The sequence below is a fragment of the Serinus canaria genome, chromosome 3 (assembly GCF_022539315.1).
Source record: "Serinus canaria isolate serCan28SL12 chromosome 3, serCan2020, whole genome shotgun sequence".
Lineage (NCBI taxonomy): Eukaryota > Metazoa > Chordata > Aves > Passeriformes > Fringillidae > Serinus > Serinus canaria.
In genome coordinates, this window is record NC_066316.1 from 68,839,591 (window position 1) to 68,983,769 (window position 144,179).

At 41.4% G+C, this 144,179-nt stretch overlaps 3 protein-coding genes across 5 annotated transcripts; 1 reads left to right on the plus strand and 2 right to left on the minus strand.

Moving 5' to 3' along the window:
• Positions 1 to 16,587: 16,587 nt before the first annotated feature.
• AFG1L (AFG1 like ATPase) lies at positions 16,588 to 81,073 on the minus strand. 3 transcript variants are annotated; one of them, XM_030236271.2, is made up of 13 exons: positions 80,966 to 81,073; positions 73,978 to 74,201; positions 67,224 to 67,275; positions 66,524 to 66,625; positions 65,121 to 65,251; positions 59,802 to 59,901; positions 57,122 to 57,180; positions 41,566 to 41,648; positions 38,033 to 38,103; positions 37,676 to 37,776; positions 24,485 to 24,625; positions 22,672 to 22,785; positions 16,588 to 22,206 (listed from the first exon to the last, which is right to left on the minus strand). In XM_030236271.2, the coding sequence occupies exons 1-13, from the start codon at positions 81,051 to 81,053 to the stop codon at positions 22,075 to 22,077; spliced, it is 1,398 nt and encodes a 465-aa protein (XP_030092131.2). In that variant the 5' UTR covers positions 81,054 to 81,073; the 3' UTR covers positions 16,588 to 22,074. The 3 variants fall into 3 exon arrangements, with proteins under 3 accessions (XP_030092131.2, XP_030092132.2, XP_030092133.1); XM_030236272.2 differs by lacking the exon at positions 66,524 to 66,625; XM_030236273.2 differs by lacking the exons at positions 37,676 to 37,776; positions 38,033 to 38,103; positions 41,566 to 41,648.
• Positions 81,074 to 87,722: 6,649 nt separating this feature from the next.
• Positions 87,723 to 105,376, plus strand: SNX3 (sorting nexin 3). Its single transcript, XM_030235756.2, is given in 5 exon segments — positions 87,723 to 88,015; positions 100,689 to 100,784; positions 101,114 to 101,238; positions 104,679 to 104,750; positions 104,752 to 105,376. Coding segments are annotated over 5 exon segments (477 nt in total). The 5' UTR covers positions 87,723 to 87,853; the 3' UTR covers positions 104,774 to 105,376.
• Positions 105,377 to 109,597: 4,221 nt separating this feature from the next.
• On the minus strand, positions 109,598 to 121,324 carry NR2E1 (nuclear receptor subfamily 2 group E member 1). The gene is made up of 6 exons (XM_050971889.1): positions 121,300 to 121,324; positions 114,670 to 114,815; positions 113,028 to 113,124; positions 112,498 to 112,647; positions 112,139 to 112,244; positions 109,598 to 109,760 (listed from the first exon to the last, which is right to left on the minus strand). Exons 1-6 carry the CDS (start codon positions 121,322 to 121,324, stop codon positions 109,598 to 109,600), a joined length of 687 nt encoding a protein of 228 aa, XP_050827846.1.
• Positions 121,325 to 144,179: the final 22,855 nt, after the last annotated feature.

Consider the following 144,179-nt stretch of genomic DNA (forward strand, 5'->3'; position numbering starts at 1 on the left):
GAGAGCAGTATAACTGTCTGGCTAGTTATAATTTAACAGAAACCCCATTTTTCATCTCGCTGTGGTCGTATGCTTTCTTTTAAATGTCATCTGTAGAGTCTCCCAGTGAGTGGGAGCTTCAGTTTTGCTTTGCATTTCTTACATATACTGACAAAAACTAGTCCACCAGGTTACTGAATAAGAGCCATATTCCTTCTTAGAGGCCTAAGCACACTAAAAAGAGTTTGCAGTAACTTTATTACTTCAATCAAAATATTTTTCAGTATATATTTGTCATTTATAATCAATAGAATAATTGACTGGTTTGTTTATTAATTTTGAAATCTTATATTTTCAGCTTTCCTGTAGCACTAGAGCTTGTTCATCATGGCTGTGCCTTCCATCATTCTTTGGTAATTGATATTTGTAATTTCAAATAAGTTCAGATCTTTTGTTCAAAATAAACAGGGTATACGTGTGTCTTCTGGATCAGTCCCTTAATGTGACCTCTCCTGTCTGCTCAAATTATAGTATCAAAATAAAAATCTTCAGAAAAAATTGAGCCAGTTGAATGAATACATCATCAGTATTAAAACCAATACCATGAGGACTAATTGCTGTCTTCAGTTAACTTTTGCTCAGATCCTATATATTAGCCATTAGAAAATCTTAAATAAAATCCTCTGTTACATCCTCTCAAGCTTTTTCAAAAACAGTTGTCAGTTTAGACATATATTCCTACTTTAACTTGTATGTATGTTTGTTAAGACTGTTGCTTGTCTGTAGATGGCAATAGCATTACAGGGCTGAAGTAGCCCCCAGCCTGTAAAATAAGGCTGTGATGCTGGTGAGCATTAACTTTGAGAATGAAGAGAAAATATCTTGCCTTTTTCTTTTCTGTTTGTTTGTTTGTTTAATGTTTGCAGCAGTGGCAGTGGGGACTGTTCTACTTGCAGGAATGTTGGGACTAATCATGTGAGAAAAGATCCTGGAGTGATGAGGCAGCATATTTCCCATGTCTGAGGTCAGGATTTGTTCTGTGAAGCTGACCTTTAAAACAGCCTGAAAATGAGGAACGTGGCACCAGAGAGCAGAGCAGGAAGCATGAAATTATGTAAGATATGTTTCTTCTGCATATGAAATACATTTTTTTTAAAGCTCCAGGTTTGTGATTCAGCATTTTCTGCTACTGAGAGATACAAGAAAGGGGAAAATTCTGTAGCAAAAAAAGAAAGTCCCTATTGTTCTAATCAAAACCTAATAAAATATTAGCCATCAGGTATTTTTGTTCCCTTCTGATGAGCTGGGGTTGAGATTATATTTTCCCAAAATCACTCTCCCCTCAGCCTCCTGATCTGAGAAGCCTGGAACTGAAGACAAAGTTTTATTTTGGCACAGCCTGGGCACCTTTTTTATATATAATCTGTTTGAAGTGCCTCCAGCTTTGTTGGCATTGGATTCCTGGGTGACTGCTGTTTCAGCTCTGACAAGCAACAGAGCAGGACAGGCCTATGATGAGGACGCTCCGGGGTGCTGGTGCCCAATGGATGTTTGCTTTTGCTGCAGGACAGGCAGGTCAGGGTCCCCCCAGGGCTAAAGCATCAGTTTGGGTGAGGTTTCCAGCCTGGGTTTCATCCCAGCTGCGTGGTGATGCAAGCCCTAGACACAAGCTCTCCTCTCTGAGCTTGTGCAAAAGTGCCTTCACTGCCTTTTTTCCTTCCTGCCTTTTCGCCCTGTTGCCCTTTCCATTGTTGAGATGCATGAGGTTGCATTGAGAGCTTTGCTGCAACTGCCAGTTGCCCCAGCCTGTTGCTGCCTCCCTGGTCTTAGAAATGCTGCTGACCTGTTTGGAAGGAGAAAATGAGGGAGCCATTTCATCCTTCTCCCTCCTTGGAGACTGGTTCTGTGTTAAGATGGCATTTACCTCTCTTGATAAAGGAGGTGGCAGTGGTGGGGAGCACATTCCCAGATAGTAGAGCTCAGCTGAGTCCATGGAGAGACTGGTCCCTGGCACAGTGTTGGCCTCAGGATGTCAGCATTTTCCCAAAAAATTCCCAGGCATGGGCATAAAAATTCTGCAGTCACTACACTTTGATGGGTAAGAGGGTTTAACAGCCTGTACACAGCTAACCTGTGCCCATTGGCTCATTTATCCCTATGGATGTGGTCTGGGTGTGCCTGGGGCAATCTGTGCTCAGAGCAGAACCCTGCACAGGGGCAGCCTTGCTCTCCAGTGTTGAATTATGTCATGGGAAAGAAGGAAGACAGCCTTGTCATGCTTCCCCTTTACCTGCTGAGATGGCAGCAGCAGCAGCAGAGGTGACTGATGGCTCTTTTTTGGTTGCTCCAAATGCCAGACAGAAAGAAAGCAGGCTTGCATCTGCCTCAGACTCTGAATAGATTTCTTTTTTCTTTTTTTTTTAAGAGTCCTAAGGGAGAAGCAAATGGATATAAGCATGTACTGTATTTGTGAGACCAGCACTGGGATGGCCTGCATGTTATAAATTGATGTTGAAAAATGGGTGGTGGAACATTAAAGCCACACAAAATGATTCAGAGCCTGAAGAAAATGCTTCACAATGGGAGACATGAAGCACTTTGTCTCTTTAGTTTATCAAAAAAGGCTGAGCGGAGAATTGATTATGATGGTGAAGGAACTTCCCTTGGAAGAAAAATATCAGGTACTGAAAGGTTTTTTAATCTAGTAAATTATGGGAATGTGTTCCAGCAAGCTGAAATCAGATACATTCATATGAAAAACTGGGCACAAATTTATTGGAATGAAGGTGGTTAATCACCATAACAAGCGGTCAGGATAGTTGGAACATTTTCCAGATGTGCCCAAGCCAAGACAGGCCTGTTTCTGAAGGGCGTGCACTAGCCATAGTTAAAAGCATGAGGGACACTGCAGTCAAGTCTCAGGCAAGGTAAACAGGTGAGGTTTGAAGGACTGTGATGTGTGACAGGCTTGACTAACAGCTCCCAAAGGAGCTGTGAAGATCTAATGGTTCCCATCTGTCCTTAACCTCCGAGAGACTGAGAAAAACAGCACTTAGCAGAAAGTGGAAGGCAGGAATCAGAATGACAGCCTCATTGCTGGCACACTCCTGTGACCTCTGTTTCTGGAAGGACTGTGTCTTTCACCTGCTCGGGGCTTTACTAATGTTTGCTCTACTGCCAACACAAGAACAATGTTTCCCCAGTCCACAAGCTCTCTGTACAGACTGGCATCTTCACCCTTCATTTTAGGAGAGCATGAGTAAAAATTTGTGATGCTCAGTGGCTCAGTGATAGCTAGGATAAGTAGTTTCCTTTTCAATTTTTTTTTTTTTTTTAATTCCATCTTCATAAGCTTTGGTCTTGCCTGTTCTTCAGACCTCCTAGTTTCCTTAGTATCCATTTCCTTGTATTGCCTTTGCCACCAGTGTATTTTCCTGTATTGATAATCTGTGGTGCAGGATGTCTTGGAGGGTGCTTCCTACCTATAATTTGACAAAATAAATGCTGTCTTTCTTGAACAGATTTCACACAAGATGGGTATGTCAGTGATGTGTTGTGTAGATAAGAGCTTGTCAGGAACTTTTTGATAAACTACCTTTCATCCAAAAGTACAAGTTTGTATCTGCTGTAGCTATTGACAGAAACACACTAAGGTATCTTTGCAAAATACCTGCAGTCTGTATCTCGAGAAGTGCCCTAATCTAATTTTAAAAACAAGGCTCCATTTCCAAAAAACCAATTGGTGGTGGAAATCAGGAATTCCTTATCTCCTGTTGCCTTTTCTTGGGTCCCAGTGCTTTCATGCTTATTTCCCATCTGCCAGGGATGATGCAAGTATTTTATACTCTCAAGCCCTAACACAAGTTTGCTCACTTTCCCTGGTTCCAAAGGGCAAGGTACAAAGTCAGAGCTGAAACAAGGCAAGTGATTTCCACACAGCATCACTATCTTCAAATTGGAGAGATATGGGTCTGAAAGGTGGACTGTTTGGTAGATAAGGCATTGACTGGATGATGCAGCCAGAGAGTTGTGGCCAAAGATTCTATGCCTAGGTAGAGGCAGGTGCCGAGTGGTGTCCCTTGAGGCGCTGTCTCTTTAGCATCTTTATTCATGACAGTAGGACCAAGTGCACCCTCAGCAAGTTTGCAGATGGCATAAAGCTGAGTGGTGCAGTTGACACAACAGAAGGAAGGGATGCCATCTAGAGGAACCTGGACAAACTGGGGAAGTGAGAGCATGAGAACCTCCTGAGGTTCAACAAGTGCAAGGTGCTGCAGCTGGGTCAGGGCAGTTCCAGACAGTACAGAATAGCAGAAGAGCTCATGGAGATGAACCCTCTGGAGAAGGAGGTTCTGTGGGTTCTCATGGATGAAAAGCTGGACAGGAGCCAACAGTGTACTGCAGTGTACCTGCAGCCCAGAAAGCCAAACACATCCTGGGCTGTATCAAGAGGTGGGGCCAGCAGGGGAAGGGAGGTGATTCTGCCCCTCTGCTCTGCTCTCTGAGTCCCCACCTGGAGTGCTGCATCCAGCTCTGGGATTCCCAGCACAAGATGTGAAGCTGTTAGAGGGAGTCCAAAGGAGGCCACAAAGATGATCAGAGGGATGGAGCACCTCTCCTGCTCACAGGCTGAGTGAGCTGGGATTGCTTTCCTCTTCATGGACAAGGCTATAGGAAGACCTCATTGCAGACTTCCAGTACTTAAAGTGCCTTATAAAAAGAGGGAGAGAGGCTTTTTTCTTGTAGTGATAAGACAAGGGGGAATGGTTTTAAGCTTAAAGAGGATAGGTCTATATTAGATGTTAGGGAGAAATTCTTTACTGTGTGGGTGGTGAGACACTGGAACAAGTTGCCCAGAGAAGCTGAGGATGCCCCATCTCTGGCAGTGTTCAAGGTCAGGCTGGATGGAGCTTGAAGCAATCTGATCTAGTGGAAGGTGTCTCTGCCCCTGGCAGGGCTGTAGGAACTAGGTGATCTTTAACGTCCCTTCCAACCCAAACCAGTCTATGATTCTATGAATTAAGGGGTGGAGTTGTCATCCAGTTGTCATGCAGTTGTTGTCAGTTTCCACAAAGCATTAATCTGGTTCATGGACTCTCTAGAACACAGAAGTTAGAAGTAGAGCAGCGTTTTGAACTGACATCTCCAAATAGTGAAAGTCCTGAACTTACTTTTATGTGGGGGAAAAAAACCTTTGAAGAATAAGACATACTGGGGGCCAAGGGAGGTTGTGTTTGTTTAAGATTTGGGGTTTTTTTGGAGGACATGCAAGAACTTTTCCAGCCAATTTTCCTGAAGTCCCCATACCTCTGGAAAGCAGCAGAAGTATCTGCATGAGCAAAGAGCTCCAGCACAGGAAAGTACAGAGGATGTAAGAAGAATAAGGATTTGGCTGGAGAGATGGAAGTGGTGAAGTCCTGCAGCTACTGGTAAGCTTTTCTGCAAATACTGCAGTTGTAAACAGAGCCAGGCAGGAGCTCACCCAGACTTTAGGAAACATTTAATTTTAGAACTTAAGAACCCATGTTTTAGTCTGAACTGAACCCATGAGTCTAAAAGTTGTTTAAACTCTGGATGAATGTTGCTTTTAACCTTGCCCTGTAGCTTGGATCCATTTGTTTTGTCATTGCCCAGATGAAGGTTATTCTTTGTCTCAGAGAAAAGATTTACCTTTGCTTCTGTCTCCGATTAGTTTACTGTTGTCCTCTCAGTTCACCTGCTTTTATATGCATATCCTGCTGCTAAATGTGAATAAAATTAGCAGATAGTCCTTTCACTCCCTTTTCTTTCAGCTTATTGATGCAGGATTCAGTCATATGCATGGTAATGTGTAACTGAAGAATGTTGGCCCTGCCCAGCTGGCTTAGAGCTCACCTCTAGGCCTGTACTCAAAAAACCTACCTATTCTGAGCAGCATGGGAAGCTCTCCAGGGCCCAGAATGTGAAAATTAATCAATTCTTGTAGAAATGTTTCTGTAATGCTGTGGAATCCAGCCAAGAGACACGATGAATGTGAAAACTGTTTTCTAGGACATCCAGTTTCATTTAATTTTGTCAAGCCCATAGAACTTTTCAGCAAATGTCTGTATCCTTCAATCCTGCATCCTTTTGTGATGTGGTTACCCTGGCAATCCAGCTGACTTTCCAGAAAAGCCAGCTCCATCAAAGTTCATTGACTTGCTACATTAAAGGCCTTCAGTAGGCTTCAGCATCTATTGATGCCAGTCCTTTCATGGGCTTGGACTGTTATGAGGAGAAATCTGGAGAGAGGGTTATGCTCGAGCATGCTTGATTTGAGCTGATTTTTTTCTGTGTTTCTTCTTCACTCTACATGGACCAATAATCTTGAAACACTGAGGTAACTTTTCTGCATATCATCAGACTTCTGTTTCAGCAGATTCTCTATAGGGGTAAAGTGTTCCAGTAAAGGTCTTTTCTTATGTACCTCCCTTCAATGTGTGCAATAGTTTGACTTGAAAAAAATCTCAATATAGTTTCTTCCTTTAGGCAAGCTACAGAAGGACCAATTTTTAACAAGTCTGTCTATATTTTCCACTTGAACTTAGCATTTTTTTAACACTTGAGGTTAAGAAATAGAGCCTAAAAGGTACTTAAGTATGCAGGAACACCGAGCATTGAAATTCCTGACTCCCTGAGTGCCACATGGAGTGCTTGCACTTTATGAGGGGAAAGTTTGGTGCCTCAGAAGAACAGAACCTCAGAAGAATAGAACGCACAAGGAGCTGCTTGCACCAATCAACAGAGGTATGAGCCTGGAAGGGGAAATCACATGGGGAAGACCAAGTAGACAAGAGCTGCTCTCATGATAAAAAACAAACAACTAAATAATTTTTAAAAACCGAAACCAAACAACAAGCCACGAAATGTTAAACAGAGGTTGACCCATCCCCTCTAGTACCTTCTAGTTTCCTTGCTCATGTTTTTGGAGAGGATACAATGTGTACATTTTTCTAGGATGTTGTCAGTAGATAGGATTTCTGCAAGCTGAACCCTGTGGGGGGAGGAAGAGGAGGAGAGGTGGAGACACTGGTGATGAAGAGGTGGAAAAATAGGACTAAGGGAGCTTATTGAAGTTCTTAACCATAGTAAGCCCATGCAAGGGCCATCTTTTCTTATAAAAGCAGAGCCATGGGGGTATTTTTGAGGAGCCTGTCATAAGTTAAATCCTACAAGTGCTCCGGATTTCAGAGCATTGGGGTTTCAGGCTTGTTCAAAAGCCAGACTCCTCTAAGTCTGTTCCAGATATTGTGATTTTTTTGAGAACAGGATCCTAGCAGAAGACAACCACAATAGATTTCTTCACTGAGATGCAGAGATACAACTCATTAGCACAGTTTCCCTTTAACGTGGGGAATTCACAGCTGCACCTGAAGTTGTGAGAGACACCGTTTCTCATAAGACCACCTGTATGTGCAACAAGCATTCCAGAATTACTTCAATCCCAGGAACAGGTGGCACTACCAGCTCCATTTGCCAAAAAGTCCCTATATGCAGGGACAGCAATGACCTTCACCAAGAATTTCTGCACTCCAGGGTGGAGACAGCCTTCCATCACCCAGGCAACATGCTGACAAATATATGTTCAAAATCATGAGTTGGAGACAGGGATCCAGGTGGATCCCTGTCACAAGGTAGCCATGCAGAAGCTTCCCAAAGGTTTTTTGGGGGCCTGCCTGTGGCTTTGCTCAGGAGCACACATGCCCTATCCCCTGCACCAAAGGATCCTACTGGTGCTGTGCCTGGAACGATTCAGCTTGAGCCATTGCAAGGCAGCATCACCACGGCGAGAAGGCTGGGACAGGATCAAGCAACATGAAAGGGGTCACGGCACCAAGAGAGTTCAGGAAGTTTGGACAGTACTCTCAGACACATGGGGGGACTCTTGGGGATGGTCCTGTGCAGGGCCAGGAGCTGGACTCAATGATCCGTGTGGGTCCCTTCCAACTTAGATTATTCTGTGATATAAGGCAACCCCAATTTCACGAAAGCCCTTGCTTCCCAAAATCAAGTTATAATTGACAGGTTGTATATTAAAACCACATCTGTTTAAAAACATAAATCATGGTGAAGGTTGGGTCATCCCTGTCCTGTGAAAGACCCTGCTGCCAATCTTCCCCACACCTCCCTGTCCAGCAGCCACCATGCAGCCCCTCACACCCTCTGCCCCCCATTTTTATGTCCAGCCTGCCTGGTGTGGGACACAGGGAGGCATCTCATGCTGGGAGTGTGGGTGTTTGATGTCTCCCTTTTTTTTTTTTTTTTGCAGTACTTTATAGACACTTTTGGGTTGGAGGGGGCCTCTGGAGATCATCCAGTCTGAACCCTCTGCCAAAGCAGGGTCGCCCAGAGCAGGTGACACAGGAACGTGTCCAGGTGGATTCTGAGTCTCTCCAGACAAGAACTTTACACAACCTCCACGGGCAGCCTATTCCAGTAACATAAAGAAGTTCTACCTCATGTTGAGGTGGAACTTACTGTGTTTTAGTTCATGTCCATTGCTCCCCATCCTGTCACTGGGCAGCACCGAAAGTAGTCCGGCACCACCCTCTTGCCTTTGAGACAGATACCTATGCATTAATGGGATCCCCTCTCAGTCTTCTCCACTCCAAACAGAACTTTCTGAAAGGGATCTGAGCCCAGGCTAGTACGGTGTACTTGTCGGACTTTGTTCTCAGCCTGGCGGTGACACTCTGGGCTGTATTTTTACCCTCTCGTTGCCAGGCCGCCCCCGCCGCGCTGCCACCGCCCGGCCGCGGAGCGCGCCCGCCATCTTGTGGGCCCTGCCCGCCTTGCAGGCCGCCCTCAGCCCAGCCCGCGGCGCTCGGGCCTCAACGGGAGATTTCCCGAGCAGATTTAGAGTATGGAAGATAACTGGGACTGCAACAGATTGCTCAGAGAAGTTGCAGATGCCCCATCCCTGGAACTGTTCAAGGCCAGGTTGGGTGGGGGCTCTAAACAACCTAGTCTAGTGGAAGATGTCCCTGCCCATGGCAGGGGCGTGGGAACTTTAGGGTCCCTTCTATCCCGAGCTGTTCTACGATTCTGATTCTGTGATTTTGCAAACAAGGGTAGGAGAAAGCCGAAAGCAGTGTCCTTAGACAGGCTTTCCCTTTTATCACTGGGAAGTGGCTGATTGCAGAGTGAGTGGATGTGTTTCCAGAGCCCCAGCAGGTGCAAGTCTTGTGGGGAACCTGGGCTATCTGGATGACTCCTGTTATCCTAAAGACAGATATCCTCACAAATCCTTGCCAGTCGAGGATTTAATAGCCCCAGCCTGCTAATTTTTTACCATCAGAGAGGCCAACGTGTGCAGATTCTGGAGAAGATCAGCAAAGAACAAGGAATGCGTTTTGACTGGAAGCACCACTGAATCGCAGAGGCAATGAGCATGGCTGATGAGAAATTTGCATTGGCAATTGGCACTACCACAACAGCCTGCTGAAGGGAGAGTGATGCAAGTGCATGCACACTCCTCTAGGAAAGGGTGAGGAACAACATTTTTCCTCCCCTGAGGCAAGAGAAGAGATCCCAACATGCAGTGGTGCCAGATGACGGCATGTGATGCACCCAAATACAAAAGTATTCCTAAAGAACTAGGGGCTAGCTTTCCTTTCTCTGTCAGTCTTTCATGATAATTTACTGTTTATCCTGCCTTAGCCCAAACTCTCTGATTTGCCTGGATAATGGAGCAGTGGTGCCTCACTTAAAACACAGCATTGAACTTGTCTGTTGTCACTGATGGTAGATGCACCAAAGTCAGAGGGGAGGGACCCACAAATCCTGACAGCTTCCCTAACATCTCCCTTCAACAGGAGCGTCTCAGCCCAAGCAACACAGTAAAATCTCCCCAGAAGCAGTAGCACAACAGAGCTTTGTACACTCCCCTCCATGCACGGGGGGGGGAGTTCCCCTTCCATGGGAGAGCTGTGAAGTTAATAGGAAGATGGGAGCTTGTGTCTGTTTTAAGCCAAGAAATGGGAAGCTCTGCTAAAACTCACTTTGCCCTGCTTTTACCCTCTGCTTACCCTGTTAATATGCAAAAAAATTCAATAATCTTTCTGTTTGAAAGACAGGAGGTACTAGAATCCAGCTTCTCTTTTGTAGGGACCCATCTTCCACCCTAGTCAAGTACCTAAATACATTGGAGGATTTTTGCCCAAAGGCTGAGACTTCTGAAGCTCATTTCTTATTTGGGACGTAGGCAGGAGCTTGTGGCATTAACAGCTCAATGGCTTCAGCTCTAAATGAGCTGGCAAAGATGTTCTCGGCCCAGAAAGTTTTTCTATTTCCAGCTGTAGTAGTTGATCAGAGAAGCAGTGTCTACCCCTCCTCTTCCCCTTTCCACAGCACTGTTTTCCAGCCTCTTGTTCCCCAGTCTGTCCATACATTCAGCGTTGTCCCATCCCAGGTGCAGAATCTAACACTTTCCCTCACTGAAATTCATATGGTTGGTGATTGCCCAGTCCTCTGATTTGTCGAGGTCTCTCTGCAGGGCCTCCCTGCCCTCGAGGACTTCAGCAGCTCCTCCCAATTTAGTATCATCAGCAAACTTATCCAGGATCCCTTCAGATTCTGCATCCAAGTCATTTATGAAGATGTTGAGGAGCACATGGCCTAAGATGGAGCCCTGTGGAACCCCAGTGTCAGGCCATCAGTCCGATGTCACCCCATTCCCTATGACCCTTTATGCCTGACTGGTGAGCCAGTTGCTCACCCACTGCAGGATGTGTTTATCCAGCTCTGTGCTGAACATTTTGTCCAGCAGGATACTGTGAGAGAGTACTGAAAGCTTTCTCGATATTTAAAAAGATTGCATCAGCTGGCTTCCCTTGATCAGCTAGGTGAGTTCCCTTGTTGTAAAATGAAGTTTGACAAGAAGGACCTTGCCCTCAGGAAGCCATGCTGGCTGTGACCGATGAATGGTGGTTTCCTGCTCATTCATGCTGTCCTTGCAAACCTCATTCCTCTTCCACAGCAAGGCACTTAGGACACTTAGCTTCTGATTTGTCCTTGCTGCCTCATTTTGGAAACTGAAATAAATGCTGGACCAAACCAGGGAGAACTGCAGGGCTGCCTGGATGCTGTGCTGTGGAGGCAGGTGGTTGAATTGCAGGCTGCTGGCAGTCAAGCCTGTGAGTGTGGCAGAAGGAAGAGCTGAGGTGGAGGAGTGGGATGGAGGGTGCCCAAGCAGCACCATACAGCCCACCAAGGGCAGGCAAAGGGATGGAAGGCAGTCCCTGTTCAGAGAGGGAACACGGGAACACCAGTTAGTCTGAACAGGAAAAGGGAATCTGGCAAGAACAAGGGCACAGTTTTGTAATGGTACAGGGGACCCCTGGAAAGACCATGAAATGAGAACAATCAATTAACAAGCTGCTGTGGCTTCAGAAAAGCCATTATAGACAAAGTGGTGTAATGAGCACATCTGATGCACAGAAGCTATTTAACCTTCAGCCTCTTGCCTTATAAAGCACCTCTGGGGCAGTGGGTAAAGCTGTTAATTATTAAGGTCAACCCTAGCAGACAAAGGTGTCCTCAAGTATGGGCTGCTGTGATACACTCAGATAATTTCTCCATTATGTCAATAACTAATTTCCTGAATTGTTCAAGAATTGACAGATTAACATCCATTAACCAAGTCTTAACTCATGGCTGTGGGAGCAGTTACAGGCCACAAGGACTGCAGAAACATTTGTAACTCCTTGAGCACATGTAATATATACACATAGACAGTACTGCAGCAGCTTGGTGTTAGTAAAACAAATAAGCAAGGTATGTAAAAAGGCTGGGCAGGCAGTGACAGGCACTGGCTTGAGCAGATGTCTTAGTGTTTGTCCTCAGGTGCTCTGAGGGCCGAGGATGAAGTCACTCTGACTTTTAAAGAACCGTGTATTGAGGAATTGTAAAATAGCAGAATCAACTAAACCAAAATACCCATTATATTCACTACCAAAAGGGCTTTTTTCTTTTTTTTTCTGGGGAAAAAAAATCCATACAGCAAACATTTCATGGATTTGATAAGTGTGACTTTTTACATTGTTCACCCTTATGCAGCAAGACAAATCTCATTGCTTTTATTTATGCAGGCCATATAATTTTGTGTACCTAAATGCAAACTTTTTTTTTCAAGCACAGCTTATGAAGAACCTTTGGAAACTGCAATACAGGTGGGTAAGAAATTCTTTGCTTCACAAAGTGGTTTTATCATTTTGCCTCAAAACCAAGAGCAAAAAAGCAGCTGTCCCAAGTGGAGCTGTTGTTAAGGGACACAGGAGGGGCACAGCGCTGAGGTCACCTGAGCCTGGCACACCAGCTGTGCCCAGCTCATGGAGGAGGAGGGAAATGGCCCTGTGACTGCACCACAGCTTTACCTGTGTCTGCACTTACCTGCCTGAGACTCTTCTGGCTACTGCCTGGAGTTAAACCAAAGGAGGCTGAGGAGAGATGGGAAAGAGAAGGAAATGGGACTATGGTGGTGATAAAGCCTACTAATACCAGCATTCCTTTAGGGGATCGGTGGGGAGCGAGGCACTGGAATAACTACTGCCAGCCTGCTGCCAGACGGGTGACAAGCTGCTTTACCAAGGCCAGCAATGAACAAAAAGGATATTAAACCCTCCCCCAGCACAGATGAAAGGGCTGGAGGCTGGGGGTATGGAAAGGAGGTCAGAGCAGCTTCTCAAGAAGAAACATTATGTGACTTGTAGCTGCACCTGGGTGTCCTGCCAAAGCTGGGGACGATGGGCTGTGGGAGGGGATTTCAGGGGCTTGTCTATGCTGCTGAAAAGGTGGAAAAGGGGAAGTTCCAAGCACCAACACTTTCCTCAGACTTAGGCTTGTCTCCTGGTTTGTTTCAGCTGTCCACTGCAGGCTGTTTGGAGGGGTAGGAATTGGCAGGCAATGTTCAAAAACAGCAGTCCAGTTTAAATGCCAACACAGGGACTAGGATGGGCGAGACAGGCAGGGGGTGCCAGCCAGTCACAGGGTGGTGAACATGGCAGGCAGCAGGCCTCATCTCCTGGGCTTGTGCCCTGGGAGAAATGTCAGACTGGAGTGGGGAGGGACACTGCTCCCTTACCTGGAATGATGTCTGGCTTTTTTTCCCCCCCAGACATCCTTTACTAGACCAGTCACTACCACCTTTCCCCACAAACCTCATCTCACTTGTATTCCTTAGGCTGCCATGGCTGCAGCATCCCTGCAGTACCCGTGTGCAAGGGGCAGGTGGCCTGGGGAGAAGCCACAGGGGGAGAGCAAGCCCAGGTGCACCACTGGCTGGAGCTGTCTGCCCACCGAAACTGCCCAGGCGGCTGTGACTGAAATTTAATTTGCCTGGTGCATTCCATGGACATTTTAATCAGCATTTCCTACAATCTACTTGGCAAAGAGGCTCGATTGGCAGCTGCCTGACTGAATGGGCTTTGCACCCAGTCTAACCTTCTCCATTCGCAATTTCCAGTGCTGGAAAACCTCTCTGTCTCACTTTCAGAAGTTTCTATAGCAATCACAGCCATCCTAGTGAAGCACTGGAAATGGCAGCCCATTCAGATTGTAATTTTGCTGGACAGTAATTGCTCCTCTCTCCACTGGCCTCTGAAATGTTACTTTTTGAGAGATATCAACTGCAACTGGAGGAGAATGGTCCTCTACCTGTGTTTCCAACCAGCTTTGCTCCCCCTGCCCCCTGAGGAACTTTGTTAGCTGTTTAAAGTATGTGAACCTCGATTAGCAGGGAAATGTTGCTGGGCACATCATATCTCAGCTACAGGAAAGAGCTGACATGAGTGATGCTCTTAACAGACCTGCAGGAACAAACCTCACCACCCAACACAGCATGCTGTGACCTGAACATTATCCATCACTGCATGTAGAAAAAGTTACACAAGTGTGTTTGCCTTTGCTAGTTGTAAAAGACCAGAGCACTCAAAGGTTTTTTTCTTCGTGTCAGTGAGCTTACTTTTCCTAGTTTCGTTGACTTCAGCTTAAACACTCACTTGATCTTTTGTTCCATGCTTCATTTTTCAGTGGCTGTGATTGCTCTTAATTACTGTGACACTGAAGAACCATGTGCTGAAAATACATTAGGTAACTTCTTGCAATAAGAGAATGTGGTAGAATTATCCCACAGCTTGTGAAGAAATCAGTTAACCATTTCTTAAGCTCTTGTAATAATCTTCCTCTATACTTTTATGGCTATTGTTGCCTGCTGGAAAAATTAGCTTAAAGCTGAGTAAGGGAAATTGTGGATAAGTGTTTGCAATTTGGCTTTGGACTGACATAGTGTGGTTGCACTCAGAGAATTTGAAGTCTTTGCTCTGGCAGCAGTACTCAAATCTGGGAATATAGGATTCACATTGGAAAATAGTGGATTTTTATAACTATTTAAATGAACAATTTCAGCTAGAGAGTAGATTAACAGAGCCAACTAAACCCTTCACCCTGACAAAGAACTGGCGGGAGGACTATAGAAACACATCCAAAATTTTACCAACATGAATGCAGAGTACTAGGTCAGTGAGAAGCATTTCTGTATTTTAATGGCTCTCTTAGAAATCAATTCAATTTAAAACAAAAGTTGTTTTACAAATATGTGGAGAATGCAGAAGCCTGGAGAGGGACAAGTGGCCCGCATCCTCCATCTGCTCCATCCTCCCTCTCCTCTCATGTTAGGAACTGCTACTGCAAGTCTCCCTTCTGGGCAGACACAGAGGCAAAACCAGGCAGTGCCCCAAACCTGAGGGTGAGAAATGTCTCCCATTTTGCAGGTGCATGGGTGCACCCCCAGACCCCACACCCTGTATTTTTACATGTGCCAGAGCTGCTGAGGCCCAAAGCTGAGCAGCAGGAAAGTCTAAGCCCAGGGGTCTTGGGGAAGCTGAGACACAAAAACCTGTGCTTCTCCATCAGAAGTGTGGTTACAAAACAAGAGAATATTAAGTATCCCAGGATGAGGAGAAATCTTCACTAACAAGAGATGGACACGGTGGGGATCACTCATCTCTGAGAGGAAATGGATCAGGGTGACACAAGAGAAGCATCCACTGGACAAACAAAGCTGCTAAGGCAGATTGGCAAAACCTGTTCTTGAAGAATTTCAGAAGAGGCAGCAAAGCCTAGGGACCTTTTTTTGAGCAAAATTTCTGATTAAAACCTGACAGCTTACTGCTGCAGGATGTTTGAAGGGAAAACAGGATCTTAAGTTGATCTGGAGAAGGGTCCAACATTTCCACAAGTGACAAGGCATGCAAACATTGTTGAGGGTACAGCCTATTCCTTCACAAATGTGTGTGAATCTGTAATGGGAGAGTAAGACATCCCATTCTGGATGCTCTTCTCAAACACTGGGTACCACAATGCTGCAAGCAAGATACTGGAGCACGTTGGTTGCTTGACTTCCAATATTACAATATCCTTCTTCAAGAAACAGGAAAATACAATGTTTGCAGTAAAAGGTGTAGAAATAGACCCTAAGTTTAACCTAAAAATTTTACACCCCTGGTTTCTCAAGTCTGAACTATGGAACACTGCTTGCCATCCTCCAGCAAGACCTACTTGTCTGCCACTGGCATCCATTGATGCCAGTGCCATGCTGCAGCAGTGCTCTACTGCTCTCAGAGGTTCTCCTTCAGGGCACTTGCACTGGGGAGCTGCAGTGATCCTCAGACCCGGCCAGCCTCCATGTTAATCACCTGCTTCCCCAGGCAATTGTCTAAGCTGTGCAAAACCTGTAACTAACCACAGAACTAACTGGCTGACAGCAAAAGTACATCTTGAACAGTAAGAATCCCAAATTATGAGGAGGGAAAAACACTTTAATTGTGGTTTGCATACAGCTATTTTGGCTCACTCTCAAGTTGTTGGAGGAAAGAGGCAAAGAGGTGGGAAAAAGGGTTCCAAACCCAAAAATTATGGCTGATGGCAGCAATAACTGAGGCAGTCTAAACTACTTCTGGAGGAGGACCTTTCTGACAAGGCCTGGATATTCCAACCCAAAAGCTGAACCATGTGTAGGGCAATGGCTACAGCTTGTGCAGGCAACCACCTGCCCAAAACTGGCACTGCTGCCAGTCCAGGTTTGCCCCCTGGATAGAGAGATCTAAGAAAAAACAATCACACCAAGTCATAAAGATCAAAGGGCTGGAGCACCTCTCCTATGGAGCCAGGCTGACAGAGGTGAGATTGTTCAGCCTGGAGAAGGCTCCAGGGAGACCTTACAGCACCTTCCAGTACCTAAAGGGCAGTGCAAGAGACATGGAGAGGGACTTTTTACAAGGGTATGTAGTGACAGGACTAGGGGGAATGGCTTTAAACTGAAAGAGGGAGGGCTTGGAGTGGCTATTAGGAATAGATTCTTTACTCTGAGGGTGGTGAGGCACTGGAATAGGTTTCCCAGAGCAGCTGTAGAGGCCCCATCCCTGGCAGTGTTCACAGACAGGTTGGATAAGGCCTTGAGGAACCTGGTCTGGTGGGAGGTGTTCCTGCCCATGGCAGGAGAGGTGGGGTTAGATGATCTTAAAGGTCCACTCCCACTCCTTAATGTTCTATTATTCTAATTAACAGTGGGTCTGACTATCCAGAACACATATCTAAAATTGTGACAAGTTTATAACATCTGGATTTATTAATTTTTTCTTTATTACAAGATATTTTTTTCAAATAGAAGATGGATTTAAAAGTGTTCAGTTTGTAATATACTAGATTCAAAATGACATGTTTAAAAAAATAGTCTCTCTATACAAGGAAAATCCCAACAGAATTTACAAAGCCACTGGATTTCAAATGTATAGGATCTGAGGTTGTTATGAATCTTACAGGAAATTCATTATTACAAGTAAAAGAAAAACTACACAAATGGTTTACAGTTTTAATCACAAATCTCATTTTTTTCTTTAAATAGATTCTTAAAATAGATGCATTAATTAAAACAAAATCACTACGAAGAGGCATGTGGTGTTTAGTGGATGACATTAATTCTGTAACCCAAACAAGAAGACTAATCCACTCTGAGTAGCTAAATTTTTTTTTTGTACTATTTACATACTTTACTGAAGCATTTTCATCCCAGAGCCTCAGCAAGCATCTTAGAATATTAATGAGGGAAGTCTGGCAGCACGCCAGAGTTAGCAAGTAAGAAAGTAACATCATTCCCATTTTATCAATAGGGAAACTGAGGCACCAGGTGTATTCAGACCCAGGAAACTGCAGAAAGAAAAATCCTGAACCTTAATTCTGTTAGCCACGTCATGATGGAGAGACAGTTCTTCCTCCTTGCTATGTGGCTGGTGACCCTGCTGGGCACTGTTTGAAACCTGGTCAGTTGCTTTTTTTCATGTTTAGCTTGCTGCAAAATAGGTGACATCTATCCAGCTGTGTTATCATTTACTAAAAGAAAAGACATAAATGGTTTTCTTTTTCAGGTCAAAAACCAGCAACAGCAAAAAGTGCCTCTTTACTCCCTCCAAAGCCTTTGGAAGGCTGTCTTGCTCTACCCAAAATACTGCAATTGTTCCCTCAATCTGCACAGTAACAAATACTGAAAACCAGTAACTCTGAAAGACAGAATTGCACTATTATTATTTTTTAAAAAGTTAAATGTTTGGGCATTGTGAACATTCTTTGGTCAATCAAGTATTTGAAAGAAGTTAGTTGAGAGATCCTCAGCCAGGATGTGACCTTTAGAAAACATGAAGTGCTTCACATGGTCCATAATCCTCAGGATTTTACTTCCTATGACAGCAAAATATTATACCACATCAATAAAGGTCACTTGAAAAGACCTTTAGAAATAACTTGTCAAAAATGTTTGCTGAACAACTAAAGGAAGTAAAATCTTGTTGCAGTTCTGAGATGACATGAATTCACAAGTTAAGGAAAACCAAAAAAGCCAGGACTTAAACTCTGGATAGAAGCATCCAGCACAAATCCAGCAATTTTAAGGCTATTATGAAGCGCAAATAATTTAGTCACAGGCATCTCATTGTTTACATTTTGGCAAATACAACATCTTCATGTGGGTAATAAAGTGTGGACTGTTGCTGTCTCACAGCAGCAGAAGCAGGCCAGGCAGCAGGGGACAGGACAGCTGGGAGCACAGCTGGCCTAGCATCCTGGGGCACAACAAAACCACTCTTGTCCATGGAGATTCTGGCCAGCACCAGTTGCCTGGAAGGTGTCTGACCCCAGAAGGAGCACCCCCAACTCAGCACTGGAAAAAGGCTTTATAATTTATTTTATTTTATGATGCTACAGCATCATAAAATAAGGAAATAGGACCTCACTTTCTTCAGGGAGGTAGATGGGCATAAATGTGCTGCTTCTGTGGTTACAGGGGCACCCTCTGCCCTGGCCACATCTGGGCTGGCTGAGAAACCAGTCCGATAAATTTCTCCTTGTGGACCTGACCCCAAAGTGGCAAACCTCCCTCTGCAGCACAATTACAAATACAGCACAGCGATTTAGGCAACTTTTCTTGTTTTCAGCCCCAAACACTCTGGAACCTTCCCCATTTCTTTTCCTTGATTATTGCTGGTACCTACCAGGGACTCCCAACAGACAAATTCCTTGCTGACCAAGTAAAGACTGCACTATGGTTCTATTTACCAGTATGTCCTGGAAGCAATGCTGGCTCTGGAAGCTTTTGGGGACTTCCCTCCTGTGTTTTCACAGAGCTCACCTATATCCTTAGGGGCTTTCAGTGGAACATCAGTCCCACTGCATTTAGGAGCTTCCAAAAAACTGGAGTATCTGAGTTTGGGGTGTGCATTCAGACTGCAGAAAAGCCTCAAATACCAATGGGAAAAGCAGCAGCAGTTTGAACACAAACAGGGATCCTGTGGTTGAAGGAGCTTCGTCATCACCCACACAGATGGTGGAGGAATACCTCACTTCCCTGGCCTGAGACAGTCTCTGTGGGAACGGGGAACCTGCCAGGACCTTCTCTCCCTTATGTCCCAGACGTGTCACCTGTGTTCTGCAAGATTGCACATTTCCCCTATACCACCTGAGAGGACATACAGGCTAAACATATAAACAGTTTTTAAGCGAATGTAAGTAAATATCCAGATGCAAAGTGCCTTAGGTTATCTACCACTATCTCCCATTTTCCTACAACACATTCTGATTCAAGGCAGAAGGCATTTGAATGCTACTCAAAAAAAGTCAAGGCTGAAGCTTCAGGAAAGTTATCAGCACAGTCCCAGGCTGATAAGTATGGAGTGCCACATATAAATACAGAAACACACACATTTAAATTATATATATTAGTTTTATCTAGATTTATATGTACAAGTATAAATTCAATATACATATGTGTTTGTATATACAGACACACATGCATGAATGTCAATAGTCCCTCAGCTGAGAAACCTAATCCAAATCTCTGAAAGCATACAATTATTTGGATATTCTTAAGTATAAATACTGTATTCTGATTGAAGTTTTAATAAATATGCATTAAAATTCTCCATGGTAGTCACCCTTGTGGAAATAATAACACAGTCCCATTAGTTGCAAACTATAAATATAGGCTTTAAAAATTATTTGAAGAGCAGGTATAGCCAGAGTAAGTAACTTCCAGGACAAGCAGAAAGGATCAGAACAGAAAACTAGAACTGAGTATGTGGCTTCCCAACAAAAGTAAGTGCACAGGACATCTCCAGTCCTCCCTGCTGCCCAGAAGGCCCTTTTAGATGATTTTTGTAATTGTGATGGGAGACAACGTGGTGACAGAAAAAGGTCATGTTGCAAAATCCAACAAAACCTCTTAAAGCTGGGGAGAGTGTGTTATATATTTCCTACTTAGGATATGAGGGCAGTCTTTTCAGTCCATCTACATGGTTTTTTTTCTACTCAAAGTTTCTATACGTGCTCTTAAGATTACTTTATAAAAATACACAATAAGCCAATACACGCAATACCATGTTTTGTTTCGGTTAGATTAAAATCAAGAATGACAGCACTACATCTTCAACTAAAATAGAGTTTCCAACTACAAACATGAGGATGGGTGATGTGTCTTGAGGCATCAGTTCCTAATCTTTTCCATAAAACACATTCCTATGGTAACATGATGAACTGCCTCAGTAGCACTTAATACTGCTATCCCCAGACTAGGGCAGGTCTGTCAGCAGCAGTGGAAGGTTTGGTGTAGAAGAAGCATAAGAAAATTCAGGGTAGAGATGTCACTGGTGTAGAGGCAGCATATCCAGGCTTGCAAGAACCACAAAATTTAGGAAGAATATGATCTTGCACTTGCTTATTACAGCATACCCTGTCTTATCAAGGTCTCTTTTCTCATCCATTACTTAGATCTTAATCCTGTGCAGCTTCAAGTACCTTAAAGCTCCTCCTCAGGGTTCTCTCTTGGTTAAAACGATTAGCTTTCAATGAACCAGACTGAGCAACAGTATGATTAAAAAAAAAAAACCAAAAAATCCTCCTAGAGCCTGAATGTCAACACATAGCTAGACTCAGAGAATAGAAAAAAAAACCAAAACATACTACGGAGGAGTTCCAGGATTCCAGCATGGACAATATCAGAAGCTTCCTAAAGAAGCATTTGATTTTTCTTTTGTGAAAGCAACATTATACATGACAGAAGCAGTGCATAATCATTGAAACGCCCACTTTATGTGACATCATAAAATGACTCTGCATAGCCCATTAACTTTGTCTGTAGACCAATTCTCCAGAAAAATTCTAATCCCATCAAACTTCCTGAACATCAAAGGTCTATTTTAGAGAATCATTAAGATTGGGAAAAAACTCCAAGATCATTGAATCCAACTTTTGTCCAAACCTCACCCTATCAAATAAACCACAGCACTAAGTGCCATGTCCAGCAATTTCTTAAACACTTCCAGGGATGGTGACTCCACCAGCTCCCTGGGCAACCTGTTCCAATACTAGACAACACTTTCATCAGTGAAGAAATTCTTCATCATGTCCAACCTGAATCTCCCCTGGAGCAGCTTGAGGCTCTGTCCTTTCATCCTGTCACTGGTTGCCTGGGAGAAGAGTCCAAACCTCACCTCATTACACCCTCCTTTCAGGCAGGTAGAAGAGCAGTAAGACATCCCTGAGCCTCCTTTCCTCCAGGCTAAACACCCCCAGTTCCCTCAGCTGCTCCTCACAGGACTTGTGCTCCAGACCCTTCACCAGCTTCATTGCCCTTCTCTGGACATGCTCCAGCCCCTCAATGTCCTTCTTGTAGTGAGAGGCCCAGACTGGACACAGCACTCAAGGTGAGGCCTCACCAGTGCCAAGTACAGGGGGACAATCCCTGCCCTGGTCCTGCTGGCCACACTGTTGTTGATACAGGCTGAGATTCCATTGGCCTTCTTGGCCACCTAGACACAGCTAGCTCATGTTCTGTTTACCAGCATCCCCAGGTCCTTTTCCCTGGGCGACTTTCCAGCCCCTCTGCCCCAGCCTGTGGTGCTGCCCAGGACTGTTGTGACCCAAGGGCAGGACCTGGCACTTTGCCTATGTAGAAGCTCATACAAATGGCCTCAGCCCATTGATCCATCCTGTCCAGATCCCTTTGCAGAGCTTTCCTGCCCTCCTGCAGGTCAACACTCCCACGTAACTTGGCATCATCTGTGAACTTACTGAGAGTGCACTTTGATCCCCTTGTCCATACCATGCATAAAGATATTGAAGAGGGCTGGCACCAATACTGAGAGCCCTGGGGAATGCCTCTGGTGACCAGCCACCAGCTGGAGGTAATTCCATTCACCACCACTGTATGGAGCCAGACATCCAGACAGGTTTGAAGAACAAATTAAGGCAAAATTTCACATATACACACACTGGTGGTACAGACAAATAACTGAGACCTCATGTCTTAAACTCAAAAAACTATTGATGAAAGAAAACATGGTCCAGATGATAAAGTGCAATTATTATTCAAGTTGTGCTAAAAAGCTTTCCAGTGCTTTTCTGAAGCTTTTCCAATTTTTCTTCTTGGTGATTTCATGCTGTAATTTTACTTCTTGGTGATTTCATGCTGTAATTTTACTTCTTGGTGATTTCATGCTGCAATTTTACTTCTTGGTGATTTCATTCAACTTTTAATTATGTTTTTTTGCTTCTGTCCCCATCATTCCAGTACTGTTCAGTTTGCATTTCTGTGAGCCGTGAGAGAGTACGCTGAAAAGCAAAGACTTCCTCTTCTCCTGTAAATACGGAGAGTCCTTTGGCAGAATCCTACATCAATACACAAAAACAGTACCACACACTTGTGAGACTCATGGCTGTACTGAAATGCATCCTGTCTAACTCCTAAGGCTCAGTGTTTTACAGGCTTTAACAAAACAAGACAGCAGCATGGCACCAAAACATTAAAACTGATGTCCAAAAATTAAAGAAGAGCACCTATTTCAGTTACATAATCCCCTGAAGGAATACAGCAAAAATAATAATTTGGTTTTAACACAATAACAGGTTAACTATCTATTTTTCCTTTTTTTGACTAATTGTACACCAACTAAAAATTTTTAAAAGTCATTAGCAATAACTGAGCTACATGTAATTATCAGTGACAGAGACACTGCAAAAAAACCAGCATATCAATAGTTAAATGTTTCCTTATTCCCCCTCTTAAAATGCTGTGCAATTATGAGACTAAACCCAATTTTGTTACAAAAGGGAGATGATGTTAAAATCATGTACCTGGCTCAAGTCCAAATCATCCATCAACACTCTGTTTTCCTGCCGTTCAGCACTGTCCTGTTTCACCTGGAACAAGCTTTGGAGAGGAGCTGCTGCAGAACAGATAATGCGCACCTGAGAGGAGGAGAGCAGGAAACAACAGTGTCATCCCTTGGGCTTTACAGGGATGGGGTAAAACACACCATCTGTGCACTGCAAACTTCAAGTTAAATTGTCAGTGTTTTTTCCCCAATGATTTTCCTTTCTCTTATTAGCACTGCTGTTACAGATTTACCTGACTTAGATGAACTATTAACCTTACAGGAGCTTTTTCTTAATAACAACTGATGTAACTTTTACTCAGAGAACAGAAGTGTGCTTTCAAATACTCAGAATATCTGCTACACAGGCAATGAGTTCACCACAAAGTTTACTTTCTAAATTAACAGCTGTATAGTAACCAGTGCTTACTTTTCACCCATAATGAGACTCCTCTGGGTAGGCACACTGCACTATTTAAAAGAATACTTCAATTCCAAATTTCCCAGAAGACTAAGTGAAGCCTTTCTTGCCTCCATCTGTGCTACTCCAATAAGTTATTTTTTAGTAAAAATAATGATGTTGTTTTCATGTCTGCTGGGAAGAGATACAACATGCAGTGAGAGATAGGGGCTGCAATGAAGACAGACTGAAATAATACTACAGAAAGAGACTCTTGTTGAGAGCATGCAGGCAAGATGTTTTTCTGGACAGGCATCCACAGATATACTCAGGTATTTTTCCCAACTACTTTTCATGGGAATTTAACCTTGTGTTTTTCCTGTGGAGGAAATAATAGAAAGTGACTGCTTGCAATTCTTAACGACAGCCCAAACACAGAGCAGACCATCCCCCTATTTCTAACCCATTAGTTTAATATTAGCATATCACCTTAGCAAATTTCCTCTTCCCAACTACAGAATAAAGAATCTGGCTAATTTGAATGAGAATGATTTGAATCTGGCTGATTTGAATGAGACTACTCATACACTGAATTAGTTCAACACCTTGCTGAGTTGGGGCCTTTCTGATCAACAACCCATGCCAGAACATTCTTGATAAGAACCAACCTCAACTGACACTTCCCAACTGCATAAATGTTTAAGTGTGTGCAAATATAATCACAAAGTGTTTCAAACCTTGCATAACTTTAAAAAAAAATCTCTGTAAACAGGAACTTCCCTTTGTTTTAATTACACTGATTTTGCTTCCATGATTGAAATCTCTGTAAATCCACATGAAGTGCTGCATTTATCATTATTATTCCATAACCAATTCTGCAATCTAATGTAAAACCTACAGTGACTGTTTCCTTTAAACTTTATGATGTAATTGTGCTATTAACTCCTCCTTCCTGATCAAAAAGGCACTGATTCCTGACCAACTGCCCAAACAGATTAAAATCTAAAAAACTCCATTTCACTCCAGCACAGTTGGCAGGACAATCTTTCATTATTAAAATAATGACATAGCTTCTGTTGTTTTCCTGGGTTAGGAAAGAACATCCCCATTCAAAAAAGGCAAATGATCTCAGGCTTATATTTATGCTCATGCTTAATACTCACAGAGACAAAAAAAAAAAAAAACCCAAAAAACTGTTCATTTGCCTTTATTGAAATGGGACCTTTTTTTTTTTTGTGAAGCTGGAATGATGTTTCTTTGCAGTGCCACTTCATTCTGCTTATGTTTTCCAAACCATTATTACAGAAAGCCTTATCTCAAACCAATAGTAACAGTCAGTTTTAGGACTCACAATATTATCCCTATGCATATATAGAAAAGGCTTGGTTCTCACCTTATGCTCATAAAAGGTATCAATAAGAGTAATGAAACGACGAGTTTGTGTCCTTTTTGCTATTGTAAGAAGTGGTATGTCACGAACAAACACTGTGTCAAAGTGCTTTGATATTTCCAAATAGTCGCTGGCTCCAAGAGGCTGAAACAAAACAAACCATAAGTAATGGAAACCCATGATAGAATAACACATAAACTCTGTATCTTCACATACTACAGTAACAGAAGAGAGCTGTAAAGCCCTGATCATAATCTTCTTTTTATTCCTTTGTATCTTGCTTGAGGAATGCTCAATTGCCCTTAGGGACATAGGTACCTGGGGGTGTTTATATTCCTGGCTTTACATGAACAGTGAGAGTGAAAAATGTGGCTGTTCTGCACCCAGACAACATTATGATCTCTCCCTGACAACCTCAAATAAAATCATCACTATAAAACATAATCCATAGAAGACATGTGATTTCAACCTAAAGCATAAATAATTTGAATAGCTATTAGGATGCTTTTTAGATCTTTAAAGATTTTTAAATGCAAATGTATAGGCTAGTTACTAAATCCTAAACAGACCTGCATTTAGTTCACCCAGGACTAACCCAGACTGAATAAGTATCTTATTTTTTAAGTATGGAAAACAAGAGGAAAACGACAAAAATACAATTTTGCAGCAGTTCCTTTGTTCATAGTTTCTCCTGTAATGATGAAATAAAAATCTTCAAGAAGAACTCATTAGTTTCTCTTTCTGTATTCTAAACCATCAACAGAAAATATGCACAAATGGTAGTAGCTCATTCTAATACATTCCTCTAAAATTACCTTTTCATTACATGGAAGGTGTTTTTTTCCTGCAAGATCTGTCCTATCAGTACCACAGCCAGTACTTTATCATGAGCTATTAAAATTTGTACTCCTGACCTTGTTCCATCAGTTTTACTTGTACAAACACTTCAGAATCTTGTCTGCAGCTAATGCAGAGAACAAGTTCAGCAGCATTTTGCATGGTCACAACTCCCTTCCCAGGTAATCACCTGGGCCATGTGCTGTACCAAGTATAATACTGTCATAAAGCACTGCAATACTGCTAGTACCTTAAAACCAGTAAATATAAAATATTTGCTTTAAATGAAATGGTGAGACTAATTTGTAGGCCACACATAACTTCTTAACTAGAACACTTCTGCAAAACTTATTTTAAGCAATTATCAATAACTGCTCATGAACAGGACTTTGGGTTTTGTTTAGATACTAGAATAATAAAACTTGTAGAAAAGGTCTCTACACAAGCAAAGGAGAGAGAAGCCCTAATGGTATTCCAAAAATTCTTCTGAAAATTAATGGGAATAAGCTAACCTTCCAGAGAGGTACTAAAGCCTATCACTCTCCACCAGCTCTCCCACTTACAGTCTCACGAATCACCCTGTTTTCCCATTCCCAAGCACTCAACTTCCCTGTAGCATCTATGGAAAAGAATTATTACAAAACCTTTCAATTCTTTTGAGCAGTGTTTAAGAGTAGTATATGCTGTATTCTCCCCTTAGAATTATATTTAACGCTTATTTTCTCCCTCCATTTCAGTCCCCTAGTTACTACTATGGACTTGGTCATCGGAAACCAAAAACTCATCACCATGAGGGCCACCAGCAAAGCTTCATGCAACACCTCTGAAAAAACCAAAATCCTGTCTGGATAAACCAGAGTAGCTGAACTCAAAATATTCTGATGAAATAAAGCAGGAAAAGGTTCAAGAAAGTGGAAGGAACTGATAGATTGAAACAACACAGAGCAAACTCACTGGGCACCTTGCCACCACATACAAGTGATACATCTGGACAGCCAGAGTATCAAGTGCAAAAGGAAAACAATAGGACCACTATAAAACAACACAAGCAGGATGCTGCTGGTGATTTTAGGATTAGTGAGAAGCAAATAGTTTTGGTACTGGCAATTTTATTCCATACTTAGGAGTTAAGCACTGTTGAACACAGAGGAGATCAAGTATGCCTGTGTGATGAGTACCTGTGAGGGAGAACAGCAGTGATCTCACTGTACACAAGAAAGGTAAGAATTTCTCATGTCTCCCCTTAGGTAAGAATTTAGAGAAATCACTGCTATGCTGATTCATTCTTTTATTGCATGAAGAGCCCAAACCATCTTCTGCCAAAACCCAAAACCCTGAGGAATTATTCTGACCCAATGTGACACACTTTCTCACACAAACCATACCAATACACCCTCCTCATCTCAAAGTAACAGATATTAAAAGGTGATTCCTAAAATAAATAAATATGTAACTAAAAATTAAAGTGTACAAACTTCTGCAAAGTGGGCAAAGTGAAGTGCCCAACTAATGAGCTATAGAGATAAGAACTTAGTGGGTACCTTGTTTGGTGGATATCTGTTATTATATCGCAAAGATTCTATTGTCATTATATTGCAAAGGTTCCATATTGCTAGAGTTTCGTACCTCCTTGATGTTTCTCATAGGCAGCTCCTCTAAGCACTGACTCTTTCTTCGTTTCACAGCAGCCAACTGACTCCCATTCCCCCTCAACCAACCAATCCACTCTCTTATAACACTCTTCTTCTTACTGGCTACATCTGTGGCCTGTTAGAGTCAGGCCTGCTCTTAATCTCTAATAATTGGCTCAGCTGCAATTCCTTAAGGGCTAAGATTACTTTCTACACTATCTTTATTTTCTTATATTGTATCCCCCTATAGATATCCAAACAGGAGATTTAACAACCTGGGTAGTCAGAGGGAAGAAACAGGTGGAAGGCAAAAATAAGGCTAATGCATTTCAAATGGGAAGAATGGAAGATGTAATACTTACACTGCTTTTCATATAGACATAAAAGCATGATTCATAGAAGATTACAATATGCATCTTTATCAAACAGGAATTCAATCTACCTCAGCAGTGCAAAAAGCAAGCAATTCAAGAATTCCTCTAATTAAGGGCATAAAAGGCAGAACATTTCAAGCTTTAACAAGAACTTCTGAAATATTGACACCAAGTGATAATATTCTGTGAATGTTGGCAGAAATGTGCCTTTGGAGACTCCAAAATCTTACACTCATAAAGATCTGAGTCTAGCAGCATGAGTACTTTATTAGAGTAAATTTGGTACCTCCCTGACAAGACTCAAGTCTAGTGAGACACAACTGAATGCCAAGTCAGCCATTCTGCTGTTACGTATGGCTCAGCTGGTAACAGAGGAGTTCTCAAAACTCCTGGTTTTGGAGTTTAGAGACAGTCCTGGAGATGAAAGACAAAGCTTTTAATCTTGTTCCTAACATGACTTACTCTTGTCCTGGGAAGTCCTGTAATTTCCTTCTGTCTTAGTGTAAAAAGAAGGAACCACCAGCAAGTTTGCAAATGCTCTGATGACAGCTTAGAGCTCTTTTTTGTATCCCTCTATCCTTGCTATAGGCCCAGTTTCCATGCTCCCTGTAATTGCTTCAAAGCTGGTCTAACCCACCAGCTAACTCAAAATGCCCCAAAATGCAAAAGACCATGATAGAGGGGCACCCTGGCAGCTTCTCAACTGACATTCTCACTGGCCTGGTGCCCCCCAAACCTGGCATGAGGCTGGCACAAGCACGCACATACCACCTCTGCCACACAGGAACAGAGAGAGGGAAATGGGTTCGAGGCCAGACTGCGCCATTGCCAGAGGTTCTGGTTGTACAGTCCATATAGAGAAGCTCCACCAAGGAGCAAATTCCTGCTGTTCCAGCAGCCCACAGCCCTCCCCTACCTTCACAGCACTGCCTTACTGCCTTCAGGCCCTTTTTCCCTCACCTTTCAGCAAGCACTCTCTGGGTCCTGACTGCCAGCAACACCAGCTCAGACTAGGTTACAAAACTAGAGGCACACAATTTTAGACACATAGCACTGTCCTCTGTATAACTCTCCAGGGCTGAAATTTACTTTGTGAATCTCAACCAATCACAGAAAGTATTTCACTTTAGTTAGCAGCATACATGAAGGTATTCCTCTGAAGTTGCTAATGAAGCTACAAATCCTCCAAATACTGATACATTTATATGTAATCCTCTTACTAAAAGTTTAGCCTGATTAATCTCCTCCTCTGAATAACATTGCAAAAATAACTTCATTTGGTGTGTGTTTTTGGTACTGTCTGATCTCTGTTGTTTCAATTATTGATCAAAACTCAACAGCAGAACAATAAGACATTTATGTAATGACCGTCACTTACCATTTGTTACCAGTTCTTTCACATGCTATAATATTATTTTAAAAAATCAAAACACCAATAGATAAGAATCTTTCTTATGGTATTATTGTTTCTGCACATGTATATATTGTAAAGCTTGTGGGTTTTTGTCATTAGCTCTGATGCCAAGAGTCAATATTTTACAAGCATCATACTAATGCAAAACACATTAGCCCTAACATGGTCTACACTCCTGACAAAGTGTTTACTCCACTTCAATCTGCTTGACTGAGTTCTCACCTTTATTTGTTTTTGTTTCTCTGTCTACTTAATGCATTTTCAGTTATCATCATCTCAGTTCAAGTAGGATGTTTATTATTTGGAGCTCTCTGTGTGCTGTTTTAGAGTTAGTCATCTCCTCTTTCTATTATAGAGTTCATTTAATTGTAGTATAAAGCATCTTTTTTTCTTTGATGACTCACCAGTGGCCCAGTATACCACCTTTAAGAGATTGTCTGAAGAATACAGAATGTTTTACATATGATAGAAGAGGATATGTCATCTCAATTTGTATTTTTTGTTGATGCTGCAAGATATTCCAGGACCAGTTCCAGACAATCCTGAAGACTTGTAATTGTCAGTAACTATAATTTTGTGCAGACACTCTTAACACTCCAAAACTTCCTACAGACAACACTCAGTTTAAGACCAGATAATATTTACAACTTAATCATTAAGTATAAACAAACAAAAAAACCTCTGTTGTTTCCAAATGAACAACATGCCATCACTAGTGAGGCTCATAAAACAGAGCACTGAGATAATGTGTCAAGATCTTAACTTCAAGAAAGGAACAGAAAAACCCAAGGCATGATATATGATACCACAGCATGCTAAAGTTTAAATAAAAATGGGAAGAGGTAGGGCATGGCTAACTTGGTTAAAAAATCTAAAGCTACTAATTGCAGTGCAAATCACAGAACCATAGAACAGTCTGGGTTGCAAGATCCCTTAAACATCACCTAGTTCCAACCAGGACAGCAAGAATCTAAGATCTGTAAACCCTGGAGTAAAAGATAATTTCTGTACCAAACACAGCCCCTTGCTATCTCAGGTTATCTCACTACAGAATCCTGCTAAGAAGCAATTTTCCTTGTTCTTACAACAAAAGTTTTATAGTCACATTTTTCACAGTGGAAAGTTGTTTCCAATCTTTGCTCTTCTTCTTAAGAAGATGCTTGTAATTTCCCAATCTTTTATTTATGTATTTTTTTAAACAATATGCTCAAAGCTGGCTGAATACTGGAAGCATAGAAAAGGCATGTTTCTGCTCTAAAAGCACTCACTGCTAAATTTCCAGCTCCAAAATATAGCATTATCAAATGAAATGCGCTCCAAAAATAGTTAAGGCTTAAAAAAATATAGGTCTATATAAGTATTTACACTTACTGTTAAGATTTCAAAACCATGATCGAAAAAGCTTTTAAAGAGAGAGAGAAGTACATTCAAGAATTTAATAAAAAAAAAATTAAATTAAAAGGCAAACCCTTAAAACTCCAATGAGCTTCAAAAAGCTTGTATTACCTAGTCCCTTAAGGTTTATGCAGCTTTCCTTGAAAGGAGTGGTCTCTAAAAATTAAGCTCTGATACACATAAAATATACAACAGAAAGGTGGTTTAACTAACAATATAACTGTATTGCAGTATTTCCACCTGAAATAAGATTCTTGAGTTTATTAAAAAATGCTCATGAATAAGACAAGGGAAATTTTTTTGGGGTAGAAAACCTGATTAAATCCTTAAAGCAAATGTAGCTAATAAAAGACAGACTCTCAGTCTAGAGCTTAAGCTGCAAAAGCTAATCTCTTAGGAATAAAACTAAGATCACAAATTAAGGAGAACTATGATTCTAAGGTTACTGGAAATAGTGATTATCTACAGTACGTTTATTTACACCTAAACCTGACAATCCTACAATCCTAAAGATGACACCAAATAATACTGTGGATACATTCAGCAGCTTTTAATGAAGACAAAACAGTTCCCTCAATTACTCAGAATCATTAAACCACAAATGCAGCTGAGTTATGTCAGAGACATAACTCAGCTGCATTTGTGGAAGTTATGTCTCTGACATAACTCATGTAGAACAGACATTCAGATGACTCAAAACCAGACACTTGCATTTCTAAATCACTTGATGCATTTGAAAATGGTGAGCTTTTTATTTTCTTTTCTTTTTTAAAAGGTTAGTTACATCTTTTCCTTTGAAGTGCAAGCTATTCAAGTTAAGAACTACATCTTCCTCCTGGTTTCACCACTTATTTGTTGTGTTAATCTACATGAAAATTTTATTTTGCCAGTTTCAGAAACTCTGAATAACAATTAGGGAAAAAATTCACAGTCCAATAACGTTTTACAATATATATACTGATACTAAATTTATTTGCAGAGTTTTAAGGCTATCATATGTTTGCTAATGGTTAGTATCATGTTAAGACACTACACTCATTGGTACTGGGCAGCGGGATCTGTTGGATTACCGAGTGGAAAGCCTGCAGGAGCCATGAACCAAAGCAGCTGAGCCTGCGGGAGGAGCAGGCTGCCATGCCCGAGCGGCCGCAGCCGGCGCTCCCGGCAGAGGGCAGCAGCTGCTGCGCACAAGCCTGGGGAGCACCGAGCGCAGCTCGGCATCTCCCGACTCCCGCAGCTCCGTCTAGATAGCACACAAGGTACGCTGTCGGCTGCGTTATTTATACCAGATCAAACTGGCACTATTAACAACTTTTAAAGGAAAACTTTAAAAGGGAAGTGAAGAAAGGGAAATGGTAAAGAGGGATTTTTTCTAAGGTGTAATGAACAGTGTTCTTCATGTGTGAACACACTAAAAATGGGCAAGACATATTGGCACAATTTTGTATATACATATATATATGTATATATAGGGATTTTAAAATCAAGTTAATATATACATTTTATTTTTAAAGGCATCTGGTGATCTTTCATTCACACATTTAACTCAATTAACTTTTTGTTTTGCAAGAATCTAACACCAGTGGTAGTGCTTTCCTCATTGTATAGATGGAGAAAATGGAAGAAAGGAATTAAAGGCTCCAAAAAATGGGAGAAGTCAACATAAGCATTAAAATTCAGGCACTGTATGTCACTATTCTGCCAGGTGCCTGTCCCAGCCTCCTGTGGCTATGTTTCATTTTGATGAAAACCAAGCAGGGTCCTCCTGTCTAAATACACTGGAGAAGCACATTCACAGGGCTCCATTCTAGTACTGGGTAACTACTTCATGCCCATGATAAAGACCAGCACGTGCCACTCTGCCACATAAACCCTGGTGTGTCAGGTCTGAAAAACTGCTTCTCCTTTGCTTTAAAGCAACCAAAATAGATCAGTATCCTCTCATCCAGTTTTTTGTTGGTTTTCCACATGTTCACATAGCTAGTAAAGAAAAAAAGCAAAGTGTATGAATTTGATATTAACTAAGTTAGCTAAAACTTGGGATTGTCCTCATCTGGGAAACCTGGATTTACAAATTGATGCACACAATAGCTTAGCAAGTCAACTGCATGTCATATCAGCACTGCATACAATATATTCTCTATATTTTATTTCTATGAACATTAATGGACAACCAGTAATTACCAGTATCTGATATATTATTTTAGATAGAAAAAACTCTTTATACTCTTGACATGAAAAAGTTTGATGCTAATATATGAAACAAGAATGAAATATTGTAATACCAGAAAGGTATCAACTCTTAACTCCCAAGGTCTCCAGGTATTAATTAAAAAGAAGCTATTATGAAAATTCTACTTAAGCTAGGAGATGTTACAAATAGTATCAAGTTACCAACTGCTGATTTGCTATTTTATTAGCTAACATCTCATGAAATCATGTGATATCAAAGTGGAAAATGTTTCAGTATTTCCCCTTAAAACAGATTTTTGATTTTATTTTAAATGAAACTTCAATGAAAATAAAGAAGTTTCACAGACTGTTAATACAAAATATTGTATTACCAAAATCACTATGTAAATTTCAAATACATCTCCTTAATCCCACACCAGCAAATGTAGATTTTTAGGTCTGGATATTTATCCCTTGGAATGCACTGTAACAGTTACCCAAGAGCAGACTAGAAGACAGATTGCAGCAATAAAGTAAAAGCAGAGTCACTTGACTGATAAGCTATTTTGCCAATACAACAAAAGCATCTATTGTTTCACATGTTGACTCTTGCAAAACTTACTACTTTTTTCTGGAACCCTTAAGGGTAATGGATAACCAGAGGAATCAATTAACCAAGTTTTGAGTACAGTGTCCACTCATGCTGCAATTATTACTGACACCTACATGAGCAGCAGTATACAACAGTTTCAGAAAACTCAAAAAATACTACTGCAACTCCAAGATAATACTGTAACTTGTAAGTAGTACTTCCATGATGCAGACCAGATATGTCAAATTTGGAAGAAAGGTTGCCTCGTATGAGGGAAATGTCCCATACCCTTCCTGGGAAACCCCCCTCAAACCCAAGGGAGTTACAAGCCTTGGAAAAACTTAGTCTGAATTTACTGCACAAATTGATTGTAGACTAAGAAGTATTGCTTACTCCCAGACGTATGAGGGGGATAAGAGCTGATTATTCCCTCAAGATGGACTGGGCATATTCCCCCCGCTGGCTGCTGAACTTGTTCACTGCATGTGCAGGGGCACTGAGAGCTGCCAACAGGCAGCAGGGACCCTGACTCCCTCACATCCCTACTTTCAAGCACTTATAAAACCAGGAAAGATCATGGGGTACTTCAAGTTCCTGCATTTTAGAGATAGCTAAGCCTAAAAACTAATATGTAGCTCAAACACAAAAGCCTCCTCCTAAAATGGCATCCAGTTTTGACCCAATACACAGAAAAGGAGGCTGTGTCTACTTAGGTGCAAAAAAAAAAACCAACCAAAGGAAACAAACTCTCAAAAAACCCCAAAAAACAAAAACAAACAAAAAAAAAAAAACCCAAAAAAAAAAAACCCAAAACCCCAATCTTTTCCCCAAAATGTAACTTCTGATAAGAAATAAACTGCACACAGCATTCTTGTCTTCACTGTTCCTTCCCATACACACAGTACTCTTGTATTTACAGCAAGTTTGTATTAGCATTTCTGTTATATTCAAAACTCCTGGAAGAAAAAGCCTGTACATCAGGCTTAGTATAAAAATGTGCTCATTAGAATTGCTACAAATAACACATCTTCATCAGTATTACTTTTTATAGGTTAGTTAACTAACTTAGCAATCCATTTAACAAATACTTTCTTGAGATTGCATAATAAGAACAGCATCTTCAACACTCAAAACTCAACCTTTCCTATAAAGTCAGGGACACTGGAGAATTAATTTTATTTCTGTTCTTTAGTCATCCACTGCATGCATCCAGAATCAGCTTCTCCATTACCCTTCCTGGACTAAAATCTCACCAACAGCCTGCAGTTCCACCATCATCATAAGCATGTGTGAATTTTACTTGTTTGTTTTTTAATACTGACACATAGGGCATTCTTCTAGTGACATGGAATTTCTCTTGCACTTCAACACTTATCAAAAATAAAAAGCAAGTCAGAGATCTCAGCCTAGTTTTACAGGACTCCAATGATACAAAATGTATTTGCAAGCTATTTTTAACATATGTTAACTATTTAGAGACTGAAAATTATTTCACTATCCTTCAGTAAAATTAATACTTCACTCTTCTTCACCTAGAATACTTATCTTTTGCCAAACCTTTTCCTTTTTCCACATCCTTATTAAAAGTTCATCCATCTCCAGCTAAGAATAAGCCAGTAACATTCAGATAATATAAAACATCAAAACTCCAATTTTACTTAAGTCTTTTATCTGACTGGACATTTTTGCCCATGATCTTTATTTTATAATTTTCCTGCACTTCACAACTAGTTGCCATTCATTCTGTATTATTTGATTCTGTCTCAAGAGTTACACAGGAAATACTTTTACTTTTATTTGGGTTTGTGTTGCTCTTTTTGTTGTTGTTGTTTACACTTCACTTTCCAGTTAGTCACACTTCCCTTTTGCTTTTGAAAATTACTCTTCCTGAACACTCAAATATGCAACTTCACTGTTTGGAATATCTTTTGGTTTCCATTAAATGTTAGAAAACTAAGATTATTCCTACAAAACACAAATTTCTAGATTAATTCATCACTGTAAGCACTAGCCAAATGACCTTGTACTGGATGTAGTACATTTTATGCTAGAAAATTATCATTTGCTGTTTTCTGGCTAATTACATTTCACCTTTTCCTGTGTTTCATCTACAGTGCAACATACAATGGTATATTTTCTTTATATGCTTCTTATAGCCAAGTGCTGAAGGGCTCAAGGAGCAATCCACCTCATTTTTCATTTGCAACAGATCCCTACAAGTACCTTCCTTCCAGGTTTGTTAATTAGTAGACTGATATGTACTCAAGAACCTTGTATTAATTAACTTAAAGGCAGGTACCAGTACCTTCAATGTTGCACACTGTTCTCCACCTCTTTCAGCCACTCTGTCTTTAAGCAGGCTGTAAGCACCCATTCTGTGTTATTATGTTATGAATTGTCCCACAAGGTTTCAATAATAGCAATTATCTCTCATTTTCCCCCATTAATGAGAATTTCCCATTTATCATGCTTGTCACTACATCTTAAAATTGTTACAAAACCAACTGCAAATCTTGTTTTCAATTCTGGTACAAGTTTAATGAGCTCCTACAATACCAACTTTAGATTTCATTTATCTACCTGGAGGTTTTGCTTAAGCTGTCAATTAAGCTTTCACCCTGGTTGCAACAGGATCCAGCAAGGAAGATTTCCTGCCCCATGTCCCTTTGTATTATCTGCCTTCCCATGGGATTTTGTCCCCATGTCCTGCACAAAGAAATCTGCAGATTTGCTCCAAGCAAATCCAAAAAATTCCCCTCCAGTATTTTCTTTCGTCAATCTTGCTTTTCATTACATCTTTTTCAGCTTTCTACTTTCTTTTTTTTAACAGGAGCACTTATAATGCCTGTCAACCTATCTACCATTTGGCTTCACAAGAAGTAGCAAATACCTTGTTGCTATGTCCCCTGCAGATTTCTGCTTTATCCCTCCACAAATCACTCCTACTATTAGCAATCTTACTGGAATATATATATAAAAGACTTCATACTTCCTGTCATGTTGAATGTCTCCTCATTTGGGGTAATTTTTTGCTATAAACCAACAGTGCACTCTTCTGGGTCCTCCCTGTGTCTTCTGTGACATGAGTGGGAGCGATTTCCCTCTCTTACTGTTTAAAAAAGACACTGCATGTTTAAGTTTTTTCCATCAAAATTTAAAAGAATTAATGAAAAAAAGGAAGAGGGTTCCATGGCTTGACAGCTGCATTTTTCTCTTTTTGAAATTTTCCTTTTAGCCGATTTTAATGGCAGCAGGTCAGGCAAACAGAGCAATGTGGCAGGTAAGGTCCTAAATGCAGCTTATACTGAGTGAAATTTTCTACCATTGCTATAAATCATCGCAAAAGTTTACAGTAACGGAAAAAAAAAATCACAGTGGAGGCAACTCTGACCATTCATCTAAATTTAATAGACAATTCTGAGGTTCATGACTATATTTTTCAGCCTATGAAGGGAGCACACTCATACCCCTTACCAACATAATGATGTAATATTTATGAAGCTACATCAGTGATCTGAAGAGAAAAATCAGTAAGAACTGAGGAAGTTGTCAAAAGAAAACCATTTACTATCTGCCATGTTGTTTTAGTTTTAAGCATGTGATTTTGCTGTAAGAGACTACCATAAACATCTGCAGAAGGCATCTGATTTGAGACAGCAAGATTTCCTAAGTCCTGGGCAATCCATGTAAGAATGACCTGAACCTCAAATAATTCTTGAACAGGATGAGAACCTTCAGACCACTGACATGTGAGCTAATCAGAGCACTTCTACTTAAAAGAAACTTATTATCCCATTTAAGTAAATTTACTGGACTAAAGAATTGTACTAGTATTTACTGACAGCATAGCTTCCCCATACTTTAAGAGGCACAAGGCAGAAAAAGTCTCAAAGCCTTTAGTGAAAAGCAAGCTATTCTACTCATGACACACCTCCACTCTTATAAATGGCTTATTGGTTTTGTCTGAAACTAAACACCAAAGGTCTAAAACCTGCAGTCTGAAACACAACCAGTGAAATTTCTGTCCAAATAGTTATCAACTCCTTAGCTGCAAGGAAGTGAAAGTAAAATGTTATCACCAAAAGACTGGTCACCATCCTGAATCAAAAGTGCTATTGGCCCAGTTTAGGGTTGTGATCATTTAACAGCAGCTTCAGACATCAGTAGAGAGATCACTGAAGTGCAGTGCAACTCCTGGGGAATTGTCTTCCAACCCACTGGAGGTCAAATACAAGGAGAACTTTTCAAGATTCACATATCACATGTTTAAGCAGAGAATGTGCCAGTATTTAGCAAAATCTGGCCTGTTTTGAGAAGGCCTGGGATTAAACATTCCTTGTACACGCAGCTGAAACCAAAGCATGGAACAGAGTGTTACTCTAGTGGTGCCAGGATCACTGCTCCTTTGCTTGAGTATCAAACTGAAACCCCAGATTATAAAAACAGCATTTGACTGCTATATACATATTGAGATGTTACCACCACTCATATATCAGCAGTGATGTTAGGCCAGGCATATATTGCAGTAGGATTTTTGAAGATAATCTGTGATACACCGAAGAGTAAATTTACTATATCATTAAAAAGAAAATTAGTATGGTTCTTTTGAAGAAAGGGGTTTTTCCTGTTAAATTAATATTATTTCTGTTAATCAATTTTTTTAAAAAGCCTTTTTAATTCAGTGCATCTTGGGAAAACAGCAAGTTTGTGTGGTTTGAATTTTTTTTTAACTGTGAAAAGCCTGAGCATTAACTGATCTAGACTGGACTGGGTACTCACTCTGTCGCACAGCTCTTCAAACGTGAAGTCTGCAATGGTTCCACATGCTTTATTCAGCTCCAGCTCTCTGCCTTGCACTTTTAGAATCCTTGGTCTAGTTACTATGGGAACATGAACAAAGACTCAATCTTCTCTGGATAATTACTATAAAATTCATCTCTTACAGATAGGAAATGCATAGCTTCATGAATAATAGCACATGATTCAACACATAAATTAGACAAAATGCTGATACAATGACTGCCACTTGAGTGTGGCATCAACCCATATACAGCAATGGAACTTATTAATTGGTCAGTGGAGATTGGGCATTGTGTTCTAAATGTATTCTCTTTCAAGAGAAATTAACTTACGTACAATCATTTTGTTTCTGAGCCAGCTCATCAAACAACTTATCCATGACAGCCTCCACATCAGCTTCACTTGTGCTACAGTGAAAAGAATAATAGAATATGAAATTAATAACACTTGAAGCCAACATCAAACAGCTGCCTGAGCCTGCTTAGCTTTTTGCCCATAAAAAAAAGAGAACAGGATGTTATGCTCTAAATACAAACATTACATTCAGAACACACTTAAAAGTAGAGAATATTAACTCTCAGGTAGATGATTCTGCCTTATTTGCATACACTGAAAGACTTCTGTGTTTTGAGCTGTTTCCAGTAATGAGGCAATACAGGCAGAGCAGACCCATTAACACTATGTGTACACAATGAGAAAAAAGGCTTCTGGCTCTATCTTGCATGCAAAATAAGAGCAAATAGACAAGGCAAGGCAAGGCAGTCAAGCACCTAAAGAAGTATCCTTTGAAATTTCTGAGAGGGGACTTTGTGAAATTAAATGTTGAAACAGATTTTTCTTTTTTTTTTTTTTCTTTTTTTTTTTTTTTGGGGGGGGGGGTTGCTGTGTCAAGTCAACTGATTATATTGACCAAACAATTTGTAAAATTAAACTGTGAAATTAAAAATACCACTATCATCTCTTTATTAGCAGTTTTAGCAGTTTCCCAGCCTCTCTTCCTAATACTGCTTGGTAAAAGATCAACCCCCGATGGTAAAATGCAAAATATCTGTGCTGAGAGCTGAAGTAACGTTTACATTCATCTTCTGGGCCACAAGAAATAAGAAATCAGTCCAATCACAAAACTTTTTTTTTAATCACTGAAGAGGGTAGAGAGCCAATCTTTCCATGTTTTATTCTTAAAGATGAATTGATAGATAGATAGATTAGATAGATAGATAGACAGACAGACAGATAGATAGATAGACAAGATTTCTAATTGAGAATAGTGAATTACAGTAGACAACAAACTAGAACTAGGATATATAATGTTTCATTGAAGTTTGTGTAAACTCTTTTGGTGTGAAATCTTATAGACCTTGATGCACTGAAGTCACACTGCTTCACACAATTCTAGACATCCTCTTAACTGACAAATGAATATCAGCTTGTTGAACACATACTCTCCTGCTCATTAGGCCTTAAGCACTTTAAAAATGTTAAGAGCAGAACAGAAGTAACTACTTTTTAGCTAAAGCTTAATGATGACAGACCTTGTAGATACAAAGAATTTGGAAAAAAAAATTTAAAACTCAGGAACTTATACAAGTGCCATTTTGAAGATGTGAAAAACCTTTTCTGACTAGGAGGTTACATAAAATTCTAGAAGTTTCTCTCAACATTGATACTGGTGTGATGCATTCCTCTGACAAAATGATAAAGAATAGACAACACCAGGAAAAAAAAGGCCATAAAAGGGGGTAAAGAGTTTGTGCATGTGTGTATAAATATATATATATATATATATATATATATATATATATATATATGTATCTATCTCAGAGAGTATGTGCATGTGCATGCATATCAGTAACAGAAATTTCAACTGAAAGGCTACCAGAAGAAACAGGTGAATATGTTGCTAAGGTAGATATTTGTACCTAATTGCCAAGAAAGTTTGTTTTGAAAATAGACACCTGAGACTCAAGTCGATGAAGTTGCTTTGATCAGGCATCTTATAATGAGCACTGACTGCTCTCAGAAGAGTAGAGTATGAAACAGCTTTAAGTAACCCTCAGTTACATGTTTTAAATGACAACAGGACTACACAACATATGAAGCATCAAGAGTATTCTTTAAAAAAATGTGACAATGATACTATAGCCATCAATGGAAGAACATATACATGGTGAACAAGAACATTTTCTTTGGGGGACAAGACTGCTAATTAAATTTTAGAAATCTGTAGCAAAATACTGTACATAGTACCTAATTTTAAAACAAACCAAACAAAAGTAATCCCCACACACTAAGCTAGTTCTACAGGGTTAAAGCTCCAATGAACCAATTTGAATAGAAGAATGAATAAGATTCCCTCAGAAGAAGAAAGGACAAAGAAATAAGTACCTAATTCCATTGGCAGCTATGGGGTTTTTTTAACAATTTTTCACCCTACTACTTCTTAATGATTCACACATCAAGTTCTGAAGGCAACCAACATCCATCCAGTAAGAGAACTTAAGACAGCATCATTGCCCATCTCTGCCATTCATTTGATCAGAAGTTTTACAGCAGAACACAATGAGATATTTTGGCTGGACACTACTCCTGGAACTTGTTTATACTGGTTCTTCTCTGAGAGCTGATGCCACAAGCATCATGTTTGGCCTATTACCTGCTAGAAACCACAAACATCCTTTTCCTTTCTTCAGAGTATGGACACTGAGAAAACAATGTGGCAAGTGCTCTCCACAGTGTCCACCAGAAAGTCACAGAGTGCAGCAGGCCCAGGGAGCAGCAAAGGCAGTGCTCAGAAGGAGGGCCATGATGAGCACAGGTATCAGTGGTGGCTTCAGAAAGTTCTTCTGAGCAGGCGTGACAAATCACTGAGCAAGTGCAGCCAGGCAAAAATACAGGACAAGAGCTACTTTTCTCAAGTACATATAGCCACAGTTTAAGGATACAGAACTCGCACTGGACCTGTTTACCATATATGAAATTCTGTCCCTTTCAAAAGCAGGAAAAGTTACCAGTTGTAGTTCTACCAAGCAGTATTCCTCCTTCCAAACAAACAGCTACAACATCTAACTTCATTAAAAAGTAGCATGGACATACGTGGTTTCAAACACCCATCATAGTGATGAAAATACCCCACCTTTCTGGATACAACTGTTATAAATCTAATATTAAGTTATTGTAGTCAGCTTTGTTCAGGTTGTCACTGAGTAAATAATATTACAAGAGAAAATGCAAGACAGAAAAATGTTTGCATTGCAAAGGTTTCAAAGTATTAAAGAGGATGTTCCTATTAGGCAGATTCATGCTGCAAGCAGAAACACATCTGTGAATATATTTTAAAATACATTTATTTGCAAATATAAAGTGCTAAAGAAATTTTGTCATGATAAACAGAAACAATCTGTCAAAACAGAAGGGTGTTGGGTTTTTTAAACCACAGCATTGGAAACACCCGAAATTAAATAAATCCTTGTCATTGGATTTCTATAAACACTTAATTACTTAAATACAATAAGGATGTTATTCTATTATAAGAGAATTGTGCAGTCTCTTACAAGAGGATATTCATCACTTTCTAACCATCTGTCACTTCAGTTCTCCAAACACCACACCTCCCCAAAAAAATTAATTAGTTTTTATTCAGTCACACATTATAAATGATGCTAGTGTGGTTACCAAAAATGTAGTTTAATGAAGTTAATATCAAGGCATAATGGAAGGCGGTTTGCTGAACAAAATGGACCAAAAGGCAAAGAAAGGAAAAGGCACACCCTGCTAATTCTACTATACATTTTTCTTTTCCCATTGAATAGGAAATTATTGGCTAATAAGAAGGAAGAAGGAAGCTAATATAATATCATAGATAAACTTACAGGTAGTAAAGTTTTCCAGCAGCTGGAAGCCCTCGTTTCCTGTAGTCTATTCCAGAATCAAGCTGGACTGTGCTGCAGTATTTCTACAGAGACAAAAAAAAAAAAAAAAAAAAAAAAAAAGAAAGAAAGAAAGAAAGAATAGATTTCCTCAAGCCAAGGCTGTATTTACTATTGTCTGTGATACGGAGAAGACACACTGCTGTGATAAACCATCAGCATGAATATCATCCACAAAACTGAAATTCAAGATCTAAAAGCTGAAGATTCATTTGCAATTATCGAAGCAAAGAAATAAGATGAAAATCACTCACATACGCAAAACAAGAAGGCCTATCACAAGTCCATCAACTAAAAAATTAATATAGATTAGAAGCACATGGGATGAAATGAGGGTGGATATTACTCATTCTCTCTAGGCACCGCTTTGTTGCAAAAATTATTTTCACATTAAAATATATACCTTTTGAAATACAAAATTAGAAGCACTAAAAGTTTAATGGAACACAAACAAATTCTAGCAACAAGTGAAACTACTTCTATTTTATAACCTAAAAATAATTTTATCTATTCCTTTTACTACGATAAGTAAAGATTTTTGATTTTGATAAAAAGATCAAATATATGAACCACAACAAGTTTTGCTGCTCAATGGATGAGGGGGGAATAAACAAAGCTCTGTATCTAAAAGATTTTATTTCATTTTTGCAATGTCCGAATTACCTCAGAAAAGGATCTTTTTTGCTCTCCTTCAAACAACCTGTAGGATTCTAAGTGTGATACAGATGTACCTGAGTGGTTACAATAATTGCTTCTGTTAAAAAACTTAACCCCACCTGTACTAAAGGGTGCTTTTCTTGATTCAAGGTCTGAGGCTGAGAGCAAGATTCTCACTACTATCAGTAAGATCAAGATTTTACCCCCCCACCCCAACAAAGGGAATAGCTCTGCTAATCTGTTATGACTACATCCAACACACACAACTTCTGGGTGTTATATACAGCAAGAAGCAAAAGAAGCTATAGCAGAAAGAGAGGAAAGTTTTAGTATTTCAGAAAATATAGCTGTATCAACAATTTAATTAACGCAATAAAATTTTTTAATGTAATTTAACACCAGTAAAATTCTTTCATTTGCTAGAATCCACTAAATTAGTCTGCTTCTTCACTGCACCGTGAACTATTGGTTTGTCTTTAATATTCTTGTTAAGCATTTCATATTCTGCATGTTCAAATTTTTCAAGGCCTCCTTGAGGCCAATCAAATAACAAAATTGGAAATGTCAAACCTCAGTCACAGCAACTACATTGCAGGAAATATATTTAGAAGTACTACCATCAGTGATTTAAGGAACAATGGCCCTTTTGAACAAATGCATTGCATAGGACATAGATCACAAATATCTGCAGGAATTACTGTGATGACTCATTGCACTAATTTTTTGCCCTTGGTTATTAGTGGAGGCTCTATACCTACTTTTAACCTCCAACTTCTCTGCAAAGGGACACAGCTGAAGAAAGAAGGTAAAACAAAAATCATGATGAAAGCACAGAATCTCAGAAAAATCCATGCATCTTTAATTCCAGTAAGTGAAAAAGCCATGCTAATCAAATCATTATCTTGGACTAAAGCTACTGCAAACACAATAGCATTGGTGCTACAATATTATTATAATCTATTCCCTTTCTTTTCATGAGAGCTCACAAAGAAAGAGAATAACAGAGCAGAAGAAAAAAGTTCCAGAGGCATGTAACAAATAATATGCACAGGGGAGGGAGAATGTTTAAGCTTTTCTTCAGCATCTGTCTGGCAGCTAAGGCCAGAAGAAAGATTACTGAAATTTCACAGCAAAGCTAGTTCACTTAGTTTTTCTTTGCCAGCATCTTTCCACCCAGTGGTTTATTTTTCCAAAGTAGTAGATCAACTAAGGTACTATTTTCTTCATGTTAGTAGGGGGAAAACCCCACAGATTACTACTACAGCTTTGAGGACTATGAGATTACTTAGATTAACTTTAGATACTTTCAAATTTAGTAATGCTATTAATCAATATGGCTTGTTTTTTCCTGGAAACGAGAGATCAGAATTTTACATGAATTCATGTAAAATTACATGAAATACAGAAAATTACATGAAAATTACATGAAATTCAACCTCATCTCTTTGGCCTTCAAGTCAGATTTATAACTCAACTGCTCCCTCAGGGAGTTGTGCTGCACATAATGAAAAGTGAACATAGACCCACATATACTTGAGAGTATTCCATGGTTATGGTAGGGCTGAAAGAACAAAAGCACACCTGAACACTGTAGCTGGTGTAAATTTGTTCCCTGATATTTACAGTGGTGTTGGAGGCTCAGCTGCCAGTGACAAGCAGGTGTCCTGTGCACTCAGATACAGACTTGTACTGGGCTATATTATGCAGGTCTGTGCAGCTTGATGAAACAGAAATGGGCACCCATTGCTACATTGCTTTAGTCCACTTGTGTTCCACTTACAAATTTGTCACTCCTTCCATGCACCAACAGCTTTTATGACTCCATGACATAACACTGAAGGAGTTTCGGAGGTAAGAACCATGAAACTGAACATGTAAATATCACCAATACAGCTAAAGAGAAGATACCTTTTTCTTTTTCCTTCCTTCTCTTTTCTCTGTCTTTGAGGTAATTAGTATTAACACTCTTCAGGAAAAAACACTATCATTAGTGACTCTAGTGAAAAAAACTTGTGTGTTCAAAAATTTATTTATGTTTTTGGACCCCTTTTAAGATACAAACATTGCCTAACAGATATTTCCTTCCCTATAAGCTTTGTTTGTATGTCTGTAATGATGGACTATTTTGATTCTAATATGATACAACATGATGTAGTTTATTTCAAAAAAACCTGTAAGATGTAAGACTTTTCAGCCAAAAATGCAACATCAGAATCCAGTTCAGAGACCTATAAAATACAGTTAATATAGTCCTACCGATTTTTTGCTTCCTTAGGAGGCAAAAGTCAACTGAACCAAATGTAAACAAAATGAAAAAACAGAATTCTGATGTTCAGCTGTTTTCTGTAATACACAGTGTAAGCATAAAAGCAGAGGACAGCTAACAGGAACCGAGAAATACTTAGTCCTTTTGGAAATATTTGGCATTTTACTCCTGGGAAGTTCCTAATTAATTGACGTGTTTGGTCTCTCCAGACTGATGGTCAGTTCAGGAAAGTACTCTGGCCATTTAGAGATCATATTCTAAATACAAATAAAAGAGCCATGGGAATTTCCTAACCCTTCTACAAGTTCAGGTGTCTATCCATACTCATTGCTAATTATTTTCACTGAGACACTTCAAAGCTTACCCACACCTATTGTGTTAAGATACTCTATGAATATACATAAAATGAACGGCTCCTGCCATTCAACTCAAACATCATCATCTGAATCACAACACGCTCTCGGAAAACAGCCCTTTAAGACATGATTCCTGCAGTTAGATTATGAGCTGCCTTTGCAGGGTAGAAACAACCTTTCCTTATGTGAATATATGTCAAGTACAGATCCATAGGTGCTAATGGAAAATAACATAACAAAAAAAACCCCAAACCACCAAACAGAAGTGGGAAATGTTATTTACAGAAACTGAGCTCAGCACAGTAGAGGAGAGAAATGGTGGGACAGCAGCAGCAGTGAACCGAAGGGCAGTAGTAGGAGGATTGCTTGCACTGCCAGACAATAACACCACCACCTCTTCTCCGAGTTAAGAATGCACCCTGGGAGATAGTTCTAAAGGGAGATGCAACACATGGTCACTTTTGCTCACTCAGAAAGGTCACAGAGAAGTTATGTGATGAGTAGAGATCCAAAGGTTTTCTTTTTGGGGTTTCCTTTGTCAACAAGGATACCCACCATGGTTCTTCACTTCTGCACACATAAACATTCACTTATCTAGATGTTTCACAGGAAGGCAGATGGAAAAATAATCATACTTATAATTTTTTTTTAGGATACATGTGTTAAATGTTAAAAAGATAGTGTATAATCAGAATATATAACAAAAGAAAACAAAGCACACCAAAATAATGTAAATGTCCAAGCTAAACATTTAAAATACTAGATTTGGAAAAAAGAAAACCAGATGCATGGTTGCATGGTATGGAAAAACAAACCCTGCTCACAAGTGTAAAAATGCAATACTGAACATCAGAGAGTTGCCTGTGTGAGTGTCACCATGCATCTTGTCTACCCTTCACAGGTATCAGCAACATAATTCTCCTGCATCATGATACTAAAAAATCACTACAATAATTTAAAGATCCTGGAAGTTTGGAGAGGGGTGAAAAGATAGGCTTCTCTCCTTTTTACCATTCAGATTCTTACAGCATGGGGAAAACCCCTACTAAGATTACATATAGAAGTTCTGCTTTCTCCATCTTTGGACTTCCTCATCCAGCACTGGACTGATTAAACCTATGGATGTGATTGCATTCTCACACTCATTAATCACTATGGAATCCTAATCAACAGCCAAAGAACTAACTGGAGTGCTCAGGTTGTTAGCACTTAATTGTCAAACCCATAACTATATCAATTAGTTTCCATTTCTTAAGATGGAGTTTTAAATTTTCAAATTTCATTTTGGGTTCAAGTCCTTCTGAAATACATACTTAATATTGAAACTACAGTCAGTCTAGTGGAACCATCCTCAACATTTCCAACACGTTTTCTATTCTATTGAGATATTTAAAGTCTCACTTACCCTATTCAATTCAAATGCATAAAATTAATTAGTTATACAATTTATTTTGAAGTCATTTATGTATTTATGTATACGAAGAGCAAATACAATTACAGAATTGAAAATGCAATTAGTAGTGTAAGCATGGAATCATTCCCACTGAGTGGCTCAAAAACTTTTTATTTCAGAAGGGAAAAAAAAGGTAAAGCCTCATGGCTCAACTCAAGACACTTAAAACAACCATCTTTAGACAAAATAGATAAAATTAGACTGTTAATAGACCTATTCTAGAAAGTTATTAAATACAGACTACCAAATATTTTTTTTTCCAGTAAGCATCTGTGATACTCCTTTATTGCTGCAATCAAGAATGGTAGCTATTAAAACATTTAACTGCTCAAGAAATTAAAGCACATGACAGGATTGATTATTATGAAGAAAAAAAACTTCTGAAGATTTCAAAAAGTAATCCAGGTTAGCTGGATAACCTGCAAGTTCTCAAGACGTGTCATCACACGAGTCTCCCCTGTGTCACACAAAGCCCTGAAATGCTTTAGATGGCCTTGCGGTCCACTACGAACACAGCACTAAGTACCACGTGCCCTCTGAGCTCACTTATTGTGAATAGCTTGTAACACTTGATAATGCAGGTGAGTAGATACTTCTTAACCTTGAAGATCACCCTAAGTTAACCCAATTATCATTCTCTGCTCTGAATTTTAATGGTATTAAAACAAAAAACCAACATATAAATCATCCTCTTAGACTACAAGATTAGACAAACTAATCACCCCACAGTTCTAATCAGCAGCCAAAGAACTAACTGGAGTGCTCAGATTAGCACTTAGCTGTCAGACCCACCCATCTGAGGACCTCCAGAGAAGGTGCAGGAGAACAGAGATACAAGAGTGCTTCACTTTAGGAGGATCGTCACCTTAATTCCCACACGTGCTGAGTTTCCACAGCCTTTTATGCCTGGGTCAAACCAGACACTTGGAAAATGCAGTGGCAGCACTGCAGTATCAAATGCTCATTTTCCATATGAGCAAGGAAGAGTATAGTTCTATCCCCAAGCAGGCAAAGCTGCACAATTCCTACTCTTGGCCTCTGAACAAGCGCATCAGAACATCTACTATTAGTAACCATGCCTATCTAAGAAGTGCAACTTCCAGCCACTCTTTCTGAGGAAAAGGAATCACAATTTTCACATAGATCTCACCCTCCTTTTCAAATGCATTCTCTGATTTGGTCTCCACTTACAATACAGCATCACTAATACTCCTTTCCTCCAGCAAACCAGAAAATAATTCAATTGTTCATTTGCAAACATTCTTTTCATACATTTACATTCAACCTAAGGTGTTCTTCTACATCTCTTCTGTTAGCTGGTGAAGCTAACAGAGAGAGTTCCTCAGGTGAACAAAGCTCACTAGACTTCACCTTTTTTATTTTTCATTATTTGACTCCATATAGTGTTAAATTATCTACTAGAGTATTCTTCTTTCTTAATATTCTTCCTTAAGTAATTTAAAGAAAAGGCTTCTCCAGCCAAAGGATACCATTACAACTGGCATGTTCTATAACTGTGGTAGAACAAGAACCATCTTAAGCAAAAATTTAATATATAAAAAAAAAAAAAAAATTGCTGATATACAAAGCATACCCACAGGTTTTTAACTCAGTGTACTTTCAAAGTCACCAGCATGTGAAATTTCAGAATGTGAATTTTCAGAATGTGAATCTGGTCCAGCTCATTAGCTGGACAGGTCTGTCCACAGCCTGCTGAGAGAAGTGTAAAAGGGTAAGTGCAGTTTCCTTGCTGGTGCAGCTCTACAAGGAGATCAACCAGACTGTTAGACAGAAGCGTGCGTATTACAGGTGAGACACCTTCAAAGGGCTGCTTCTTTTCTCCTTTTGCCTTATTTGAAAACAAAAAAGGAACAAACAAACAAAAAAGGAAATTAATCAAGTTTGTAGCACTCCTAACTTTCTGCTCCACTAATCCTTGGGACTGATATGTACTCAGGGAGAGGAGGAGGAGAAAGGGAAACACCAGGTATTTGGTGGCGAAGAAAACTTGGTCCAAGCATTGTTGGATGTACATATAGTTTTTGTCTCCTTGCTCAGATGTTGTTGAAACAGTAGACTTTAAAGAAAATGTCAATGAATCCTCATAAGCACTATACATGACCTCTGGGGTAATTAGCAATCATTCAAAAGCAACAAGACTAAAGTGTTCTATTCTTTATTACTGTCAGCTCTTTTCTTGATCAGCATTCTAATAAAGATGGTTCATTGCTAAGACAGTTTCATGAATCAGTCATAATTACATTCTGACATGCAGTGAATAGTAAAGCAAAACTAAGTATCACTTCATCAACCTTTCTAACCTTTGTGCAAGTATTAACTGTAAATAATTTTTACACAATCTTACAACAGAAAATCTGCATATTTCTTAGCTTTGTACATACTCTAGCCTAACGGAATTTCTTGTGACCTATATCTGAAAAAAAGCCCCAACATTACAATCAGGAATAATTACTTATCTGGCATGGTATTCAGGTACTGCCTTTCACAGACCAAATTAACTTCAAGCAGAAAAGGCTATTTGCTCTACAAAATTATGCAATGCTTTACAGGGTTAACTAAAGGTTTTTTTACAGTCTTTTCCCCTATATTCTTCTGCAATAATGAAATATGGGAAATGGTTGCAATAGCCTCAGATACTTCATGTTTGTCCCAACTGCAAACAATGTAACAAAACTAAATAAAAAAACCCCAAAGAACAACATGAACGAATTTTGAGGAAAACTTTCTAAATGTCATCCAAGAATCCTGTACAATATCAGGGAAACAAATCACTCTCAAGTTGACTTGGAAACAAACATTTTGCTTCCAAATTATTTTTCATTGGACTTGGAGCAAAAATATCTGGGAAAATAAATATTGCCAAATAGAACTTTTGCAATCAATCTTTTTCTTACACTTGTGACAGGAACATTTAAACTTTAAACTGAAGAGTTTAGAAGAGATAAACTGAGAGGCAAAATTCATTCAGTGAAAGTTGCACAAGTTTACATTACAGCCTTCAAAACTTTAACAACTAAGAAACCCCACCATTCTTGCTACCACAAGGAACATACGATCTATTGTACAACTTTTCAATAACTTATTTTAATGTCTAGCTACAAATCAGCTACCCCCTAAGAAGAGGAAAAATAGACAATTAACTTGTAAAATAATGGTGCATGAATAAAAAGAGAGACTCTTAAAATGTACTGTTCTGTGAATAGTATTTCAGATATTCAGACAAAAGTGAAAGAATTCAGGAGGTACAGATGTGGCTGTGCCAGCTCGGAGACAAGTAGTCTCTCCTTTTTCCAGTCAGGGAACAGAAGAATGGCAGAGTAAACTTCCATGCACTAAATTACACTGAACAGAGCTCCCCATTTCCCATCACTTCGGAAAAAAATCTTCCTAGCAGAATAAGAACAAATACAAAAGGAAAAAAAAAACACCTGCAAACCACAAATCACTGCATAACACCCAGTTTTGCTAAAGGACCAATAATGACTGTAACTTTCAATCTCCTAATAAGCAAGCTGTGGCGTTCTGTGAGAAACAAACGCCAAGAGTTCACGCTGAATTTAGAACATGATGTTTCGTAAGCTAAGGGTCAAATTCATCCCAATACATGTACTTCACTGGAACTATACCCTGGATGAAGTTGTTTGTCTAGATTTCTTTTATGCTGTTGTTTTTCTTTTTAACATTTGATTTGTATTTCTTTTCCCCAGTATTAGCCTTTGCTCCTGCCAGAACTGTTGGCAGGCAGGAAAAAAAAAAGGAAAAAAAAAATAGTCATGATTTACGAAACTGAATTTCCCAGAATTTTAATAAAAAAAAAAGCGATTAAGATCTAAACAAAGGCTAAAGATGGCTTACGCTTAGCTCTGATGAGGTCCACTACCTCATTACCCACAGCTGAAAACTTCTGATGCATTTTGTTTCAAGGGAATCCAAAAGTCCTTGCTGTAAAGCAGGCTGGGGGGTGCAGGGTCCATTCACTCTTTCTGTATCACAACCATTATGTAAGAAGTATAAAACACTGCCTTTATGCTGCCAAACCACAATGACTCTTCTTACATCAAAGGGTTTTTGCCACTAGGGTTTTTTTTCCTCTGAAATTTATTCAAGGCAAGGGCAGGGAGACAACAATTCACACACGCTAATTACACCTAATTATCTATTCCTTTTTTTTCCCCCTTTCCACCAGCTTCAGCCAGTGTTATTTGCTATCTGGGTTTCTCACAACCTCCCCTTGCCCTGTCCATCCAACTCAACAGCAAAGTCTTTGAAGAAAACAGTTGTGGCTTCTTAGAATTTTAACAATATAAGGTTCAACTCAAATTATTCTATTATTAGTTTTGACACATTTATGTGTTAAATATGAAGGCCTCTTGGTTAATTTGGCAAATGCCTCACATCTCTTCACAACTAGAATTGCTGGTAACACCCTCTCTTGTAGGAGCTTCTCCTCATGCTTTCTTTTCATGATCTAAATGAAATGTTTATTGGATTAAAGTTCTTCTCTGCAGACCTCCACGGTGGCCTGTGACAAAGAGCTTAAAAGCTTTATTAATTGGCTCGGGCTTTTCAGGGGGAGGCAGGACCTCATTTCACATTACATCACAAGCAAACAGAACTGCCACGTGTAATTAGACTAATTTACCCTGATACAGCAGGAATCAACTATTCCATATCTATGATATGCTTTCATTTACTCATTTTAATCAAGGACCAAACAAACCAAGCAAGAGCTCAGGAAATCCTAACAATTTAAGAAAGGGAGAAGGCAGGAAGCCTGGCATAGAGTTACAGTAGCAACTATTTAATCCTAAAATAAAGTTTTGATTTGCATCTAAATAATCTGTCTAGGAGGAAGTGCCTAAGACAGATATAAAAGGTAAACAAATTGAACAGTTCATCCCCTGAGAACACAGTAAAGAAATAGATACATTATAAAATATTGTAACAGTTACATGCTCTGAACTACAGAATTCAAATAACCTGGGTGTTTAAATTTCACACACACACAGAGGCTTAGAAGGCTGAATGCAGACAGGATTGGTAGTTTCTAATCTGACACCTTGCTTTCTATATACAACATTTTATTACTTGATAGTCTCATAAATTTATCAAACTAAGATTTCCCAGAAATTATACTGAGGTTCAAAAAGACTTGCAGTACAAAATATTTGCAATCATGCTGTATTTCCTATTTTTAGTTTTTCTATGTTTAATTAGGTACACTTCACAAAAGATGAGCACTTCTATTACTTGCACAGAGAGAGAACAAGAACAAATGCTCCTTCTACTTAGGAGTTTGCTTGGTTACATACTAAGAAGGGAAACAAAAGGCCCAACATCTTCAGTAATGAAAAAGTCAATTGATAGGCGAAGCCATCACAATATCAAAGGCCTAATCCCTGCAATTCTGACTCAGGTGACAGTTCACAGGGGTCAGAGTGGCTGACACTGACCTCAAAAGCAGGTTTTAACTATTCAACATACTGAAAGCTGCTGGGCTATCACACCATTAGACTGGAACAAACTGACAAATCAATTTCATCAAGGAGATGACTTTTTTGGGAGAGGGGGGAGGAGAGAGGCAGATCCGCCACTCAACAAATCCCTGCATTTCTCACACAGGTGGTTGGACAAAAGCTGACTGCACCATCAAAGACATTTTATATCTACCAAATGCCTTTGTACAAAACTAACTCCCACAATTTCCTTAGAGGCAGCTCTAAATGTTTTTAAAACAAGTATTTTTCATGTTCTCATACTAAGCTATTGAAAACTGAAAATGCTTTTCAATTCTTCAGTTTCTTGCTTTGTAGGAAAGGGTGCACTTTAATTAAAACCACAGCCAGCAGCATTCTAAATAAATAATCATTAACTGACTTCAAGAAAGACAGGGAAATACAGCATATAAATAATGCATTGCTTTCTCTTTGAGAGGAGTGTACAACGCTTACTTACGGTTAAGTCATTTTAACCAGTTTTAAAATAAAGAATTATTGGGTCCCTAAAAGCAGAAGAAAAAAAAGAAGGGAGGAAAAAAAAGACACAAAGTAATTTCATGTCCTACTGACAACAGATTTCTAGCTGATTCTTCCACTTTACTCAAAGCAAAATACAGGTAGCCAAAGCCAAAGATTTTTTTTCTAAAATTGGGCCTTTTAAAGTTATACTCAGACTATGAAAGGCCCTAAAACTTTATGACTTTTAGTTAAAATTGAGTGTAGTGCAAGTCTATTGCATGAAGAAAACCTGACAAAACACAGAGGTTACATACTTGGTACTTCAACACGGCTTGACATTTTGAAGCTTCATGCTACACTTCCAGGAAACCTTTGGAATCGCAGGAACTGCTCACTCAAGTTACAGACTCTACAAAACAAATTATTTTAGGAGCTTTCCTTCCTGATTTTCAGAGAATGAAACATTGAACTAGCCACTGAATTAGAGTTAGGATTTCACAACACTAAAGGGTTGATGTAAATGTCTTTATTAATGTCTGCCAAAATTAAAATGTTGCCAAAATTACTGCCAAAACAGTAAATTAAAACATGCTTTTCCCCCCCTTTTTTTATCCAAGAGCCTCACATAGTATCTTACATCAAGTTGTTAAAGATTAGCACAATATTGATCTACTTGGGGGCAGGAAGGCTCTGCAGAGGGATCTGGACAGGCTGAATCCATGGGCCAAGGCCAGTGGTGTGAGCTTCAACAAGGCCAAGTGCTGGGTCCTGCACTTGGCTCCCAACAACCCCAGGCAGTGCTGCAGGCTAGGGACAGAATGGCTGGAAAGTTCCACAGCAAAAAAGAACCTGGGATTAAAATTTCTTCACCAAAAGGGTTTGTCAAGCATCAGAACAGACTGCCCAAGGAAGTGAGACACCATCCCTAGAAGAAAGACATGCAGATGTGGCACCTGGGGACATGGTTTAGTGATGGACTTGGCAGTGATGGGTAAACAGCTGGACTCAATAGTCTTCAAGGTCTTTTCCAATCTTAACAATTCTGTGATTTCAAAATACACAGCTTTATTTGTAAATCAGCTTTAAAACATTTAGAAACTTTATATATTTCTTTTAGTTTGAGAGTAACAATTTTAGAGTATTTCTGCTCTCTGCATTTGAACGAAGTAACTGTGAGCAATCAATGGTTTTCTCAAGAACTGTCTTTAAAAAAAAAAGAATCACAAAGGAATTCCACACACTTTAAAATGCTCAGCAAGAGATCCTGTGAGATTAAAAGCTCAATTGGAAGAGACTGAATCGAATTACAATTATAGAATTAAAAGATTTTTCTTCCTAATACTTTTTTTCTCTGTAAAGCTCTATCTTTGTAAAATTTCATGGATTGAAGAAGCACTCCTATCTGTTGCAGAAACTAAACTCTTTCATAAGGAATACAGTGTGCCAAAGAATCATGGCCACAACAATGAAATGATGAATTCAGAGTTTCCCCCTGTTTATAAGGCTTTGAGTTAGAGGATTAAAGAATCACTGAAAAAAATACATCTCAAAATATTTATTATTTCAAAATAAGAGAACACTGGGATAAGATCAGAATTGAATTGGAAGCACACACAGGGCAAAAATAGCTGCCAGTGGTGTTACTGACTTGCCCAATGACACAGATCTGGGGCTTTTATGTGGCTACCAGCTGTAGGACCTGAAGTTTTCGTGTGGCTCTAAAAACTGGAACTTTTCAGTTGCAACTTCACACAGCAATCACTTGTCCCAGTAATCTACCACCTGGAAAGACAATATGGACAAACTCTGGAAGATAACTGTATCTTCTCTAGAGTGCTATTTCACCCTTTTGCTTATTCCACAGAAACAGGTTTACAGTTATCTTTGTAAGAAATAGAACTCAAACACAGATACTGGAATTACAAAGACTGTAGAAAATAAAAATAAAATTGAGGATGAATATGGGTGACTCTAAATCTGGGGAAGAAACCATTACTTGTGATGATCTGAGGACAAGAAAAGATATTTGTGTAACAGTTACCCAGGTATCTAGAAAGTATGTGTTCTACTGACAAGAATGAAAAGAGCCTGAAATCTATCTCAAGTGAAGCATCTCTTCACAGAAATATACTGCCAATAGTTTCCATTCACTCCAACTTCCCAAGAGCATTTAAAGGAGTTTGAAACTCCTGTGCTGAACTTGAACTACTTTTAGCGCTCAATTCTTATTTTAAGGTTTATGATCATAAAAGTTAATTACTGAAAAAAACAAACAAAACCAACCCACCTATTCACTTCCACTAAACCCTAAAAACAGCCCTCTGGGCAGCTCTGAGCCCAGAGAAAACTAAGACAGGATTTAGTCCCAGCTGACAAAGCCAGTACCAGGGGACAGGTCAGATGAGACCGACAGACACACATGGCTTGGAGTGAGGGAAAGGTTAAAAAGACAGTAAATCAAACATTTGCAAGCAACCAATGCAGTGTTTTCCTTCCTATTTTCACAAAAATCCTAGAAGAAATCATATTTACATTTCCTAGTCATGGAATTATGCACAGCTGAGGCAGAAGCTACTTTATCCATTCACACCAATGCCATCACATGGATTCTACACACATTGGGGCAGCCTAAATCTGCATTTCTCAAACCACCAAAGCCAGAGTATCAACATTCTATCCACACCTTTGTAACATAATGGTCAATGGATAAAATCTTACTCTAGAATACATTCCAGTGTGATTTTTAAATGCTGACTTCTGCTATATTGAATTAAAAATGTAGATTTCAATATTTTTTTCTTAATAATTTTAATGTCATGCCCTTATCCTTCCACCTTCCAGCTAGGGTCAGAGAAGAATTTTGTGAATAAGCTTTCTCTGATCCAACTTTTGGTCATTATGTCTTTGGGAAAGAATAATGTTACACTGGTAATATTTATTAATGTGACATTGAAGGCACATATATTTAGAGCACAAATGTTAAAACACAAAGGTGCTGGGAAAAAGAATAGGAAATCCAGTATTTTAGAAAGGCCCTTGTGAATTATGTTAACATTTGCTTTTCCCTTTATTCATTATGATGATAATATTCATCTGCATCTAGTCTAGGTTGTGCTACTAGTTTCTTTTTGCAGTACTCCATTCGTTAGACTAAGCCACCTTTACTGCTTCTCTCAGCATTCCATCTGTTCCCTACTAAAAAATTTTTATTACCTTCCCAGTCCTGATGAGGTGCTCTGATACATAAACTACATTTCACATCTTTTTAATTCAGCTAGCTAAAAAGACAAAAAATGAAACTATAAATAAGCATACATGATAGGTATTCTTAAAGCCTGATGATCACTGTAATGAAAGAGCCTTATGTTTATCAGGGAGAAAACTAGGAGTCAACAAAGAAAGACATATAGAAAAGAATGATTTTCCACGGTTGCTGCATTTCAAAAAGCAAATGCATATCACGCTACTTCTATGCTTGAAAATACTCTGTGATTGGGAGCTCTCATCTGATGCAGCCAGCTACAAAATAAACCCTTTTCAAGAATTTGAAACAGAAGTGGTTGTTAATTTATTTTTATGTTCCTTACTTTTCTAAAGCCATCCAGGTAAGAACCGCTCTCACTGGTAACCTCCCTGACTTCATACATAGACATTCTGAGATGCACCATAGTGCCATAATCATGTCAATGGCATATTGACTTTTAAACCTGGTAATTGTACAAATGTCAACATTAGATGGGATTTATCAAAGGTTCTTAGGCAATTAAGCAATTTTATAATTCTGAGGGGGCCCACTGAAATTGCTAGGCACTGTCAGCTGCTTTACTGCTGACCATCTGAGCAGAAACATCCAGTCAATGCATCAATTCAGCAATTCCAAATCTATCAAAAAGCCAAACCTACCTAAACTCTACCTCACAGTTCTTTTATCCTAGATACCAATATAGTTAACATTATTAATTTGTTTATTCTAGCAATACTTCTGTGAAGTAGGGAAACGCTGATATTTCTATTTTACATGTCATGTCAATCCAGAGCAGGATATGAGACCTGTATATTAGCCCCCAATAACATAACAATACAACTGAGCTTGTGAATAAAAAATATCTGCATCTTGTCCAGAACTTCTAAGTGCCATTTCAGCTTATATTCTTTTTAACAGCAAAATAAGCACCAATTGTGTTATTCACAGAGGAAGGAACCTCCATTTTTTAATTTAAATGAAGCTATTATAGTTTTTGACCTCCCACAACACAAGATGCAGACTGAAGGAAGCTTGCTTCAGGGCCGCTGCTTGTTGAACATTATGAGAAGCCTCACAAACAGCCATTGAAAAAAACTACTTACACATGAGAAAGACCCAGAAACGAGGTAATTGAGGGGTACAGAACAAACCCTACTTTCCTTACATCAAAATAACAGCAAGCTGTTCTAGCATTATAAATGTAAGAGATCCACAAGTACAACACAGTATAAATATTAGAGGGACACTATGTTACACAGCATACCTGCACCAGCAGGAAAATCTTACCCAAACAAACACTTTCTGCTGCCTTAATCAAAAAGAAAATTTTTTGTCATGTTAAAAAAAATCCAGCTTTAAAAACATGTTAATTCCAGAAGGTAAAAGTCCCTTCTTGCCTTACCTTCAATTAGTTTTGCTCAAAATAGTTAAAGCAGATATATATAATGTGGAAACTTGCATCAAAGCAATCCTCTACAAATCTTCTACAAATTAATTAATAAAGCAGGCAAAACTGAAAGCCATTAAACAAGTGGCTCTCCTTACCTTCAGCACAGCAATGAATGGTACAAAATTAGCCCTCTGAAGACCATTTTTATAGAGATCTGAAAGAAAGGAAATCAGGGCCATTTTGCTACTTAGTCTTAATAACGTCAGCTTGTCTTCTAGTCTAACAAATGAAACTCAGTGTTGCTGGAGACAGGAGGAGGAACAAAAGGCAGAAAAGGAGAGCTAAAATCCATTTCTCTTATTTTACTATACAAAAATTCAATACAACCTTAAGGTAGAACGGAACATCCCTAGAAGTGTGAAAACAGCAGGGAGCAAAAAATGACTTAGACTTCTAATGACATAAAACTAATTCTAGCAGAAGAAATTAAAACAGCATCTGTTTTAAAGTAAGGGTTTAAAAAATATTTGTAATGCTGGGTATACATTGGTAGAGATTGTAAGGCCAAACTACGCAACTGCTAAACCCAAGTATTTGGCAGAGGGGAAAAACTCCACACAAACTAAAAATACACAATTTGCCTTTATTTAGTTGGCATCATTCTTATTTGATGTACTGTGATACATTTTATCTTGTAGCAATTCTGCCAGGTACACTTCCTCCTCAAAAGCAAGAAAAAGGATCACCCCTAAGGCCAAAAAACTGAAAATTAATATGTAAACTTAAGCAAAGTTGCTAAAAATACAACTGAGTAAAGAAAAAATAGTAAATTATGTAACAAAATGCAGATCTGCATCATCAAACAAAATACAAATCAACAAAAACCACAAAGCAGTATTTTTCAACTTACTTATCTCTATATATTTATACAACATAAACTTTTCTTCTCTGGAAATTAACCAACTGCCCAACAAGTTCATAACAGAATGACTTTTTTGAAAACACAATCATTTAAAACTGTAGGATGATCTGCTCTGTTTCATTAATATTCAGAAGCCTTATAAAAAGGCAGCTTATCACCTATAACTGACAGAAGGAATGAATAAAAGAATACAGACAGCTGGCAGAGATATCACTAAATTCCACTCAAAGCACATGCCAGGTTATGATTATCCTTTATATTCCCCATAAGGCCTGAAAACTACAACTATACTAAAGCTTCTATGCTTTACCAACACCTCACAGTGGACAGAAGATGCTGCATCTATGAGACAGCAACAAGGCACCCACAGAATGGTTTTCAATTGGATATGTATGTGGAAACATTTAGGAAAATTAGCAGTTAAGGTAATTCCACTACCCTAATTACTAACAAAGTTCTAGGAAGCCATGTATCATACTCATTCCCAACTCAGCAAATCAGGATGGTCATACATTTGTTAAAATATATAGCAATCAATTGCATATTTACTTGCAAAAATTAGTGAACGTGTAACAGTAGTGTAAGACAGCTACTCCCATTAGTTATCCTAGCTAATAGGACTGTGAGCTGTGTATTATGACTCTGTTTCATGAGATCAGAAAAATAAACAGCAATTTTGGAAATGTTGTTCTTGTCATTCTCTGGGGTACTTAATACAGATGGATGTATTTCAGGTTGATACAATGACTTAATTGTATGAAAAGCACCCATACAACTATAAAGGTCACAAAATTACATCTTGATTTAAAACACTGGCTACAATACTCAGGTTATGGTAAAAAATTCTCCTGAACTTTAAAGAGTAGTGCTTAAAAAAAAACCAAGGATGGCTCTCAAGTGAGTAAAGAACCAGCATTAAGTCTATCTGTAGTCAACACAACTACAGTAGTTACAACTCCATCTTGTTTGTGCAAAAAAGGAAAATAAGCCAATGGGAAATAATTTTCTCCCCTAATATAAATATTTGGGTGGGGTTTTTTGGTTGTTTTGGTTTTTGTTGCTGTTGGTTTTTGGTTTTTGCTAAGATAAAGTTCCTTGTAGAATTGTCCATCATTAGTGATTGTCTTTTACTCAATTAATGTGGATAGGAAAATTAATGGTTGTTACAGTTGACAATTAAGTTAACTCTTTAGTATTTGAAATTGAACAATGTGAAATGTCATGCATGTTTATGCATTATGCTAACTGCTAATACTCTACAACACAAACATTCTTCTCCTTTACAAAAAGTTACAGTTACTGCATGGTTAAAACTCATACAGATTTGGGAACTTTGTAGAAGGATCTACTTAGCTAATCACTAGAAACAACTAGTCACTTTTAAAAAGAGGTAGAAATGGAAACAACTCTCCACTTAATTTTCTCAGACCAGCTTGTAAGAAGGTAAGAATGGCATCTTGGTAAGCGGCTCTCCTTCAAGCTGGTGGACCACATCCACAAGTTTCTGAGTTAAAAACCGGGAAGGAATGTGCTATCATTTCCCTTCTTGTGCAGGATCTGATCTTTTCCTATCCTTAAATACATTCAAAACAGGCAATATTTTACCCCTCCTAAACTGCCCTGTGCCCAAACACTCTCTCACTGGTTTGGACAGAGTAGAGGAGATCAGAAAACACAGGAGATTTTGAGAGTGGTGGAGGAAGGAACACTGAGTTCGAGATTCAGGAAGGGTAAGATTAAAACATTTCCTTCTTTAAGAACAAGAAAAAGTAGGGGACAAGCTGGAGTATCTCTGATTCTTGCAGTCTACAGAGTTCCTTAAAATTAAATACTATATGATATAAATACAACTGTTTTGTAAGATACTGAGATTCACTGGATTTGGGTAACACTGGTAGAATGTTTGTTTTTACCTTCTGGCGGCCTGTTAGATGTTGCCACAACGACAACCCCATTTTGGAAGAGATTTTCAAAAAGCTGCTTCAGAATCATGGCATCAGCAATGTCAGTGACCTGAGAAGACAACACATTTGTTATATCTTGCTTTCAGCTTCTGCTGCAATAGATCTGCAAGTGGCTTTGTAGCTAGGAAAATGCTTGTTAGTGAAAGCCATGTAAAAAGATTCTAATTATTGCTTGGTGAGAAAAAAATAAAAGAGATAATTAATAAGCAGTGAATGTACCACAGTCTTTCAAAACTTGCCCACTCTTTACTGCAGAACTCCAGATTTCTTTACCAGTTGCTAAATGATTCCATGTTAACTTCTATTATAAAACTACAGGTGGGAGACACAGAAAACAGACCTAAACATTTAAGAGCCTACTTAATTAGGAACAACATGAAAAAAACCAGAAGATAAAAAGAGATACACACCGGCTGTTTTACATTTCTATTACCTTTGAGGCAAAGGTTTGCAGAGGTGAATTTAAAATGGTCATGGGACTTCAGAAAATAAAGACAAGTAGCCAACTATACATAATCAGCTGCTGTTGAAAATAGAATGATATGACATAGATACTATTGTGTGATTGTTGCAAAAAACAATTCAACAGATGGCCCATCACAAAAATAAGCAATTTCATTGTTCTTTTTAAGTGCCTTCTATTACTGTCCATGAATAATCAAAAGGCAGGCAGTCACTTCCAGCACAGTCAGCCTCTTCTAACCTTCAGGCACAAAACACGAATGAAAAATAAAAATGGGTAGAACAAGTGATACTGGGGAGGGGTAAGGAAGAAAAAATGACTACAAGATAAGCCATTAAGGAAAATTTCTTCAAGTATCTTAGTTTTAGCTTAACAAATTTGCTTTATAGTACCATGAAATAAAAGGATACAGGAACAATGCTGTAAAGAAATGCATCAAATTTTTCTGAAAAACCAGCAATTCATATTTTACAGGAGTTCACCATCTTAACGCATAAACCACCTTTATGATCACTACACTTCATTTTCCTGCAGACCCTGTGGTTATAAAGACACTTGTTGCATTTTGGCTTACCAAAACAGACCCCAGTTCTGAGGAAATAAACCAGTGGTTGCATGCTGGGAGTTATATATTCCCATTACATGAGATTGACAGATTGCTGAGCTTTCACCACCTTAGATGTGTATGCTGCGTTCTCAACACCTGTGCCACCACAGAAAGTTTTACCCACCATAATGTTTTCTTCCACTCCAGAGCCCTCCACCCCCCATAATTCTCCCATTTCTAAATTACTTATCAGTGCAGAAAAAAAAGAAAAGGTAATACTACACCAGAAACTTATGTAAAAGACTTAGGTTCCATTTCTGGCAGCTAGTTGTGAAGCAGTAACGTTCTTAATGAACAATACATAAACACTAGCTTCCTTCTTCCAAAGATTTTTTCTATTTTGTTCTATTAATGCCTTAATGCGCATATTTTTCCTTATAAAAAACAAACTCTTACACAATTACACATGCCTCAAATTTGCATATCTCTGCTCCCTAAGAACTGATATTAAAAAAAAATAGTAATTCACTATCCTACCATATGCTTTAAACACTTGCTTATGTTTCACTTATCAATAATTTCTTTCTTCTGGATACTTCTCCCATTCCTAAGAACACGAGACACATAAGGAATCACAATAGATGTGCATCTTAGAGGTAAGTGAATTTCTTGTACCACAAAGCACATCTAAAAGCCAAATTTTAAAATTCTATTATAGAAATAATTTCATTACAAACCTTTTTGTCTAGTAGTACTACAAAGCATGCTGCCTTTAGCAAAAAGGGAATAAAAGAGTAATAATGCTCACATAAAAAAACCTAATAGCATTCTCCTCTTAATGAGAACTGGTTTTTGATGCAGAGGTCCATTACAAAAAAAGGAAAACACAAAAAAGCCCCAACAATAACACACAAAAAACCCCCGCAAAAACCAACCAACCAACCAACCAACCAACCAACCAACCAACCAACCAAAAAAAGAAAAAACAAAACACAAACCAGCAAACCTCCTGAAAGTTCCGTCAAAAAGCAAGAGCCATTTTGAGGACCAGGATGCAAATGTGAGCTCTTTTTATCTAATACACTTTAAGAACGGTAAAAAATTTCTACAAGGTAAAGCACGTAGAAGACAGTAACTAAAGGATTGTAAGTTCTCATGTTTTTTACTGTATCCAGCATTTATTGCAACTGATAACAAAAGCAAAGTCTACAAATTACCAATAAGGAGAGCCTGCTAGAGGATAGAATGGAGAAATTTCATTAGCATTTAAGAGAAAAAAGAAAAAAAAAAGGCAAAGACACCAGACTAATAGTTAATTTACATGTTTAAGTGCCTGAGACTCAGTCAGCCACTGATTGGTACAGCTCCACGTAATGAATGACAAACATAAGCATGTATTATCAGCAATTAGTATTAGCACAAAAATAAGAGCCTAATTTTTATTAGAGGCTTTTAATAGAATGCAGGCTAGTAAAAACTCCCTAAATTGTTAGTTCACTTTTGTAGTCCAAATGGTACCATTAGTACCTTAAGGTTAACACTGCATCATCTCTCAGCTTCCCAAGAAGGAGGGACTCTGGTTTTATTATCAATACTAACATAGGTCACACTCCTGTAACTGTAGCCAAAATTAGAGCTTCTAACCACCTGTGTATAGTTATTTGGTCACTGCTAGCCACCCCTGTGCTCCGAAATCTCATAAATACAAATGGCTTAGTTTTAGGGTTTTTCTTCAAAATGAAGACATTTTCAGAATTGTTTAAGAGTTCTGTGATTAAAAAAGACTTTAATATTTCCAGTAAACTGTATGACAAAGATCAGTAAGACATAGCAATGCTTTAACAACCTGACAGCCTGGGGCTCAGGCAACTGCTGACAAAATCCTGCTTCAAAATGGACAAACACAGAAGCATAGTGCTGTCATTGAGGTCCTGGCCATCACACAGTATTTGCACAAAGAAACATTAAAACATTTTTTTTTTAATACAACAATACTTTGTAACACAGGAAATTACTTTTAAAAGAAGTACTGAAATATTTTTCTAGATCAATTAGTTAATTCTCCCCTTGCTTAATAGTTCTGTGGGCTTTGCAGGAAGATTCACTTCAGAATACTTCTGTTTTGCTTTAGCCCATTGTCAATGAGGAAAATGCAACCTCAACAATGCTTTTGTCTTCTGAAGATCTGCATTTGGTTTCCTCTGCAAAATGAGCATTAACAATATGTTCTGCTGTCCCTGTTTAAAATATCACTCATCCATGTTTCTGTTCTTAAGATAAATGAATAATTAATTTAACTTATTCTCCTTTTTTTTTGTTCAGCAGGCATCTGAAAGCAACTTGAAGTGTTTAAAGAAAATCTCAATAGTTTTCTGATGTTGTCTCCACACACTATTATTTTGCCAAAACAACCTCACTTTTCATCTGTCAAAACAGAGAGTTGCTTTGTCCACAAGTCAGAGCAGTGTATGTTCTAAGCCTGCAGCTCTTTCCAGTTTCATTTTAATCTAGCAATCCTTTAAACACTAGTAAATCAGACTGCAGGGAAATAAAGCCATGATCTCCACTGCAGAAATGAACTGCAAACATCCCAAATTAAATACGGCTCCTTATTATTAATGCTAATTGTCTCACCATGTCAGCTCCTCTTCCAGTCACTGCACTACTTCATGACTACTTAAGCAGAGGGTTTCTTATCCCAAATTCGTTGCCTTCTGAAAAAATTCAGAAAGCTGGAACTCTCTTATCAGGCAAAACCTGTGTAGAGTTCCACGTTACAGAAAATCAGGCAAGAAATCCAGCCATTCAGAAATCTGTGAATGTAGAATATTAGTATATCCAAACCAAGTAGATTTTAAAAATTCACTTATTAATGCAAAGTCTTAGAAACACATTTTAAATGTATAGTTCTTGTATTAATTTCCCACTGTGACTGTTCAACAGAACAGGTGATTTTTGCAACTGAAGTCATTGTACCTCAAGCAAGTCAGCAGGGGGAGCAGGCAATCAACTTGGGAACAAAATATACCACAGTCTCTCCCTTTAATATGAGGAAATATGACACAGTCTGTAAATGCTGCAATACTGCAACATGAAAGCAGTGAGCATTTATACAGAAAAGCAGGTATTTACACTAACACATGGTTAAGCCATTTTCTACCATTTGAGCATTTAATGCCGTGACAAGTAACACTTCCCTCTCCAAACCTTCTCATTTCTTCATAGTTTAAGTACAATTGTCTCTGCATTTAGATTTTACACTCAGCCCAGCATAATCATATTCACAGGACAGAGCACAAATTAAATGATCGAACAGCAGCCATTGCAATGACCCTACACATTCTGAAACCACCCCTGCTTGAAAAATGCAAAAGAAACTTAAAACAAGGACAACTGTTACTTGACCAAAAGTCCCTTCCTGGAAGCCAACCACAGAACAGTTATTTCCTCAAGTGTGCAGGTTTGCAAAATGACAGCTAGGAGACATAAACTGCTCCATTCATTTCAGAAATTTATTAATTTAACACCATAACAGACAATTTCACTTAATAGATTATTTTACTATTGGTGATTCGAGAACTAACACAGATCTGTTCATATCTTGCTCTGCATTTTCTCTCTGAATTTAAAAAAAAATCTCAGCTGGTTAAAGCTGCCAATTACCTCTAGTTTTTTATTAAACATTTTTATAAAGAATTTTACATTTAAGTTTGTGACATGCCCTTAATATTCACAAGCTGTGTAAAATCAATTAAATAATCAAGTTAGCTTGGGCAAAGATCATTTTATAAACTTATTTTTAATTTTCACATTTAATTCAATAGAAGTTTCTTTAAATCCTTAGTCACAATGAGAGTGTTTGTTGCATTATATCTACTACAAAAGCAAAGATCAGTGGCAAGCAAGCATCAGGTGGCATTGTACAGACTCAGTACAGGATGATGGCCCCTGTCCTGAAGAATTCATGAGCCTCTAGACAAACTCTAATACCTCCTTGTATGATCAATGACCAGACTGGTAAACAAAAGCACTGTAAGGGGACTTACACTGCTAACTTGCATCTTGTCTGCTGTGGAAAAAAACCCAAAAACCTACCATCTTCAAAACTGTAAAGTGACTTCTAGTCTTTAACTTCTACCACTCACTACTGGCCAGTGATTCAAATGCTATATCAGCAGTAACAAGTATTGTATTTTAAGATCAAAAGTAATTTTATGAAGTTTCCCTTGAAATTAAGGAGTAATCTATGACTTCTTACCTGAAACTCATCAAAACACAGGAGAGCAGCCTCTCTGCTTATTTCCTCTGCCACAGGTGCAATTGGGTCGTATGATTTGGCCATAAATCCTGCTTTTCTCTTTGGTAAGTTCTGCTTAAGGCGATGTATTCCTTAGATGATACAACAGAAAAGAACAAATATTTCTTATTTCTTTTTCTAAGATAGGAAGAACAAATTATTTAGCTAACAAATAAAAAGTAAACTGGTCCAGTAAAAATAAAAAAGCTTCAAACTTAATCCAGTTTCAAGAGGCTAAAACACTTTACAACCACATCCACACAACAGTTAAAAGCTCACAGATTTTATGATTCTTATTTTGTTTAGAAGGCTGTAAAACAAATGTCAAAAACATCTTGAACGCTATGCATCTAAACTCTATCTTCTATAAACTCATACAAATTGCAGTTTTATCTTGTTCTGAAGGTACTCTTAGAATGTATTTAGCTCAAAGAAAGCAGACCAAGCAATGCAGTTATACTTCAGCACATGAAGATGATAATGGCATAAGGTAAGATTATTAAATCCATACTTTACTGTTTCATGGATTGTATTGCATCTGACTATAAACATAGATTCAGAAAAAAAAAAGGATCCTGCAGAATTTGTTAAGATTATGCACAAATGACAAGAAATGGAAACAGAAAATATCAAGTGACCCAGCAATGATTGAAAAGTGAGCACTAAAAAGTGGCTCGTGTTATTTACACCAGTGAAAGCTTCCCAAGAAAAATGTCACAACACTTGCAAAATGCAGCAAGAGTTAACAATTTAACAGTATTTTAAGGTGATAGAATTTAGAAACAGAAGCAAGTTGTAAAATCTCTAGAACAGCACTCCTATCAAAACAAAGCACCTTATTCAGCTGATCAGAAAATTATCTGAGACTTAGGATGTACTTCTTTCTATTGCTTTTTTCCTCTAAATTACTGACAGTTATTACTAAGTTATTCAACCAGAATAGTCCCCATTTTCCTTGGCATTTATATCTGATTTAGTTATTGCTTACCCAAAATACAGAGTAAGTTTAACCTTTACATTTTCAGTTTTAGCAATTGCCTTCTTCAGATTTCAGGTAAGCTAACTGGCACCTGGAAAACATTTAGTTAAGGATTTCATTCTAAGCAATATACTCAAGTTATACATACAACCAGGTATGTATATTTTTCTTTCAGAAAAGATACTTGAGAAATAATATGCAATTAATATCTATGCTGGTATGATAAACAATGCTATCATGCATTAACTTTTCTCCTATTTTGTTTGCTTTTCTTAATGCTTAAACATTTAAATAAAATTGCAGTGATTAATATGAATATGAGACAGACTTTTTAATAGATACTGCATCTTATAAAATTCTTGTCAATACCTGTGTCTGCACTTACTCTGGTGAACATCCAACATGAAGCCATGAAAATGGACTCTCTTTTTCTTTTCTACTTCTAAGTGAGAATAGAACATGTCCATCACCATTGTCTTTCCTGTGCCTTCAAGTAAGAACAATAAAAAATCTCTCAACAGGTAGTTAATTTAAGAGTAGTATGTACTGATTACAGTAATGACTGTTTGTCAGCTTGGCCCTAATGAAACTCTAATTTTCCACAGGGTAAGTACAAGACCAGACTGCTGTGAGGAACAGTTATGTTTCCTGTTCAAAAACTTGGAAGAACTAGATTTTTACTTTTCTGTTTTAAAATACAGACGTGGCCCAAAGGTTGCACAAATTACTCCCCATACACCCATAAAACATGTTAGTATTTCATTTGGAAAGCAAGTATGTTTTCATGCTGCACTGTTACAATTAGAATTTATGAACTCTCTCCCACAATTAGTTTCCAAATTCTTAAATTGCATTCTTAGATATTAGAGAATAGGTAACACTGAAAACAACTACACATAGTAATGTGGTCCAATCAAACAGCTTCCAGCACTGAGAGTGTAATTATATTAAATAACATCCTGATGTTATACCCAGTAAGATTCATTAAACCAATAAAACTACATAAACATACAGCTTTCAGACACTTCAGAATTCGAATAGACATGAATTTAGAAAAAATTCTATTGGATGCAAATGATACTTACCAACATCTCCATAGACATAAAGACCTTTTGGGGGGTTGGTTTTGGCAAAGAGCTGCAAGTCAAGAGAAAAGAGTAAATATAGATATGGGGTAAAATAAAAGCAAGCACATGGCTGTGATAAAGTAAGAAAGAAGCTACACTTAACCACAACAGTAGCACTAGGCAGCAAAGTGTAACCTTGACTCAGAAAATCAGTACTGCAAAGCCCATGAACATTGTACATCCTATTCTCTCAGCTTTGAATATTAAACCCAAAATTATCTCTGGTTTAAACATTATTAAAATCAATAGAGTCACAGTAAAAACATGTATCTATATGCACATGCATGTGTCTGTATATGTATAAATATATAAACATATAAAAACATACTTTCAAAATATGACTTTTATTAAGTATTTTTTCAAGTGAGTTACTTTCATCTGGAATGAATATTACTTAAAAATTTTAAATTTGTTATTATTCTTCAGGACATATGTTATGACACCTGATACCTATTTTACTCAAGTATATATTTTTATGCAAAAACTTCCAGTAATGCTAAGACTTTCAATTTCCCCCAGTACTGTGCACAGCCACTTTCAAGTATAATTCAAAAAAGAAACAGTTTCTAAAAAAACTGAAAATCTTAACAAAATTCTATCAAATCCATGAAACTGAATTAACATCCACAAAACACATTGCAGAAGAGTATTTGCTTATTTTAAAGTGCTCCACTTTCAGAGCTCTATGGGCTGAGCCAACACAGAAGAAAATTAAAACTGCAACCCTGCGGTGTCATTTGGAGCAGGGTAATTGCTAAACAACTTGAATCTAAAGCACTTTTTCAAAATACAGTGCTGTGGTAAAGAAATAGAGGAGTCAGTACAAAACACTAATTAAATATAAAAGAAAATGCATGACCAAAAAGTAGGAGGTAATATCTCGGGTCTACAGTACCAGCTCACTCAGAAAACATGCAAGTATGGCTCTTACACAAGAGCTCCTTTTAGATTTAATTTAGGTCTCTATTAATAGGGTAATCAAAAATTTGTATCATCAATCTGTGGCTGCAAAGGGTTTCAGATGTTTGGAAACTATTCCATTAATTGACAAGGCTGCAGCTATTTGCTAGTACTTTGAAAGCATTGTAAGACAATTTAATTGTTGAATATTTTTCAATTCAAGCATGTACTTTTTAAAGAGCTTGTGTTCAATAAAATTACTGATGCTTAAAGTTACAGGAGAAAAGAAGAAACAGACAAAAATCCAACTGAGACATTTTCAAAAGAATTTCTTTGGATTTAGTTTTAGACTACCAACAAACATTTTAACAATATAATAGACTATCATATTCAATTTATTATACAGAAAGGCTGCGTTAACGTGATTTGCAGTTTCACAAGAAGCGGCACAAAGCCAGAAAAACAAATCAATGTGTAGAGTACAGCTTAATGCCTACATTTTTGTACCAATATTTTCATTGCAAAGCTTTTATTAATTACAGTTAACTACTTTAATATTTGTCTTTTTATGCATACTTATTTCCAGATAACATGTTACAGAAAAAGGGACTTTGGGTTTGACTAAAGGAAAAAATATAATGGCATGGGGTCCATAAAAATTGATTTAAAAATTTAAATTTGATTCCCTTTGAAGACAGCAATTTTTGAGCAATATCTGATTCCTAAAAAGGATGGATACTGTGGCAGATCCAAACATATTTGTTGATCATCTCTAAAAACAAATCAAATGTCAGAAAACCTTTTTTCCTGTTTCAGCAATTAAAGAAGTTTGTAGAAAATATTTTACATATAATTCTAAACATCACACTATTGATAGCTTTAGGATAATGACTTCCTCATTCCTATCAGATATTCTACAACTCTAAGAATTTGTTTTTATATTCTTTGGTTGTTCTGGTTTGTCTTTTTTGTCTTAACATGCATATTATTTCAAAAAGTAAAACTTAATAAGTAGATTTTTTTTTTTTTAATACTGAAAACTCAGATATCCCATCAGTTTCAAGCTATTTTGCATGATCCTAAAATGTATTTTTTTCTTTTTGTTTTAGTTATTCAAATGCATCATCTGAAGCCTGGAAACTGTCTAAGAAAAAAGGAAATCTCAACTAGGATTGCTGATAAAATCCCATCACCATTGAATTCAATTATCATAGCAAGTAGTCAGTCAGGTATGTGGGGGCAAAGTAAGAATACTGATCTTGGTTCTATGCAAACATACACTCTGCAAGAAGGAGGGAGGAGATCTAATGCAGAAGATCCTCCAGTCACCCTAAAATAAGGATATTCTACTTTATTTCAGGCAGGAAAGGGAGAAAAGTAGGAAATGTAGGAAGACAAACTAAATTAATGATTTCTCCTTGCTCATTTCCATATCATCCTGAGGTACATTTGGGGTCTCAGCATAACAACGTTAAATTTGTTGACAATATGTTTTCTTTGGCAACAGTGGTAAGATTTAAGGATGTTAAAGTTAATATTTAAAAGGTACTAACCCAAAGATATTAAGTCATAGACAAAATTTGAGTTTGAAGGGGAGAATATCTTTAGTAACATGAAATGTCTCCCCACCTTCTCCCCTGCTCAGACACCAGAAGAAAGCAACTAATTTCCTGGCAGTATTTACAGGCTGACTGGAAAAACTTATAAGTGCAAATGCATGTCAATACTAAGATGGTTAATTAAAATATGCAAAATTCAAGACAAGTCTCCCAACAGCAGAATCTTTTTAAAATCCTAACAAAACTGCCTCTTTCTCCCACTCTTTCAAGACTCCTTTTTGGCTGAAGACATTTTCAAGGTCTTGAATGGTGTTTACTATTGTTCATACCTCTTTTCAAAACATGACCTCACTTATAATTGAGCTTATTTCAAGTCATTAGTACAGCAACTCAACAACTCTTAAGATGTCCCAATTGGTATTATTTTGAAAAGCTGGAGATCTGAAATGTCTATGCAAACTCTTACGGCCTTGAACTTCAATTCAGAGGATCTCAAAATATCTCAACATACAAGACCATGCTTTCACCAAGTTGAAGATCAAAGTCCTTGTTCAAATTTGAGGAGTAATTTTAAAAACAGAAGCCTACTTGGTTGGCAGCAAGACTAATTGTTTTTTCCCCTGAGATTCATTCTAAGCTCATGTCCCAAAAAACCTACAACATAACAAAATAGAGTTTTATTTACCATGAAGCAAATGGCGTCTGGTGTGTCTGTGTGCCCCAGACTACTCATTTCAAAAAGGTTTGGCCTGTGAGGTAACACAAGTGTTCTGGGTAAAAAAAAACCTGAAAGGCCTCTATTGTACCTGATATAAATATTTGCTCCCTAATCCTACTTTTACCACAGTTTAGTGAATAAAACTATTTAGAGAAAAAGTGACAAAAGAAGAACCAAGCTAAAACCAAAGCAGACCATTCCTGTAATGGTTCAGCAGTGCAAGAAGTTTCTGTTTCTGGACTAGTTTCTGCTATTTTGGAAGAGGCTTCTGCAATTCTATCACAGAAGAAATCAAGCAATAAAATAAGGAATATCAGACTATAGAAAAGGCTGGTAGAGAGATGTTTCTCTTCCACCGCCCCTTTTTCTTCACCACAACCTCTCAACCACTTCCCTTCAATAACAGAGCCAGAAAAAGGAGCACACTTGAAATGCCAAGCATCACTTTTTTTTTATTTTGAAAAAGCTGCCAGTAAATTAATTTCTTCTCAGAACAGGAGATTTCATACTAAAAGTGGGCTATTCAAGTTTCTAGAAACCTCCTGAAAAAGCAAGAAGTCCACTTACAAAATACTAAGTATAACTGATAAAGTATTTTATTTTTTCAAACTATATCCTTAATTAGTTTAAAAGACACCAATTTGTTTAATTTACATCTATTAAAACTCACCAAGTACAAAACAGAAAGGAAATCCAATGGTTTTATTACACAAACACAACAGTATTCAGTTACAAAGTATCTGGTCTCCATGAAAGGAGACTGCCAACAAGCTACTCAACAAATATAGGATTTACCTGCATCGTTAGTATTTCCTGGAGAAGCTTTCTACTGGTCAGAATGAATTCCACCCATAAATCTACACAAACCCTATTCAACCAGGCCAACTCCAGACAGCAGTACTCAGCACCAGCTCTTCTTGGAATGAAAAGCTTTAGCTCTAACTGAACCAAGTCTGCAGCAGCATCGCTACACTGAGAGTCCATAACAAAAAACCAAGTACATTGCTTACTCAGGAAACCCCTCAACAGATGCAAACACATGATAAGCACATGATTTGACAACTACCTAGTCACATTTGTGACTTATTCTGGGGAAACCTTCATTAAGATGGTGATTACAACTTTGCTGAAGCAAAACCTGGCCTGCACTAGAATTTAAATTATCATCTGTTTGGCTTCATTTTATCTCATAAGGAGCTCTGTTTGAACTGGCAAATTGCTTCCTCAAATATAGAAGAAGAGGAACAAAGCTGTTGTGACTTCTTCTCCCTGAATCATGATTTCATTTAATTACATAAGCTAGCAGACTTTGACAGATTTATGCAGAAGTCAATGCTCTCCTCCTTTGCTGAGGTTTTGATGTATGGCATGGCACTATAGTGCTCAACCTGTTACCAATCTTAAGATTTCCATAGAAATATCAAACTCCAGAAGAAAAACCTCAAACTGCAATTACACTTACCCCTGTAGCAAGTAGTTCTTCAGCTGCTTCTCACTGACTCACTAGTTCATCAGTGAGCCATACAACAATTTTCAAAAGCTGGTTTAAAATTAAAGCAATGTTAAATGAAGAACTGGAATGCTTTAAAGGAAGTAGTGAAAAAACACACTCTCAGGTAAAAAATGGCATTTAAGTAAGAAAGTGTTAGTCTGGCTTTACTGCAATTAGCTCTGTTACGTAGGGATATAGCAGCATCATATTTCCTAAATAGAGTAAGGTTGGTATTTGTTCTCTGCAATACAGGCTTTCTTCCCTATTCACACTTCCCAATCAAAGAATCAGTAAATAACAAACCCACATAATGCTTGATCTACAAAGCCATGACACCTGCTGTAACAACTAACAATGATTTGGGGCACTCCAGTTAACACAAGTCAGCTCTCAAAATTATTCTCCAGGGCAGTGCTTTTAGAACTTAATATCCATATGTCCACAACTTCTTGCCAGAAAAGATCAAAATATTCTAGCCTACTGATCCTCAGGTTTGGCAGTAAAGGCAACGCCTTCATCATAACAATTTCTTCTCAGGCTTTGGCTCCCCTTATCTCATGCTAGATCATTTAGTCTTGCCCTGCAACCTGCAAACACGACAGTATTTGTGCCAGGTAAGAGAACAATCTGGTATGGTTAGGTAACAAGTTTAGAGTAGCATATTTAGATTTATGCTCATGAGACGAGGAGTGTTGTGCAACGAATGCTTAAAAAGGCTGACATGGAGATTTGTTAGCAAGGACTGCAACAGACATTTATTGACCATAAATGTTAAAGTTACTTCTGATGAAAAAAAAAAAAACCCTTCAGTGGTGCAAGAAAATAGTGAAATCAAAAGAAAAACTCAGAGTCTAGCTGGAGAAAACGCTGACAGACTCCCTCCTGCAGGGACAAGGAGGTCTCTCCAGTTCTGGCTGGGAAAGTGCAGGTGAGACAGCAATGTATATTTTGCCATGCTTTTTCCCCAGCACTATACTTTTATCATCAGACTTAGTCAAACATCCCACTCTTGTTGTTTCATCTTACCACAGTTTACCACTGTGCTGACTGAAATATATTAATCAGGTGCAAATGAAGCACATTCACTGGGCATTCAACTTTTGTGCACACCTATGCCAAATATTTAGAAATGAATTAAATGTCTTATCTGCTCTGCTGGGTGCTACATTTGATTTTCTGGGATATAAACTCAGAGCTACAAAACAAGAGGCAAGGAAAGCTGCAAAGGGAATTTCCACATCAGTTCTAGTTGCTTCCCATGAGAATGTGCCATACCAGTGCTATCAGTATTTGCAGGTGCAAGGCCACCAAAGCAACAATCTGAGAATAACAGCATGAAAACAAGAGACACAGAAAATACTGTCAAAGACAGTCCAGAAAACATTGTGTCAAGAGTGTCAGGGAAAAGTTACAGTGATGCAACAGCTGGCTAACAGCACTATAATTGTTAAGGCAATGTGCAACAGGGATATGTCTAAACTTTTCTAAGTCCTTTGAAAAGAAACTGTCATGCCCCCAAAAACAGAACAAGGGTGCAGATTATACCAAGGCCTTCTTTCCTTACCTCACCTGGAAACTAGCAACATGGAGAAGAATTGTTTTTAAAAGACATGTTTTATACATATTATAATGTGGAATTATTTGTGGAATACCTGTTAGAACAGAAAACATCTGTGTTCAGTTTATGTAATCCAAACACACAAGTATAATACCAGTGCTTGGGAATTAAAACCTGGTTTAGGCCCCTCTCTCCTATAGTCAAATGATGTTTTTGGAAAAGTAGGCAGTGGGCATAACTAAAACCACATTAGATTTTCTTACAGAATTATTTCAATAGTATCTAATTTGGCTACTTCTGGAATGCCACTGGATTTTACAAACAAAAAAAAAAAAAAGAAAGATTGAAACATGAAAAACGATGTATCGGGAAAGATGCATTTGCAAAAATAAGATTTGTGCCTTTGACAGAAATTTATGCATTTTAAGTACATTCTTATGAGCAAATAAAAATGCAAAAAATATTTTTATCATTATAAACCTCACCTGTGAAAGAACACTTTTTGAATCAATGCTGTAGCCTTTAAGGCTCTCATGCAATTTCTGCAGGTGCTGCACAACTCTTCTTTGTTGCTCGTCATTCTTCAGCTCTTGATGCTTAATCAAAAAATCATAATGTTCTAAAGGTCCATTGCAAACCTGTAAGGCTCTGGCATGAGCATCTGTAGGAGTAGCAGGGCCTGTCTTCTCATCTGCCTGAGCTGTGTAGGCTGTAAAAATAAAAGTAGCCAATTAATAGAGAAGTTCTTAAAAGCATCTTCTTATAAACAACACATATTCCTAGTTTACACAAGGACATATATACACAACTTACCTATGTAACCACTGGTTACCCCTTCATTTTTCATTAACTCGATTTCTAACTTTTTACTAAGACTAGTAGTATGTTTTAATATTCCTTTATTTTATTAACAAGCATACATTATAAGAAGTCCAACTACAGAGATAGTAAGATTTGGCTGAGTTGTTGCAAGCAAAGTTTTGACCCCTTTTTTTTATTTCAAACTGGGGTAAAACCATTTAAATTTCCAAAGTGCATTTCCCTAAACAGATAATTCTTTAGGTAGAACTTCAGAAAATATTTAAAAGTCAACAAACAAGAGACCAAACCAGGAGTTCTGTAATGAATTTGAAACAACCTGTCAAACACCACACTAAGCAAGGCAGCAACTCTGAAGCCCTGCAATGCCACAACCTGATCTGCTGGCATTATCTTCTGCCTAGAAGAGACAGGGACAAGCCCAAAAAGGAGTACTGTCAGAAACAAGACATTAAAAAAAAAAAAAAAAAAAAGTCAGAATTCCTAGACATAAAACAAGCCATAACTAGGGAAAGAAACAATGCACCAGATTACAAAGAAGGCTCGCCAAATCATTAATATCAGAAACAATGGCATGCACTGGAAAGTTGTTATATAGCATTGCCATCTATAAAGTAGGAAAGTAAGTTGCAAGTGAACATACTTTTAAGCAGGTACAAAGCAACTGGAAAAAGGATATGTAATAAATAACTACTATATTTAAACTAGGTTGTATATCTGCAGTAGAGTTTCAAAGAGGGCTCAGGATCTCATCTTGGTACAACCCTGAATTTCCATCCATGCCATATATGGAAAAATAAAGTAGACAGACTGGGAACACAAATAACAGAAAATCAGGAGAGGGCTGCAGACACTTTGGGAGGCAAGTAAATTCTGACAAACTGGACAAATAATCTAATAAAATTAGGATGTAATTCAAGAGGGACAAAGCATGTTATTTAGAGGAAATAACTAACTCAGGAGATGGGGAATGACCAGCTAAAGAGTATCTCTGCAAAAAAGGATCCAACAGCTACATGAGATCACAAAATGCCAGTGCGACAATATCATTGCACTATTAGAGGAAAAAATAAGCTAAAATAAAATAAACACAAGACCTCCAATATAGATACATACAGAGAAAAAAACACCCAGTTTCTCCATAAAAAGACAGTCACTGTTTATATCTGCAGCCAATAATTGCACCAAATTCTCTTGTTCCTGGAGGAACTGAGTTGCTGCTTTGAATTAAGAGTAATTAGCTCATCCCTATCCAAAGACATCACATAAAGAAAGTTGAGTTCAAAGTCTTGTTAGTGCAAAAGTGCGAGTAGAGAACCTGTAGAGAAGAAAAACATATAGCTCTCTCCAAATACATACAGTGTAGTGAGAAAATAAAAGGATATGGTATTAATAAAGATAACTTAATAACTGTAATTAAGGTAGTGAAATAGATTAATAGTGTAGAAGCTGTAAAACTTCCAAAGATTTGGGGTGAATTTTAAAAATAAGTTTGATAAAAATCTGTCAGGAATAGGTCAGCAAAACCTGACTTGCCTCTGACGGAAAGGGGAAAAGGAAAGATTGCACAATTATAGAGTGGCTTGGGTTGGAAGGGAGCTGAAGTATCATCTAGATCCAACACTCCTGCCATGGGCAGGGACACCTTCCACCAGACCAGGTTGCTTTCATATCGTTTTCTACTGTTCCATTCCCAAAAAAAGTCCACGTCAGTCCCGTGATCCATACCTCTGAACTGTCTGTGCCTTTGCAGTACATAGAAGGGGATGGCCCTGAGAGCTCCAGTGTGCCCCCTTATACCTATAAATTCTTAAGTTCTTACTGCTTGCCACAGGATCAAAGAAAAAAAATAAGCTGATTTAGGTGTAAGCAAGGGTTTGTGGCTCATGACCTTCCTGGCCATGGACAAAGCACACCAGCAGGACTGCTGAGAAGCATGGGGTTTGTCTCAGATTACATGCCTCACAGCTAACCATCCTGGGAGTGGGGGAAAGTACTCTGTCATTAACATGTGACAGAGGTGGAGACTATGCCCAAATGGCCATAGAGGGTGTCCTGGCACAAATCACTCACTGTTCTCCTAATGTAATATTGAACACTGGGATTTAAATATCATGGGAGTACACTAAAAGGAGACACCCAGTAACTGGTTAAGTGATAAACTCACACCTGTAGCTGCAAAAGAAAGGCAGATGCTACTGAAGAGCATGTGGGGTTTTAGAGATAAGTCAACAGAAGGCAGCTGTACAAGTGATACGATATTCTAAGAGACAGAAAAAAATGGGCACCTTCCATTCTAACCTGCATTTTGTGGAACAGATTGCAAAATCTATTACTCAACTATAGGAATCACCTATGATTGAGTGTACTAACGGTAGTGCTACAGCCCTCTTCTCCACACTGCAAAATAGGGGTTTTCATTTATTCCTTACTTTTTCCTTATCTAATCTTTGTATTACAGAAACTGCAACTCAATTATTTATTATTTATTATTTTCCCTTCTGAAGTCTTCAAAGTGTTCTGGATGCAACTATAGAAAAGTACAACATCAATTCACTGTTCATACAGTTCTACACAGAACAGTGTAAAATTAGACATGGTTATCCACAACCTACCTTTCCCACCTTCAGGGTGCAGGACAGTGTTGGATATTACCACATTTAATCAGACGTTCCCTGCTTCTTTAGATTTGACACCAAGCTGCAACTTTTTTCCTAAATTCCTGTTCCCAAAACATACATATGTCAGTATAATCTCACTTTCTTTCATACCACATAATTAGGTCTTTGCATGTGCCTTTCTGCTTGCACATACAGGTATCACAGACACAGCTGCAGTGAAAAGCTACCATGACACAGCCAAAAAAAAGAAAGAAATCTGAGGGAAAAAAATCTCACCACGGCAAATAAAACTTATTTTAAAAAATGGCAATCTGGAATTATAAAAAATTTTCTTTCAAGTGGGGGACTTACGACATATTTGGTAAACTGACATTAATTTACAACTGTAAAGATAATTAATGCCTACATAAAATTATAAAAAGTGTTCTTAACTCCAGGGACTTTCTGACCTGGAAAAAACAGCAAATTGGAAAACTGATCAATGTGTTGTTGAGTTTTTCTACTGCTACTTAGAACTGATGTCTGAGATGACACAGAAAAAGGCATGTGAGTTTCAGTGACACAGCTTATGAAAGTAAAAGTCACTTCTGAGGCAGGCACTAGACTTATTTATTCAAGAAGACAAACTGAAATGGAAGTTGTGTTGTGGCATACCAAAACTGATCCTGACAGCAGCCAAGAGGCTGAGAGCACAGAAGGGTAACCAAGCTACAAGGTAGAGAATTAACACTTCCCCCTTCCTTCTTTGCTGTTAATTACTGTTTTTCTTAAAAATAGAGAACATTTCCAACTGCAAAGAAATGCAGAACTGCGAAGAGTTGTGATAACTGCATCTAAACCAAACTCATGTAGGTTACAAATGCACCAAAATTCAGTACCCCAAAATCACCCAAGTGCCACCTTTGCTGACAGTCATGATCAAGAAGCTGGAAGAGCTTCTACTAAATCAGTGTTAATGCAAGGTACAAGGATCACATCTGCTTCATTACTGCTCTGCCAGCACAATCTGCCTCGAGAACTTTTAACAAACCCTGAAATCTGTGTGGAGAGAGGGGGGAAAAAAGGCATAGAATTCAACTTTTAAAAACTGTCATGCATTCAACAATCTAAGCTGAAGTTCAGAATATCAGTTTGGGTCACAATGAAGCCAAACTGCTTCAAACCTTGAAACTCTTTGTGTAAAGCTGTTAAAACTGCCTATGAAACACAACTGCCACGACAGAGAAAGAGGACTTGGAAGTCAGAAGGGCACTTTCATCAACAGGCAGATGGTGGTATCAGAGTCCTAAACTTGAGATTAAGCCAGTAATAGAACTGCTGCAAAATGCTTCCTTCTTAGATGACACCACAGTGACAAGGAAGGGCAATGGTACAGTCTTGCAGCTCCAAAGGTTATTTTTCTATGTGAAAATAGGAGCAAAGGTAGCAAAATATCAGAAAGAACTTTTTCTCATTTTAGTATCTGTAAGCAATAATAATGTTCTCTTGTCTCATCTTTTATTAACTACATATGCAAGTTTTGCAGAATCAGTCTCAAACAGGTAAATTGCCCCATGATGTACAAGGATTTGGATAAATTTAATGTGTGTTAAAGTTAAACACATGAATAAACTCGCAGAAGAACAAAGACTTGTCATGTAAGCTTCTTGGGAAAGAGATAATGTGCTAGGTATAAGCTAAAAATACATCTATAGTCCTATAATACACAAATGCTCCTTTCAAAATATTGCACTATGATTAATGATAAGAATGTAAGAGGAGGTGATCTGAAGAAATTACTTACTTTCCAGAGCTTAACAGAAAGCTTAAAAAAAACCAAAATCCAACCAACCATATTGGGGGGGGGGCATACACACTACATTATCTGCATGAATTAAAGATGATAGGCCAATATAATGTAAAATTCATAAAAGCCCCCTGCATGCTGAAATCAGGTGTTCAAACCAGAAGAAGCAGCTTGCACCTAAGACATAAGGACAAGGATTTGCATTTTTGTCTCATTATATGACCTTAGATGAATCATTAAAGGCCATTCATTCGGGCAGCGTATGACACAGTATTTAATCTTCCAGAGAAACATGAGTTGGAACTAGAATTCTACTTTTTGCATACGTGCCTGATACATTATTCTGCTAGAAGATTACTTGTATTTTTTCCATGCACACCCTGTTCCACAAACTGACCTATAGACAACCTATAGGGAGAGACAAGAGAAGCATACCAGTGAAACTGTGACTTTACAGATAATACTTGTCATGTCTTTACTTAATTAAGGAGAAGGTACGCAACTCTGGAAAGCAAATCACAAAAACAAAGAAAAGACTGGTTTATAAACCAGTGATCATAAAACCAGTATTATAAATCAATTCCATGATGGCAGCCCATCCCTGCAGTCTGACGTACTCAAACAACATATACAAGGACTACCTCTTCTTTAACATGGAAGCTGACAAACTGCCTGAAGCCCCTGGATTTGCTCAGACAACTTTTTCTAAATGCTAGTATGTTGGTTATAAAAAACCACCTACACAGAGTCCAAGTATTAGAACAATATAAAATAAAACACACGCAACTACAGTACTACCTGCAGTGCTTGTCTACTTTTCTTAGGATGTCTTGTCTATTTTTCCTAAGATAAATATTCTACAATCTCAACATAATGCGTGGATGTGGACGTATATCAATCCTGGGACCCACCAGCCACCAGCAGAATCTTCACACCTTGGCCAGACTGGCAGAGGACGAAGAGCTCTCACTGAAGAAAAAAGATCTCTACTCCTAACCTAAGCCTCTGTGGGAACCCAGCACATCACTCCTGATGTCCGGAGCTACTGAGAGAGCCCCTGAGGGGGCTCGGGGGGCTTTGGAATGTTGCCAAAAGCACTTGGTGGCTTGATTTTGATCCATCTAGGGATGTGCCACCGATGTATGAGGAGATAGAACCTGTGGGAATTACCCGGGTGCTAATGGTGAAGGGAAAAACGTAGTCATAGGGTAAATTATAGATTTTAGGGTGTTGTACAGGGCGGTTATGGAGGCAAGATGGAGGAAACAGGGCAGGTCACAAGACTCTTCCTCCTTCTTCTTGTCGTCCATCTTCTGGTGTTGTGTTGGCACTTGGGGATTGGTCTGGGGTAAGAAGGTATCCGGTGACGAGGGTGATAGGTATTGGGGGTAAAAGGTAAATATGATATACGTAGTTTTTGATATAAAAGATGTGCCTGCCTTGGGGGTGGCCAGAGTGCCTTTGGCTGCCGTGCTGGTCAGATCCCAGTCGGGCAGAGAAGGGACTTTATAGATAAGATATAATAAACAATTCTGAAGACCGAAAAACTCTGGAGTCCAGACTCATCCTTTGTGACACAGCCTGCCAGAACCATCCTAAGCGTGCGTGGGGACAGAGACAAACAGCCGAACCCCACAAGCCTCAAGTTAACAAAACTCCATAAAATTTTGTACTGAAGAGGCTTTCAAAGCAAGGCTGTGAAGACAGAGCACAGCTGTGGTTCGTTATACACCGGAGGCTCCTGGAGGGAGAACAGTCCCCGAGACACGCCAAGGCCCGGCCGAAGCGCTGGCAGCCACCGGCGCTCTCGCCGAGCGACCGGTGCAGGCGCAAGACTTTAAGCAGGCAGCGTACAGAGGCCCTATTTCCCAGGGGAAAAGCGGCATCACCAGCTCGGGAAGCCACGGGCCCCCTTCGCGGGTCAGCCGGTAACCGGGGCCACCCCGACAGGCAGGTCTCCTGCGGGGCTGTGTCGCGGACAAGCCCAGGCCGGGAATGCGAGGACACCGGCAGGTCACGGCAGAGAGAGCGGCGAGGCCTGTGCGTGTCCCGGCGGTTGCCGTGTGGCCCGCCCGGCATCGCCACCCACCTCCCCTCCGCGGGGACAGACCCGCGGCACGACGGGGAGGGAAGGCACGCACCGGCTCCTGCGACCGCTCCTCGGTGCCCTTCCTGCACAGTGCCCCGGCAGCCCTGCCGCCCGCCCGGGTCTGGCGAGCCCCGGAGAGCCGCAGCGGCGGCACTGACCTCTGTGCGACGGGAGCAGGCGGCCGCGGCACCCCAGAGCCCGCAGCAGGCAGCGCGCAGTAGCCAAGGGCGACACGAGGGCCGCCATCTTCCCGGCGCGGCGGCGGCGGCGGTGAGGGCGCGGGGCGCGCTGGGAAATGGAGTCCCGCGGAGCTGTGGGGGAGCTCGTGCGCGGCCGGTGCTGGACGAACCGCTCCCCTTGGGTCACGGAATCACAGGGTCCATTAGATTGGAAAAACCCTCTGAGATCATCGAGTCCAACCTATGACCTAACACCGCAATGTCGACTAGACCATGGCACTAAGTGCCACGTCCAGTCTTTATTAAAAACCTCCAGGGACGGTGACTCCACCACCTCCCCGGGCAGCATATTTCAGTATCTACTCACCCTTAGAGAAATTCCTCCTCATGTCCAACCTAAACCCCTCGTGGCGCAGCTTGAGGCTGTGTCTTCTCATCCTGTCACAGGTTGCCTGGGAGAAGAGGCCAACCCTCACCTGGATAAAACCTCCTTTCAAGCAGTTAGAGAGAGCAGTAAGGTCACCCCTGAGCCTCCTTTTCTCCAACACCAGCCCCCTCAGCTACTGCTCGCAGGACTTGTGCTCCAGACCCTTCACCAGCTTCATTGCCCTTCTCTGGACACGCTCCAGCCCCTCACTGTCCTTCATGCAGTGAGAAGTACAGAACGAAACACAGGATTTGAGGTACAGCATTGCAAGTGCTGAGTACAGGGAGACAATTGCTGCCCTGGTGCGGCCGGCCAAACTATTGCTGATACAGACCAGCATGCCAGTGTCCTTCTTGGCCACCTGGGCGCACACTGGCTCATGTTGAGCCGCTGTCAACCAGCACACCCAGGTCCTTTGCTGGTCCCTGGCTCCTTCCCCCTCTCTTACCCCCAAACTGTGCCGCAGGCAATGTCGGAGCCCCCGAGGAGCCCACCTGCCTGGCTGCCCCAGGGCCGCACTCCCTCCACAGCCACTTCAGCCACTTGGTACAAATCCACTTTCCAAACCCACTTGGAGCCCCACACAACATCTTACTGCTCTAGCCATTCACTCCAGTTTCCGAACTGAACTTCCTCCGCCTCAACACAAGGAAGAGCTTCTTTACACTGAGGGTGGCAATGCACTGGAAGAGGCTCTCCAGCAAGGTCATATGACCTCCCTCTCTGGAGACATTCAAGCCCACCTGCACCTGCTCTAGGTGACCTTGGACCTGCTAGGTGGCCTGGTCTAGGTGCCATGGACTAGATGATCTCCAGAGGCCCCTTCCAACCCCAACTATTCTGTGAGTCTGTAATTTTTTGTATCGTACTGTACCATGCCTGTATTGGGTGCCACAGCTGTCATCAGGGAGTTTTGGCAACTGAATTTGCATTTGTGGATAATTTCTGTCTTCTGCTATTTGCTTTAATCTCTAAAAACATGGACCATAAAATACTAAGGATAGATATTCTTAAAATATTAAGGACAAATATCCCTGGCCAGAGTTACAACCTATCTCCACATCAGCAGTATCAGTTTTACGTCTATTGGTATAATTTTTATGCCTATGAACGTGTATTTAAAATGTAACAACAAGATATATTAACATAAAAGCAGATTTCTCTGGAGATAATTCAAACCCTAGAGGCTGATTTAGTCTTAGTGTCTGCTTAGCATACAGTAAACTTTGTCTTTGGTATCAGTTCAAATACCCATATGGGATTTGAGAACTCCTTGGGAGAATGCTGACCACCTTTCTCCTTTGGTAGGCACCTGACTGCCTTATCCAAGCACCTCCACTGCAACTACAAAGTTCTTTTGACAGAAAGGCACAATGAAAAAAGCCTGCACTCCGAGGGAAGGGCACTGGCACCCAGGAATCACTAATCATAACGTTGGCCAGCCTGTCATTCCTGACAGAAATCACCCAAAGGCCAGGATTGGGCTTCAGGAGATGTTGTCTGCAGAGTGCATTGTGCAAGAAATAGTTTACAAAGTGTCTGGTCCTGGTAAAGCACAAAGGAAGTGCTTAAACTGACTTTTGGTTTTGTAACATCAGAATTCCTAGGTGTCATTCTAGCATTTAATTTCTGTGCAACGTTAGAAAGTGAGCAAATAGTGTTCATAGAATATCAATGAACTTTTTTTTAACAAAAGTATTGAAAAATGTTGCTTTAGGGAACTATTGAACAGCTTGCAAACAAAAGTTGATTAAAACCTCAATAGTATTGCTAATTCTAAAAATAATGTTTATGATCTTGAAAATATTAGCAGTGATTGAAGTTACACTCTAACATGTTCAGCTGTTTAAAATACGTAGTTGCTCCAGACACATCTTCAGCGCTATATACCTAATTAAGTAGTGAATTAAAGTGCCTATTTATCACATCCTAAAAGAGCTGTTTTCAGTGCATTTTCTTTCATCTTTCCTCTATTGGGCCTTTATTGGTTTTGACTCATTCCAGCATATTATAGCTATCAACACCTGTGCCCATTTAGGAATGAATTCCAGTACAAATCATAGTGAATTGAATAGGCATCACAAAGATGCATCACAATTGTTGCAATATATTTAGAAACTCAAACAAGGAAACAAACAAATTCTGTAAAAGTGATTTAAATAACAAATAAGTTATCTTTATAAACAGCTTATCTCCTTGAGAACAAAGAATAAACAAGGCAACAAGAGCTGGGTTTTCTTCCATTATTAACTCAGATCACAATATGAATGGGTGAAATGTCAAGAATAATTGGAGAAAATGACAGTATAATCTTCAGCAAAAACATCTGATTTATTTAAATTGTCACTGTTTTTTTCTTAACCTTGCTATGTAAGGCAGCATAGAAAAACTTCTCATTTGGATCTATTTGGGCATCTTCTACTTAAATGAATAAACCCTCTGCAATGCTATGAACCTTCTATACACTGACCAACTGAAATGCCACCATGCACTGGACTGCACATCCCAGGAACGCACTCTCTTTTGGCTGGAAGCACTTGGCAAAAGCAAGTTTTGGTGTTAACCTAAACAAACAGGACTTTCAAGTACATTTCTGTAGATTACCATGGTTTATGTCCTGTACCAGGTACACATCCATTCTGTGGTACTTTTGTACCTTCATTTCCTGTACCTGTGCCTTTGCCCACCTTCAAAAATGTGGCATTGAAACTGTGTAGAAGTTAAATTGGCATGTGTTCAACCCTGCTGCATTATTACTCTGCCAGCTAGCCAAAAGTGGCCTGTAACAGGAATAAAAATGAGGGGTAAAATCACAGAGAAGACACACTCCATGTGTCTTCTCTGGCCTCTGGTAGTATAATTGCACTGCTTTTAGAAATATGGATGTGCTGAACCCTATGGGGATGGATGTGTCCAATGGTCTTTGGATCTCTTCCAGAACCATTCCGAGTTTCTGCAGCAGGAGGGCTGGGTTTACCTGACTGCAACGCTCCAAGATATTCCCACCATGGGAAATATCTTTGGTTCCCAAACACAAAGACACTTTTGATATAGAACTGACCATTCAGCCTACTCTGCAAAAATTGATTTTGTGGGTAGTTTTCATCAACAGAGTTTCCATCAAAAGTAATTTTCTTGGGATTATGTCAAGACACTTGGGGGTAGACTTGATATTAACCTCATCTATTTTGAGACAGTCAAATACGCTGTTAAAAGTCTACATCGCTTATAAAGTTTCAGGTTAACAAAGCCATAAAAATGTTCCCAAAATTATGGGCTTGCAGCCCTTTTCACTACCTGTTTACAGTTTGCATCTCAGCCAGCTCAAATAGCTCAATGCGTTAGAAATTCACTGTAGTATTTCAGCTTCACAGTATCTCTCAGAATAGGAGTTGACAGTAAATGGATGTATATATAAATGTAGATATTACAAATTATGTTTAGAAGCTTAATATTACTGTCTTGCAGGCAGGAGCACAATGCAGACATTCAAACATCATGTTTCAAAGAACTGGCAGCTACTGCAGGGATCAGGAAGTCATTTTTCCACGCAAGGCATTTCACAATTTGTTCAATGCCTTGTGGGTTTTGCCTTATCCTGAGTCAGCATTCCCCACAAGTTCTAACAAAACATGCCTATGCTGTCTAAAATCTGCTAACCTGGACACTTGTCAGAAAGGCTAGAGAGTCTTAACTGGATAATGGAGATTTGGTTCCCTTTCCTGTTAAATGTGACTCTTTCTTTCAAAAAACAAAGAAAGAAACAAAAAACTACAGGAGAAGTATTACTGCCCAAAATTCCAGAAGTAATCATCCACTAATATTGCTTGTATCGGTTTGTGCTGTGAGACTCTGGTATCCATTTTGCCACTTGAAGTTATGCCATAAAATCTTTGTATTATGGTTTAATAAACAAGGTGTACTAACAAATCAGTGAGTACCTGATTGTTAAAGAATTTAGGTTCACTAGGATTTTCACTGATATGACAGAATATACTGACTTGGAAGGGACCCACAAGGATCATTGAATCCAGTTCTAACAGCTTTACCTAATCTTTGAACCTACAAACACATCTGACCTCTCTCCCCTCACATTTAAAATTTTGCCCAAAGTGCATGTCAGAAACAGAATTAAAACTTTTTTTTTCTGAGTTTATGCTCACCTTCATGATGAGAAATGAACCTTTCTAGCATGAAGAAACAACTACATATAACATAACTCTATGTAATTGCTTTTTCATGCTTTATGTTTCTTCTAGTCTCATGATCACAAAAAGAACCCTGGAACATGATTCAGAGTGAACAACTGCATTTTCTGAGGACTGGAAGGAAACAAAGAGGCTCAAAGGACTCTGCTTTACCCCTACCTTCACTCCTTCTTGCCTTATTAGCCAGTGCATTTATGCTTTCTCATGACGTAAGGGGGGCTCTAGTCATGAAGCTGGGCATCTTCCCCTTTTTCTCCCAGGTTAGAAGAGTTTAAATTGACTTCAGTGGGAAAAACAGAGATGGGACACCTCATCAAATCACTTTATATACCCATACTGTTGACAAGTGGGGACTAAAACAGTCACTCCCTGTAGCCTCCACAAGGCCCTCCACCACAAATCATCTCTGGTGGGAATAGCAGAATAGTGGCACTGAGAAGGTGCGCTGTGAGAAAAGCATTCAGCTTAAGCCTCACTCTTAATAGCCACCCAGCATGAGAACAAATTCTTTGTTCATCACAGACACAGCAACTTTCCAAATGTACAGTACTGGACACATTTTTGTTGCTTTGAACAGATAATGAAACCAGGCTTGGCCAGGAGACAGACAACATATTATAGTTAACACAACACCAGTGCTCTGTTTCCTTTTCACATTTGCAGTCAGATGTGGCAGCATAGGTTGTGTAACAAACAAAAGCTTTTCCAGATGCATATGTAATCTCAGTAGAATTAATGAGTTTTTTCTTGCCTTGAGCACAACCAGTTTAATAACTAGCATAACTCAGGTAAATTTCCCCTTCGTTCCTGCTTTGTAAAACTCCTGTCAGCCTCATTTCTGTTTATAATTATAAAGTGAATAGTTGGCAGCTATTAGTGGAAGTAAGGAAGGTGCTCTAGTATGTGGGAGAAATAACACTGAAGTACTGATGACAAGGAAATTCACAGAAAAGTTACCAAGAAAATCACCCATTGTATACGGGTTATGGGGATGAACTATTTTTGAACTTTGGGATCATCTCTGCTTTCTGATTACCTTTTTATTAACACAGACAACACTTAACTAAACTTGCCAGATGTTAACTTTGTGTCTCTCAGATGTGATTTGTGGGCAGCCTGCCATTTTACCCACTGCCTACACAGATTTTTGGAAAAAATATCACTAGTTTTCACACAGTCTCATTCAACCTGGATAGTAAAGGAACATTACTAGAACTATCATAAGACAGAAGGAAAGTGATATATGCATTTAATTATTGGAGGGGTACTTTTAACAGGTATTTAAAAAGTCTGAATTCCTCCAAGATGATAGAAAAATTTGGAAGTAATAGCGGATTGATATAAATTCAATTAACTGACGTTCTAGGTAAACATTGTATTACTTTTGGAAATACTTCTTTTATTGTAACATACCACTTACTTAATCAGATAATGAGAAATAAAGATCTTATGTCTTGGAAGGGGACAGTTCTGTCAGCTCTGCTTCTCCCTTTCTCTCACTCTCTTTCTTGCTCTCTCAAGTAATTTTAATAACTTACTCTGTAAACACTATTTTCTTTTCCTATCCTTTAAGAACTCTTTCGCTTTGCAAGCTATGAGGACATAAAAATCTGACCCCATTGGTAAAATTATAATTAAATGTGTAATTTGTTAAAACTGCAGTAAGTTTTAAAAGGTTTAAGGCTACTACAAACAACAGCGTCACATCTATTGCAGCTTGGGTCAATGACTTAAGACTTTGTTTTCAAAACAAAGCTTTTGGTGGGCATCTCCACCAGCCTACGTTTGCAGAGTCCTGATTCCTTTTGCATAACACCTTGCATATACAGCACTTCCCACCCAGTGTTTTCAATCCCCGAAGAACGAGGATGTGCGGGAAAAGCAGAGCCACCCCCCAAAACACCCCCGCCTCCGCCACCCGCACTCGGCCGAAGGGGTGGGCGGACCTGACAAATCAGCGCGCTCGGCCAGCGCGGCGGGCTCCTAGCGCCCGCCGGGACATGTAGTTCAGAAGACGGGAGGCCGCGCCAGGCATGAGCAAGCGGGCCGGGCCCCGAAAACTACATTACCCAGCGTGCCTTGCGAGTGAGAGCGGGCGGCGGATACGGGTGCGCGTTGCCGGTCAGTCAGCTGGGCAGAGGGCGGGCGGTCGGGCAGCGCGGGTGGCGGAGGCAGCGGCAGCGGCGCTCGGGGCTCGGTCGCTGGCTCAGGGGAGAAGGCGCCCGCTCCGCCATGGCCGAGACGATCGCAGACACCCGGCGGCTGATCAGCAAGCCGCAGAACCTCAACGACGCCTACGGGCCGCCCAGCAACTTCCTGGAGATCGACGTGGGCAACCCGCAGACAGTGGGGGTGGGCCGCGGCCGCTTCACCACCTACGAGATCCGCGTCAAGGTGAGGCAGCGCGGACCCGGCCCGGGAAGCGGGGTGCTGGTGTCGGGCTCTCGTGTCGCCCGGGGCTGGCCGGGGTGGCGGTGACGGGCTCCCGCCGCCGTGTCCTTCGGGACCGGTGTCACGGCTGCTGCGGTGCGGGGCGCTGGGGGGCGGTGGCAGAGCCGCAGTGGACTCTCCATCCTCGGCTTGGGGTTGATAACTCTGTGACGGGCTCATGGTAGCTAAGGCTGTGCAGCTCGTTTCAGATAACCCCAGGACAAGTGCTCTTTCGGCTCTGCTGTGTACCGCTTGTCCTCAGACTGAAATATCGCTGTACTGAGAGCAATTGCTTGTCTATTTCCAGGTAAATAGAGTAGAGCAAACTCTCCACTCTCTGAGATGGAGTAATATGGGTAGATCTGCTCTTAGGAAGAGGTCAAGTTCAGGATTCCAGTGGCCTCAAAAAGTACATAGAGAAGGTGTAAACAAGTCTAGTGGGCACACGCACTTAGATCAGAGCCAGCTGAAGTGATAAGGTGTGTGTGTATGGAGGAGGGCTTCCTGGATATTTTGTACCTGAAATAAAATTGTAATGCCTAATAAATAGGGCTGTTTCTCACGATGTGCTGCAGTCAAATGCTTCTTCTTAGTAACACTAGAATCCTTCCTAGCTGGAAGGGTTGTTCAGTGACTTGCCCCAAAGGCTAGTAGTCTTAAGCTTGAGAAAAGCTATGTGAAGTCATTACTGTGTTCCCTGGCCTTTCTAGTTTCATAAACAGGGCCCAGAGGAATGGTAAAAAAATGCAGTGTCTACAGCACAGTCCTTGCCTGTGTCTGGTAGGGCCTGGAAGCAGGGAATCCTTTTTGGTCTACATGGCTCGAAATAAGCTGGGTTGAGAAAGTTGGATACTTACAGATGGGGTTTTTTTATAGTTTGTAGTTGAGTCTGCTACTTTATATATCTTTGCTCTGTTATAATTGAGCTCTGTTATAATTTTGCTCTGTTATAGATAATTGAACCTGGTCAGTTGTTACAGTCAGTGATAAAGAGTGAAGCTTCATTGATTCCCTGCACACATTCTCTGCAATACATGTTCTTCGCAGCAGGGAAGGATACAGCTAAGGGCTGCTACCTCAGTCACTAAAATTCACCAGATAAGACTTAACCTTGTGTGAATTTTCTGGTTTTAAAAGTCTAAGTCCCCAGGTTGGTGTAACCTTACTTGAAAAATAAAAATCACCTGAAATCTAAAGCTTCTAGGGAGGATACTTCTTTACTTCTGATGCTTGTAAATTGTCACGTTCAGTAGCTATTTCTGTGTTTCATGATGTGTCTATGGGGCAGGAAGAATAAACTGACATGCTTGTAGCCTATGTTTGGCCTTAGTGTGAAGTCAGACTAGAACTTGCAGATTTGTGTTGCATTGCACTGCCCTTATCAGAACCCTAGCAATCCACTTAGAAGAAAGATGTAATTCTATCTTGCTGGAAAGTATTTGCACCTTAAGTTCCTGGTGATGTTTCTTTCCATGAGACTGAGCATTTGGAATGGTTGGATCCAGGGAAGACGATCTAAAAGGGACTGGGCCATGATATGGCCTTGGGAATTATGTCAAACTTCCTGTGATTAAAAAAATAAAATTTTTTTTAAATACTCAGCTGAAGTTCTTCATCAGAAAGGGAAGCAGAAGAACAAGTTTTGAGACAGGTTAGTCTTAGCTCACCTGGTGTTTGGCGTAGAAAATTCTGGATTCCTGTTCTAATGAAGACCAAGAATGATTTGAACAAATGTACACGGTGATAGCACTATGACCTTCCTCTGTTCTTCCTCCCAGACTGACTGCTGTGTAAACATTGCATCCTCCACCCACATCTGTACATGCCGGTATACAGGACTGTCTCCTGATCATTCCCTTTCCAGTTGTGCACTGCCATACACATAGTTCATAGCTACCATGAACTGTAAATTTGAGTTTTATGTCTCTGTGTGCTGGAAGGCTACAGAGCAGGTAATACAAGTCATGCAGAATTATGTACACTGTCTAAACTTACATCAATTAACTCCTTTTCAGCAGAACATGGACCACGTTGCTAATACACAAATTTCAGCACAGAGGGAGAATTCAAACATGGATTGCTGTGGTATTGTATTTGTGAAAGATAGGCCTAATACTGTAAGCTGCTCATTGGAGTGTGGGTGACAATAGTCACCAGTGGCCTCTGTGGTTTGACAAGTGCCGGTGGTCACAGAAAGTAAGAAAGTAGCAGCTGATAGGCAGTTTCTTTCAACAGTGCTGGTAGCAGCAGCAGAGCAAACCTGAGAAGATGGTGTGAGTTACCTGAATCATATCTGGAGAGCTGTGTCTTCAAGTAACACCGGCAGTAAAACATTAAGTGTGCAGAAATGGATGGCTTAACTGCTGCCAAATTCTGGTGAAAGCTAAAGGACTGCAGCCTCGTGTTACAGCTGGAGAGCATTCTAAGCCAGAAACATTGTTAGAGGGGACGCTGAAATTCAAGTTTGTTTTGAGACAATTACACTTGTACCATTGTCATGGTGTTTACAGACTCTGTAATTCTATCTTTGTCTGAATCTCAAAGCATCACTTTTGGGGTTTTTTGGAAAGACTGAACTTGCTAGCTGACTCTTGAAGTGATATCTGATAAAAAGTATCTTGCAACACATATGTGTGTGAAATACTGCAGAGTTTCCCCAAAACTTTTATTGGCAAGCTTTCTACTGGTACTGCAGTTGGAGCATATCAGTTGTCTGGAAAGCAGCAAGTGGAACAACTTCATGCTTTAGTTCTTGTAATGCTGTACTCATCAAGTTCTGGTGGAAGTCCGAAAGCCTGATGGGGAATTCTAAAGTTTTGGGTAGACTACTCAGCAGTACGCTACTGCATAAGCAAGGCAGTAGTGGTTTGGAACTTAGGAAGGTTTGTCACAGTGAGTGTCTCTGTGCAGGGTGGCTGTTTCCTGGGGTAGTTGCATGGTGCTTTGACAAGCATTTAGGGAATCTTAAAAGGAGTGCTGCAGGTAGACCCTATGCAGCACTTCTAGCCGGGCAGCTTACTTCACAGATAGACAGTTGGCCAAAGTATTGACTTTCTGAGCCTGAGTCTGTGCATTAAATAACAGTCTGTTCTTGGCAAGCTGGACAAGGTGATGACAGAAAGCTTTCCACTGTAGCAACCACTATAAGGCGCACAGTGTGGCAACATGCCACTACAGTGCAGCCTAGCAATGAAAGTCAAACATCTTGTTTGGAAGTAAGTGATAGAAAATGCCATCCTGCTGTGTTAAAATAGCAAATTTGCGTGGGTCATGTTTTTGACAGGGTACTTGAGAATTTTCTTTCCGTCAGCAGCATCAGGCAGAGCATTTGTACCATTCTGAGGTGCCCTTTGTGTGTGAAGGTTTAGGGTGAGCTAGACTGGGAATAATGCGGCAGGGTATAAAGCTTTAAGTGCTTCGTGTAGTGAAATAAAACTTGGTAAAGTACTTGCCTCATCTGAAGGTATGTAGATGATCACAATATGGTGATTGTGCAGTGTTTAAAACTAACATAATCAGCTAGACTGCCTGCTAAAGGAATACAGTAAACTACTTAATTGCCCTTTCCTCTTGAGGAAAAATTAACCAAAAGTCAGGTTCTCAGTGTAAATACTCCTGCATGCTGTTTCTCATAAGTCTTTAGCTCTTCTCCTTTTATTATTAAACCTTTTCATTGTGGGCTTGTTCAAGTCAACACTCTTGAATGAGGGCATGGGAATATCTTTACTATTTATGGACTAAAAGCCAGTTCTCGCTCTGAATTCCAGGAAGCAAACAGAACAAATTACAATTATCATATTAGCATCCTACCACATGTATTTAGTCCTCAGTCCAGTTCCAGGTATCATTTGTCTCCCACTGTAGTTGAGATATAGTTTTCTTGGTAAGTGGGTCAAAAGGAAGGTCTTTGCTCAAGCAGATTCTGTGCAATAGCTTCAGTTGTTAAATCCTTTAAGGAGACAAGACTTAATCTTTACAAGCTGACTGATCCAGTGGCTGGTGTCACACATCACATCCATACACCCATTTGTAAAGGCAGTCCCGTAGGAGATAAGCACTTTGGTTAGAATACTGTCAACAAAGCATATGGGTATCCAGGAACTTGCTACATTTTGGGAAGTATCCCTTTGGCAACCCCGAGAATAGCTCAGTTGATTAGAGCATGGTGCTAAATAACATCAGGCTTGTGGATTCAATCCCTGTATGGGCTGTTTGCTTAAGAGTTGGACTTCATGATTTTGTGGATCCCTTCGAACTCAGAATATTCAGTGTTCTGGAAATAAACTGTTAACACTATTTCATCTGGTTTTGTTTCTGTAGAAGTAAAAGTGATTTCTGTGCTGCCCATTTTGGTAGGGTTTGTCACCTAGACTGAAGGGTTAAATCATCTTTTCATGGTTAGTGAGAACTTGCAGAGAAGTCATTGATATTCAAACTGACAGTTAGAAAAATAATAAAATACCTGCTACAGGACCTATTAGTCCAAATAGTTAAAGAATTCTTTTTTGTCAAAGGCAAACTAAAAGCCTTTGAACATTAAAGAACAGAGCTAAGATGACAATGGCCTCTTGCCTCTAATCAGTATTACTAAATTTGGCCCTAATTAATAATTGACCTTAGCTTTTTGATATTCCATAGTGCAGTTGCTTGTCTTGTGGTGTACAAAGGGAATGTCTTGCTGTGCTTCCATGGTGAAATGCAATAGTTGGGTGGTTCCAGTGCTCTTTAGGGCACCAGTCAGGTTTCTTGTATGTTCTGCAGACCTGCAGAGGTGCTCGACTGCATAGGTCCAGTGGGGAAGGAAATGAATACACAGACTGTGAAGTTCCTGCAGTATTAAGAATAGTATTGGTTTCAAGGGATTGGGGAAGTTTATCTGAGTACTGCTGAACTTGCATTGCTTTAGAAAATCCTGTTCTCTCCTTAACCGTTTTTTTCAAGACCTAGTTTGGATACAATATTTACATTTCAGCCTGTTTATAGTGGTCTGAATTGTGATTAACTGATTAACTGAAGTCTGACTGCTGTGATCAAGTCAGAGTAAGACAGAAAATGAACTGAAAGTCAAACTTGCTCAGAAAACACTTGTGCCGTGTTTTGCAAAGTGGTGCTCTTGAATGTGTTTTGCAATGTTTTGTCCTTGAACAGTTCCAAATGTCCTGTCCTTCATGTTTGAAGCTGCAAATTCTTCCCCCGCCACAAAAAGAATCAAATCAGCCATTCCTGTAGTTGACTTCAGCATTGTACCGTTTAGTAGTTGAAGCTTATGGTGGAGTCATGACTAAACACTGACTCAGTGGGGGTGTGTTTACGGATGCATAATCAGCAGTAATTCTCTATTTCTCTACTACGACAAATCTTGCATAACACTGCAAGTCTGCCCTAACTATAGTAAATTGTGGTTTTAAAACCCATTCTAGACCCTGCTACCAGTTAGGTATTCTCAGACTCCTCTACAAAGAATAAAAACACAGTGATTCAACTGACCATTTTTCTGTTCTACAGCCTGGGTACTGCATCCTCACAAGCATTACCTGTTCTTTCAAGCAGTAATTCAGAAGAAGATAACTGGAAGGCTAAGAATTTCCGAGGACACTGATTAGGTGGACAGAGAAGTAGAATGGCTTGGATGAGAGAAACTTCCAAAGCAAGGAAAGTGGATTTACTCTTGAGCAGCTGTGTTTTTTCTGTAGAGGTTTGTAATTAATCTAGGTTCAAGAGGCTGGTCTAAAGGTACTGAACTAGTTTGGCATTGATATCTGTTACTGTGTAAGTAAAATAACCAAGTTTCTGAATAGTGCTTCTTATTAATATATTAGTTTAACTGGTGACTTGCCCTCCTTTTATTTTAGTGCATACAGTGCAAGCCTTGATTGTCATGTTTTAGATTGCACTCTAGTACAGTGCAGAACAGACCAAATCAAATGGAACAATGACTAATCTTTATAGGACAGATGGCTGTAGTCCAGGTAGGCATGTGATGCCAGGGAGTTTTGATACGTGTTTATTTTTAGATGGCTTGCTGAAAAAGTGTCAGCTTGAACTTTAGAGCAGTCTGGTCTCTGCTGCTTTTCATCTGGGGAAATAAATGATGCAGCAGAGGTTTATGTCTCTAACAGTAAGGGAGGTATTTTATTTAAAGTTTTTTCACTTGGTAAAGCAATGCGAGTTGCACTACTGGAGGCTGTTTTAACAAGTGCCTAATCCAAATACCCTGTGGAGCTGTAACACTGAGTAAAGGGCCAGAAGTTGCTATTGTTGCTCTAACTTCTTACATAAAAAGGATGAAGAAGCCCTAACCTTCTAGTCAAGGTATAAGAACAAGTGTTCTACCAACTGAATACAGGTCCATGGTTTGGTTATTTCTTTAGAATCCAATTCAAAATCTGTGTTATGTGCCAGAAGTTTCTCCCATATGACAGTATAGTTTGTGTTGGCCACAAAGCCTATTTGAAAGTATAACTATAAGCTAGTGTATAGCAACTTTACTCTAAAATCCAGAAGAAAATGAAGCTATATATTAAGTGGTTTAGAGCTGCCTCTAGACTTGAAAATAAAGCTTTAGAGATTTTTTTCTATAGGCCTAAGCTGTAGCACCCTCTAAGTGTTAAGATATGCTGCAGATTAATGAATGGGAGTTGGAAGCCTTTCTATAGCTTTTAGTGGCTACTTAGGAGTGTTGTGTTACTGTTCCAGTAAAACTGGAAATATGAAGAGAATTTTTTGCTACTTTGTATGCTCACTTTTAAGGTAGTTAATTTACTGCTTTTTTTCTTGTGTATTTGTAGTATAGGGATGCTAGACAGTCTCTAGCTCAAAAAGCATATTAAAAGTTTAGTTTTTGATGAAAAATTAGCAACTTCAGCAATTCACTGAAATTTTTTTATCCCCATTTGACTATAGCTGATAGATGTCAGTAATGGTGCTAAAGCATCAACTTAATGTGATCCCTCTTCAGTCATTCCTAATGAGAAATGAGTAAGAACATTACAGTAGGTCAAATCAGAGCTGTATGGCTGTTGCGCCTTGAATTGTGTAAAAGTAGCAATCCCTTCTCTTTCAAATCAATATTTGGTATTTCACAGGAGGCTTTGACTAGCTAACCCAAATCTAGTTACTAGTTCTTTCTGGGTGTTCTAAAAGTCTTTGTCCAAATGTGTCCTCAAAGCAGGCTCCATTTTTTATTTTTGGCTTCTGAGCATGGAGCCTGAAGAATTAAGAATCACTAAGCAGTCTCTTTTTCTTGGCTCACCCTATTCAGAGTCTTTTAACCGTAGCATACCATAATTCAGCTGTTTATTATATTGTTGAACTTGTTCAGATGATGATAGATGCTTTTTGGCAAAAATACGGACATCCCTATGCTCATTTTTCAGAGAGCAACTCTGGACTCAAAGCCCTGGATTTGGAAAAGGTTATGATAGTCTCTGTCATTATGTTGCTATTAGGATTTCACTGTCTTGGTCTTCAAGGTAGAAAACATCCTGGCCCCATAGCTCCAGTACTGCAGAGTGGGAAGCTCAAAAGTTCTTGGTATAGTTTAATTCAGCATTGTTTAAAACTTGCATGGTCAGATCTTTCAGTGTTCTCTTAACTTTATTTTTTTTTTAATATGACATATCTTCAGTAGATCTGGACACCAAATGGAGAAGAGGGAAGATAAAACTCTGTTTTGATCAAAAGGACTGAAACTTAGAAAAATAACAGTCTCTAGTCTGACATTTTGCAGTGGGGAAAGAGCTTTGCTTCAGTTATATACCCACCAAAAATCTAAACTTCTGGAAACTGAAGTTTAAGGCATGTTTTCCTTCTTTCTTGCTTTTCATAATTGTAGGAAATTGAGAGGTAGCTGCTTATGTCGAGTCGGGAAGGAAACAAACCACTGGCAAGGTTTCTGCAATAACAGTGGACTGCTGGAGCCAGTTTCTTGTACTAAAGGACAGCAGGCTCTTATGTTAAGAAAATCATAATGCTTTTTTTTATCCACCCTGAGTGCTATTTACTGTGGTACCCCAGAGCTCCCTTTGACTGTAAATGTAGTCAAAGGGTGTAGGCTCTTGACAAAGATTACAGCTTGCACAAGACAGTCAAGATGCTTGAATTTAGCTTCTGAGAGTCAAAGCCACAAACTTTTATCAAAAGTGAGCTGTGTGCTTTCTTTCACTCTATTTTAATGGAAATAGAGTTCTCTCAAGGCTACCATAACCTACTTGAGAAGATAACATCAAAGTAGGTGCTGTGGCAACAGTGCAGCTTTATTCTCAGTCTGTTAGGAGTGGGAGACATGGGCAATGCAGTGCTGCTGCTGAGTGTTATGGTGGCAGATGAAGAAATTAGCCAAATTTACCTCAAACTATGCTGAGCAACAACATCTGGGGAGTTTGCTATTGTGGGGATGGACTGGACTACAGTGTCACACAATCTTGTGGACTGTCAGCATGCACTTTGAAGGAACCCAAATGCTATTTGCATTTGATTTATGTCTGGAAACAAATTTTTAGGAGCAAGTCTGACTATTTGCAAGACTTTTCCACTCAGTGGATGAGCTAGTCTAAAAACTAAGACTTAAAAATACTTAGAATTATTTTATTAATTTAAACTAATTATAAACAAATAAATTAGTGTCATTTTCCTCCTGCATTTAAGATAATTTGTTTACCGGAATGGCTGCATTGATGACTGTATCTGAAGCTGAATGGACAGTAATGACTAGTACTCAAACTACTTGCATTCTTCTTGTGAAATTCTCTTCACTTGCATACAGAAACACTTTTTCAGCTTCTAACTGGGCAGAGCTTGTGGAGTGACTGTACTAAGAGCTGGAAGACTGTTACCTGCTTATCTAAGCCACTGTCTTAGGATTGTCATTTGCTTCTGAGGTGAACTGGGAATCTCCTGAATTTAGAGTCAGGCTCAAAGTTGAATATGTTATGGTGACGTAGATGAAGCTGAAGAAACATGCTTCCTGGGAACACGGATTTTGCCCTGAAGTCTGTTAGTAAGGAACCACTGCTTCCCATTTCTAGTTTGTTGAGCACTAGCCAAATGACTGTAGAAAGTTTGTTTGGCATCTGAGTGGAGAAATGCAGGAGTGACTTAAGGATCTGAGTTTGTTACCTGTTGTTTAATTATGTAATGTAACTTGGCACCAATTTGGACAATATTTATTCTGGTGTACTGGCTGACCAATAACTGCCCCAGCAGAATAAAGGCTGATTGACAGCTGTCAGAGAAAGCCTAATGGTGTCTACATACAGTCTAATAAAGAGACAGTGCTACACAAAATCTGTCTTGAATTTCTGTGGCTTTGGATTTTGGGCTGTGTGTGACTTCTGCAGAACTGGTTTGTTTGTCCTTCTGCAACAATGCTTTATCTGCAGTTCTAGTTAGTGATTTATAGTTGTCTAACATCTTGGGTGATCCCTAATCATTTCAGGTTGAGGGCTTGCATTCAAACTGCTAAGCAGAATGATTTTGCACTAAGAAGCTGTTGATTTTTTTTTCAATAAATGGTGTAATTATTACACAGCTGAAGAAAGAATTGCTGCAGAAATTGTGCTGAAATTATTACAGGAATGAGCTGTGCTCCAGGGGCTGTTCTATGTTTCTTGCTGTCATGAGTTTTGTGAGAGTCGACTTAGCAGCTCAGCAGGCCAGAAAGTTGACATTATAATGCTGAATAAACATGAGCAGAAATGCTCATAAAAATGAAACTAGCCTGACTTCAAGTTTTGTTCCTTACTCTGTTCTAGCAGGCAGCCAAAGCACAGGAGGCGCTCAGAATAGCTGGTGGCACCTTAGTGACTGAACAAATATAACTCAACATAAAATGTCAAGCAGAGAATAACATTTTTGATAGCCTGCATGGTCTTGAAATGACAATTTAATAGAAGATGAGTTTCTGTTGGCTCTTCAGGATTGTCTCCTTCTACCAAATTCTTGCCCAGTGAAAGTCCATGCTTCAGGAGGTGTCTGGCTTGCTTAATGAAAACTATCTAGCCATGGGAGATGGAGGCTGTAGGGTGTGCAGAAGTCCAGCCTACTGAAGCAAAGGGTGATCTGTTCAAACAGGGCAATAATCCTTAGTGATAAAGGCCCATACAGTAACTTCAGATGTGAATATAGCCTGAATTAAAAATAGGGACCTAAGATGTAGATAGGTTAAGCAGTATAAAACAGGACTCTCTGATTGCATTTTTAAATAAATCCTTCCTAACAGCTGCTTACCTTAGGAACACTGCTCTGTCAGTACTTACTTCCAGAGCAAGGACAATTGCTGCAATTTCTGGGTTTAAAGAAACATGGGGTTTAGAAATTGATCTCAGTAGATAGCTCTAGTTTGTATCCAGACCAGGCGAACATATACTTTGTTTTAGAATATAGTTGTCAAGTTGTGACTTGCAAGACGCTTAATTTAGTCCATGCCTTTTGACATACTTTACAGTCTGAATATTTATAGTACTTATGATCAAAATTTGAGAAGATTTTTCAATTCACAGGGAAAGCAAAGAACTCTGTCCTTTTCTCCTACTTGCTAGCTGAGCTAGCATGTCAAAAGTTGAAAAGGGAATGTAGAAGGTAAAGTGAGCTCAATTGGCACTTCTACTCCCACATTGTACTTGTAAGCCTAATATGTTGTTTAGAGATTAACTTTATATGCCTAGAAGCATGAAAAGAGTTCCTGAAGACCCGGGAACTTACGTTTTTTAGCTGCTTTTATCCAGTTCTAATCCCATTTTTAGTAACTTGAGAGAGAAATTAATATTTTCTGCAGGTGAGAACCTGTATGTTAAATATTTTAAAGGACTTTCTACCAGAGACACTGACAAAGAGTAGATGTTCTGTGTAATGGTGAACTTGGTTTAAAAAACAATAGCTGAAATCAGAGGAGAATAATCCAGTACTTAACTTCTGGGAATCTCGTTCATGCATTTTGGGGAACTAGCTGTATTCACTGTTGAGCAGAGTATTCTTACCATCAAGACAAGAGTGTTTATTTATAAAGCCTGACGTTAGTCTTAAATGCAATTTTATTATTGGTCGCAAGTACAGTCAACAATATTTTACCTGGGAAAGAGAGCTTGAATACTTTCAAACATTTAGCAATAAGATACCATAACAAAATATTGTTCTAAACTTTATCATGTGTAAATTATGAACTAACTTGCATAATGTGAAAGTACACAACTAACTTATCAAGTACTATTGTGTGATAGCCAGTACTGGCTGGCAGCAATATAATGACCCAAGTCATGGACTTGCCTAGTGCATGAAAATATTTCTGGAATTAAACCTGTTTTGAGCAGCCAAAAGTATTCCCTAGTGATAGCTTAAGCATAACATGCTGCAAATGATATTGTACAGGAGTATCTACTCAAATAGTGACCAGATCCTGAATTAGGTGGCCTACTAGATAAAAACCAAAACAACAAAAAGTAAAAGGCGGTCGCTGAGAATGACTACTGCATCTGCCATCAGGAAAGCTGGAGGTAAGTGTAGCCCCAAGTGAACATCAGCTTCCTGGAGTGCTTTTCAAGAGGCTTCTTTAAAAGTATACAAAGACTGTTAGTGAATTTGCAGTCTGTCAACAGTAGACATTATTCTGTGACTTCTGGTTGTGCATGGTAATTACAGGCTCATGCTCTTCTTTCAGGAGGTCATAACTCCTAGAAACAATTTTGTAGTGTTCAGCCAGGATTTCATTCGGAGAGGATACTCTCAGTGTGTACTTCTAAAATAATGTGTGAGTTGGATTGCAAAAGTGGGATAACACTGCACCACAAGAATGAATAGAAGTAATGCAGGCTCTCACACAAGGTAGTATAAGGACTTGTAGCAGGGTGCCTGTGTATTTAACATGGTCTTGTGCAGAATTATAACCTTGCTCCCATGTGATGTCCCTTTCAAGGGTGTTAGGTTTGGGTGCTGCCTCCTAGCCTTGTTCAGCAAAGCTCTTCCTAGTCATGCTCTGCTTGGTTTAACTCTGTAGTCAAACAGTCTCATCTCCTCAGCACTGAATGTTGTAATGCATCTCAGCCTTGTTGTGTAGCTTCTCTGTAGTTACCCAAAATTGGCAGGTTGTGCTTTCAAATCTTCAACAGTCCTGAATGGATTCACTGTAAGACTTACAGGTTTTGCTTTTGAAGATTCTGGAGGCCATGTTGTATCAGGGAGTAGAAAAGTTCGGGAAATTTGGTTAATGTCCTGTCCTGATATCTGAAACATTCCCTTGAATGCTGTAAGAGAAACTTGTATGGAATAAGAATTTCTTCCCCCTTCCCATCTCCAATTTTGTATATAATGGGAATCTAGCTCCTGAGACAATAAGAATAGCAGCTGCTTCTGCAGCCTTAGAAACATCCCAAGTGGCCAGCAGATCAGATATTCTGCTTGGTGATACAATGACAGAATACCAGTAATTGGGATACCATATAAATGAGGCTCATAGCTGTACAGTTCGAGGCACAGCTTATTCATGTAGCTTAGAGCCTTATCTCTGTTTCTGTATCTTGAATGTTTCTCAGTACTACTGTTGTTGCTTAAATGGAACTACTGTGTAACTTAACAGCTTGGTTCTTTCTTCTGCTTATCAAAATTTCTAATCTGTCTAATCAATAGCTTGTGTTCTTGTTTTCAGACAAATCTACCTATCTTCAAACTGAAAGAATCTACAGTCAGAAGAAGATATAGTGACTTTGAATGGCTAAGGAATGAACTAGAAAGAGAAAGCAAGGTGAGTAAAGTGAAAAGTAAACACAACTCTTCATAGACATGCAAAGAGTCATGATGCTGAAATGTTTTCATTGTGTTATAAACCAAATGTATCAGTCTTACCAAGCCTCAGTGCTGCAATGCCATAGGCTTTTTGTTTTAATGGTTTTGAGTTAATTCAGAGATACACTACTTGATTTCAGCTTACCTGTGTGGGCAGGTACTGTTCTTCTCTGCTCATGTTTTATTACTCCACCAGGAATGTGACTGGTGAGTTGGGTCTTCTAGGAGGAAGAGGTGGATGTACTTGCTTACAGGCTGCACTTAAGGACACTTGTGTAAATCTTTCAGGTTGTGGTACCACCTCTACCAGGAAAAGCTCTTCTCCGCCAGCTCCCCTTCCGAGGAGATGATGGTATATTTGATGATTCCTTCATAGAGGAAAGGAAGCAGGCTCTTGAACAATTCATAAACAAGTAAGTGTTGGATCTGGTTATTTAGAGACAAACCTGGAGCTCAGCCCTGAAAAACTGAATTTAAGCTACTAATCCTCCTAAGGATGGTAACTCCACTAGGCTCAGAATATTAATTTTCACATAATCTTGCAGTAGGACATACTAACATTACTCATTCCATGTTTAGTTTGGGTATTTTAGTGCTTACCTGAACAGCTGAAATGACTGGTAGTGTTGTTGTTAATTTATGCAAATTGCTACTAAAATTATAGTGTTCAAACTAATTCTACTTTATAATTTCTGGAAAGATATCTTCCAACTGGGTGAACACAGTAGAGCTTACAGTGGACTTACAGCAGTTTACTTTGATTGCAGATGTGAGGTATTATCAGTTTGTGTGATGATGCATATTTTCTCTAATCATCTTGAGAATCTTTCTGAAGATTCTGAAGTAAAAACACTACTCAAGGTATGCACACATAATTTGAAATAGTCACTGTGGATTTTGTCCCTGCCTTTCAAAGGGTGAGCAGCAATTATAGTAACAAAGTCTTATGATTCTTTTTCCACCATCTGACACTACTAACCACTATCTGTACACTGACCTGAGTAGCTGGTTTAATCTCTTTACCAGTGAAGATCCAAACAGTGGGTAGGGAGTGTTGTCAATTAACCAGCTCTTCTGGTTAATGCTGTTCAGACCAACTGGATTTGGGACTGCTCCCTCAGGGAGTTCAAGCCTGTCAGTTTCCCTGGCATTCTAATCTTGTTCAAATAGTAATGCTATTTAACAGGAACAGAAGATGCCTGTGAGTTATGCCAGAACTTATGAAAATGTACTTGTCAGTTACTGTAAGTTCAGGCATGTGTCTTGGAGGTGCAAGTGACTGGTTCACTAAAACTGTCTGTCCTGTACAAGTAAGTGTGATTATATGAAATCTATGAAAGTTTTCTTCACATAGTTGCTTCTTAACTCATTTTAGAATGGTTCTGAACTGGTAAAGTGCTTCAGACTCCTCTTTTTGCTGTTTAAAGACAAGTGGAGTGAACTTCCAAGGCATCCAGTAGTAAGATGGAATATGTTTGGGTTTGCTGTAAAATCAAGGCAGTCATGGCTGTAAAGTACAGCCTTTTTTCCATGCAGACTTGGAACTCTATCTTAAATGGAGAAAAAGTGCGCTTACTGAAAGTTGTGTATGCTGAGTCTAGCAATATGCATGGAAGAGGACTATTGGTGTTCTGAAGCAGCTGATGTGAAACATCATCTTACCCTGTCTCTCTGAAAAACTCTGTATAGCTGACAGAAATGGAATGGCCAGTTTATCAGTATCCATTTTTCAGTCTTGCTGCAAGTAATAAATTGATTTTGTGGAAGTGTAAAACTTGTTGATTATTTTTTCCTCCTTTGAAACATAAACAGAGATTAATGTAGATATTGATATCATGGCAGAGTTGAGTACATCTGGAATAAAGCTTTCCAGGCACAAATCATAGCAATTTAACTCATCAATGTATTCTAATGGCATGACCATTAGAATAATCATTAGGTAAATATTACTAAAGTTTTGAACCATGTGGAAGCTTTAAGGCTTCTGCCACGTACTCTGGGCACTAGTGAATTTATACCTGAAGGTCCTTTGCATAGTACATTCACATTATTGCATAATCAAAGTTGATATTTGCTTCTGGAACTAAAGAGTCCCTCAGCTGATACCACTGGAACAAAAAAAAAATATTGGTGCGCCGATGCTAGTTCTTAATATTCAGGAGTGTGAGATGGATTTTATTGAGAAGCTTTTTCCCTCTAGATGTAAAATCTGAAACACAACAGTGCAGCTTGAGTCAGTTCTCTTGGGCTAGGTTGCTGGCACCGCCATCAGTACTACATACAGTGACATTCACAAGGGTCAGTCTCAACCTGACTTTGAAATAGATGAAAATTCTTGAAGTAGCAGCTGCTATGTGGAAGGGTCACCTTGGTGAAAAATACTGAGGGAAAGCCAATGTAGAGTAAGGTTTTCCTGTGAAACCAAGAGCTGAATCAGAGATCAAATCTAGTCTTGAATTCAGCCACCAATTTTCAAGCCTTCCTGAAAGGAAGAAGGAATTTGCTGCTGCCTCATCCTCTTCTGTATATCTTTTCCTTGAAGTTTAACATCAGTAACTTCATTCTGATGGGATAAGAAACTCAAACTAGTTACCCTAGACTGTCATCCTTATGAACTAGTGCTTGAGACTGCTGGCCTTTCTAGAACCTGGCAAGATGGAAAAGTTTTTATAACTGCTCTTGAAAAAATCTGTCAATACTGAATAGGAAAGCTCAGCTTCCTCATTATAGGTTGCCCTCAATGACAAGTGAGTAGTGACAAGTGAGCGTGTTCTGTGGTGAAGTAAACACTAATAGATAAATGTGGAGAAGATGCACAGAAGTGCTTATAAGTGGTGCTGAGCCACTGGAACTGAATATGTTTTACATGTGTTCAGCCAGATGGATAGAAATGTTCCGACACATATGGAGGCCACAAGGCTTACAGAAGCTGCCCTTGGGACCGTGGGGGACTTTTCTCTCCTAAGAAAGAATTCTGTCTTGATTGACCTACTGGATGTAGTTTTTTTCCAAACCAAACTTCATTAGGTATTCATGTCCATAAATTATGAACTTTCAGCTATCTGATTCTTTTGGATTTTTACCTGCATGGTAAAAATGGTATTTTAAGGGTTGAAGTGCAGTACCTTATGGTTTTCTTCCAAGTCTGTGAGTGTCTCCTAATTCAATTTCAGCTCCTTTACTGTTAAAAGGATGGTTTTTCAGCTTAAATTAAATCTACAGTAGAGATGCTGGTGTCCCCTAGAACAGGCAAGCTCTGTCTCCTGTATTTGCAAGCTGCCACATGTGCAATGAGCAGAAGGGCCAGTAGCCCCTGGCACCCTGTGGAGTGCTGCCCATCCAGGCCAGGACATTGGTTAGGGTCCAGTCTCTGTCTGGAGCAGTGCCTGAGCCTTTGGAAAACCTTCACACCCCCTGCTGGAGCCATGTTTCAGCTCTGCTGCGACGAGCTGCTGCTCAGTGACACTGAAAATGGAGGGGATAAGTGGCCTTTAAAAGGGTGTCCCATGGCAAAGGTGTTAAGGCCTTTTTAAAAAAAATCCTCTTGCCTTTCTTAGCTCTAGATTTCCTAATGCTAGAATAAGCACTTACTTGGATAGTCCCATCAATTGCAGGTGACAGATGATGTAACGTGCTTCCAAGGGATCAGAGGTAGCTCAGGGTTCCTGTGGACTAACTTCATCTGGGGAAGCGCGATAAATCTTGCTACTAGAGAGCATTCTAGTTGCCAACAGTGAAGTGAAAGTTGGATCTGTGCCCAAGTGCAGAACAATTGGTACAAACCTTGATCTGCAGGATAGCTGCACATAGGCTCAATTGGGTCATACTAATTCTTGGTTTTTTTTCTCTCCAGGGTTGCAGGCCACCCTCTGGCACAGAACGAGCGTTGTCTTCACATGTTCTTACAAGATGAAGTAATAGATAAAAACTACACACCATCCAAAATAAGGCATACTTGAATTTTAAAAGCATCTTCTCAAATATTAGTGGTTCTTATGCTTGGTTTTAAGAGGTTGTAGTTTGTCTTAGCATGCTGAGGATGAACAGGCACGAAGTCTCCACTAACACCAGTACACTGCTTGGTCTTTGCATATGCTTTATAACATTTAAGAACTCACTTGTCTTCTAGCTAAATCCCTCTGAATCCTTGATTTAAGAGTATTATACTATGAAACCATCCACCTCTTGCAATGTCTCACAAACCTTTCCACTATTATTTGCAATGACTTAACAATGTTTACTGACTTGGCCTTACTTGAACTTTCACAACTGTAGTGTCACATGTTCACTTGTATTTGACTAAACTGCTATGCTGTTTCTGAGGTAGTCACCTGTCTGAATGTCTGTAGAAAGACTGCTTTATTTCTGATATCCTGTATGAGAAACACTTATGCAATTGTCTTCAAGCTTGTAAAACACTTTATATGAAGTAATGAGGGAATTATCTTTATATTCTGTAAGAGGAAAAAATTGAATTTATATACTAAAGTAACTTGTCTAAAGTTTTGAAATAAAAGTGAAAATGCACTTCAAATGTTTTGTCACTCTTGACCTTGAGTGTGGAGTGTCTCATGCTTTCTGAGGAGGAGGGGCTTGAATATGCTAAGTGAACTGGTGTTACAGCCTCACTGTGATGCTCTTGTACAATTTATTTGTGTATCACTAACAGCCAGCACTAAAACCCTTAGATGCTGCCACTCATTCTGGAAGTGTTAAAGAACACTTAAAGGTATAAAAGGCTCTTCCTGTGTTATGGAACCAAAGCTGGAATACCACTCATGAGAGGCAATCAACAGATCTGTGACTTTAATAACTTTGGGAAAAGGGTACCTTTCTGCCTGGCATGAGAAGCATCAATCCAGCTTCAACTAGGTATAGAAAACTATGCCATCCCATAGAAAAAGGAATGTTTACATAACTTATATTATGACATCATTCCTAGTTTAAAATGTCTCTGCTCTACATATAGAATTAGGAACATAAAGTCATACAAGTCTGCTGTAAGATGTGATCATAGACCACTTCCCTGAACACTGGAGAGGTGAACTGTAGCATTGTGCTGGTTTGACCACTGGTGCAATGCAGGTGCTGGATGGCTGAACTGCAGTTCACAGGCAGCCCTGCTGAAGTTGTCTTTTATATGGGAAGGAAGTGAGCTATAGAAGCTTCTTTAGTCTTCCAAATGTGACGTGGAAGTTGCCTATCCAGATACTCCTGACAGCAGATTCCAGGATATTCTAGTAGCAATCTGCTCTAGAGTTTCATGCTATTTGGTTGCTATGTGTTGGCTTAGACTCAGCTCTGCTGCTTTTTTCCTTCTTATGACACTTTATCTTTGTAAAGAGCATCCTACAAACTTTCTGGCAAAATTAGTAGCTTCTTTTAACTAAGACCATTAACCTCATTTATGGAAATCTGAATGTAAAAGACAACTGACAAGGCAGTGGTGGCTGGCTGGATTACACATAGTACTAGTGATTAGCTGCACTGAATAGATAGATGTTTAAATAATTGCTCTGCATAATTTAAATTTTGGTGGAAACCTCATACTTAACTGAGACTATGCTGATTCTCTCTAACTGTTCTATTCATGAAACCAAGAACCAAAACCAACAGTCCATTTGCAGCCCAGGGCTGTTGCTTTTCAAGATGTTTTTGATAATGTAAATAATTTTCAAATTTCCCTCTCCTTGTTGAATCACCCCTAAAAGTTGAGTTATTCTTGAAAAGCGGGAAAGAAGGATTAAATATATTGAAGTTTCATTATGTAGGTTTAGATACAGAGTAAGTTATTTTTCTTCTCTCAAAGAAGAAATGAGTGAAAGAATGTTATTTTCCGAAAGAAGTTTCTTCCAGAAATCAAAGTAAATGCCACATCTTAAACCTGACAGATGATGACACAATCTCTATCATTTGCCATAAAAAACCCTAAAATATTTAAGCTGAAGTGGGAAAAGCTGCATGCTTGATGTCAAAATATTCCTATTTCCAAAGTGAGGACTTGGGAGCATTAGTGTCTTAGAATGACAGCGCATTTGCATAGCACTCTGGGATCTCACCTAGCCTTAAGTCCTTCAAGGCTAGCTAGAGACTCTAATCCTAGTGTAGTGTAACTGGTTGTGCTTCAGTGCAATGTGCAGCAGTGGGAGCAAGACACAGTCTGAGATTAGCTGTGCCTAAACCATAGGGGTGTGGGCATTGTCCCAGCTTGTGAGTCTGCTCTGCAGCTGGGCCAGGTCTTGCAGGTAAGAGGATGGGATATGGGTGTGATCCCATTGCCCTGCCTGCTTTGCCAGTATGCTCTTTTGTCCTCTAGTCTGGGCGATGTAGGGACTACAGCAAACTGCAGGGTGTGATTGCCTGGTTGCCTGGCAGGGTGGATGTAGTTCATGCTTATTTCTGCTCTGGGACAGCAGCATGAATCTTACTGAAATGAGAGTTCTGTGATGGATTCTGTGCAGCACTGGGTTTTACTTCTCTAGCTCATAGACTGAATTGTCACAGAGTTGGAGAACCTCAATTGATTTTTCTACCCTATTAGGTTCTTTTTAGTGTAGAGAGCAGAAAATAGCTGGAGATTATTACAGGTGCAGGAAGAATGGATTATAAAGTTAGTTTCTAAGAATGTGCTCTTCCCTGTGGTAAGCACATTTTTAAGTGCTCCAAGCTAGTTTGTATAGAAGATACTTTGAGGTCCCATAGCCTGTGACTCATCTTGTGTATTTATGGTCTGTCTTGGAAAAGATAGAATGTGAGACCCATCAGACTGCAAATGGAAGAAAGCTGGGGTTAAAACTTTGACCTCTGAAACATGTGAGATTTTTGAGCTTGGAAGTCAGCAGAGCTAGGATTTCACTTGTGACCTGTAATCCATGGCACTGCAAACCAGTGAAATACACACAGAATATTCCTACCTGTAATTTTAGCATGCATGGTTCTTCAGTTACTCATTGCCATATGAACAATGCATTTCCCTCCTACTATTGCCAAGTTGTTGTGTTGATTAGGAGTTGTTTCCCTCTTTTTTTGGTGTGATTATGCAGTTAGACACTTTAATAAAACCTCAGTCTTTTTAACTGATGTAGTGCTTTTGTACTCGTCACCTTTTGTTAGCTGCACAGTACACTGTTACTAAAAATTGTAACATGCAACAGAAGGCACGTACTGTGGTAGGCCTCTGATGCACTTAGTGTTGTATCCTGGAAAAAGCTACCTGTCACCTTCTTGAGAAAGAATCCTTGCAGCTGGTATTTATTTGGATTACAGAAAATAGCTCCATGTAGGATCTCACAAGGCAGGATCACCTAAGCTACTCCTTTAATGTTTGTCTAATCTGTTTTTAAAAACCTCTGATGATGGAAACTCCACAGGATCTAGGGCAATCCATTTTAGTAAACAATATTTCTATTCCCTGGTAAGTAGCGGATGGTGAAAGAAGCTGATTAAGAACAATGGTTGAAAGAACAGTGGAAATTAATTTAAATTCAATATATTTTTATTCTTTGTAAATACAATGAGTACAACTTTTTAACTTCACAAATCGGTTAATCCACTTTGTACAGGAAAAGTTTTACTCATTCTATGATAGTTCAAGTGCTGATCTTTCTCAGTGCTAGTTCCTAATAACAAATCAAATTTTGAAAAGTACAGCAGCTATCTTTAAATGTTTTTTCTTTCTACATTATTCGTACATCAAATAAGCAGCTTATAATGTTTTTGTGTGTGAGAGGGTGTAGGTGAACAAGGCTTCAAAATTAGAACCTGGAGTTTTCTAAAAAGGCATTGGAGACTTTTGGAAATTGTTAGCATTGTATCAGTCAAAAACCTTTATTTCTTTGAAATAAAATTCCTTCCATTGATTTTTTAATAGTCATTTCATTTCTCTGCACATCTCATTGACAAAGAGTTTGGCCACCGTTGCCTTTGGTTTCAGCACTGTGCCAATGGGACAGCCAGCAGATCACTGAAGCGGTCATCTCCATTATATTTGGTTTTGCTGTTTTAGTCTTCCTTTCTTGTGTTGTCTCATTTCAGGTGTGTGTGTGTGTTTGTGTGTTTGAATGTATGGCTGTGTGTGGAAGAAGAAGGAAGGAAGGTTGGGGAGGAAATGTGTAAAGCTCTTCTGTCTTTGAGATGTTAACTGAACAAATTGTGGTGACATCTGCGTCAAAGATCACCAGTTCATTTTGTAGGAAGAATGGAGCTGCCGTCATAAGCTACCTTTTAATCAGTTCTGAAGGCCACTTCATGATGCATTACAGCAGAAGCAATGTTTTGGTAACTTGGTCTCAAATGTTGCCTATCGCATTAAAAACATTTTCCCAACATAGGCTACTTTTAAAACAATTCTGAAGGCCACCACATCTTGTGTTACAACAGAAGCCAAGTTTGGTCACCCGGTTCCAAATACTGAACAAGCTAAAGTACCTTCTTTCACATTTTGTCTCAGATCTGCCAGTTGAATGAGAGAATAGCAGAGTCTTTGTTAACTATGACTGGCATCTGAATTGCCTCCATCCTGTAGTAACAGGAATAGCAGCCAAATTCCAACCACTTTCACTTTTTCTGTAGAACAAAGCATTCTCTCCATGATCTAAATCACTCTGTTCAGAGCAGCAGAATCATATCTACTGGGGTATTTTTTGTCAATGAGTTTACGGACTAAACATTCCCAGGCTTATGCTTTCTGTAGATTTTGTTAGTTGAGGCTTATTCTCCATAGATAAAAGTTCTTCTCAAACTGTCCATCCTGATTGTTTATTTTAAGGTAATTTATATGTCGCTGGATTTGTACATATCTGAAAGCAGTCTTGTAATTGGTACATTCCCAATGGTCTTTTTGAAAAACACTTCTTCTATTGTAGATGGACTAATTGAACGTAAAGCTGGTAAAAGCAATAGAAGTTTTCCAAAACGGCAGGGTTGTGTGGGATACCTAGAGACAGAGAGAAAATTTCATTGAAGTTTTAAAGTATTTTTTCCAAGGAAGGACTTTATTTTATAGAAAAAGACCAATATTTACTAAATTTCACAGGTAATACTACCTATGTGTCCCAGTTTGAGACAAATTTGTGAGGAAACCCCATAACTTCAACCTAAGTGCAGTCTGCACGGTCTAGAATGAGTCAGAATCTAGTGGGATACTATTGTCACCCCAGGACACTGTGCCAAAACCCTGTGTTTTGTACTTTTCTGAGGAACAAGGTTGACTCCAAGGAAAACTCTCTGTGGCAGTCAGCAGAACATAGGACAAAGTTTCTGAGTTTTGTTTAGCTCCTTTGTTCATTCCCCTAGAGCAGTAGGAATACAAAAACTGGACCTGCTCTGATGTGTCCCTCATACAGCAATGTTCTCAATACAGTACAGGGAAGAGCTTGACTTGTAGTAATGGCCCTGTCTTTGAAGAACAGTTTAAAACTAGCTGGATTGTCATGGTAATCACCCCCTTTTGGTTAGCAGATATATTGAATACCAATTGACATTTGTAAGGAAAGTTTTTGTTACAGAAGCTGTGCTTTTCCCCAGGTAATGTGTTTGTGTATAGGATGTTTTCCATCCTTTCTCCCTGCTTTTGAAGTCAGCTCAGCCCAGGATGTGCATTTTTAGCTGTGCTTATGCTCTTTACAACAGTGATTCTCAAACTTCTGCTTACAGTGGTCTCCCTAAAGGGAAGTGTAGGTTGTTTGGAGAAACATGCTGCTTCCCCAGACTGCCCTCCCTTGCATCCTCTTGAGAGCAACTCCACTGGGATCAAAGGGCTGGTACTGCAGTGACATTGGAAGGAGGGTAAATTCAAGCCTTAGGATGAAACACACAGGCTGAAAGCCCTCTCACTGTGGAGTCTGAGTGAGAGTCCTGTCAGTGGACTGTACTTTTCCCTTGTAAAAGGATATTGTTTACAACATACACTGGGTAGCACAGTATCTAAATACTTCCAGCAACACAGAAATGCTGTGGAAAATTTGTTCCCTTGGAAGGGAAGATGTGGCTATATATTCCTCCCTGGCTTCTCTCTCCAACAGGCCCTGTCTCACTTAAGGTCTCCAGGGAGCAATCTTCATGGAAAAAGCCTTCCTTAAAAACAGAAAGAGACCAGTATGCAGCAGTTGTTCTTTTTGCTCTGAAGCAGCCATAACTGGATGGAATTTGCATTTTTACTTCCATCCCCTGTGAAGGCCATTCTCTGTAGACTAATAGAAGTGCTTCAGAGACCACCAAATCTCTAGTACTGGTAGGACTTCTGCCTAACAGAGCTACTATGACAGCAAATCAAAGTTTCAGAGAGAAAGAATTGTACAAAAGTTCCTCTTCCACTGCTCCATCTCCAGCTGGTTTAGTCTCATGGACTTCCACTGCAATTAAAGGACTTTGCTGCGGCACCACAATGGGATTCACAAATTCTGGGGTTTTCATTTAAACCTGATCACAAACTCTGGGTGGCATCTTGGAAGAGCCACTTAAGCTCCTTGTGTCCTTCTTTCTGTGTCTGCAAAATGGAGGAGGTTATATGGGAACTGGAGATGGTGTATGAAAGGCACTCATACCAATGAGATGCAATGTTTTAAGCATCACTTTTAGTGGTATTTAATTGAATAAAACATAGAGGAAATTTAGCCCTCTGAACTGCAAAGTGTTGCACGGCCATTATCACTTCCCAGAGGAAGAGCTCTCCTTTTAACACCTTTCTGTTGGTTTAAAAACACCCATGTGCTGGAGCACACTTAAAGAGGAGCAACAAAGGTGGTTAAGGGTCTAGAGCACAAGTCCTGGTTAAGGGTCTAGAGCAACAGCTAAGGGAGTTGCCATTGTTTAGTCTGAAGAAAAGGAGCTAAGGGGAGGCTTTATCACTCTCTACCTGAAAGGAAATTGTAGTGACGTGGGTTTTGGTCCCTACTCCCAGTCACAAACAATAGGACAAGAGGAAATGGCCTCAAATTGCACCAGTGGAGGTTTAGTTTGGATATTAGGAAAAATTTCTTTTCTAAAAAGGTTGTCAAGCATTGGAACAGGCTGCACAGGGAAGTGGTGGAGTCATCATCCCTAAAGGTATTTAAAACGTGTAGATGTGGCACTTGGGAACATGATTTAGTCATGGACTTGGCAGCAGTAATGGTTGAACTGAATGATTTTAAGGATCCTTTCCAACATTTTCTATGGTTCTATTTCAGAAATCCCAGCTGGCTGACAGCCAATGTATACTCTCTGTAGCAGCCTGGTCCCCATTTCAGTCAGTGCAAATGCCACCTTCCGTGCAATGAGAGCAGGATTTCACCCCTACACCTGCCAGAAGCATTGGCAGAAGACACCACTGACCTGGTGTGAATGTAGCTGTTCAGGGTGAGCTGGGCTTCGTCTTGAAGGGCTGCTATGGCAGCAGCATTTCGGAAACTCCTCAGTTCAGAACCACTGTGTGTGGGCACTGGAAAGCAGATCAGTTACTAGTTCAGTTTGACTCTTGGGTGGATCAAAACAGTTCAGCTAGTGCTATCAATGGAAATTAAACGTTCCCATTAGTTCCCCAGCACTCCATTGTCAGCCCTTTCAAAATGCAGCAATGACTATTGGAATTCAATATGGGAAAACCTACTGGGTGATTCAAACCTATGCCTGCTTTAAAATCACTTTAAAGCAGCAACCTCATACGAGACAAGTGAGACATCCTCTCTGCTTACCAGCTTTAAAAGTGACAATGCATTTGAGACAGGCAAATTCAGTAGCATCTAGCCGAAGTTGTCTAAATCTAGCCACAACCTCCTGTAAGGCCTGTATTTCTGAAATAATTTTATTCAGCTTCTGAGAATCTGTATTGTCACCGTTCATGCCTGAAATAGAAACAGATGAAATAATTAATATTAAAGGCATTTATTTCATATTGATTTCTGACAAAATCCTCAGTATCAATGTCCTCTCTATTGTCACACTTGTCTATCTGGTTCCATGTAAACTGACTATATTGTATGAAAGTTAATATAAAATCTTCTCTTGGATGATAACAAACACAGTAATTTGCATTTAAATGACAATGCAAGCAGTCATGAATACAACAAAACAACATTATTTGCATTTAAATATAGATTTATAAATGACAGGTATGCTCTATTGTTCAGTAGGAATTTGTTATTCTTTACATGTTGTTCTTTTTTCAGTAATGTATTTTTATGGTAATTTTTGTAACAAAGTCATTAAATTGTGCAATTCTTACCAGATACAGCCAGTAGAGTGTTAGCATCAACTGGAATGGCCCATTGTGCTATTCCTAGAACAAACAGTTCTCTCCAAGCATCTTCCAAAAGCATCAGCTGTCATATAATAGATGTACAATATAACATAGTGTATAATTTATAGATTTATAAACAATTTAAATATGTAAATTTCTGTTATTTTAAAAACTACTTTAAATGCCTGTCATGGTATTTCCCCCACAGCATTCATTAGCTCTTCTCTTAGCCTTTTGAGAAGGTGTCTAGAAAAAAGTCTATGCATTGTAGAAAAACACTGAGGGTTGGCTCACTGTGCACCATGTTGTGGACCAAAAGGGAAGAGAAAGAAAGAAAGAGAGAACTCTTTTCCCAGAGCATTTGCTCACAACATGAACACGCCTGCTTTCTCAGCATGGTATGGGTTCTCTTCTCCTCCCCCTCAGCATTTATACAGCTGTTCTAGGACAGGTCTTTCCTCTTGCTCTCTGGGGATTACACTCCTTTCCCTCAGGAAGGCAGAATATTGTGAAGAAAAGCCTGGATAATGTCCTGCATCAGTGTAGGGAGCAGTGCTTTAGAGCACATATGCATCTTATAACCCCTTCCTTCCTAAGCCAGTCTCTATATCTGCCAAGCACAGCATCTGGACACACAAACAATCTCTCAGTGCCACTTAGTTTTCTGCTTTTTTGCTTAAAATCCCTCAGAAATTCCAGGGACTAGGAGTTATTTCCTTTCAGAGATGCAAATATCCAGGCACCTACACTGACAGTATTGCTAGTTTTCTGCAGTTTTTGCACATTGCATGTCTGTATGGAGGATGTGTTTTTCTCTGTTTTCTCTGAGGCAATGCTTGTGATTTCCCTGAAGAGGCAGTGGTGCATCTGAAGAGGAGACAAGACTTCTGGAAATGCAGACTGGCAAAACCAGAACAGACATGTTTAGTCTTGAGGGCATCTATGGATTGTTAGATTGTAAGCCCAGACCAGCTCTTAAGAGAGCTTTGGAGGACCTCTGGTTCAGCTGAAGTGCATGGCCAAAGGGCATGTGGTGGTGTGTACATGTTGCTGAGACCTTGTGTCACAAAATAGGGTGGGAGAGATTTGAAGGGGTAAGAAACTGTAGTGGGTTCAGAAGGTACTTTCTACCAGCTCTATGCAGTTCCCAGCCTCACACATCCCCGCGGAGACGCTCCCGGAGTGGGAAGGAGAGCGGCCGGAGCAGAAGGGGAAAAGCGGGGCTGCCTCCGCCTGGGCGCGGGCACGACACGCCGACGTGTAAACCCATGTTTGTCCATCGCCTGGCTCTGCGGAGGCTTTCCGAGAGGCCACCCCTCTCTGTCCTCCAGTACCCAGGCGATGTGCTGGCTGTGCCTTCCCCCTGCCCGCATCCCTCCTTCTCCCTGCGCATCTCCCCCATCCTCTCCGGTGGGCTGCGGCGGGGGAACCTGCAGGGGGGAGGCTGGCTGGGGCACCCAGCGCCCCGCCTCGGCCCGGGACCCCCTAGCAACGGAGGGTGAGGCTGTGAGGCTGCTCCATCCTGCTTCGGGAGTCTCTCTGTTGGTGGGGCAGGGGCAATGCGGGCCCCTGCGGAAATGCAGGGTAGGGGGTGCAGGGGGTGAGGGGGCTAGGCTGCTGCTGGTACCTGATTTCCTGATTTGCAAACATAGGTCCTATTCCTCCTGATGCTCCTCTTGAAAAATCCCGAGCACCCATCGCAGGCGTAAACCCCATAGTGCTTTCCGGAGCTGCGGTCCCCACACACTTTGCAAGGGATGTCTAAAATGCGACCTGAAAGCAGAGAAGGGAAAGAGGGGGAGAGAGAGCTCTCAGCAATCTGACCTCCGGAGGGATTAGCCCCAGAGCCGCAGTACAAGCAAATAATGAAGTGATTTTATAGCCAACTTTCTTTTCCTTGAGCAAGTGTCAGTTTTCTACAATGAGCATTATTCATGCCCCGCTACGTTTATTTGGATCTTCTATAATCGCCAAGACCCATTTTGGAAGGGAAGATTACAGCAGCGGGAGCAGCAGTCTTGCCTGCGAGAAGTGAGGATGAGGGGGGAGGGGAGGGAATTCGGGGGGTTTGGTGAGGGGGGTGTGTGTTTCTCTGGCTTTCTGGCGGTCGGCAAACAGGACGGCACTTTCCCTGGGCAGGAGAGCAGTCAGGAGACCGATGCACAGAATAAACCAAACCAAAACAAAACAAAATTATCAGGAAGCCAAGCAACCTCCTCTCCCCGCTAGCAACCCTGGCGAAAGGGGGCTGATTTCCCACGGCAGAGAAGGAGTGCCATTTTCTTCACCCCAAAACCTGCAGCAAAACTTTCCGTCTCTGTTTTGTGCGCGGAGGAGTCAGCGGACCTGTGAGCCTGGCGGGCGGGCAGTGTCCCCCCGTCCCGCTCAGCTCCGCCTCGCCACAGCCCCCGCTCCGCCGGGCTCTGCCTTCACACCGGCTTCGACTAGAACTGCAAATACTCTCAGGGAGATGTAAAAACTGTACAGAGGACGGGGCAATTGCATATGGGTTGAAGAACACCGTGGCCAACACCCCGCTACGAGTCTGACTGGGACTAACTTTTGCTCCTTGGTCTTTTTATTTTTGTTTTTCTTGGAGGGTGGGATGGGGAGGTGGCGGGTATGTTTCTTTTCTTGTTCTTTTCTTTTTTTTTTTTTCCTTTGTTCTTTTAATTATCTTTTTGGCATTTCTTTACTTTTTTTCTGTTAATACGTTTAATTATCTGTTTCTTGCATTTTCCTTGCCTATCGTTTTCTTTTCTCTTTAATTTTTTCATTTAATTTAATGAATTTCCTTGTTTTCATGTCAATATTATCTTCTTTTTCCTGCTCTACTTTTATCTGTTTTAAGGGGGGAGGAAGGGAGGGAAGGGCCGGGGGGCGTTTCCCGAGTGTCTCTGGCGGGGGACTGGTGGAGTGGCGGGGGCAGGGAAGCAGGGGGAGGGGAAGGCGGCGATGGGACGGGGGTGGGTGCGCGGAGCGGAGAGGAGATCGAGGCAGACGGAGAGTGGAAGAGGCATGACGGAGCGGACGAGGCGGGGCGAGGAGAGAGAGGAGGGAGCCCCGCCTACTCCCTCTCTATACGACACTTCCTCCCCCCCCCCCTATCCGCCCCCCGACCACTCTCTCCCTTTCTCCCAATCCCCCCCCCCTCTCCATTAGAGGCTAACGGTATGAGTGCGACGCGAAGCCGTATACACCTCTGTATCCTGCACCTTCCCCCCTGCCTTTCTCCCTAACACTGTTAGCCAGTATATTAGTCGGCTGAGTATGCTTCTAGGGTTATGGTCGTCTGTATGCTCTTCTCTTCTCTTCTCTTCTCTTCACGTGCTTATCTTCTTTTCTTATCTTCTCTGTCTCTTCTCTTTATTCTTCCCTATGCCTCAAACAGCCGTCTGCCCTACTGGACACAGAACTTAAATTATAAATTCAGTCCCTCTCACAAAACCTTGGTCTCGAAACTCTAATGTAGGGCTCTCGGGGTAGCTATATTTATTTGGAAGTAGTTTAGGGACAGCCCTGGCTACGGGTGGGTGAAGATGGAGGGGGAAAAGCGGCAGGGTGCGGAGCAGTGCTGGAGGGCGGGAGAGGGGGAATGGAAACAGGCCGCAGGGGCTTCTCTCGCTCCCAAGAGAATTTAGGAGTCCGAGATACTTTCAGACATGTCTGCGCTAAGGTTCTAAGACAATGCCTGCTGGCAGACAATAGGGACATTAGATAAAGTGTTAACTTAATGATTTTGCCCATTGAAACTCGTTTGACTGCCTCCAATGAGCACAAGCTGCCAGCTTCTCCCCTAAATGAAACCCGACAGCTGCTATACACAACACGGCGAGAGGGACGGGGATTAGGTTAGGGACTGCGAGAGGGAGGGGTGGCGGAGGGAGAGGAAGGTGGGAGGAGGGGAGAGAGGTTAAAGAATAGAAAACTTTTGCGCAATTAATAAGGAGCGCAGCTGAAGGATGCCCCCCCGCACACCACTGCCTGCGAGCAAACCGCGGCTTTGGAGCTGCAGGTAGGCGCCCGTGAGGAGGGCTGAGGCCAAGGCACGGTTTCTGGGAGTGTGTAATTACAAGCCCTCCTTGCCACCTGCCTATTGGGGCACCAGTGACCCGTCAAAAAGTGTTAGCATGGGGAATTCGGATATCGCACAATGCAAAACGGGGGAAAGCGCCCGACTTCCCTCTCCAGTCCTTAGCATCCACAGGGAGAGAGAGGATCCACACGCACGCACACAAAGGAGGAGGAGGAGGGGCAGGCTGGGGGTGGGGGCAGAGACACTGAAGCGGTACGTGCAGCGGTGGTGCATCCCGGTGCCGAGCCCGGCTCTGCGGCGCTGCCCCCGCGCACCCCGTCCCAGCGCCGCTCCCCTTCCCGCGGCTGCGGGCCTCGGCCTCGGTCGCGCACCCGGGCCCGCCGTGTGACCTCCACCCCCCGGGGCACCGGGCAGCCACGGGGTCCCCGCTTGCCCGGCCGGCCTGCGGTGTGGGGCGGCCGGCTCCTCTGCCGGCGCTTAAGTCGGCCAGTGGAGACGGAAAAAACTTGTGTTAGCTTCCCCCACACAGATTTTAAGTTTGGGAGCCGCTTTGGGAAAAAAAAAAAAATCCTATGCACAATGTAGTACATATCCACACCATGCATATAAACACACGGACCATATATTCCTTACACGTTCCCGTATTCCTGCCATAGATCGCGAGCACCTGGAGCACGTCACCAAACCCACATAAGCACGTTTCCAGCGGCCTTAGCAGCGTGGCCGGTCTGCTCAGCTCCGTGGCCCCCGGCGAGGCCGTGGACGGGGTAGGGAGCACGGCTGGAGCCCCCCGCGTCGCGCGTTTGCGGGGCCGCCCCGTCCCGCCGCCCGCCTGGCCGCACTGTGCCCACCCCCTCCGCCCCTCCAAACCCCCAGCCCTGCCCCGCGGGGGCTGTTATGAGAAAACTTTCTTGCTGGGCAAAATATGAAATAAATAGACGGGTAAGAGGCAGGGCGGGGGGTGGGAAGGGAAAAATGTAAGCTTGACACAGGGTCATGCGATAACTGATTAACTCTGTTTAAAAGCGCTCCGGTTCCCCGAGGTACCGCTTCGTCTCAGAAGTTTTAGCGCTAAGAAAATGGGATTTCGTTCAGCAGGGAAACCGTTTTGAACATCCCACGACAGGGGGTCCTTGGGGGCTTTTTTTGTGTGTCATAATTGCTTAAAGGATATATGGCAGCCCCGATTACTGTAATTACCATCAGAGGCTGTTGAAAGAAGTTAGTCTGGGCTCGGGGGACGGCGGGATGGGGTCTTGTTACCACCCAGGCAGACATCGCAGTTGACATCGTCGGGCGCCCACCGGCGGGCAGAAAAGCCAAGAGGCAGCCCCCTCGCCCGGGAGCCCCTCAGGACCCCCGGGACGATCGCCCCGGCCCTGGGACAGCCGGTCGGGCTTTTGCATGCACTGCCGAGGCCGGCTGGGCTCGGGCCCGGGCGCTGAGGAGACCCAGCGTGTCCCCATCCCCGTGGGGTTTGACGGAGTCGGGCCTCGGGGTCCCTTTCGGGAGGTCCCCAGGGGTCAGGGGGTCATCAGCGAAAACGGCGGTGGTGGCCGGGGCGTCGCTCAGCGCCGTGGGGCCGGAGGAGCGATCCAGCCTGGCGGGTTTTCACCTCCTCAAAATGTCTCCGGCAGAAGCCCCGCCGCCCTTTGGGGACAAGACTCCCCGATACTTCCTGCCCCTCCTCATCACTCAGAAACCTGCCAGGAGCCCCGATAACGTCCCGACACGGCTGCCAACGGGCCCGATCCCTCTCAAGCTGCCTCGCACGATCCGGGCAGCCTGGGGAGAGCAGTCGGCCGAAGCAGCCCCGGCCGCCGCAGGCTTTTTAGCCCCCGTCCTCTTCCCCGGTTAGTAGTACCTTAGCACCTCGACTACAATTTTATTTCCTTCCTTGCGGGGCTGGGGCAAAAGGATGCCGCACTCCGCTCCGAGGAGGAAGGGGGCAAACCAGCGACGCCGAAGCGGCGGCAGCTCGGCCGCAGCGCCGGGGGCTCCGCGCCGCCCGCTTCCTCCACGCGCGCCCTCCGCGCCGCGGCCCCCGGCTGCCCCCAGCGCCCCGCCGCCGCGCCCCCTCCCTCCTGCCCGGCTTCCCGGCCCCCGCGGACAAAGGGCGGACTCGGGTCAAAATAATGGAGGGCAGCGGCGAGGAGAAGGCCGCGGGGCAGGCGGGGGGCGGCCGGTGGCAGGTACCGCGGCGGGAGGGAGATTTGCCTCCCTTGGCCGCCACTCCGCAACCCCGGGAGCCTGTCGGAGCGCAGAGGAAATAGCTGTCCGATCCATCACTTGTCAGACGCCACGATTACTGTAATTACCATCAGAGGCTGTTGAAAGAAGTTAGTCTGGGCTCGGGGGACGGCGGGGATGGGGTCTTGTTACCACCCAGGCAGACATCGCAGTTGACATCGTCGGGCGCCCACCGGCGGGCAGAAAGCCAAAGAGGCAGCCCCACTCGCCCGGGAGCCCTCAGGACCCCGGGACGATCGCCCCGGCCCTGGGACAGCCGGTCGGGCTTTTGCATGCACTGCCGAGGCAGGCTGGGCTCGGGCCCGGGCGCTGAGGAGGACCCAGCGTGTCCCCATCCCGTGGGGTTTGACGGAGTCGGGCCTCGGGGTCCCTTTCGGGAGGTCCCCAGGGGTCAGGGGGTCATCAGCGAAAACGGCGGTGGTGGCCGGGGCGTCGCTCAGCGCCGTGGGGCCGGAGGAGCGATCCAGCCTGGCGGGTTTTCACCTCCTCAAAGTGTCTCCGGCAGAAGCCCCGCCGCCCTTTGGGGACAAGACCCCGATACTTCCTGCCCCTCCTCATCACTCAGAAACCTGCCAGGAGCCCCGATAACGTCCCGACACGGCTGCCAACGGGCCCGATCCTCTCAAGCTGCCTCGCACGATCCGGGCAGCCTGGGGAGAGCAGTCGGCCGAAGCAGCCCCGGCCGCCGCAGGCTTTTTAGCCCCCGTCCTCTTCCCCGGTTAGTAGTACCTTAGCACCTCGACTACAATTTTATTTCCTTCCTTGCGGGGGCTGGGGCAAAAGGATGCCGCACTCCGCTACGAGGAGGAAGGGGGCACAAACCAGCGACCGCCTAAGCGGCGGCAGCTCGGCCGCAGCGCGGGGGCTCCGCGCCGCCGCTTCCTCCACGCGCGCCCTCCGCGCCGCGGCCCCGGCTGCCCCGGCCCGCCGCCGCGCCCCCTCCCTCCTGCCCGGCTTCCCGGCCCCCGCGGACAAAGGGCGGACTCGGGTCAAAATAATGGAGGGCAGCGGCGAGGAGAAGGCCGCGGGGCAGGCGGGGGGCGGCCGGTGGCAGGTACCGCGGCGGGAGGGAGATTTGCCTCCCTTGGCCGCCACTCCGCAACCCCGGGAGCCTGTCGGAGCGCAGAGGAAATAGCTGTCCGATCCATCACTTGTCAGACATTAAATTGGATTGGGTATTTTTCCCCCCTTTGTTACTGACTCCATCCATATTACAAACTCCGAAAGTCCCATTGGGATTATACGAATTGAGCCATTCTGTATGAGCCGTTAGTCATGCTTTAAATTCCCCAGTTATGAGGTGCATGGATTTAGGATTAAGGAAAATGTGACTTTTAAGTTGTTTCTGCTTTCCTCGTTGCAGGATTATTTGTTGTAACTGGGAATGGTGTGCAAAGTATTGCATTTAAATCCTCCTTCGACTGAGTTGCTTACGCGATTCCGTGTAATTGAGTGACCGAAGTTTCAAACTCTTAAAAAGAAATCCATTATGTCGCAGAAGATTGCATAAAGTCCGTGAGGAAAACCAGCATGTTTAAACGCCGAAACTACTTTGAAACCCAAACCTTCCCCCCTTCACCCCTGTGCCGGAGACCCGCACTTAACCGGCCGCGTCCCGGCAGGACCAGCCCCCTCCCCGCCGTCGGCGGAGTCGCCTTCCGGGTGCTCGCTGCCCACGGGCTTCTGCCCCGCTTCCCAGCCCGGAAAGCCGGGGCACGCAGCTGGAAAACGGCTTTTTGAAAGCCCCAGGCCCAAACTCCATCGGCGCAACCCCGAGCGTATATATTCGTTGCCACTCCGGTTGGAAATATACACTTCTTTTTCAATTGGGCGCGGGGTGTGGGGGGGTGCAAACCCAAGCCACAACCCCCCCTCCCCTTCCTCTCCCTCCCCTCCACCTCCCGCCCCCCAGGCCAGGCTGCAGCCGGCCTCGGAAAGGCTGCTCGAAGCCTCCACCGCGTTATTACCCACTTGTTGATCCCGCCGGCTTGCTCATGCTCGAAGCCCCCGTGAGTCGCTAAACTCGGGGCGAAGTGTCGGCGCCGGGGCGAGGCGGTGCGGCCCCCCCGGGGGCCCCCCTGCTCCGCTGGGCAGGTGCCTCCCTTGGGTGCTCACTGCTGGCTCCGCCGCGGGGCCCGGCACATCCTTGCCGCAGCCCCGCTCCCCCAGCGATGTCCTCCCGAGGGAAGGGGATACGCCACGGGGACGCGGAAAGGGGGTGGGGGGCGCGGAAAGAAAAGTGGAGCAAAAGGAAAAAAAAAAAAAAAAAAAAAAAAGGAAAAAGGAAAAAAGAAAAAGAACAACGAGAGTGACCCAAAGTCGGCGGCCGCCGGCTGCCCCTCTCCGAGTAGGTGCTCTCGGGGACCCTGGGAGGGTGCTGGGGGTGAGACTGTGATCGCCACCGCGCTCCTGGAAGGCAAGAGAGAGCCACAGCAGCCAGGACAACAATGAGGCGAAGGAGAAGGTAGGATAGGGAGCGGGGCTCTGCGCCGAGCGCCTCGGTGCAGCAAGCAGGGAGATCAGAGCCTGGAAAAATAATGGAAGGGGGAAAAAGGCGTCAGAGGAGGCAGTCTCTGCCTCTCAGAAACTGAATGGTATAAAAAGGGAAAGGTTTCCAGAAGTTCATTACACTGGCTGACTTCGCGCTTTGAGGCTCCAGGCTTCGGCCCCTATAATATCAGCAGAGAGGCTGTGACAGGCAGCGGCGGGGAGGGGAGAGGGACGCCCTTGCCCACTGAGCTTCCCTCGCTTTCCCCCCAACTCCTGCCGCCCGCGTGACCGTCACCCCTCGCTGGCAAGGGGAGGGGGCAGGGAGGGGGTTAAATGCTAATGATATTAATGAACCCCCGAGCGGCTTCCACCTAAAATGCAGCGGCTGCCGAGACGATTCCGCCTCCTCACTCGCCTTGTGCCCTCGCTGTCATAAAAAGCGACAACTCCCCACCGCCCCGCAAAAAAAAACAACAAAAAAAAAAACCCCGAATCCCAACAAAAAGCCAACAAAAAAAAAAAAAAAAACCCAAAAACAAAACCACAACAGAAGACAAAAGGAAAGCAGAAAGAACGGATCAAGATCCCATTTCTTTTGCATTTTCCCGTGCTGAGGTGGAGCCCGCCTGCCGTTTGCCCGTGCCCTTGCCCTTGCCCCGGCCCGGGCAGCGGCTGTGCTGGCAGCCGGCGGGGTCGGGCGGGGACCGGGCCAGGGCCGTGAGCCGGGCCGGGCCGAGCCTCCAGCCTTCCCTCAGGGCAGCCGGACCGCCGTCCTGCCGCGGGAGCCGCAGGCTGTCCCGGGGGGGCAGGGCCGGCCGGGTCTCGGAGGCGCACGGCGGGCTGTGCTCCCGCTCCCTGGCGCCGGGACTTGTTGCACGGCGGCCGTGCGAGGAGCCCGCCCTTGCCCGGTGGGGCTGCTCCGAACCCCGGGCACCGCCGGCCCTCGCTGCCCCTCAGCAGCTCGCCACCCCCGAGCGTCCCGGGAGCGCTGCCAGAGCCGCGGTGCAGGGGGCGGCGAGGGGCCAGAGGTGGGACCCTTTTTCAACTCCGATTTCACCGAGAGGCTGCAGAGCTCTCCCGCTCCTGCTTGGAACTGAGAGGTGAGAGCTGCTAGAGCAGCCGAAGGATGGTGAGAGATGCGCATCTGGGGAGGAAGGGAGGACTATCTCTCCTGTGGATGCAAGCTGCGCCGGGCAAGGGCACCAGAGAGCAGGGGTGGCAGGTGCTGTCCCTCGGTCCCTTCTTTCTTATCCCTGTCACTCGTGGGAGGTGTTGATGGACCACAACAGACTTCCCCCTTGTTGGTTATGATCCTGGGAGAATGTGGTGCTCAGCCCAGTCCCAAGCACCAGTCCCAAACACTGTCCCGGTCTTCCTGCTCTTCATATTTCATCCTTGCGTCTTTCTATCTCAGGTTATGGGTGTTTCCTCTTGTGCTGATACTGTAACTGTGTCGAAGGGCTGCATGACTCCGGGCAGCTCTGGAATCCCAGCGACTTTCTGCTCTTTGCTCCCCATGAGACCAGTGCATCCACAACACAGAAGAAAGCCTTGAACCAGGACAAGCCTGGTCTGCCTGACACTGAGGGACACGGTTCAGAGGACTGGGAAGTTGCTCAGGGAGATCTCAGAAAGCAAAGACTTTCAGGGATCAGGGAATGCAGACAAATTCACTCCAAATCTGCTTCCAGGGAGGCAGGGAATAGTTCACCTCCTTGAGCAATGTGAAAAAGCAACAGGGAAGGAGATGCTGCATTAGCAAGGTCTGAAGGCCAAAAGAAAGAGGATTAAATGGCAGCAGGGCCCAAGCCTGGCCTGGGCATCTCCTGCTCCAGAGAGGCAGATCTCTGGCCATATAGCAGACACAATTGTTTGTCTTGTAAACTCAAAGCCACCTCAAAAACACTGCAAAGGCTGATCAGACCATGTCCACAGGTTTCAAATGCACCTGAGAGAGGCTGCTCTGAATGCAGACAGGGCTTTCCTCCCATGCACAGGCTCTGCTGAGAGAAAAAAAAGAGCTCAAAACATCCCACCTCTCCACCCAAAACTCCACTAACATAACCCAGACACCCAAAGCTGGCTCTGCATGTGGGCTGGTGCTGCAGTTGCTGTGGAGAGAGGAGAGCAAACCATCAGCCCTTCCTGTTCCCTGGCTGTGCATGGCCTGCTTTGTAAACCTGTACCAGCTGAGGTTGTCCTTTTCTCTTCAGAGCCTTTCCTGTGGTTTCTGTGATGGACAGAGAATCTCAGCCCTGAAAATGAAGGCAAGAGTACTCTTGGAAGAGTACAGGGGAGAGCTCTCTCCCACCTCCAGCTTTTGCTGCTGGTTCTATCCAAAGCTGTTTCCAGGGCCATTTGAACAAAAAGTATTTCAGCTTCCAAAAGATGAGAAATTACAGGTAACATTTAGTACTTGGAATGAGTACCATTATTGCCATTTAACAGTTACCATATGTCTGGTTTTGACGGGTAAGTAGTAGTGAATTTCTTCATAGTAGTGGACATAGTGCTGTGTTGGGATTTAGGGTGAGAATATGTCAGTACACATGATGTTTTAGTTGTTGCTGAGAAGTGCTTATACTAAGTCAAGGATTTTTCAGCTTCTCATACTACCCTGCCAGAGAGTGGGCTGGGGTGTGCAAGAAGATGGGAAGGGATGCTGCTGGGACAACTGCCCCAACTGGCAATAGGTATATCACCATATCATACAACCTCATACTGAACCAAGCAGCTGGGGGGAGATGGCAAGAGGACTGTCTGGGGCAGCAGTCCAGTTGGTGGTTGAGCAATTGTCCATCACTTCACTGTATATCCTTTTATCATTATATTAAGGGGGCTGCGAGGGGCCAGAGGTGGGACCCTTTTTCAACTCCGATTTCACCGAGAGGCTGCAGAGCTCTCCCGCTCCTGCTTGGAACTGAGAGGTGAGAGCTGCTAGAGCAGCCGAAGGATGGTGAGAGATGCGCATCTGGGGAGGAAGGGAGGACTATCTCTCCTGTGGATGCAAGCTGCGCCGGGCAAGGGCACCAGAGAGCAGGGGTGGCAGGTGCTGTCCCTCGGTCCCTTCTTTCTTATCCCTGTCACTCGTGGGAGGTGTTGATGGACCACAACAGACTTCCCCCTTGTTGGTTATGATCCTGGGAGAATGTGGTGCTCAGCCCAGTCCCAAGCACCAGTCCCAAACACTGTCCCGGTCTTCCTGCTCTTCATATTTCATCCTTGCGTCTTTCTATCTCAGGTTATGGGTGTTTCCTCTTGTGCTGATACTGTAACTGTGTCGAAGGGCTGCATGACTCCGGGCAGCTCTGGAATCCCAGCGACTTTCTGCTCTTTGCTCCCCATGAGACCAGTGCATCCACAACACAGAAGAAAGCCTTGAACCAGGACAAGCCTGGTCCTGCCTGACACTGAGGGACACGGTTCAGAGGACTGGGAAGTTGCTCAGGGAGATCTCAGAAAGCAAAGACTTTCAGGGATCAGGGAATGCAGACAAATTCACTCCAAATCTGCTTCCAGGGAGGCAGGGAATAGTTCACCTCCTTGAGCAATGTGAAAAGCAACAGGGAAGGAGATGCTGCATTAGCAAGGTCTGAAGGCCAAAAGAAAGAGGATTAAATGGCAGCAGGGCCCAAGCCTGGCCCTGGGCATCTCCTGCTCCAGAGAGGCAGATCTCTGGCCATATAGCAGACACAATTGTTTGTCTTGTAAACTCAAAGCCACCTCAAAAACACTGCAAAGGCTGATCAGACCATGTCCACAGGTTTCAAATGCACCTGAGAGAGGCTGCTCTGAATGCAGACAGGGCTTTTCCTCCCATGCACAGGCTCTGCTGAGAGAAAAAAAAGAGCTCAAACATCCCACCTCTCCACCCAAAACTCCACTAACATAACCCAGACACCCAAAGCTGGCTCTGCATGTGGGCTGGTGCTGCAGTTGCTGTGGAGAGAGCAAACCATCAGCCCTTTCCTGTTCCCTGGCTGTGCCTGGCCTTGCTTTGTAAACCTGTACCAGCTGAGGTTTGTCCTTTTCTCTTCAGAGCCTTTCCTGTGGTTTCTGTGATGGACAGAGATATCTCAGCCCTGAAAATGAAGGCAAGAGTACTCTTGGAAGAGTACAGGGGAGAGCTCTCTCCCACCTCCAGCTTTTTGCTGCTGGTTCTATCAAAGCTGTTTCCAGGGCCATTTGAACAAAAAGTATTTCAGCTTCCAAAAGATGAGAAATTACAGGTAACATTTAGTACTTGGAATGATTACCATTATTGCCATTTAACATTTACCATATGTCCTGGTTTTTGACGGAGTAGTAGTGAATTTTCTTCATAGTAGCTGGCATAGTGCTGTGTTTGGGATTTAGGGTGAGAATAATGTCAGTAACACACTGATGTTTTAGTTGTTGCTGAGAAGTGCTTATACTAAGTCAAGGATTTTTCAGCTTCTCATACTACCCTGCCAGAGAGTGGGCTGGGGTGTGCAAGAAGATGGGAGGGGATGCTGCTGGGACAACTGCCCCAACTGGCAATAGGTATATCCCATATCATACAACATCATACTGAACCAAGCAGCTGGGGGGAGATGGCAAGAGGACTGTCTGGGCAGCAGTCAGTTGGTGGTGAGCAATTGTCCATCACTTTCACTGTATATCCTTTTATCATTATATTACTTTCCCTTCCTTTTCAGTTTCTTTAAGCTGCCTTTATCTGAGCCCCCAAGTTTTACCTTTTATTTTGATTCTCTTCCTCACTCCACTGTGCTGGCAGTAAATGAACAGCTGTATGATGTTTAGCTGTCTGTTGGGTTAAACAAATTTTGTTTATGAAGCAGGCCTACATATACAGAAGATACTAATGCAGCAATGAAATTTACTGTCTCCTTCTACTGCCTTGGAAGCACAAATAGTTGTCAATCCTGTGACAGGAAATGGCATGTTCTCTTTTCCAAGTGTATTTCCTTCAGGACCCTGGACTCTACTGTTACATGGTGACATTCCTCAGCATTGTGCCATGGTCTCTTGCCAGGTATCTTTTATTTCCTTGGAGTATTAGCAGCAAAATAAATCCAATGTGTGACCCCTCTTCAAGTACAGCCCTCCTTCTGCCTTTATCTTGCTTTTCTCCTCTGGAATTGGATGGGCAGCCAAAAGGTCTTAAGTGAATAAAAGGTAAGAAAGGCAAAAGTGAAGAAGGTCAGGTGAGGAAAAAATTTAAAATGCCAGGGGTGTGTGGATACAGCAGCAGAATATATGGAAGTGCAGTTTTCATCTGTTTCTCTCAACAGGAAGCAGGTGGGTAAGATAAGGCAAATCTAACATACCTGTTTTCTTGGAAAGGTGATAAGGAGGGAAAGGATAGAGCTATTTTTTCCTGGGAGGAGGAGCTGCTCTTGCTTTGGGATACTTGAGAAGCTATCTCCACTGCCCTCCTTTGGTGCATGTGCTGGGTAATATCCAGAGATGTCCCTTGGTGCCCTAGGCAGCCCTATTCAGGGAGCTGAGTACAGCAGCAGCCTTGAAGCATAAATACCTTCAGGGTTTAGTTCTTTCAAATCACCCCAGAAATCTGAGGTGTCTTCTCGTCTTTGTAGGTCACAGTCTGTGTTTTTGTGGCCCCACCATAAATCCCTTCTCTGTATCCCCCTGCAGATGGATGGGCAGCAGCACTGAGAAAGCTGCTGAAGGGACCATGCTATGCTGCTCCTAGGCTGTCCCACCATGCTTCTGGTCTGTGACATGACTTTGCTTGGTGCCTCGCTTGGGCTGCTCACAGTGTGGAAATGCACCTAACAAGCTCTTTTCCGGTATTGAGTTTTCCTTGCAAAGCCCCTGCCCCTGGGATGCGTTCCTGGGAGGGCCCTGCACTGTACACCCAGCAGTGGTGGCATTTGCCCTCCTCTTGTCCTTCCTGGGCCATCTCATTGTGCTGGTTTTGGCCAAGATAGGTGATTTTCTTCACAGGAGCTGGCATAGATCTGTGTTTTGGATTTGTGCTGGAAACAGGGCTGATAACACAGTGATATTTTCATTGTTGCCGAGCATCGTTTGCACAAAGTCAAGGCCTTTTCAGCCTCTGCCCCATCCCACCAGAGAGGGGGTGGTTGTATATGAGGAGCTGGGAGAAGATACAGGACCTCAACACACTAAAGGGATATTCCAGACCATACGGCATCATATAAAGCTGGGGAGGAAGGAGAAAGGGGAGGATGTTTGGAGTGGTGGCATTTGCCTTCCCAAGTCACTGTTCTGTGTGATGCAGCCCTGCTTTCCAGAGGATGGCTGAACACCTGCCTACCCATGGGAAGCAGTGAATGAATCCCTTGTTTTTCTTTGCTCGCATGCATGGCTTTTGCTTCACCTATTAAACTGTCTTCATCTCGGCCCATGAATTTCTCAGTTTTACTCTTCCCATTCCGTCCTGTGTTCCACTGTCTGGGAGTGGGCAAGTGGCTGTATGGGGCTGAGATGCCAGTTGGGGCTAATCCTCACCACACACCCAAAGCAGCTGATCCCAGTGGCTGAGGATGCTGTGTGGGAGCTGCCCTGGCAGCCACCATGGATGCCCTGGGGTCAGGTGCGTTCCAGGGCTGCAGGAGCATGCTGAGAACCCCAGCTAACTAACAAAATCCGCAACAAAACAAAAATACATCACAGTTCAGTGCTGTGAATTTTCTCCAGGTGAATCAAGAAAAGGCTTTTTTCCCATAATGTGAAAATCCAAGGCACAGAAAGATGACCTGGGGAAGTCTGTCCTGTGAGCACTCCCTCTCTCCTGGTGCAAGAGGGATTTGCCTGTGCTCATGTACCCTCTGTAAAGCAAAACCACCTTCTGGCTGCAGCTGGGGATGACTTTCCTCTAGCTGGTGGCACCATATGTTCCATCTCTGGACGCTGAGATGTCCCACAGTGAATGTTCCAGTTACCTCTGGAGGGTTTGGGCTTGAACAGATCCCAGGCCATCATCCAAGTGGGGTAATTTATCCAGCAGAGCTCTGGGGAGGACCTGTGTTCCCTGCAGATGCCAGTGAAAAAGTGGTGAGTTTCTCCCTTGTGCATGTGCGTGCTCAGTTAAGTAAGATAATGGCTGCAAGCAAGAGCGACTGTACAGCTCAATTTCCACATGTGCATCTGGAGTGCACACCAGCATTGTGCAAAATAGCAGGGAAATTTATACCTAGGAAAGATAACTGGGGAGAGAGTATCGCTGTAAGCCATGGCACTTCTCCTCAATACTTGTATTCAGGGGTGGAACAAGCCTGAGTTCACTTGCAGCAATGAAATGCCCCATTAATCACGTATGCCTTTGAAAGGGATATGTCAGGCTTGGCTTATACGCCTACATTGGTACCTGATCCCATCTAGACAATGCCAGACAAGCGCTTGACAAAGCAGCTCTAGTTAGTAACTTGACTTATTTGTTAGTTTGCTAGTTAGATATAAATCAAAGTGTCGTAATAAGCCAATGATGTAGCAACAGCTGCAATCTAATTTAGAGAGAAACAGCCTCATTTTAGTTTCCCTGACATGAACACAAAAGACAGTATCAATACTGGAGCTGGCAGAGACACAGCTGTAAAAAAGAAGTGAAAGGTCCAAATAAGAGGGCAAATAAATATATTATAAACCAAATAAAAGAAAACTTAAAATAAGATTTGTCTTTAAGAGTTTTAATTTGTCTGCAAAAGAATTCTGACTACAAGGAATACATACATATTGGAGCTATGCTGTAACATTCAAAAATCATTTTATCAGTATAGCAAACAAATAGCTTTGGCTAATCTTAATTACTTTAGTGTGCATAGGAAAGACTTGCTTCAGCTATGACCCTGATTGATGGTCCTTTCAATGTAATAATTTCTGTGGTAGACTGGCCTCCCAAATTTTGCTGTAGAAGCCTATTAACAAGCTGACCTTTGAGGCAATTGCAAAAAATACTCTTAGTGGCAGCAAAGAATGCTCTTAGGATGGGCTGTATTTCTGGCTGGCAATGTAATGGCTCAGCTCCATTGATTTCTATTTATCTATATCTCTTGATTTTGGCTGGAGACCAAATCTGTGGTATCTATTTTGGGAAATGAATTTAAAAACAACAACAATAAATACTTCCAGATGCAGCATTGAATCAGCATATCATATTCAGTGCTGCTTGAAACTATTGAGTCAGTTGGTGCAGAGAGATTTTTAAGAAGATATGTACAGTTTAATGACTGAGTAAGAAATTTATAGATAGGCTTGCTTTATCTCTTGCTTCATAAAATATAGGTCACAGAAGTATCCTTGCAGGTAGAGCAATTAGTGGCAAGTCCAAGCAGAGGAGAGCAGAATATGCATCACTCTGCAATTAGCTAAATGTATTATGAGATTGGTTGGGGTTTTCTGCCTTTTGGGATTTCAGGCATTGATGAGAGCAAGATGGTGAGCTTGCAAAACCAGTGGCCTGAGCCTGTGTAGCAAAATTTAGCACTCTTACCTCTGAGAAAAGTGGAAAGCAGAGGTCTGCCATGTTCCTCTGTAAATTTAATGAATCCTGCAGCTATTTGCGCTTGTCCTGCCTGAACAGAAAATGTAGCCCAGTGAAAACACACCACTGAGGCAGATTCTGATCCCACAGTCTTCCCTCATAAATATGAAATAAGTAGTATTTTAACCAACTTCATCAGGATTGCTGGGGTACACGAGAGCTGAAAATGTGATGCGAACAATTAAAGTTTTAGGCAGCCTATCAAAGTTTTTCCAGCCTGACTGGAAGAGTCCTGTCAGTCCTCAATTAAGATTTCACCATTAGAATTCAATGCATATCCTTGAACTTGCAATATATTTTGGTGGTTTACAAACACTGGTGCATGGAGTGCTTTCTTCAGTGCAGGGCACTCAGATGTTACCACCCCAGGGATTCTGGGCTCTGAGTGCTCTTCAAAGAGACTTCAGATATTTTTACTCATGCCCTCACATGATTTTGCCAGATACAGTTCTGCTGCAATTGTCACAAAAACATTTTATCACCATAAATATCAGAGAATTACAGGTACATGTATATCGCAGATGATATTTCCCTGGTGAGGTGTGATCTACTATCTCTATGTCCCTCTGTTTTATGGAGGAGGGCTCTATTAAATGAATATAAATCAGGGGGATGTGTTATGAGATTGCCAGGACAGGGTTTTACCTTGTGACTTTGTTCTTCATGCTGCAACACAGAGCACAAAGTGTTGAAGCACTGAATCAAAACCTCCGAGGACTGGCATGGATGCCAATCCACCATGGAACGGTGCTTGTGGATTGATAACAACTAGTAATGCTTAACTGCTGGTAATACCTTAACTAGTAATACCTTAACTGCTTTTCATAATTATACTGTTGTGTGACAGTGCTGACACTGGTAAGCAAAGCTGTGTGGCAGATCACTTAGCAAAATCAGTAGAAATCCAATGTACAGATTATCGCTCAACAATGGTTTTATTCCAAATACAAGTGTAACGATTATGCTCCACAGTAAATCATGATGTTTAGGAAACTCCAAGAGTGATCTCAAATACCATAATTTTGCTGCAAATACACATGGAAAGTCGTTACAAACCTACTGTGTGGTTGGTCAACCAGTTTTCTTCTGTCAGGAGCATTTGTTTGATTCTTATTTAAATTTTCTATATTTTGCCATTACAGTCAGTGTTGACTGAAGTTGCTAAAATCCAGACAGCCCTTTTGCTGGCATGAGGTTGCTGTGATTCAGAACCTGACAGACCAACAGAGGAAATGGGATCTTCTTCTATTCTTTTTATATGCACATGCTAAGGATACTGTAGCTAGTAGAATATTGTCTGTCATATCTAGTAGTCTTTCATTTCTTTTATTGAAAATCATAAGCAAAATTACTACTAAAGAAAGAAGACTTTTGGTCTTGGAATCCCATCAATTTGATTGATAATCAGGGCCAATCATGCTAGGGGAATAAAGGGTAGGACAGCTAAACTTCCTCAGGAATACCATTGTCCCTGGTATCAGTGTTCCTCCCATGCCAGGAAAGAACAAATGGTAATTTACAAGTGCATTTCCACCACAGTTGAAGGAGTGAGGCCTCCACTGGAGAGATGCCATACGGAGAAAGCAGTGTTTGCATGTATTTGCCATGGTACCGCTTGACTTTCAGCTCATCTCAGTACTCTGTGCCATGGCAAGTTGTGTCCATCCTTACTCACCTGCCCTTATGGGCTCTTAAAATTCCCCTGCAAACGGGGAAGATCTTAGCTGCTACATCTGCCTTCTGGGACTGAGGATGCTGCTGCTCTGCAAGTCTTTGTCCCCTGTGGTGAGAACCTAGAACAGGTGACTCCCACTGGTGTGGATGTATCTTGAAGTGTGGAGCCCAATGTTTCGGTTTTAGCTCAGACTTTTCAGTTTCAGTTTTAACTCAAAGCATTCTAGATCTCTTGGAAACCAAACAATTTGAACAGACCTAGCCTAATAGTGAACGAACCCTGCTTCAGGCTGAGTTATAATTAGGTTGCAGCCATTTGTGCCTTTTTCTCTTTCTAAGAGCAGGTGTAAGCAGGCTTAGAGGAACTTGGTAGGTAAAAAGGCTGGTGACATTTTTGGTGTTACTTTAAACTCAGTCTTCATATCTTTTTCTTTCAGGAAATGCCTTGGGAAGGCCATCAAATAAACAACAGTGGGCTGGGCTACACTCAAACAATGAGGTTCTTTGAGTAACATTGATAAACCCCATTTTTGATACAGTGAGACAAAATACTCTGACAGAGGTGCTGGACCGCCTGTCACCCAGCAATGGAGTTTTCAGAGTTTGCTTCAAAATTTTAGGGCTGTGTAGCTGCCTTGCATCCATTTCTCATGCCCTCTTTTTGGTCAGATGGTTGCAGCAGATCTACATGAGCAAACTGGATTTTTTCAGCTTAGTCTGGGCAGCCAAACTGCCAGAGTGGCAGCAGATAAGCACTAGGACTGCAGCAGAACCACTTGTTCTCCCGTGAATTTGGCTCCTTTGCCATGCAAAGGCCTCTGGGGAAGAGCAGGCTATACTTTCTCTGTAGGTGATTAGATGATGGTTTCTCATATGCAACAGGAAATTTATGTCAGGCTGAACAACCTTTCCCAACCCTTCCTAGGGGAAAACAGGGCTCTAGATTTCAGCACCATGGTGCTCACAGGAATGTGCTAGCCCCTCACCTCCCCACCTGCTCAACAGGTGTAACAGAAGGTGGAGTCACAGGTGAGAGTAGGCATATTTTTTCCATTTTCCCAAAATTGGTGCTATTAGAGAGATTGAGAATTCCCTGTTTCTGCTCTCCAGTGTGAGAGCAAGGCTGGAAGAGTCTGTCTGTACATGGATGTGGATCTGCTGGAATCCACACTGCGGAGAGACCTTCCTGCACATTTTCCTGTTCTGATGTTGGAGTATGGGAGGAAGTTTTGTGGGGAAGAGCAGGTTCCATGTGTAAGCCAGAGATATTGGGCAGTGCTATCCTCTGAGGGTGGGAGAAAGAGCAGTGCCTGTGAATAGCTGCAGTTTCCAACAGAGCAGGTTTGACTCTGTCCATGCAAACAGACCTTGAAGTACAAAGAGTGTATCCATGAGGACTCCAGCAGCATCAGTGTGGGAAACACACATGTATTTGTTTCCCCTTTTCCTCCCTGGAATATGAGCCCCACTGCACTGTGCATAGGAGAAGGTACACCAGCCTGTTTGCAAAAAAATTCTTGCATTGGCATGAACGCAGTTTTTGGTGGCAAGACCATAGAGAACGAGGCCTGCTCCTCTCAGGGTTGAGCTGCTATTGGAGTATTTGATGCTGAGAAACCCTGGCCAGCCTAGCACATTGCTGTGTAGCAGGCATGACAATGCCATGTAAAAGAAGTTCCCTGAAAGGCTTTCAGAAGTCAGAGCTGCTATACAACAGCCTGGGAGCTTGTTAGCTCCCTTGCTACATCTGCCTTGAGATGAACAAGAGCCCCCATCAATGCCATTTCGCCCTTCTGTACCTCAGGCCTGGCACCCACCCCACCTGCTCAGGACAGGCTTCCAGACAGACAGACGGACAAAGATGCACTTGCTCTTCCCCCCACACTTTTTTTTCTCCCCTTTTTCCTCCATGGCTTTTTGCTTTTAAAGGTTGCTGCTGACAAATCTATCTATTTGGGGCAAATTGTCAGTGAGAAACTTCCGCTCGAACTCTTTGGGACAAAACTGCCTCTTTGAAAGGGTAAATCCCGTTGCATGAAGGTCTGAACAATGGCCAAATGTGTTGCTGCTACTGCTGCCGCTGCTGCTGGGGCCGGGGCTGTGACAAAGAGCGGATTAATTGGTGCCGCGGCTGACTGGTTCGAGATGGCTCCACTCAGCCCGCGCCGCGGGGAGCCCCATTGACTGGGCCCCGAGTCCCACTTTTCACAAACTCCAAACAAAAGTCAATTTCTTTTTTATAAGGCGGGGGAAGAAAAAAAAATCAGTTCATGTTTGAGCTCGGGAAGTTGACTTGTTGGATTATAGGGCGTCATGCTCTCTCTGTCTGTCTCTCCCATGCTTTAAAGTTGCTTCTCCCACTAAGAGAAGAGTGAAGAGGGGAAAATGGAAGCAAAAGGGAGAGGTTCTCATCAGTGTGAGCATGGGAGTGGGCTCTGGGAGTAGAAAGCTACCAAGGACCCTGAACTATGCAACTGTGATGGGAACCAAGCAGGGGCTCTTCTTTGGGGGGGTTTAAACTTCTTCAGCCACTGATGCTGTTCTGAAAGGTGTCTGCAGGACATTCAGTCCTTAGGCAGATTGTTCTGCCAGGGAATGAAACTGACACAACATGGTCAAAGTCGGCATATCCATGTGGGACTTCATGATCACAGCAGTGTCTCCCGGCTTTTTCCATCAGGGGTTTTCTCACGTGGGAGTGGGCAGCACAAATAGATGTCTTGTGTCCTTCTTGAATAACCTTTGACTTCCTCTGACTCTAAGCAGGTCAAACAAGGAAATGTAGAATGAGGTTCCCAGGAGGTATATTGCATGCACTCAGAAAAACTGCAATATATGCAGGAGCAATCAGAGAAAGAGAGAGGAAAAAAGAAAGAAAACTACAGATTAACATCTGTATGCACAAGAAATCTTGTTAATAGCTATTACCAAGTTAGCACAGTTTCTGCAGGTGAGGTTATACTGGAGCATTTTGGGGAGTTAATCCCTGTAATTGCTTTGATAATCTTGTCGTATTTAAGGTATCATTTAATCAATATTTAGCTTTTCTTTTAGAAAACAGTGATCCCCAATAAAAGAGAGAGGCTATTTCCAGATGTAACTGCTGACCCTCTCCTCCTGGAGGTAGTATAGTATCAGATCTCCAAGTTACCTGCAATTTATTTGCATACATTCTGTCTTTGCAGGGGGATATTTCACACTGGATTCTATTTCTCCTTTTTCTGCATAGTGGATCCTTTGATCTAACTCTCACTAATTGTTTTGACACACAGGGGAGGGAGTAGGGCATCCAACAGTTAAAGTTAATTCCCTTGATTTTTTAAACACTGTTTTTTGCAACTTATTCTTACTCTAATGGAAAACACAGTATGATTTATCATCCACAGCTTTGCTGCAGACTATAAGGAGAAAAACAGCTTGAAGTTAGAGTAGAAGAGTACAAGAGTGCAGCATTTTTGTCTGAAGTCAATAATTCTTTTGCGTTATATCTCTGTGCACTTTGCTCATGAACCTTTGGTAGAATAAGGCCCACATAAGGTGATTACAGGTTACATTCTGTTTATATTTGAAGTAGAGGCTATCTTTGTAAAGATGGGTACAGCAAGAGCCAAACAATAGGAACATCTGTTCACATTATCCATATAGCTCTGCAAGTATAGCTTAACTTGAAAAGAGCCTCTGGCTTCACTACTGAGCTGGAGGATTTAGCACCACACCACACACCCCCCTCCCCCGAACCTTTGACTGTGACCTTCGCTACGCCACTGCATTTGCTTTTGCCCTCTGGATGTTCTTTGACTTTTGGCTAACCTGACACTGGAAAGACTCAACTATCTTCCCAAGCTGATCCTCTTTTTGTCTGTTTCATACATCCGTATATAGTTCTGAATTAATTAATCTCTGATTTTATCAGTGAACAGAAAGAAATGGGAATCAACAGATCTGTAGAAAGGTGAAATGATTAGTTTAATTTCTTTTCCTTTTTCTTTCTCCTTACAAAACTCCATCAAGGAAAATCCAAAGATATGAAAGTGAAATTTCCTTTATTATACGTTAAGTCTGGCACAGAGGTCTATAGGAAGCAAAGAGATCCTGTGCTGGTGTTTTCCCTACTGTTGGGTATGCCTTTAAAATTTCATGGTTTTCTGAGAGGGGCTTCATTAGTGTGCAGAAGACAATGCAAAGAATTATCGTTTTCATTGTGCCCCTATTCTGGCTGCCAGCTACCAAGCTCTTAAACGAAAGGAGGCAATTTTCAGCACAGCATCTGAGTTGTGGGGAACTCCAAGGGTAGGAATGGTCTGATACGTCAAAGGTGTTGGAAAAATCAAAGGGAAAGGGACTGGAGAAGAGGTGGTTAGAATTGACTAGGACATCATTAGTGATTTTAGAGAGAGCAATTCCTGCAGAGTGAAGTGGCTGGAAACCAGACTGCTGAGTGTCAGAGAGGTGAGTTCAAGAGAATGGGAGTAAACTGGTCATTTGAAAGGATAAGAGGTAAGGAGATGAGAAAGGCATAATGGTATGTAGAGAAGGCTTGTTTTTGCAGAGACTTCAGAGGCTTTTTTGAAAACAGACGAAGAGGGTGATCCATAGAAAGAGTCTGCTGGTGAGTCTGAAGAAAGAAAGTGCTAATGAAAGAATGAGTAGCAATGGGGGAGGCTGAAGGGACCCTAGCAGGGAGTGGGTGAAGAAAGGATTTTTTTCCAAGCATAAATGCAAAGATGCAGAGGACGAACAGAAGGGCCTAGAGAAATTCACCAGACCACATGCCTGGATGAAATAAGGCAGGATAGCCGCTGGAAGAGTTAGCAGTGAGTGCATGGGGAAGGGCAATGATGGAAGCTAAGAGAAGAGCTGGGGCTAACTATCACCATGAGTGACAAAAAGGAGGGAAAAAAAGACAATCGGAGTAGCCAAAAAGTAACTGGACAATGCACAATTTGTAAAAGGCAAAAACAGCTATGCAGTGAGGTCAGTGACTCTCTGTTGAGCTAGCAGCTGAAACTGGAGTTCTGAATATGGGTCTTAAGATGCAAAAATTGGCAAGAGAAACCAAATCAGTGACAGTGAGGATGGAAAGGAATGGTTACCAGGATCACACTGTAAGGCAGCAGATAAAAGAACAGGAGAAAGGGACTGGCACCACAGCTGGCAGACATAATGGAGGCCACGGTGAGGCAAGGAGAGCTGGGGACACAGCAGTGCCATTATGTACAAGGGATTTTGACATAATAATCCAGTTTGAGGAGTGCCCATAAAGGTTTCCAAAGCCCATGGTCCTGATTCTGTTGGAATAATTGGGAAGTAAAAAGGACGCTCTTAAAATGAAACAATGGCATACAGGGAAGAATTGATGGGTTCCTTTTTGTATTTTTCATCCATATAACCCCCTTGGAACCGTCAGAACTTGCCAGGTCTTTGGAATTGGATCTTGGACAGATGGATCCATCTTCTGAGCCTGTCATTTTTTCTTCCTATCTAGAGAGTCTAGCATTCAGCAATGGCTCTTGCACTAGGACTGAACAAAGTGCTTTCCTTTCACTCCACATTTTCACTTCGGTGCCCAAGATCAACATACAGGTGCCTATACCAACCAGGAGGCACTTAAAAAACATTATTTTGGGGATAAAGCATTTACTTTTCCTCCTGTCTACTATGGGAGAATGCTGAGCAGCTCAGTTGCCCTTCCTGTGTCTCAGACTGAGTCTAATGCAGCTCATGCCCAAAGTTCTGACACGGCACAGGGGCCTGTGGAGAAATAAAAAGGGGAGTTGTGCTTTCTTCTATCCTTAGAGCTATATAGGTGGTTTTGGGCTTCTAAGAGAAGCAGACCTACTGTATTGAAGCTTTACAAGGGTGATCTGTGCATGGGCACTATGCTTGCTGGCGTCAGTTAGGCAACAAGGTAGAGTTGATCTTTCATACCTTTTTCAAGCCTTCTGCCTCTCAGAGCCCAGGCTGCTTCTGCTAGAGCACCAAGCAGGGAAAGAAACACTATATTTTTCCTGCAAATGAAACATATTTGGTATGAAAACCACCAAGAAGCAGCAAATATGCAGCCTTGCTGTGCTTTGTGTAAGGTCACGTTTAAGAGTTGAGCTCACCCTAAAGTTTCAGAGGACAAGGACTGTCACCTCTCTTTCTGCTGAGACCATGGGCTTCTCACCCACAGAAAAGTTCAGAGGACAGAGAAAGCCCATTCAGACCTCCTGGGCTGGGAAGCCAGCTCATCACACCCTCAGGGCTGAGAAGGGGGCAAGGTGGAATTTCTAGTTCAGGCAATAGTACTGGAGTTGGAATATTTACAGGATCTCAGGTCCAGCTCCAGTCTTGCCAAGACAGTGCATTCAGTGAGCTGGGTTGGACCTCACTCGAGTTTGACCTGAAAAGGATCCTGTTTCTGTGGTGACAAGAAAAATTAAATGCATTTTAGGTGCCCCGGTTTACATTCTCTATCCATAAATCCTTTTAATGGTTATTTGTATGACATTGTTATTTCTAGATGGCATCTGAACGTAATTTAATTTGACTGCACACAACCAGGATCTACATTATCTGGTAAAAAAAATTGATTTCTTCTGGAAAATGAACAGCAAGGAGGCATCTTTCACAAACTGAAAAATTACTTTAAGGTCAGAGTCAGACAGGTAATTCCAGTTCTGGGTACACACAGCCCAGTATGTTGTGCCAAGAAGGTAAATAATGAATGCCCTGTCTGCTGTGAAATATTTCCACTGATCATTCATTTAGCTTGAAATAACAAGTTTTAAATTGTTATGTTCATTACTGAATGTCCTGGTTTTGGCTCATAGAGAGTTAATTTTCTTCCTAGTAGCTGGTTCAGCTCTGTGTTTTGGATTCAGTTTGAGAATAATGTTGATAACACACTGATGTTTTAGTTGTTGCTAAGTAGTGTTTACCCAAAGTCAAGGACTTTTCAGTTTCTCATGCTCTGCCAAGAGGAGATGCACTAGAAGCCAGGAGGGAGCACAGCCAGGACAGGGGACTTGAACCAGCCAAAGGGATATTCCCTGTCATAGAACGTCATGCTCAGTATACAAACCAGGAGGAATTGTCTGGGAGGGGCTGGTAGTAGTTCCAGGATGGGCTGGGATTCGGTCCACAGGAGTAAACAAATATACTGTACATCACTTGTCTTGGGTTTATCTTTCCCTCTCTTTTCATTGTCTCCCTTTTCTTTACAATTATTACCATAGTGTTATTATTATACTTTATTTCAATCATTAAACTGCTCTTACCTCAACCCATGGGTTTTAACTTCTTTCTGATTGTGCTTCCCAGCCCCACTGGAGGTGGGAGGTGTATGTGTGTGAAAGCAGCTGTGTAGTTGTCAACTGAAGTTAAACTGTGACACTGAGAAAAAATGTCTTATATTTTATTCTACTGAATATTAACTAGGTTTTCCCAATTAATTAGTCATTGGATTACTTAAGATGCAAAGAGCAGTTAAATGAATATTACAAGAAATCGAAACTATTTTTATCAGAGCCCTCTGTTGTGATTGGTACTGTATAAACAAACAGAGATGATTAATTTTACTTGACTCTAAAATCCAAATTGCAGACTTGCTTATGTTCACTCCCTTTGTGCTGAGAAAAATAATATGTATTGTGATGCACTTCTCAGATCTATTTTAGATTTTGAATTTTGATGAAATTAATTACTTCATAAAAATACCAATTTAATACATGCTCGAAAAGTAACTGTCCAAACTTCCTGTCAGGTGAATTCTAGATGGGTCTTTGAGGGCCTTTCTGTTTAGGAGGAAAAAAAGGGCAGAAAATGGAAGAATGGAAAAATCATCATCTTCTTACAGATGGGAAACCAAGGTGTAGAGGGACTGAAAGTGGGATTCATCTGCCCTCAGACAGCCATTTGCATTGCTAGCTGCAAACACTCAAATTTTGTATGTGGATTTTACATAGCCAGTCCAGGGAAAACTCTCCTGGAGCACAGTAAATTCTTGCTGTTCCAGACATCCAAAACAAGAACTTCTTGGCTGATGTATGAGTTGTATGAAGTCTTGCCTTCCATTGACTCTCAAGGCATTCAGTCCCACAAGGCTCAGGTGCAGAAAACATCACATGAATATTAAAGGTCAGGTGAGATGAATCCCCCTGGCTCCATGTCACATGAGAGGTTTGTCTTGGTGTCTGAGAATGAGACCAGTTTTCCTGAGAATTTAACAGTGATCCCCTTCTCTGAAGACCGCTGACTTTAGCACCAATGCTCCTTTTGAGGGAGAGCCTGATGCTGGGGGCCCTGGAAGTTTCCTGAAGCTATAAGGGGCAATACATAACCACTGATGTGGGATCACTTGTCTCTCCTCTGAATGATCAGAAAAATCATCGCCTGGCTGTGGTGTTCAGTGGGGGCAAGATAGAGCCCTGGGCCTCCATTAGTCCTCCAGCTGTCCAGAGATGAGACTTCCAGAGGGAGGCAGGGTGAATTGCTTCTTATCTGCATATTGATCCTATACCTGTAACTTGATTGGTTTTCCCCATCAATCAGTCCCACATGATGCCAAGCATCCTTCAGGACATTGCAGGCAGAAATATACAAGGTGTGTCCAACTGAGGATATTTTTGATAGGTGACATGATTCAAATCTCCTCAGAAATTTGGGTCTTGTTTATCCACAGCAAAGATATTTGTAGGGCAATCAAGGGACCCTTGGGAGGATCATTAATACACTTTGTGCCACTTCTTTGGAGAGTAAAGAGCCATAGATGTCAATATACTTGCCAATTATTCTACTAGAAAATATGTACATAGTGGCAGAATCACACCATCAAAATAAAAATTTCAAGAACTCTGACTCTTGGTCAGGCATGTTGCATTTTGCATGACTGCAGCTTTCACACCTGATGAATTCAAGGCCTTTTGGTTTTTTTTTAATGCTACTTCACTGACACATAACTTCTCTAAAGAGGAAGAAACTGCATCAAGGTCAAAGCTGACATATTCCACTGTGAACCAATGGCAGTGAAGGATAAGTCTGGAGAAAGCCTGATTTTCAGGCCTGTTTTAATTAGTATAACATGGTTCTTCCTAAGTTAATAAAAAAATTTCTCCAAACCTTACTGTTTCAGACTTTGTTCAACATAAATTTTAGGCTCATCTCATTCTGTCCAAGAATATGGGTTGCATAGTCAGCTATTTGTGTAGGGATGTATGTTTATATTGGGCAACAATCATGACTCTCTTCTGTTCCTGTCTGTTGTCCTCTGCTGAGTAGAAAAAACTCGTAACAATTAATTTCATGTCTCCTCTGTAAGCCAAAGCAGCCCTCTAAATCTTTACTTTCAAGAAGCAATTAACTTCAGGTTTATTAGTCAAGTTATGCTATGAAGTTTCAATCTTTCATTGTACACTGTGAATTTTAATTACAATTTATTAAAATAATTTAATTGACTTCAGTCAATGGGCGTGAATGAGGGCAGAATTTCCCTGAGAAAGCTGTAGACAGAAGAAAAGGCCACCCATCCTAAATGCCTTCTGCCTGCCCTTTTTTGGGTTGCATCAGACTGTTTGAAGGAGGGCTGCATTTATCATCTTTGAGGCCTCCAGCTCAATGGTCAATTCATATTAGATTCCACAAAAGGCAGTGAACCAAATTCATCTCTGATACAATTCCATTGACTTCAATGGTCTTACCACAGGGATTAATCTGGCCTAATATTATAGTGTTAGAATGTCTGTGTGTGTGTGTGTGTGTACTATTAGCCCAGGCTCTTTGCTGGAGATCATGCCGTGTAAAAGCTGGTGGCTGTTGCAGTTGCAATTTGCTCAAGAAATCCAATTCCTTTTGTTGACCCACTGAAGTTCTCATTCCAAAAAAAAAAAAAAAAAAAAAAAAAAAAAAAAAGACAACGGAAAAAACCCCCTCCAAATATCTAATCAATTTGGAACTGCAGCTGAATTTAGATGTATATTTGCTAATTTGGTGTATTATGCATGCAAATATTGGTATAAAAGGTGTTTCAATTATTTTCTAAGGCAGGGACCTATGCATTCTGAACAGTCACAAAGAGTTTAAATGGAGTTATTTTTCCCTGCCTATAATCGTTCTCCCTTTTAAGTACCCAGGCAGAAAAAGTAAGTTTACTGCTTCTAGCACAATGGCTCTCTTCACTTTTAGGTTTGGGAGACCTGGGTGACCTACGAAAGTTAATTAGAAGGTTAACAAAGACTAAGGCAGAGTAGAATACAGCGCCTCTCCTCCAGCCAAAGATGTCATCCATTAATTAGGGAAATCGTTAAGGTGGCCTTCATTGAATCCATAGAAAATTGTCAGTTTGCCGTCGACAGTTTTGATCAGATTTTCCTCTCCCCAGTAACACTACCCTTAATCGTAGGAGCCGCGGAGGGTTCGGGATGGGCCGGGAGGGGCGCGGGGGAAAGTGTGTGCACATAGGGGGAGTGTGTGTTTCAGCGACATTACAGTTAAACAGCCGCCAATTGTGACGGCTTTGATTCTCAGGCTTACATGGCATACTTATTCCATGATGTAATCTTTATTGAACCTGGAAGCTTGGGGGTGGGGGGCAGGGGGCAAGTGAAACTCGCCGCTGCCGCTGCCGCCGCTGCCTCTCAGCCGCAGGAAGCCCTGGGAGTTAATATTGCAGTCATCATAGGCAGAGCTCGCTGCTTTTGCATGGTAATACGCTATCTGACTCCCCTCTCCTCCCCACTGAAGAGTGTCTGCTCCCAGCGATGAGAGCAAACAGCCATCTGCACAACAGACCCTTCACTTCTCCAAGAATACGTTCGCTTTAAAGTTGAAGGGCCTTTTTTGTAGATCTTGGATTTTTTTTTTTTTCTACTCTCTTTTGCAACTACAGTACCAAACTGGTGTTGCTATGGAGAATTTCAAGTGAAATGTTGGACAGTCCTGGAATTTTAACATGTATATATTTTAACCTGCTGGGAGAACTGGCTAGCTGGAGTTTTCACTGGTTTAGTTGTGACAACTTTCCCTACAGGTTGAAGGAAGCTGTGTCAAGGACAGTGGCTACAGCGAGTCCAGACTGTTCAGTGTTGAGACCAAGAGTGACCTAGCATTGAAGAAGTGTTTTGTTTGGATGTGGGAAGCCATCACTTTCCAGGGGAGGAAGGCAAAGACGAGGGCTACTGCGATCTGGGAGGTTTACATTTAAACAATGCTGGAAACTATTGCCTGGAGCCATTGGTTTGAGGGTTTTAAACATGAGGAACCAAGACCTGTTTGAATATCTAGAGGTCTATATCCTGTGCAGCATGTGGCATATGATGTCTCAGGAAGATTTAAAAAATAAAACAATTGGATGAATAGTACTTTAACTGACTGGTTTTCAGGATAAATTAAGCGCAATTCCAGGCCGTTAAAGACCAACATGCTATTAAAAGTATCTTGCACTTATTCTTGCACTTCACATTCTGGTAAAAATCTTCTTCATGTTAGCATGAATTTCTCTATCAAAAGGAATTTGCGTATAAAATGTCAAGAAAAAGCAAGTTTTTATATTTACGGGGCACAGATCTGCCTCATTGCCTATAAATTTCTATACAATGTATAATTTATACATACATATAATGCACGTATATTGAAATTCAACCTCTCTTATAAAATAACTTAAGTTTGTGTTTTAGAATGCAGAAGATGTCATAAGTATCAGCACAGAAACAGTAGCAAAGAAATGCTGAGTTGCACCTGGTATGCTCCGTGCGACCCTCAGCTTTTCTGCATCCTTCCTGTGCCTAAAGAGAATGTCCTGGTTTAAGCCGGGACAGACTTAGTTTTCTTCCTGGTATCTTGTACAGCACTGTGGTTTGGATTCAGCCTGAGAGCAATGTTGGTATCACCCTGATGTTTTAGTTGTTGCTAAGTAGTGATTACCCAAAATCAAGGACTTTCCAGTTTCTCATGCTCTGCCAGCAAAGAGCACAGAAGAAGCCAGGAGGGAGCGTAGCCAGGACAGCTGACCCAAACTAGCCAAAGGGATATTCCATGCCATAAAACATCATGCTGGGAGGGGCTGATTGTGCTTCAGGGACGGGCTGGGCATTGGTCATTGCATGGTGAGTAATTGTGTTGAATATAATGCGCCTTGCTTGGGGTTTATCTCTCTCTTTTTGTTGTCTTCCTTTTCATTACTACTACAGTTTTAAAT

Excerpts from the sequence above, each read along its gene's own strand:
- AFG1L (XM_030236271.2), bottom strand. The coding sequence starts at position 81,053 with ATGGCGGCCCTCGTGTCGCCCTTGGCTACTGCGCGCTGCCTGCTGCGG. Across the intron at positions 59,902-65,120 it reads TGTGTTTTGATGAGTTTCAG|GTCACTGACATTGCTGATGC; the intron begins GTAAGAAGTCAT and ends TTGTCTTCTCAG. Across the intron at positions 22,786-24,484 it reads ATACCTTTTATGAGCATAAG|GTGCGCATTATCTGTTCTGC; the intron begins GTGAGAACCAAG and ends TCCTCCTCTCAG.
- NR2E1 (XM_050971889.1), bottom strand. The coding sequence starts at position 121,324 with ATGAGCAAGCCGGCGGGATCAACAA. Across the intron at positions 114,816-121,299 it reads CAAGCCGGCGGGATCAACAA|GTCGCATTTTAGACATCCCT; the intron begins GTGGGTAATAAC and ends CTCTGCTTTCAG. Across the intron at positions 112,648-113,027 it reads CACTCTACTGGCTGTATCTG|GCATGAACGGTGACAATACA; the intron begins GTAAGAATTGCA and ends TTTCTATTTCAG.